The sequence below is a fragment of the Siniperca chuatsi genome, linkage group LG14, assembly GCF_020085105.1.
Source record: "Siniperca chuatsi isolate FFG_IHB_CAS linkage group LG14, ASM2008510v1, whole genome shotgun sequence".
In the NCBI taxonomy this organism is placed as follows: domain Eukaryota; kingdom Metazoa; phylum Chordata; class Actinopteri; order Centrarchiformes; family Sinipercidae; genus Siniperca; species Siniperca chuatsi.
In genome coordinates, this window is record NC_058055.1 from 6,481,783 (window position 1) to 6,596,810 (window position 115,028).

A 115,028-nucleotide genomic window follows, 5' to 3' on the forward strand; every position below is an offset into this window, starting at 1 on the left:
AGGTGGAGAAAAAAAAGGTTTTGCTAGGAAGTTACTTTTATTAAGTGGTGCACGTCAGCCTCTTGTGGTTGAAATGAGTATTACAACAGCAAATACTTAGAAAAATGATCCTGACAACTTTTTTCTTTCACCCTGCAAAGCTTTTTTTTTTTTTTTCTCAACCTGTTTCACAGATGAAAAAAAAAACATGTAAGGAACTTAAAAAGAGTTCTGGATCACCAGAATCATTTTTTCCTCACTTTCCTTTCTGGGCTTCACTGCTGTCAGAGCAGTCTGTGACTTTGGAAAGGGATCAGTGTGCAAAACACATCCAGCTGCTGAGTCCCCCCAAAAATATATTTTTCCTTATTACATTTAGAAAGAGTACAAAGTTTTGAGCCCAAATTGGCTCATCATCAGGTCCAGGATTGAAAATTCTATAAATCCCAGAGAAGTCCTTATTAACAACCATAGCGAATCATCAAAATACTTATATATTAAATATAAAATAAATATATTAAACAATTTTAAATGATGGTGTTAAAAAACGCTATATCAAAATAGAGGAAACAGTCCATTGTGGCAGAAGAAACAAATATATTAAATGCTACCATCGAAACCCCCTTACTTCTATAAAGGCTTTAACAGAATATCCTTCCTGTAGTCCTCGGGGGCCCAGTTTGAAGCTCATAAGTCCAATATAGTGTCAGAGGGAGAACTCCCCACGGACGAAATGGTGACAGAATTTTTCAAAGAGTGTGTGTGTATCGTGTATATATGTGTGTAGTTTTCATATTACGTTTTTATTAAGAAATTCCCTCTCTGTCTCCCCCGACAGTGTTTGTTTGTTGAGCTGCAGTGGGGGCATAGTAACACACAGAAGACATTTTGTAATACAAAGACTAACTTTGGAAGGTCATGGTTTAGAAGCCTCATATCAAGTTTGGATAAACTTTGAAATACATTTTTACACAGAAGACTGTGGGTTTTATCCCCCATCACTTCCATTTGGAAGGGGTCTCTTAATGGCCAGTAGGCTATAGACAGGAGGGCTGATTACAGCAAACAAAACCTGTTTCAGTGTTCATGTGGGCCCCTGACTATTGTTTAAAGACAGATTGACAGTTTGTTAACCTATCCTTCAAGTACAATACTTTAGTAAATGTACTAAAAATGCTATAGCTAAGAATAGCCTACAACGCACTTTATTATTATACTACAAACCTGAAGTATTACATAGTAAGTATGAAGTCAATATTGAGGATTTTTTTTATTTATTATAAATAATAATAATCCTTCCTATTAGGATTGGTCTATTAATAATTACCGTCCACAGTGATTGGTGGTAAGAAGGACTTTACCACCATAGGAAGTTGACATATGATAGTAAGCTCTTACACAACAGTCCACACATATTGTTGTCCAGAGCAGTGCTGGTGAGGGAGACAGTTGTCTCTCAGCTGACATGTGAGGGTCCTCGCTGCTGTCAGCACGCGGCTCTTCTTTGAGGAAACACTGGAATATCTGAAGAGAACCGCAGGAGGAGAAAGTTCACTGCTTGGCGGACAGTCAACACTGATTGAAAACGCACCATGGCGGGCAAAGGGAGAGTTTGTTCAGCCGGACAGAGCCAGCTCCAGGTCTCCTCAGACTCGGACTCGGAGGCGGAGGGGGGACCCGCTCGGGTGGCCGGTACCGGACCGTCCGCCGTCTCCTTCCCCGGCACCCAGGTCATCCACAGCGGTCACTTCATGGTGTCGTCGCCCCACAGCGACTCTGCGCCGCGCAGGAGGAAAAGCGGCGGGTCTCTGAGATATGACTTTGACACGGTGAACAGGACGTGGTGCCAGACGTACCGGTACGGCCCGCTCAGCTCCGGGAGCCTGAGCATCGACCCCACTCTGACCCGCCTGTTTGACTGCATGTCCCTGGCCTACAGGTGCGTCCCTAATATCTAGTCAGGGACAGGAGGACAAACCCTCAGATCAGTTTAGCTGCTTCAGAATGTGCAGATTTCCTGCCTACAAATGAGTTTAGTTACATCTACAACGGCCCTTTTATTTGCAGCTGTATCCTCTTCAGTTCAGGCTCCTTTCATTTGCAGGAAGATCTGTATGCTGGATACCTAATTTGGAGCTCTGTAATATGTGATCTTCATATGGAAGTTTCCTGATGAAATAGTGCTCCAAGTATTAGAAAGTGCAAATTATTTAGAAACACCAACCTGCAGGCTATACTTGGTATTTGTTTCCCCCTGCAGTGATGCCCCTCTGTAGTTCATCATATATTTTATGAGCCACAAACTGCGCCCTGTACACAGAGCTCCACGTAAAAATATCAGTTTTCAACAAGTTTCCCTTTTAAAACTGATAGTTAGGGTTCGGTTGTAATGTGTGTGGATGTGTCTCTTGCGCAACAGCTTGGAAAATCTTCACTGAAAAGTGGACTTTGATTCTAGTTGGCAGCACTGGAAAGATTATAGTGTAACTGAGGGAAAGGAGAGAAGATCCTGAAATGATGCCACTGGCTTATTTTTTAGAAAAAAGTTAGTTCGTTGCTGTGACTTTACACCATGTTTATTTGAAGTGTTATTGCTACTGTTATTATTAGAGTTATTGCACACAGACATTGTAGAATTAGAGCTGTAACATCCAAATTAGCATTTTAGTTTTATTCAGTGCTATGGTTTTAAATTGAGTTTGTTTTCTTTTCGTCTGATTTATTAAAAACTGAGTGACCGATATCCCACACAGACCTTGAAAAGAAAGCACTTGTTCTTGCAGGAATGTCTTTCTCTTTGACTGCATAAGAGTTGCCATCAACCTTTGGCTCAAAGAAGACATTTCTACCAGTAACTGTGTGCCAATTTTGTATTTTTTATAGTTTGTTGATAGTTGCACAATAAACCCTGAGCCCGGGAGGGCTACGAGTACAACAGACCACTAAATTTAGAAAATATAAACTCTGTACAATGGTTTTTTTATTTATCTAAGTGCCATGTGTGATGTATATACAGTATTATGCGTAGCAGGTAGACTGTGTTTGCACAGTATTTGTCATTAACCAGACTGGTGTTAATTGGTTCTTCTCCTAATAGGTTTTGTTCAGTAATATACTGTTTGTGCTGTTTCGGAGTGTGTGACATGCAGCGATGTCACTCCATTAAAAGCATGTTGAAAATGAACGCTTCCTAGCAACTCCCAGAGCACCACACATTAGGAGGCTTCTTCTCAGCACTCAGCAGGCTGAGGGACACTGGAAAAAAGTGCAAACAGCCCGGTAGCGTACTTGTGAATAAGCTGATTGGGCACAATTAGTCAAAATCAGGACAGATTTCCAACAGGGATGAGGCAGTGAGGCTACTGATTTTTTTTCCACTGTGTCCATTTTCTTCTAAGGAGTATCTAGTAATTACTGCATTAAGTCCCTCTCTCTTTATTTGCAACAAAGGGAAAAAAACAGTGCGTTAAACATTGCTCATTTTCCATTTAGGATTTGACAAAACAACAACAAAACTGTGATTGTGTGTGTTTGTTTTTGTTTTTTTTGCAGTGGTAAGATAGTCTCTCCCAAGTGGAAGTCTTTTAAAGGTCTGCGGTTGCTGTGGAGAGATAAGATCCGTCTGAACAACGCGATCTGGAGAGCTTGGTTCATTCAGTGTGAGTCCACCACTCTTCACCTCCTCTCTCTGCTGCCTACATAACATCTCTTTAACGTCTCTCCAGTAATAATGAAGAATGGCATTACTGCCAAATGCAACAGAACTTGTTAGACAAGAAATCAAACAACAAAGTGACTAAACATAAATAAGGAGCTGAACAGAATCCACTTTTCCCAGCTGCGTTCATTAAGACACCTTGGTCAAGAAATTTTTTTTTTTTTTCTGCTCAAAGAGCTATAAATGTGTTGATTTTGTTGCTCTGTATCTGCTGTGTTTAGATGTGGAGAAGAGGAAAAACCCAGTGTGTGGGTTTGTCACACCGCTGGAGGGCTCGGAGGCCGATGCACATCGAAAGCCTGAAGTGAGCGTTTTGTGTCATAGTGGAATGTGTTTTTAATCGAATCGGGCTGGATTCTTTTTAAACTGCACATTATTCCAGATTCAGTGGACAGTTAATAACACATGGATGATTTTAGTATTGTACACTGATGAGGATGGGCATGTGTATGATTTACTCTGTACAGAAAGTCTTATGCTTGGCATTTCTGCGTCATGTCAACAGGCAATTGTATTAGAAGGCAGCTACTGGAAGCGAAGGATTGAGGTGGTGATTAAGGAGTATCACAAGTGGAGGATTTACTATAAGAAGAGGGTGAGCACTCGTTTTTTTTTACAGAATACATATTTCATCTCTTGTATATTTTTAGCCATGCTAGAGACATGGCCATGGATGGCAGTGTTGGTTGGTCCAGACTGAAATATCTCAACAACTATTGGTTAGATTGACATGGAATTTTGTAGAGACATCCGTGGTCCCCAGAGGATGAATCCTACTGACTTTGGAGATTCTCTGACTTTTCCCCTAGAGCCACGAGCAAGTTGACATTTGTGGTTCGTGAAATATCAGTGAAATATTTTAACATTATTGGATGCAATGTCACAAAATTTGCTACAGACATTCAAGGTCCCTAGAGGATAAATTCTGATGACTTTGGAGATCCACTGACGTTTCCAGTAGCACCATCAGCAGGTCATCTACAGGACATCTACGCCATGGATTAGCACAAACGTTCGTACAGATGTTCATGGTTCCCAGATGATATATCCTAAAGACTTTGGTGATTCCTGACTTTTCCTCTAGCGCCACCTTAAGGTTCACATTTGTGGTTTTGAGTGAAATATCTCAACAACTGTTGGATGGATTGCCATGCAATTTGGTGCAGACATTCATGTTACCCTCAGGATGGATTGTAGTAACTTCGGTGATTTTCAGCAACATCATCGGGTCAAAATTCTAATACTGTCCAATGCTTAAGTTTATGACCAAATGCCTGCAAAACTAATGACATTCCCATCAGCTTCAGCTGTATTTTGTGTTTAGTGCTAATTAGTAAATGTTAGCATGCAAAATCGCTAAACTAAGATGGTGAACATGGTAAATATTATACCTGATGTTAGCATGGCTGTAGACTCTTAGTCTCACACTGTTTCTCCTCTTTTCTTTTGCAGCTTCAGAACAAGAAGGATGATATTCTATCAATGCTACAAGAGGTATGACAAAAGTCCTGCTTTAATATTATCCTGTTGTCTATCTCTTTCTATACATTTTGGAATAACAATAATGTAGACAAATATTGATTTTGACCTTAGAAAACTGAAGTTGGCCGACCCAGGCTTCAGTGTGTGTGTCGGTGACCTGCGAGCATTGTTTAGTTTTGAATGCAGCTGGACCTCAACATATGACCATCAAAGTCCTCCAAGTGGCTATTTTTAGCACATGGATTTAGCCTCCCTCGGTTAACTAGAGAGGAAAAGAGAGGATAAAAAAAAAAGAAACAGAAACGTGCAAAACAACTTGCGTCATGGCCTGGCATTTGTAGGCAATTGACACATATTGATTGCCAGCAGCGACAATACCTCTAACACCCCTGCAGGCTTTATCTTTATTCAAGTGAAATAGCTGCAGAATTTAATGTCATTTAATCAAACCTGACCCACTTCCAGCAGCGCTTTGTAAAAGTTGAGCAGCGGAGGGGCAGCGAGTATGACAGTGACATCACGGTGGCAGAAAGAGACAAAATATAAAATATAATGAGGGAGAGGTAGGCGAGAGGCAGAGAGAGGGAGGGACCCTCGGGAAGCACCTCATTCATGATTGTATTCACATGAGAATGGGACGTGTACCCTCGCAAGTCCCCGCCCACTGTGCGACTGTCCCATCCCACTATCCCCTCCCCTCTAACTGAGGTTAAAATTAAGACCACTGCAAAGATAATATCTGACTGTGTCTGTAGCCCAGACTGTTCATGTATTGTACTTCAAAGGGCACATATCACCATGTAGTTGACAGGTCAAAGATCACTAAACCAGGTTTTTATGCTCTGTGTTCCAAAGTGTTATCTCACCTTTCTCTTAACAGATTACATCCAGTGGCTGGAAAAAACACCTCAGTAAAAGCCAAGGGTTGTTGTTGTAACATTAGTGTGTATGTCATATACTTTGTAACAGTTTTCAGCTCTCAAAGCCCCAATCTCAAATTGAATTGGCTATATAATTTCAGCCTCAGCCCCATTCTCATAAAATCTTTCAACAATTTGATTTGTGAAGGGACAAGTAGCTTTATCTAGTGTAACCAGGCATCATTTTACAAGAGCATTTTGTGTGCAAATCTACCCTAGACTCAAATTACATATTATACTGTCAGTCCTCATATTAAAATTCAGTCAGTCAGTTTGAGAGTGAAACAAAGTCGTGCCAAGTTACCAAATCAAGTCATAAATAAAGGCAATATCAGGGGGGAGTGGACTGTGCAATCTATGAGTCTGTACTTTGATAAACATAGAATATTACCATTGGCTTTTAGCCACGCAAGCGGTGTGGCCCTAGGGACGACTAGGGTCTGTTGGCCGGTCGGCCCACCTCTTTGGTCCAGACTGAAATATCTCAGCAACTATTGGATTTATTGCCATGACATTTTTTACAGACATTCATGATCCCCAGAGGATGATTCCTACTGATGATCCCCTGATTTTACATGTAGCGTCACCATGAGGTTGACATTTGTGGTTCAGAGTGAAATGTCTTGACAGCTGTTGGATGGATTGCCATGAAATGTGCTATAGATATTCAAGGTCCCTGGAGGATAAATTCCAATTACTTTGGTGATCCACTAACTTTTCCTCTAGCGCCATCATCAGGTCAAAATTGTCAAATGCTTTGATTTATGACCAAATACTTGCAAAACTAATGACATTGCCCTTTAACCTCAGCTGTACTTGTGTTTTATTCTAAGTAGCAAATGCTTGCATGCTAACATGCTAAACTAAGATGGTGAACCTGGTAAATATTACCTGCTAAACATCAGCATGTTAGCACTGTCATTGTGAGCATATTAGCATCCTGATTTTCTTTTAGCTCAAAGCACTGCTGTGCCTGTAGAGTCTTGATGTATGTGTGTCCTCATCTCATCTCTGCCGTCATTTAGTTTCATCTAATCTCTATTAACTCATTTCTGCATATTTGATTTATTTTCGTCTTGTCTCATCTCACTTCATCTCTGCTTATCTCTGTTCATTTCACATTAAGATCAATTTTATGTAATACTAGTTTCAGGAAACCCCACAAAAAATGTAAATAATGCCCATTGGAAGTGAGAAATTGTGAGGCGCTCATATGCATGTATATTTTTTTTCTTAACTGAGACCGAGGCAGCAGCAGTTTGTGTTGGTAGGGGCCTCAGGTCTTCCTGTTTGCGCGCACGTGAGTGTGACTGCCAGAATTAGGTCAGGGACAAAAGGCTGCTGCTCTTATTGAAATGGTGAGACATCAAAATAAAGAAATGAACAAAGCCGACATAATGATAACCTGTAAGGGGCTAGTGTTTTTGAACAATATGTCAAAACTGCTTTTTCATCATGCACAGTACGAACACACACGCACACACACATGCATATGCACACAACAATCTTACCTCATTTCTACTTGTACACTTACATTCTCCCTCAAAGAAAACAAATCGAGAGGTAAATGAATAAATTATAAGAGTGGATGTCGTGTGCTTAGACGTAATCAAAACAGTTTCCGGCTCAATCTGGGCTTCCCTATAAATGTGGCCTCAAACATAGAAGTGGAGGGTAAAAACAAGCAGATCAGGGTGAAGCAAAACATCTCAAACAGAGGGAAAAGAACGGTCTGGAGCTTCATTTTCTGTGAGTTTTTTACTGGGTTTTAAGAAGAGAATGGGCACTTGGAAAAATTTGGCGTACATGTTTCTGGCTGGCTGGTTTTCTACTAACTAGATGTGATAGTGGAGGAGATGCAACTGCTATACGTGTGTCATTTTGTTTTTGTGTAAGTGGATGTAAACTGTGTTTGACCAACAACTTATTGAACAAGGAGTATCTAATCATATTATATAGCTTTTTGGTGTTTACATGCATTTCTCAGTGTGAAAAACATGACAGTTTTTTTGGGAGTCATTACCTTTTCACACTTTCTTTACAACATCAAATGCTGAACATATACAAATGGGAAGAACTAAATTCCATCAATGCATCGCTTTGCCTTTTCAGTCCTATTTGTAGGAGCAATCTAATGGATAGATCAGGGATTGACTTGGTATGTCACTGGAAGTTGATTTGAAGTGTTTTTAAACTCTGGCTGATGTGCTCCAGGGTCAGATCTGCCAAGCCAAGCTGGAGAAATGGTCCAATCAGATGTACCAGGAGCCTGAGGCTGCGCCCGTGGAGGCCCACATGTTTGACCTGGACTGCCTTCTGTCTGACATCTCCGACACCCTGTTCACCATGACACAAAAGCCATGTCCATGGGCCGGTGACCGACACGACAGTGAGTAGACTTTCAGCTGTGACATTGCACTGGTCTCTAACCAGTCTCAAATGCAGCATCAAATGATTGAAAGTGCTTAAAATAAGGATGGACAACTAGTGGGCTGTGAGCTGCATGACGAGATTAAATTGTGCATTTATCATTTGGATGCATCATTTGGCAGAGAATAAATTCCCGGGTCTATTTATTTTCCTTTTTTATCAAATAACTGTCAAAACTCATAAACCTAGCTTCATGCCATCTCTGCCATGAACAGGAGCCTAGAATACAGAGCCAGTCAGTGTCTTACTATGAGTAATGTTTTTTTCACATGAGATATTTTTGTATTTTTTGTTTTTGTTTGTGCTCTTCTCACTGGTTTGACATGGCCACAACACAATGTCACATACTTCAATCAGGATTTGACAATATTTGAATCAGACAGCTGTGAGGTTGTTGCTTATGTTGCCAGGTCACTGTCAATCAAATCTGATCAAACTACACCCACACAGTCCTGTGCTTTTGACTGTTAAAGTCTTAATAAAAATATAGTAAGGATGTTCTTTCCAACTTTACATTCGGTTGTTGCTTATTTAGTCATGACTGTTTAAAGGAAAAGTTTGCCTTTTTGGGAAATATGCTTATTTGCTTTCTTGCTGACAGTTAAATGAGAAGATCAATAACACTTTCATGTCTGTCCATTCAATATAAGGCTACAGCCAGCAGCCGGTTAGCTTGACTTAGCATTTAGACTGGAAAGGGGGGGAGGAGCTAGCCTGGCTCTGTCCAATCTTTGACACTGAATGTTCAAACTGAACTGACTATACTGAATCACTGTCACTGACTGAATCAGTACCTTTTTAAAAAGTGAACAAACTACATAGTGACTACAAATGTTTGAACTGAACAAAATGATTCAATTAAGCAATGTGATTCAGAATATCCACCTCTAAATAACAGAGCCTCTAATATTTCAGAGCCATGGTCGTGGGCCATGAATTTTACCTTGAGCAAACATCAGTCAGAAAAAATCTCAGTGAGTCAGGCAGACTATAACATATTCAACTAAACAACCCCACTCTCTCTGCTACTAGGGGATGGAGAGGGGGGATGGCAGGTAAACAAGGGGGGTTCATTTTGGTCATTTTGCTAACAAGGTGGATGGCATCCCCCCTCATCGTCCCTCACACCGCCTACTGCTTCTACTCCACTACATCTCAGAGGCAAACATTGTACTTTGTACTCCACTACATTTATTTGACAGCTCCAGTAACTAGTTACTTTTCAGATCGAGATTTTACAAACAAAACATGTGATCAGTATATAAAATATGATGATGTGTACCCAAACGTACAGTATATAAAGCATTTAAAATTAGCTCCACCTCAACCACCTATAACATTAAAGTACTGTTTACATGTTAATGCATCAATAATAATGGTCCAGTAATATAATGATATAACACTGACAGGTCCCGAAATTTTGAATGCAGGACTTTTACTTGTAATTGAGCATTTTTTATAGTGTGAAATCTCTATTTTTGCTTAAGTAAATGATTTGAATACTTCTTCCACCACTGTCAGCAAGTCAGCCGAAGGAACCCGCCCTACAAATAAAGAAATGCCCTATGATGAAAGATGTTTTTAAAAAACCACACACAATAAGACAGACACATTGGCCGATGCACTCACACACATTTCTCCCTCTCTCTCATGTCTGATATTGTGTTCCAGCGTACACAAGCAATGCTGATATAATCCAGCCAGACCTGACTCCACTGCAGCCCAACCTGGATGATTTCATGGATATACCAGGTACTCTCTACCCGTCCATACGTCTGTCTGTCCGTCTGTCTGTTTGTCTGCCAGTGGCATCTTCACATGTTGTCATAGAATGGCAGCAGATCAATTGATTTTCCTTTATCTGAGTATCCTTTCAGTTTCAACTGTTTGTTTTTCCAACATAGTTAATTATTCAATGACAGTGTGCTACATGTGTGGGTACACATGGGGTAGGTGTGCTTGATTTGGTGCAGAAAAATATATTTGATAGCTGATAGAAAACGTCAGAACTGATCCTGATAAGAGGTATCAGAGTTTTAAAGTCCATTTTCAGCCTGAGAGTGCTGCAGTGTCTGCAGTAATTACTTGGTCCTCAGAGGTTAAAGGGGGGTCAAAGACAGGGTTGAGCCGAGAGAATGGGGAAGTGGAAGAGGATATATTTCACCATGACCCTTGGCTCTGACACCACCTAACAGGCCAGGGGAAAATAAAGGCAGGGGCTGGGAGATGGTGGAATTTCCTTTTCCAAAAAAGACATCTTGATGACCTCTGTTCAAAGTCCTTAAGAAGACAGTTCTGATGATTGTCTAAGAAGATTTTAAGAGTTGCTTCATTTTGAAGCTTGACTTTGTTTGTCTGAAGTATTTGGTTTAACACTAGATACATATACATGTTCCTGCAAGTAATTATGATCATTAATTAAAGCAGCCAGCCTACCAGCACCTCAAAAGCTCACTAATCAACACTAAAGGTGTCCAGTACATCTGCGAACAAATTTTTCACACTGAATGTTCAAACTGAACTGACTATACTGAATCACTGTCACTGACTGAATCGGTACCTTTTAAAAACTAAACAAAATGATTCAAATACACAATGTGATTCGTAATTTCTACCTCTAAGTAACACGTTGTGCGCATTTGTTCAATTTGTACAAAAACAAAAGTGTAAAAACGACATTTGTGGTTTTGCTAGGTGTTATGTGCAGGACTATTTCTTGGCTGGACGCAGTGACTTCCTGGAAAATTAATTAGTGAGCTTTAGAGGTGCTGGTAGGTGGAGTTTTTACCTTCAGACAGAGCCAGCCTAGCTGTGTCCAGAATTTATGTTAAGATGTTAAGCTAAACTAAAAAAAACTCCACAAGGAACCTTTAAATGGTTGTTTTCACTTCCCTCAAGTGGACAGAAAATGAGTTAATGCAGGTTTAAGTAAACTTCCTGATCATATGTTGGAGCAGAGGTTAATTTAAAGAAAATCTGGCCAAATATGTTTTGGTGCAACATAAATAATTCACTAATTTTATGAATTAATACTTGATAATCATACGTCCCTTAGAGTGTGAGAGGCAGGGAAAGTTTTACGCCCAGGGCTAACAGCTAGCCTGCAGGAAGACACATGGAGCTGAAGAGCTTCAGACAGGAGCAGGGGAGCAGGTTGGAGTTTAGTTCCCTGCTCAGGGGCAGTGGTTGTTTTGGCCTTTGTGTTACTTTCAGCAATCCAGCAGCCCTGTGGCTACAAGTCAGCCTTTGTAACCCACAGACAACCTGCTGCCCATTGCTGTAATATGTGTGTGTATGTGTGTGTGTGTTGTGCGTGTGTTTGTTCTCACAGCACTGGCAGGGTCCTGAGGGATCAGCTGTCTGCCTCTCTCTTGGTCACAAGGTCAAGGGAGCTAGTAAGTGTCTGTCAGAGCGACACGGCCCTGAGTTTTATTTATGCAGAGTGCTTCTCTTTAACGGAATACACAACACTTGTCTGAGGCAGCATGTTATGCCAGTAGTTTCTTCTTACTAAGATGAAAACGCAAACATACTGGTATGTATTTTCAGATTGTGCCACACTTTTTGCCTTGTGTACTGAGTGTGTTAAAGGTTATATTGATAAAAAAATTTTATGCAGATGAATATTAACATCCACAGAGCTTTTAGAAAAGTGCGGAATAAAAAGTATGCTTTCCCAAAAAAAAAAAGAAGAACATTGTGAATTAATCATTTTCAATTTTCATCAATTTTGACGGGTCCAAAATTAATGTTTTGTTTATCTCTGTGTGAGATGTCTGACGTTTGGTTCCTGCTTCTAACAAGGCTTGTGAGCCAATAGTATAATGACGTTGGTATCACGTAGTATAGTTGCCAGTTAGTGCGGAAAAAACATATTAGCTATCTTAGCTTAATTGTCCGAACAACAATAACCCATAAAATTTCAGTTCTGCATATTTAAACAAAATAAACAACTACCGACAGTCATAGTCCTTACACCCTTAACTAATGTGTTTTCACCGGTTGGATTTTCAAAATTAGAAATATTACAGCTTCAGTCCCCGAGGAGCTACTTTAGCATTACTGACATTATAGTTCCCTCAAATAATGCAACGTTGTAAGGAAGATGCGTATCAGAGGGGATTTAGAAGTGGGCCAGGGTCTGACATAACCGATGGCCAGTACAAGTTTATGCAGGGCAAGTTGATTGACCAGTCACTGGTCTGTCTGGGCCAGTGGCGGACTGCTCCGCAGTAAATCTCCGAAGGTAAATTAAAGTTCTGAACTACTGTAAATCTGCTCATTATAGTGTTTAGACCCAAAACATGACTTTTTATTGAAGGTGTCATCTCATATAGCAGTCTAACATTAACCCTATTATGAGACACCTTGATGAGGTACTTGTGGCAAGCTAGCCATGTAGCCAGCTGCGTTGAGCTCAACTCACGTTAATATAAAAATCAGAAAATACTGACATCAGATTATACAGTCGTCCTTTCTCCCTGTAGCCATTGTTGCTGTGTGGCGCTCAGCTGTTTTTTATAATCTGCTGTGAGATTTGTTTTCAGCAAGTAAACACTTCGACTAATGTTAGGTCAACACTACGCTAACACTAACGCTAGCTAACTTCACCTTTTACTGTACTGTCTAGTGTTGAATATGGATTTTAATAGCATACCTACAATGTACTGAAGTTACTGTATTCTTTGATTGGATGCCAAAAGTAAATATTTACCTAATGTCTTATAGTGTAAGGATGACTGAAATGTCATTTTACCTTAAATGTTGCAATATAAGGCCCCTATAATTATTAAATGATGGTGGGAAAGGGTTAGCTAGCCATATCCTAAGATTACCATAGCTAACTTTACATGAAACACCACCGCACAATGTAACCCAAATCTGTAGCTAATGTATAGCTACATGTTGCAAAATGATTACTCTATCACGAAAGATTCATCACTTATGTCTGTCTCACTCCACACGACCATGAAATATGCAGATTGTGCAAGGAACTGGCAACCAATGGAATTGGAGGGGGAGTGTGTCATCTAGTGGCTGGATGTTGTCAATTTTATCAATAGCACCTTTAATGACAGCCGTTCAGTTCCAAAAAGCTCAAATCAATGCTTCATTGACCGAAGCAAGTGAGTGCATTTGTCTCCTCAACTGTTTTTAACCACAGATGGCAGATTGCCACAGTCAGTTGCCAGCGTGGCTCCAAAAATGACCTGGCAGATACGAAGCAAATACCGTGAACGGCCACCACATACAGAGAGCTTCTCAACATTTTGGGTGGTGACTTTGATGTTTTGGCTCTGTGCTCTATTTTTCTGTTTTGTTGTTTGAATTTTTTAAATGAAGCCGTGACTGTAATATCGAACTGCAGACTGACAGTGATAATTTCAGGAGACTTTCAGCCATTTCTGTTAAAGAATTAAAGCATTTTGTGTATGTGGTGTCACGTCATTTGAAGGGGCAAAAATTAACATACTAAATTGTCTACTAATTGTAAAATTACCTGTCTTTCATTTTTCATCAGAATCCTTTAAAAGCTGAACCTTTGTCTTTTAGCTTAAGTTTAATACCAAAAAAAAACAAAAACATTATTAGCCCTTGGATCTAATATTCAAGCATCATTTTTGCACTTTTGTCTTAACTCAGCTATGCATACTGGATACTTTTATGGAGTTTAGTTAAATTACTCAAATAAAGACATCCCACATCTAATGTTTGTAGTATGGACTCAAACGCCAGTCACTGGCCAGATATTTCTGGAGGTGACCGTACAGTAGATTACATTATCTCATTTGGGCTAGTACAATGTGACAGTTTTCTTGGCCTGTTTATGTATTGTATTGTATTTATTGGCATAACTTTATATTTATGCCCCCTTCTTGGCCAGGTTCTCTTGAAAAAGAGATTTTAATCTCAGTGACAAACTGGTTAAATAAAGGAAAGAAAGGAGACGATATTCCAGTACTCTGTGTAGACTGAGGTGACAGCTTATGTTGTGTTGTCAAAGCTTGATTTTGCAATTCATGTTAGAAGAAATATGAAATTTGGAGAGTTTTGAAGGATAATTGTGTTAAACTCATACCAGGATTCCTCATCTTCACGCCCTCATAAAGACTGAGATTTTGTGCAATTTTCTGAAACAGTCGTTCCAGCTCTATCAGTGCTCAAAGTTTCTTTGTAACTGACAGTCTGATTAAGAGTGTGTGTGGTTTTCTCAGATATCTTTATGAACTACCGGGGCCAGCCCACTGAACAGACTGGTTTTGTTGACTGTGGCTATTTTGAGAGCTCATCCAGTACAGCGTTTCCTCTACTTCCCTCCCCTGTGGTAACAACTCCTCAGCTACATATCACCACGCAGCTGGCTCAGGTACTGCTGCTGTAAACAGCTCTTCCTGCTTGTGAGATGTACTGCTGCAGAAATATTTCATTTGCAACTAATAGTGCTATTGTTTAATCAGTAAAATAGGCTGAATCTTTCCTTTCCAGCCCAGTCTGTCATCTGACAATTTGCCTCAGCCCTCCTTATCCAATACTCGGCCAGACCAGACCAGGCCGGGCCAGGGTTGCAGTGAATACCAGACATCTAGCATCATATCAGGTGCCATGCCATATGGACAGTCATACCCTGATCCACCTGTTTCTATAGCATACACCACCAGCATCGAGCAGCCGGCCTCTTCAAGTGTTCCTTTTTTATACCCACTGCCATGTCACAAGTTTGGTTACTACACAACGACTAGCATGACCCCCACTGTCATCACTCACACCGCATCCACCGTGGGGGCCCAGGGCTCTGTGCACCAGGCTCATGGCTACCCTAACACAGGAAACACATACCCCCAGGCTCCCTGCCACTCTCTCAGTTACCCGGCGGCCATGTCTGACCCGGTCCACGCAGCGCTGCCCTCTGTCACTGCGTCCCACTGCTTCTCAGTCCCGGAGCAGGTGGCTGTTGCAGGGGTCAGAGGGAAGCACAAGCAAAAGACAGGAGGAGTGAGGACAGTTGGTCCCCCTGTGGCTCCGTCTGGCCCCCCATCCACTGCACCCACACCCACTAGCTGCCTGGCTAAGCTGCTCTCCTCCAGCACCCGTGAACGTGAGTCAGTTCTGTCCCTTCTTCTATCTTTAACAACAGCTATTAATCTGAAAAAAAGTAGGATCATGTTTCTGTCAGAAAAAATGAACCAACTGTTTTTTTGTGCTTTCAGGGAAGCCATCGTTAGGATTTGATACTACTCTAGTGACAGCCAAAGGTCAGAGGTCATCATCTCCCAGCTCCTCGGTGAGCCTGTCCTTTAGTATCACAAGAGCAGTGTTCATTTGAGTTGATGACTGGCTTGGCACAGCATCTCAGCAACAAATAATCGATTAACTTAAAGAAATAAGTTGACATTTTGGGAAATATGCTAATTTGCTTTCTTGCCAAGAGTTAGATCAGAATCAGAATCAGAATCAGAATCAGAAATACTTTATTGATCCCCGTAGGGAAACTCTTTGTTACAGTAGCTCGTCTTTACGTCAGTGCACACAGGAGAAAGTACTAGAAAAAATAAACACTATAAAACAGGTCAGAAATAAATTAAGTATTAAGTAGATGAGAAGATTGATACCACTCTCATATCTGTACGCTAAAAACAAAGCTAAACAAAGTCTTTGTGCTAAGCTAACCAGCCGCTGGCTGTAGCTTCATATTCAGTGTACAGATAGGAGAGTGGTATCAACTCTCTGTAAGAAAGCGCATTTCCAAAAACATAATTTTGCTCAACTTAGGACATAGCCTTTGATGGTGAAGAAAATCTCTTTTTAGCAGCAGCACCAGGTTCAACAGTTCACAATATTATTGTACCCTGTTATTATTGAATCTCTTGTCCTCTTCACTTTTTCTACCTTTTGTTATTGCCATTAGTAAGTATTTTTTTAGAACTGTCTTACTAACCGTAACGCTGTTTGGGGTCCTGGAGACCCTGGGTCTTTAACAGCTCAAAAAACATACTTAACTTGGTTTAATGACTTTGATACTTTTCTTAATTTTATGAGAATTCCTTATAAACATGATTTTAACATGATGATGACACGTTTCAGTTGTCTGCTACAGAAAATTACAAATTACTTATGTTTGGGGTCTCAGAGACCCCAGCTGTAAATATAGTCAAATACAATAGATTTTCATATGCAAGTATATCTGACTGGTGTTGGCAGTACATTTTACAGAGACTTAGACCTCTCTGGGATCAATATGACCCCGAACACGTAAGTAACATCACCTTCATCAAATGTGAAAGCCCTGTTTGTGGCAAAGGGAAGGGTTATCAATTCAGTGGTTTCCTACACATTGGGTTTTAATAGGGTCATAAGAAAAGAATAAATGTCTTTAAAGGGGAAACTAATTGTTACACAGAGCAGTGGGCTCTGTGGGACCCCAAACCATGTAAAGGCAATCTCAATCTAAAACATTACCAAAACTGTTAAAGATAATCAAAAGCTTGAAATTTGTGGTAAACACTCATGAAAATACAGTATCCGTTCCACAACACCAAATATTTGTCTATTAGAGGTTCATAATCATATATGAAGTTGTCTCAGGGTTGCCTACATCTATATAAATGTCTAGTGGAACTTACAGTATTTTTAGAAAACTCAATTCTGATTAACTTGTCTAACATCCTATTTAAGAAAATAAAACAAATTGAAAAGGCACTTCTAAGTAGAGATTGTGTGTTGTTTAGCAATCCAGCAGCAGCACGCATGTTGGAGGCGCTTCATCGCAGCTGCAGCCTGGAGCTGGTTGGTCTGCAGGGATCCCAGTGTTGACACCTCTGCACAGCCAGAGTGCCACCCTGGGTCACAGTGGACCCCATGCCAGCACCTCCAGAGGCTCGGCGGTGTCTGCCCTGCTCACACATGGCTCCACACCCACCGGCACAACCCTCCTCATTCCCAAGACTGAGAAACTATCTCCTGTCCAGCTCTACAGCACGGACAGGAGCAGCTTAACAGGTAGGCCCTCAGTGCTCCAAAACACTCAAGAGAAACAACGTCTCGCTTTTTCCAAATGCTTTTAGCAATAACCTCTTCTTTTAATTGGTGAATGATAACATGTTCAGTGTCAAGGAATACAATGTAAAACATCTTTGGGACATTGACATGCTAAGCAACCTTGTGATGAGTTCATAGACACCAAAATGATCATGTATCCCTGGTAGATTGGTGGCTCCAGTGCTCTATGCTAACACTTTAGCATTCTTCTGTGAAATATTGAATAATTTGTCCTCTTTGGGCCTCAGACAGTTATTTAAATTAAAGCATGTGAGAAGTTTAGAGGGGAAATGTCTCTTTGGTGTAACTGCCAACAATTCATAGACATCTGAAATGTGGCAAAAGCCCCAACCAGACACTTTTTTTGTAAAGGGTCTCAAGCCAAATGATTGGGAACTACTGGTGTAATCTTAACGATGTGTTGTATTTTATAAGCTTATCACATGTTTTATTTTATGTAAAATCTTCATCTGAAAAGTAGTAACTAGTAAATATAGCTGTCAAATAAATGTAGTGAAGTAGTAGTAGTGAATAAGTACAATATTTCCCTCTGAAACGTAGTGTAAAGTATCATAAAATGGAATGCTGCAAAAATGTAAGTGAAAACATTTTAGATATGAGCTTTGTTTGGCTGCCAGTGCAGAGGATGAAGCCCAATGACTTAAGTGATCTGCTGACTTTTCCCCTAGCGCCACCAGCTTGCCAAAGTTAACCTTTTTTTTTTGTGAAATATCTCAACATCTACTGGATGGATTGGGACAAAATTTTGGTCATGATCCCCAGAGGCTGAATCTCAACTTTGGTGATCCTCTGACTTTTCATCTAACACCACCATCAGGTCAAAATTTAAGTTTATGACCAAATATCTGCAAAACTTCTGACATTCCCTTCAGTGTTCGTTGTACTTTATGTTTAGTACTGATTAACAATGTGTCAGCATGTTAAGCATGTGGTTTCTATTACTTTTATATATACTTATATTATCAGAGAACAATGTTAAGTTTAATGGTTATTCTGAGATCGGTTTGTATTGTATTGAACGGGATGACAGTCGTCTGAGGCACTATTGTTGTCACTGGAATCTGACAGATTGAAAAGAATGAACTCGTGCGAGCAAAAGTCTACATTTTGAGATTTGATATTTTGTTCCAAGATAAAGTTGAGAATGTACTGTCATGCAAGACAAAAGACTAAAACTTGAAATAAGATGTTTTTGTCTTGAAATACATAACAAGCGTCAAAGCACACTGGAGATCCTGTATCTAGCTTAACACAACCCCAAATAAGAGAAGAGAAGGCAAGTGACGTTTACTTGAATTAAATCAAATAGCCTTGCATAGTCAGCACTAGATAATCCAAACTATTCTCAAAACTCAGACTAGATTTTAAAACTAAATATAACATTATCTCACTTACTTAGTAATAGTTTTTGCAGTGAAATACTCAGGCAGATGTACCTTCACCTCAACCGAATACATAAATAGATAATATTGTTAGGTAAATAATTAAGAATGTAAAAAGAAACATAAATCTTTATATTTTAAATGTAACCTCCATAAAAATAAGCTAAAAGCCTTTCTTTTTTTTTCCTTTATCACCAATCAGTTGATAAATTAAAACTGTGGTGAGGAAAATGGGAAAATACATGTAGATAAATGATTAAATATGTGCTAAGACCAAACAATTAGGAAAATGAAGGCGTTGAAAAATAAAATGAGCTAGTAAAACATAAGGTTTTGATTTATTTTATCAACTGATCTGTAGTAAAGGAAATAAATATAGTTTTTACCAACTAAGTGGAGGTTAAAGGAAAAGTATACAGCTTTATATTTCTTTTTACACATTTTAATTTACACATATTTAACTGACAATATTATCTATTTATGTATTCAGTTCTATTTTTGCATTTATATTCCCATTAATTGTGGGTGAATCTAGCAAAAAGGTAGGTCAAATAAAGCTTGTAGTAGAAGTCTAAACTAAAATCCCAACTAAGTATGCCAGCATCCACATCCATTGTATACTGTTATATGGCCAGTGTAACTTTATAATTTAAATCACATTATTGACATGCAGAGAGTTTGCGGTGCATATGAGTACATGATGTAGATAAGTTGTTTGTGCATGGGAACATGTGTACGTGTAGAGGTTGTCTAATTTCCCTGCAGATGTAATGAATAGATATTATCTGTCTTTCTTTAAGTTAATTTTCCAGGACATCCAGGCCAAACGTCACCACCAAACCTTTTAGATAAAGCCTCCAACCCCGAGTCCTCACACTCAGGCTTCTCAGTACATGGAAAGATAGAATCAAATAAGGTAGGACACACTGTCTCATTTAATTTACATATACCTGTATTTTTATATAGTACAGCATGGTATTGTTTTTTAGAATATACATATAATCACGTCCTTGTTGAGATTAAATAAGTGAAAGTGAGATATATAGGAAACTGATTGTTGATCCAGTATGTGAATCTGTGTGATGTACATTTTTCTGCGCTGTGTTATCTGCAGCAAACAGAGACCAGGAGGATAACTCACATCTCGGCAGAGCAGAAGAGGCGTTTCAACATCAAACTGGGATTTGACACTTTACATAATCTTGTGACAACGCTCAGCTCTCAGCCAAGCATAAAGGTAGTATGAAAAGATGTGCAGCTGTATTTCCGATAGATGTGCTGAAAGGTCGGGGTGGAGAGCAGTTGAGTTGATGCACAGTTTAACTAGAAAACTATATGTAGATGTAAATGCAGCTAAGGAAACATCTTCTATATACGAATGTAACCACAGTAATATTGAATATTTGTGAATAATTGTGGCGTATTGCTGACATGTGGTAATCCCTCTGTCTGCTGGCACAGATCAGCAAAGCCACCACGCTGCAGAAGACTGCAGAGTACATCAGTAAGATGCAGCAGGAGAGAGCTCAGCTGCACGAGGAGGCTCAGAGACTCAGAGAGGAGATCCAGCTCCTGAACTCTGCCATCAAGTGAGACCTTTAGCTAGGCTTGACTTCTGCATGTAAGTGTGTGTGTGTGTGTGTACATGTGAGTGCATGCATATCCACTACGAGTGGATGGATATTTTGGTGTGATATTATATCAGGGTGATTTAATTTAAGGGATAGGTTCACATTTTTTGGACCATCACTTCCATTGGAAGTGCACTAGGAAGCCGTCTCTTAATGGCCAGTATGAACAGAAGGAATGATTACAGCAAGCAAAGACTGACTCAATGTACCTATGGGCACCTGACTATTGTTTTAAGACAGACTTGAAAAATTGTGAACCTATCCTTTAATATCACATATTGGTCTTTCCCTGCTGATATGAAGATGCACTGCACTGCTTTGTTGACTCAGTGTGTCTCTTCATGCAGTGCGTGCCAGCAGCAGCTACCAGCCACTGGCGTGCCCATCACACGGCAGCGCTTTGACCACATGAGGCAGAAGTTCAGAGAGTACGTCCAGGCACAGACACTGCAAAACTGGAAGTTCTGGATCGTATCCTTATGAATATAAATCTGACAAAGGTTAATTAGAATATCACACTGCCACAAACACAACTTAAAAAACGTACTTACTCTGCATAAAAAAATCGAGTAGAATATGATCCAGGATTGAGTACTAAATGTACCCATCTATTCCTGTGTGAGCTTCTTATGTTTCTGTACTTTGCAGTAGTTGGCTGCAGCATAAACTGGCTTCTTCAGACTTTGGAGGAATATCAAATTATATTTTGTTGCCTAAACCTTTTTCTTTGAATCCAAATGAACTAATTATGCCAATCTGGATGGATACAAAGAAGGGTAGGAAGGGTTTTTAAAGTGGAGCAGGGAAAATATCCCCTGAAATGGAGCTTTTACTTTGGTGCAGTACATATGGTAAGTGACCAAAACCTATTTTTTGCACAGATTTAAGTATAATTACGAGTTTGAATTCATTAAAAGCATATTATTCATCTGGCTTGTCTCAGTGTAATCAGACAGATAAAATAAAAGCTTGTGTGTTGCAAAAGCCAGCTGCATAAAGAAATATTGCAATATTAATCCTTAACTCTTTCCTTAATAATCACCTAATCTGTTACTGCTGCCTTTATCGTGCAGGCAAGATAAGAAGATTAGATTATGATTTTAGCATCTTTGTGTGTTGCACAAAAACACCTTGAGGGTGCGTTCTCTCTATGAATATTAAGGTATTTTCTATGGTTCCTCGAGAGATTGTGCATTGATCTAACTGCTGATATTCTAAATTGACATCATATGAAGTTCTCCAAGTGGATCTTTTCTCTTTACATAGAGGCAAGATAGCAGCGTTTACCGTATATTTGACTGCTGATTTTGTAGCCTCTCCATAGGCAGTGCTATTCAACAATGAGAATTGACTCATTTAGTTTTTTGTCGACCACTAGTTTAGCGCTGCTTCCAAAACAGTGAGTCGGTGTTATGAGTGAAAATAACCGTTAAAGAATAAGTCTGATGATATTATATGTTTTTCTTATCGTGAACAAATTCCAGAAAAGACCAAAACCAACAATGAATTGATTCTACTAACAACTCTGTGTAACCGAATGCTGATATATCTTATTCCTCTGAGCTATATGTTTCAAAAAACTATTAAAAACACATCAATGAGCAACACTGTTGCACTGGATGACATGTTCCTTTACCACACACACATAACACACACATACACTGTCCTGCTGCTGTAAATACTCACTAGCCACTGAGTGCCACATAGAGGGTAGGGAAGTCGGAAAGTATTGTAAGACGGATTAACACATTGTTGGTCTTGTTCCTTTTTGGGGATTGGTTGACAACGAGAATAACACCAGCCTTTAAACACTATAAAGCACTTTGCTATGGACATCATTTGAGACAATATGCAATGCTTAGTAATAATTCAGAAACGTTAGGAAAACAAGACAGTTGAAGAATATTCATGAACTGACTAGCGTGTCACATTTGAATGAGCCAGATTTCTTTCCTCAACTCAGTGTCAGTTCAGCATCATCATCGAGCCGCTGTTTGAGTCCTATAATGGAATGGTGTCCACTGCCAGTGTGGAGGACCTGTGCAGATCCACTCTGTCCTGGCTGGACCAACACTGTTCCCTGCCTGCCCTAAGACCCAGTGAGTCCAGTCAACTGGTTCCTCAATGCAGATCTAAACCCATATTCTTACAGCAACTAACCATAGTTTGATAGTATTGCTATCATCCCATATGTTTCCCATTGTGCTTTCACATTAAACTGTAATCTGTGTTCTCCGTGTCCCCTCAGTGGTTCTGAGTTCACTCCGTCTCCTGAGTACCACCACAGCCATCCTGACAGACCCCAGCCTACTGCCGGAGCAGGCCACCCTCGCTGTCACCCAGGGCGATCCCGCTGCTGCCCTGGACCACTCCTTACAGCCCGCCACTCGGGACAATATACACCCCATGTGACCATGAAGAACAGACTCGGTGGAAACTTAACTGGAGTCCACCACAATGCTCGGGAGACCACAAGTCAGAGGAGAGCCTGTGCAATGATTAAAAAAGACTCAACGCTCAGCTCCAATACAGCTCACAAGCTGCAAAAAGAATGTATTCCAGTACACCCAAAAATCATAGGAACTGTATGTGATCTACGCTTAAATTCTGATAAAGGTATAACATACTTGTACTATATTCTTGTAATCATTTCTCAACCTCAAAATCATTTTCTTTGGTGAAGCAGAAGTTCAGATGAGTGGAAGGAGATGTCAGTCACTGTGACTGACTGTGAATTAATTGCTTAATTTTCTGTTTTAATAATTTGGTAACATCAGTTGACAACTGCATTTATTCTCAATTCCATTTACATCTCAGGATATCTTTTCTGTGTATATTATTGTCTTCAATTACTGGCATTTACTACACCTCATATTTGTGTTACGCTGTATTGGGTATCTCACACCAGTGCCAGTTATAGGAAAAGGTAAGAGAAAATGAACAGCTTTAAGTTGACAGGGCTTATTTTGGAATGTTAAGTTTAGCGGTTCTCAAAGTGGAGTCTGCAGACCACCAGGGCTCCTTGAAGGGGTCCAGATGGTCCCCAGTAAAATGAAAGATAATTAAATTATAGTATTACTTGCTCATTATGTCAGCATGTGAGAGGATGGCTGCTTTGACTTCACTCTTTCAGTTTTGTAATTTTATGCTAAATAATCAATAGTAGGAAAAGCACAGGTGTTACTAACATTAACTATGGCTGTGATATATTCCAGTGTCCCAGTATGCAATGACAGTGAGCCAGCATGCAAAATATCAGGACCCTGAAACCAAAGCAGTTAAATAGAATTCAGACAAAAATATATATTATTTACACTGTGCTTTTCCTACAGTGACATGTCATACGTCTTTCGTGAAAGAAGCCTTTTTGGGGATATGATACTCACCAAGTGAATGATAATCTACATAGTGAACTGCCCCACTGTGGCCCGTGCGTAGGACAAAGTCTCTCACAGAGAAACATTGGGGAATCACCACGCTAGGTGACGCTATCCCAGTGCGCACTTGACCCCATGCCGTTCTGGGCTGCAGGCGCTCCTCCGGTCCGACAGAGGGCGCTGTGCCGCAGGCGGGCCCGGAGAAGCTCAGTGTGGGGTTTTTGTTCCCAGAGCTCCTCGGTGCGCTGTCCACTTCAGCACCACAAGCCGAGCAGAGGCAGCGGGCTAGCTAGCGCTGAAGAGGAGAGACTGAAGACACGGATCAACATCAGCACCAGCAGCGACCCGAGTCCCAAATACAGAAAACAGTGAAAAATACCCAGCGATATCCGCCAGAAACGCCGACAACAACGAGTCAAAAGACTGCAGAAAAGGTAAGAGTTTTCGAAGAAGCTCAAATAGGATCAAGTTGGTGGAGGCAGGGATAATAACGTGCATCACTGAAGAAGAACAAGCTCCCATCCCCTTCCTGGTTCATAAATACTGTATGGCTGTACTAAGGCGTTGTTTACGTTAGCTTCTTGTTCTGTTTGTGCTTCATATTCATCCCGTGGTTAGTGTATTAGAGAGAAAGAGGGAGACGCTGCACGGAGAACGGGTTTTTGCTGGGCAGCCTCTCCTCGCTTTGCAGATGGTGGTGTTTTATAACTCGTCGATTTCCGATGCTACGCTGTGGCCAGCTGCTGTGTCTTTATGTCCCCCGGTCCTAGCTGCGGGGCATTTAATACCCCCGTCAGTCTTCTAATATTGTTGCCATTTATGTGTGTGTGGTTAAAGCCGCCTCCACTCCACTCCAGTTTACACACCGTGTTCATTTGCGGGATTACCCAGCGTTTTAAGGCTGACAAACACAGTAGTACATTTATTTATGCATGTTAGATGTGTGAAATAGGATTCTCTAAAAGAAGCCGAAATTTGAACTCGACAAAGGTGGTTAATTATTATGAGCTGGATAGTTTACTCATTTGCATTGAACACGTTATGAGTGATTGTGAATAGTGTGTGAATAGACAAAGAATGAAGAGTTACTTTACCCTGTTTTATTCTCAAGTGAATCCTTTAAAATCAGACTATACTATACACTCACTGTACGACTCACAGAACATGAACATCTACATTGGTGATGATGATGTTCTATTTATAATTGAGGCAGTTGACAGGGTTCACTTGCTGTCATTTTATTAACAGTGTGTGAATCCTCTCATCCAGCGCTGGTGGGCTACAGTGTCAGGTCTCTTGAGCTACCAAACTGTAAATTGTTCGTAAATATTTCCTGACACACAAAACTGTGTACTGAGGGAATGGTGCTGTTTTTTTTTTACAGCTTCTGGTTAAGTTGAAACTTTGATCTGTGCAGAAAGAGAAAGAGCACATCTTATAGGGATTTGTTTAGTTTTTTAAAGATAAAACATAGATCACATTTTAATTGAGCTTACTTAATTTAACTCCTTTCCTGTAGCGGCTTTTGCAATCTTTCTAGGCTATGTAAGATCCCTTGGACATCCCAAGGTAAATTTCAAAACAAATGTATAAGGAAATATAATATTTTATTTGAATATTACAGAAATGGTGATGTAGAAGATTAAATTTCATTAGAATTCATAATACACAGTAAATCTCCACAGTAAAGTGTTTTATTTATTTTCAATAGAGAGGACCTCAGTGCTTGTGACTAGCTCTCACCTGTCTCCTTATACATGGAATATTATATTGTAACACAAAATATTGATACTAGAGCTGAAATGATTAGTCGATTAATCCATTCGTTGATTTGCAGAAAATGAATCGGCAGCTGTACAGTTTTATATCATTATAAATGAAAATCTTTTTGGATTTGGGACTGTTGGTCGGACAAAACAAGCTATTTGAAGACTGGGTTTTGGGAAATTTTTCGTTATTTTCTGCCAATTTATTAACCGAAGGATTCATTGATTGAGAAAATAACCAGCGGATTCATTGCTAATGACAATACTAATTAGTTGCATCCCTAACTGATGACAAAAACTCACAATCCATCACGCTGCTTGCTGCAAATCACATTGCGACATACAGCTGTGTGACAAAACTCACAAATGCCTACTCCGGTCCATGCCGACACAGCAAATGACTGTTTGGCTCAGTCTTTATGAACAGCCCATGAATCAGTAATCAGTGCTCAGTTCGTGACATGCTGCTCGGTTAAAAAGGACAAGTCAGCAGGAGCTGTGGGAGTGACAGGACATTGACAGTGCTGACCAAATACTCAGCTGCATGGGACTTGAGCACCACTGTGCTGGTCTGGCCAAACTAAAATACCGAGTGTATCTTGGAAAGCAGTCTTCCATTTTGTCACTGCGCTGCTGTTGGCGAGATAAGCCCAGGTGAGGTAAGAGGCTGATAGAGGGATTAGCTTGCATTAGGATGTGGCTGCTCATGGAGGTGTGAGAGAAATGTCAGTCACTCTGTCTGTCTCTCAGCCTCTTTCTCCACAAAGCATCTGTCTCCTGCCTGCTCTACATTCACATTGTTCCTAGATGAGCAGTGATACCCTCCCCACTACCACCACCACCTCCACCACCACCACTCTGCAGCATCTCAGTGGTTCTCCTCGCTTTCCCTCCTCGCCACATGCAGCCTTTGCCTCCCTGCGCTCTCCTCTCCTCTCATCCCTCTGGCAGACACACACTGCTCCTCCTCCTGTCCTACTTCCTTCTTCTTCAGCTCTCCTGAAGGGTGAAGCCTCGAGGGGGGAGAGAGAGGGGGGCAGTTCAACGGGTGGCGGAGGAAGGATGGAAAGGTAGTTTTTATCAGGCTGAAGTGTTTCCGGCAAGTACCATTTACCAAGTGTCAAAGCACAATAGCCTGATCTCATCTCACGGTGTGGTCTGATAGTGTTATATTATAGTGTATATATGATAGTATTATGGTCTGTGAATTGCTGCATTGTTAGAGCACAGCAGGGGTGTCTGTGCTTATTCAAACAAAGCCATGCCAAATAGATTCGGATTTGCACGAAACAGCAAACTCAGTCTGAAACATTACTTTCTGATTCTCCTTGAAACTGCGCTTCAGTTGGCGGGGTGAGGACTGCAGCGTAGCTGGGCGGTATGATTTCACTGTAGGTGGTAATTCCTTTATGTTTTATTTAAAAGGCTTGTCAGTCTGTGTTCCTGTCTCAAATCCAAATCCACTGAGGGAGTACTTCTAGCTGAAGAGTTGAGTTTTACTGCTGTATCATTTGGGTAGAGTGGATGTGAAGCACCCTTTAAAGGAAGTTGTGTTTTATTTTGGCTGTTTTTTAAGCAAACCTGCCACAGTGATCAGAGTAGGAGATTGAAGACTTTGCACCACCAATGGGAAATTAGACCCCCTCAACATTTATTACAAAGTTATTTGAGACATTTCATACTAAAAAGAAGCTTAAATTTGTCAAAAGAAATTACACCGTATTACTTTTTGTTCTGTCAGTTGTTTCTGCACTGTCAGTAAAATCTTTAAATTGATTTGTTGTTGTTATTTTTTTACCCTTTTTGTTACACTGTATTTTTCCTCATTATTTAGTCGCAGTGTGTTCATGCTTGATGGTTGGCTGTAAAAGATCTCTTACAGATACATGAACAAAGCAAATAAGTATGTCTTATTAACAAACTGAATTCCTGCTAGTATCCCTCTAAAACAAAATGAACAAATACCAATATACAGAAAATCAAATAAAACATGACTATAGACAGGCATGGCTTTTACAACAAGGCTACATTAAGAAAGTAAACATCAGATAATAATAGATTAAAAAATTGGGTGGAGGAAGGTTGATTTTGAGATCACTTAATTTATTCCAATCACTTTGTTAAACTACAGTAGATGCACACTTTTTAAAATAAATTTTATACATTTTTATAAATCTTTCACGTTTTCACTTACTATAGCTTAAAGGATAGGTTCACCATTTTCCAAGTCTGTTAAAACAATAGTCAGGTGCCCACATGAACACTGAAACAGGTTTTGCTTGCTGTAATCATCCCTCCTGTTCATACTGGCCATTAAGAGATCCCTTCCTATAGGGGACAAAATCCACAATCCACAAATCTGTGTAAAAATGAATTCCAAAGTTTATCTGAAGTTAATACGAGGCTATATTATATTACAGTAGCTTCAGATAACTTTGCAATACATTTTTGCTCAAAAGTTAGGAAGTTAATATACAATTTCACCTCCTGTAACCTCCAACCATATTGTACTTGAAGAATTAGGCTATTAGCAGCTGCCATAAGACCCTGGACTGATATAGATCGACACCCGGCACACTCTACACTGGCTGTGGTCCTTGAGAGCCTGTTATGAGCTATGTGCTGTTGTTGTGGGGTGTTGTTGCCATCATCAGAACCTGCAGCAGCCCACTAACAGGAAGAATGCAGCACCTTCCTCTCTTCCATTAAGGCTACCTGAGATGAATTAGCCCCGTAAGAAAATCCCCCACCCCTCTGGCTTTGCAGCGGGGCCTGCTCTACAGCACTCAGGCTGACAAAATAGCACGCCACTCTTCCCATGTTAGAGTGCATCCATTTTTAATCCTCCCTTGAGTACACACAAACAGACACACACAAACAGGTACTCTCTCTCTCTCTGGCTGATTCTTTTTGGAGTTTGCTTTTGATGTTTTATCCCATTTCTCACAATCTCGCAGTAGAGCACATGTATCATCATGTGTGGGTTTTTGTTTTTTTGGATTTCCAATGCTTGGTGAAGCAGTACTCAACTCACTATGGGAGACTGTATTATTTGTGTTCCATTCTGCATCTCTGTAACTCTAAGATAGCTCACACTGCATCCACTGTACCTTGTAAACAAGAAGTACAATGTTGCCATTGATTCAGTGACTTAGCTGTGGGCTACAACTTGAGCCCTGTATCTATATCTGTACCTAAATCTGTTTACATTTTGGCAATTTTGGCACCATTGAAAGTATGCTGAATTAGCTCCTGTTTGCAATGTACCCATGGATGTACAGACAACTATTACTGGATTACTTTGATACTGAAGAAAACTTAAAAATGTGATGATACTCAGGCAAGTTCTGCAGCTATAAGGGATTTCTATGCGGATTTATGGATGATTATACACAGTGGACATCATCATCATCATAATGATATCCACGGTATTCACTCAGAGAAGGAGTGCCATTTTTGAGGCAAATTGTGACAAACAGGCGCTAAGGGTTTTAAAGGACTTTAATTGCCTCTGAGCTTTGTGTCACAGCTGCTGCTGCTGCTGCAAGTGCTGACCACGATGGCGAGCGTGCCAAATCAGTGGACCAAACTACAATAACTAACTTCCAGTTGTTTTTAGAAAACTGGCGTGCACCTGTCCCCTTTGCCACACATCTCTCCCTCAGCGCCTCCTTTCAACTCTCCCGCGCCACCCTTGGGAGGTGCATCTCACCGTTTGAAAACCACTGCTACAGAGTATGACTCATCTTGATAACCAAATCAGACTGTAAATGTCTCATATGGGGATAAAGGCGCCAAGATTAGCCTCAGCTCATCTGTTTAGAGCCCTTACTCCTCTCATGTGCTCTTGAAATCACACTTGACATTCAGAGGTGATTAAGTTTTTCTTTTGATAGTTTGGATTTGGATTCTGTATGTCTGTAATGTAACTCTAGGTTCGAGGTCAGGCTCCCGCTGACAGTATTTAAGCAACTTGGAAGATCAAGAGAATGCCTGCTTCATCTCCTGATCAAAGGGATCTTAGCCCCAGATTCATCCTCATCAAGAAGCAGAAAAACATTAGATAAAATTTAGATCAAGGACCACAAACTGAATAATTCAACCCAACTTTTTTTGTGGGGTTGGGGGCTGTTTCTAATGAACTTTGTCCTTTATAGCTGATAATTGTTAAATAAGAGAATGTTTTATTCATTTGTTTCCTCAGATCTATTATTACTAAATTAAATATTAGCCTTATTATCCATTAAAATCAGTGCATTCTTTTCAGCCAGACTGTACAGATGTGTTGTCTATTAGATGTGGAGTCTGCGTGCACATGTGTGTGCATGTCGGTGTGTGTGTGTGAGAGAGAGTGTGTGTGTGTGTGTGTGTGTGTGTGTGTGTGTGTTTGGGCAAGAGATGTGTGATAAAACAGGCACATGAAACTGCATTATTGAAGTCAATACAGTCATGAGAAATGGCTGCGCTCTTTTTGAGTCGGGCCCATTTGAAGCTGTCACATAGTTACTGCTCAAAGGGCACTGTTTGACTGCTTGTTAGCCATCTTTGGCTCTGTGTGTGTGTCCTCTGTGTGTGTTTGTGTGTGTGTGGTACTGTCCCCTAGGGATCCCCTTCCTCTATCCCACTGACTTCAGAGCTGCTTTGAAGTTCTTCCTCAGAGGAGAGGTGAAGGGGAGGGAAGAGGGGGTCGGGGACTGAGACAAAGAGGGGTGGGGGGAGGGAAAACAGTGAAAATGCTTCATTTTTATTCCTGCACTCACTCTGCTCATCGCTGAGCTATTTCCCTCATAATTGGAGAATGATGTCATAGGCTGCATGGTGTTTTTTGTATGACAAACTGTAGCTGCATTTTTGAGTGAGTACAAAAGCACAGGAGAACTCAGAGAGAGAGCGGTCGATGCCAGGAGAGCGCTGTGTTAGGAATTTACAGCATATTAGGGTGGTCATGTAGCTGCTCTCGGTCAGCTCATGAATAATGGAGGGGATCAGTGTCTAGTTCCATCAGGTGATCCCGGTGTACTTTTCAGGAGCGCTGTGTGTGTTTACGTGTGTGTGGGTGTGAGGGTGAGAAGAATAGAGATAGGCGCAATGAGAGCAGCTGCTGCGGCCAACACACCCTCAACACAAAACCATCTGCCGTGCGGACTCCAGAGAACTACTACTATACACACACACACACACACACACACACACACACACATCATACCCTATTCTCTCTTTAGCAAACAAACACTGCACATACAGACAGATCTGTCTATCTATCTATCTATCTGCAGTTTTTACACTCAAAGACATATAGAAAATATATAGAAAAATATGTTTCATATTTTTTTTCTGTGTAATTAGGACTGTGTAAAATAAATAATTGAATTTGAACTACTTAGAAATAGCAGCACAATATTTTTACATGGGAGAACAGCGCTCCCAGTTTTGCAATTATGTGGAAGAAAATTATATATAAGCTAATTAACCTTCTGTGTGTAAACCATCGAAATTAATGACTGAACTATGTTTCAGTTTGGAAGTTTGCTTTATCCAAAATCCACTAAAGACATGAAATTTAAATTAGCAGCCTAAAGCCAAACTTGAGCTCTTTAGCTGTGCCGCGAGAGATTTACTCACAAACACAATCACCAAACACACATAAATGCTTTATTGATGATGGTGCTTTATTGCACACACATATGCTGTGACGGCAGGTGTTTGTTGTGCAGGAAATGACTGTTTTTGTTCCTTAGTATTCCTCAGAAAGCCTCCTGAATCCTATTGCGGTGATAGATACTGTAGATAAAGCAAAAGAGTGAGTGGGAGCTCTCGGCAGCCCATCCAGAGCTGTCATAATCCTGAGTGGGTGAGGTGGTGGAGAGGATCGGGCAAAGATAAGATGATGACTCAGGGAGCAACTCTCACATGAGGAAATGAGACAAAGCCTCAATAATGGCTTGTTTGGTGAATTACTAACCTCTTAATAACATTTATTTGGATCACGTACAGTCTTTTGAATAAACAGCATTTTAATTACTCTGGATAAACAGTATTGTTAGTGGGTGTGTGAGTGACAGTGGTTCATCGTGAGTGAAACCAGCAGACAAAATGTCATCAGTGCTGAGCTGCGTGGCAGAATTCCATTTATTTACCCCAGAGAGATGGGAAAAAGGCCAAGGACGCAGAGGAATATAAGCAGGAAAAGGTGGTGCTGTGAGCAAAAACTGTGCTGAAAAGAAAAAAAGATGAATGCAGGCTCTGACCTTTTCCATCGTTTTTTTGCAGAGCATACTGGGAATTCATATCAGCCTTGCCTGCTGCAGTCCTCAAACTGCCTTCCCCTATTTAGAGCAGGCCAGACCTAAAATAACAGTTTGTTCCCTTTATCCTCGGCTCAGAGCCGGCGTACTGGCGGATGCGTCTAGCAGATTGACCTCAGTGTAAAATCTATTCCTGCGCTTGGGTTTAAGTTACACTGTTATTTCCGTCTTTGTGTGTTGTCAGAATGGTGTGTGTTCAATTCACTCCCCCCTGTCAGAGAGAGTCATACAGCTGTTATGGGGGAGGGGTGAATCAATCATGCTCTCTTTCTATGATTAGGTAAAATTGTGTGTATGTGTGTGCATGTGGTGGTTGAGGAATGTCTCTCTCTACAACTCAGTGTACTTATGGCTGTGTGTGTGTCTGGCTGACTGAATGGTCATCCATCTGAATCCTTCATAGTCAGGTTGTTAGGATTGTGAGCATTATGTCCAAATGGCTCTTGGTAAATAATAAATAACGTGTTTAACAGAAAGACCTGAGTACCAGCGCGTGTATCATTCACTTCTCCAGCAGCTTGAGATTTACTTTACTCTTAGATTGCTCTCATAACTTGGATTACTGGCCACTTAACACCACCTGGACGCTATATTTTAGGAATAACAAGTGATGTTCAGACACATTGAAACATGTGCAAATACATAAATGTTAACAATAGTTAATGTGACAAGAACAGTGGCAGTCATGTGGGGATTACACTGCAACCCAATCTGAAAATGTAAACAATATTACAACACAAAAATCAAGTAAAAAGTGGAAAAGTGGTCGTATGTTTATGGTTATGCTGTCAAGATTTAGTATTAGTTTGCCCGTGGAGAGTGAAATCAAAGTACAAGGGTTGAGGACGGGATTACTAACCAGAGCCCGTTTCAGATTTCTAAGAATTCCACTTACAAGAATGCTCCAAAGAGACAATGTAGGAGTAAAAGTTATTTGCTGAGTATAAGGAATAAGACACATTTATCAAGCAAATTACTCCTACAGCAAAGTGTAAAAGTAATATTTAAGAGCAACTCTCAAATGATCACATTATTAAATATATGTGAACTGAGCAGGAATAGCCAGTCAGCGAAAATAATTCAGCCCACATCTGCCCCATTGTTCAGTCATTAAAAAATCTTACATTTTGCTCAGTGATGTGTTTTTTCTGAAAACATTTTTTTTATTAATTTTGTGTGAAATCCTTAACATCTCCAATTGGAATTAACATGTGAAACTAACAACAATCTAATATATTTATAATAAATACTAAGATATAAATGAATGATGAAATAATAGGAAATTGGTTTAAATGGAAACAAAAAGAAAACTGGAGCTGATGTACGAGGTACATCAGAAATTTAGTATCACATTGACAAGTGCAGACAATGAAGATGTGCAGAAAGTGATTGCAAACAAAATCAATGCAGCTTTAGTCATGTTGTTTGCAGATAAAACGGTGTAGTCCCTCATTCTTGTGTTCATTCATGTTCTATCGTAGAAAAGGTTTCAGTCATAGTCATCTGGACACTGTTTTCAGAATCAAGACATTTCGGCTCCCATCCGGAAGTCATTCTCAATTGTGAAAAAATGGGACGGGAACTAGAAATTTAAGCTACTCTGTGTTACATAAGCCCTGCCCTCAGGAAGGAATCTGCCTGAGTATCTGTTAATAGCTAGTTTCACCTGAAACTGACCTAATAATTCCCAAGATGGCCCAGTAATCAGTAATCAGGCCTATTGTTTTCTGGCTGCATCTACCTCATCACTGTTAAGTACCTGATTAGCATATGATTGGCGTGACCAAGGTGCTAATACACTGTGATAGACTTTGGGCAGATTGAATCTCAGACCACCTTTTCTGTTCAAAGAGGGGTTCTCTTTTTTCACAAAAATGGCTTCCTTGACACCCCGTTCAAACCAACTCTTCTCTCTACTCTACTTGGTTTGTAGCTTTTAGATGCAAATGCACGGCGCTCTGTAATCCTGAGTTAGCGTGTCGTCTGTGCTGATAAAGTCTTTTGTGAAGTGGCTGTTTGGTCTCGCCTATGTACCGTTCTTTGCAGTTTTCCTCACTGTACTGAATGGAGCAGACTACATTACACAAAAACAGAGCAATGTAGTCGGTGAAGATGGTGAACATTATATCATTGTAAACATGTTAGCATGCTCAAGTTAGCATGTAGCTCACTGCTGTGCCTAAGTATGGCCTCACAGAGCTGCTTTTATCTTTCACTTATTTCCAAAATGTTATTTTTAGCAGTTTGATAAATACAGGCATCAGCTTATATGCACACTTTCACTGAGCTTTTGATAAATTGATATTGTGACAGTTTCTGATGCTATATTATATTGTTCAAACAACTGTAGTTTCTGTGTTTTAACACATGCTTGATTGGGTTGTTTTTCCAAAAGCACCAGTCAGTTCCTCTAAATAACGAGGCGTCCCACTGTGTGCGGATATTCATATAATACGCCAACTGATTTTACTACCAACGTTCTTACAAACACAAATTGGCAGCAGGCCTGTGTTAAACTGGGCAAAATAAGTCACTCGCAAAGAGAAAGCAGGGCAAAAATCTCTAGCAGAGAACATCCATTGTTTGTGAAATCGCATCCATAACATGTACGTCTGTACAGGCAGACACTGAGAGAGCCTAACACGGCTGTACCCATCAAACAGCACGGTAGCCTGTGTGTATCTATGGTAACTACTCTCTTCTGAGAGAGAGTTTACAGGTATATGGACATGGATAGTGGATAGTGAATTATTTAGAAGCTCTATCAGACAGTGTCTACCAGACACAGCTCCAGACTGTGAATTCAAACCCGATATTGGACTGCAAGGAGGGAGAGATATTAGGTGGCAGCCCCCACCGAGCCTTCTATCTCTTGCTTGACAGAACCTCTCAGTGGAAAATCCACAACCTATTTTTGAGATTAAGCAGTACGAACAGATCAGTGTAAAGTTGCATGCACTGTTTTGTTCTAAATGTTGTAAATAAGGTTATCATACAAAAGCATGTAATTTGTAGCCAGTTCAATACAGAATTCGACATCATGGTTGAATGCTTTTATTCCAAGAACCTTTCAGCAGCACGACTGCAATGCATGGACGTCTCACTGGGAAACTCTGACTTATATGTCTGCACACTGTCATGAAGGTTAGGTGTAAGGCTGTGTGTATTTAGGTGCAGTCTGGTTGGTGAGAGTAATGTCAGATGTGTTGTGGGTATTCTGCAGACATGTTAAAGTGTCTGTTCTGCTGAGTGGTACATTAGGCATGGTGGAGTAACATATTACTGCTGTCAATAGAGGACATCCTCATAACATCTCATACTGTCACCTCCTTTTATGTCTCCAAACCTTTGTCACCACTTTGATCACGCAACCACAAGCAATTACTCAGACTTAATTGTATCCAATTTACAGAGTGAAAGCATTGGCAGCATGGGAGGCCTGTTCATTAAGACCTCTGAAAGGAAAATTAGCTGCCACCATCGGCAAGATTCTGTTCATATTACCTTTCAATACATTTTAACAGTGTCGGTATTGTGCATACATTTGATTTGGTTTGCAAAGAAAGCTGTGCCAGCAAATACCAGTGGTGGAAATGAACTGTTTCACTCAAGTACTAAAAGGTCCAGTGTGTATTATTTAGAAGCAGCTTTTGGCAGAAAAGGAATATAATATTTATATCATTAGTGTATAATCACCTGAAAATAAAAATCTTTGTGTTTTCATTACCTTAGAATAAGCCGTTTGTATCTACAGAGGGAGTGGGTCCCCTTCCACAGAGGTTGCCATGTTGCACTGCCATGTTTCTACAGTAGCCCAGAATGTTTTTTAGCGAGTTTCGCGGCCACAGTAGTTTCTCATACACGCTTGGAAGGGGAGGGTGAGGCAAGCAGTATTCAAATGGTTGCAATCTGGAATTTCACCGCTAGATGCCACTAAATCCTACACACTGGACCTTTAAGTACAACAGGTACTTGTGCTTTACTTAAGTATTTCCTTTTTATACAATTTATTGTAATATTTTCTCAATTAAATTTAATGACACCTATAGTTACTAGTTACTTTACAGGTTAAAGGAGCTGTATGCGACATTCACTGCCACTACGGCCAGATTCAATTGAGAAAAACAATAATTTTAGCTCTCAGATCATCGTAAAACACACTTCATTCAAACTGGACAGAAACAAAATAAAACTCACCAAAACCGTCTTTGTTAGTCTTTCTACTGTTCCAACAATCACCAACTCTGGTTTGGTCAAAATAAACCCTTTATTCACCGCGTTAGATGAGAAAAGAAACAGCTGTTATATTGCTCTCCTCCATGCCACAGGACCAGTTTCACAGAGAGGAACTCACATGCACTAACATGCACGCGCGGCTGGACTGGCTGCCAAAACAAAGAATAGAGAAGCTTGAATGACAACAGATATGAAGGGAGTGTGATGTGACCTTTAAGATACATAAAAACATATGATAAGCTTATAAAATACAATGCATTGTGAAAGATTAACCCAGTTGTCTAGTTGGGACCTTTTTTCATGTTTCAGATGTCTGAGTTGTTAGCACTTCCACCACAGAGACATTTATCCTCTAAACTTCTCACATGGTTTCATTTCAATAATTGTTCAAGTCCCAAAGAAGTCACATTGTCCAGTATTTCACAATAAGAACAAAGAAAAGTCAAAAAAATGAAAACACATTTGTGTAGCAGAACTTTGTTTTTTCTTCGTTCCTCTCCCAATAATCATCTCACAATCATTCAATACCTGATTATTTACAAAGTAGTTAAAGCCAGCTCCACCTCAACCAACTACAACAGTAAAATGCTGCCTACGTATTGATGCATCAGTCGACACATGTCATATATAATAAATATATCAGTCACAGGAGCCATCTTTCTGCAGAACAAGTGCTTTTACTTTTGATACTTTATGTACATTTTAATGATAATACTGCTATACTTTTTTATGCAGGACTTTTATTTGTAACAGAGTAGTTTTAGTTGTTAGTTGTTATGTTTGTACTTTAACGTAAGTAAAAGATTTAGATACTTCTTCAACCTCTGGCAAAAACTGACCCATGCAACTACTAGGAAAACAGGAAGCCCCTGATTAAATAATATTCTTGATACATATTGATTCAGTATCTACTGTTTTGTCATTCTTTAATCATTGCGACTCTGTAACAAGTGTATTTAATCTGGGCAGGTGCTGCTTGAAGTGAAATCTCAGCTGGTGTATCATTATTCTGTTTGTTTCTTTTCACTTTCCCATGTGTGCATGCTCATAAATAAAGGAAGTAAGTGTGTTGCTTCAACTCAGCACTAGTAGCACTGTCAGAGTAGTTTCTGTAATAGTTAGCAGCTTTAAAAAAAAAGTCCAAAAAAACAACAACAATTTGCAGACTGAAATCATCTATTCTGGAAACATTGTGCCAATATAAAATCATAAAATAAAACAATTGCATGTTGTAACTGAATACATTTTCTTTCCCTTCCCAGTTATTACCTGCCCAAAGTATTTATAGTCATCTTTTAGGGAGATATGGTGGAGGTTCTTCCTGTGGGATTTCAATAGTAAACTGTCCATTTTACAATTTTATTATTCAATCTTTACTAGCATACTCATCAGGACTTCCAAAATTTTCCAGAGACTTGTTGAGTTGAGTCATGTTCTCTTTTTATAAAATAGGAGGTACAGTAGTTCAGTATTGGGCTATTGGACTAATTCACCGGCAGTTGGATGATGGATGGTATTACTGTAATTTCCAATCGTGATTCAAAAGTTATGTCACTTTAAATTCTTAAATTATATTGTAATTTTCGGAATATTAACATAATAGAGATGTATAAAATAATCATTCTAAATTGTGATCATCTGTAATACAGCAGTAGTTTTAATTCCTCTATCCTACCTGCATAACTTCTATGACACTGTTTGTAACAGGCTTATAACTACACTTTGCTGCTATCTCCGCTATTATACACAAATGCTCTCACTATAGCAGCTCCTTTACTGTTTTTTTTATGCCATGCCATTATCAAAGTTTCCCAACTTTGATTTAGTAAGCAATGTAAACTTCTGCAATCAGTAGAATTTGCACTTCAATCATAAGAGAAATTATGCCATTTCCAGTGCCATATGCTAATAACGCTGATTAAACTAGATGAAATCAGTTTCCAATTGTGGCTGCAGCCACGGCAGAAATCCTTTCTGTATTGGTTAAGTAGAAAAAAAGTTCTGCTTAATCTACATGCGTATTAACATTAGACTCAAGAGAATACCATGCAAAAAGAACAGACTACTAAGCAAGCCAACTAGAGACAATAATACAAAGAGCCTCCAGTTCAAATAAAGAAGACATAAACACATGCTCAGTGAAACAGAGCTGTTCTGGGAGCTCACCAAGGCCAAACACCAGTAACAGGCTGCAGCAATTCACACAGCAGGGAGCCGGTGAACATTTATGGACCCTGGCTGCCAATTTCTTTTTGGGAGAATGTTTGGCTTCATTGCTCTCTGTGGACCTTTACTGGAAGAATTCAAAATGGGTATGTTGTCTGAGGCAGACGCAGCTGTATGAGGTGAGAGGATGTTGAGGCACTGCGCTCCTCGGAGGCTGCTGCTTCGCCCTTGTTAAGTTATGCGGGCTGTGACAGCAGGCAGGGGCTTCAGCGAGAAGATGGAGATAAAGTGGGACATTTTACTATTGCTATTGTGTTTGAGTCAGAGCATTTGTCGCTGGCAACACATCAGCGCTATTTACCACAGGGACCCACTTATATTAACCAATCTGATAAAAGAGATGCACTGACAGCCTTTCTATCTCTGAGGCTCCCAGTAGCCATAAAAGAGCTTTTGTTGACTCACATTTTGAGCTGTGTTATTGTGAAGACTTTCTTAGCAATAGGAAGTTACAGGCTTTATAGCCTTCTTACATCAGCAGTGTAGACCTTTTTGTCATTTGATACTCTGCAGTACTGTTATTGCTTGATAATTGTTTTGTAGCAAGGAGAATGTGTGGCCAGTCTCATCTCCTTACAAGACACAGAGTTCAAGGATTCACGAGGGAGATCAGAAAGAAATATAAATGTTTCTCTTAGAGAGGCGCAATTTTTAAGCTCTTAAGAATTTCTCTATTATAGATCTCTATTTTTTTATGTCAATAACAATCTTGCTGGCAGAAAGGTTTGGTGTCAGCTGAAGATCTTTTCAAACATGAAATTAGCTCGACCATCATGAAATGTTGGCGAGCACTTGAACTTTTTGTTCCTCTTAAACATAAAAAAAATCTATTTTTTTAAAGGAATGAACTTTAACAACAAATATCACCACTGTGTGTTTCGCAGAATATTCTACTGTGCGAATACTCTTTTAGCGGTGAACAGTGTACTGTGTTTTTCAAGTGACCCTGGCCTCCTCCAGAGCTGTGCTACATGAAAAGTGTCTGACCTTTACTTGCTCAGTGAAGGCAAGTGGCCCTTGGGTGCCAGGCTGGGGCTGAATGAATGCCACTGCCAAACTGTTCGGCACCCTGGCAATTTTTTTGTCATGTTCCACAATAGGAAATATCCATTTACAGGCCTGGAACTCTAACACAGATATGTTGCAACCTGAAAAAAGCAGGCACGAATCACGAAAATTAGAATTTTTAGATTTTCCACAGCTCTGTCAGATGAGAGGGATAGAGTTTGGCTTTGTCTGATGATGTGTCTTTCCTTATATGCACATCTGAATCTGACTCATCTGTATTCTCTCCCCAGTCCTCCAACATCATCGATTAACCCCACAATATAGCAGATCTTTTGCTGGGTTTAAAGGAGTCAGCTGTCAGGGGAAATTTCATGCCCAATGCCTTTTCCATTAGGGAGAAACAGGAGAATCCACCTCCTTGGGGGCATGCAGCTAAAAGTTGTGGACCATGAATCCTATAGGTTCTTTTAAAGCGCACATTATGAATTAGAAAGCATGTGAGGTCATACAGCTCACTAGAGACAGATAAAAAGCAATGCAAAGTTCTATGTTCAGCCCATCTGCAACTGTGCAGTTGCTTAAAGGGTAAGGTTTATGAGGATGTTAGTTATTTATTCGTGGCAACAAATAAGATTAGCAACAGAAAATGGGAAATGTGGGAGATGGACAGGTTTAGAGTGAGTGAGTAAGGAAAGAAATGGATCTGTGATCTAGTTACCTTCAGGCTAAGTGTGTTAGAATCTGACACGAAATTTCTGTTCACACTGTGGGTTGACGGAGATGGGGGAAACTGAGCCACGGCTTTGATTGGCTGGTCTTCTTCTCTATCTCACTACCAGTCTCATACCAGCCCTCTGCTTTCTTGCAGAGAGTTAGATGAGAAGATCGATACCACTCTCATGCCTGCTCCATGAATATGAAGCTGGAGCCAGCAGCTGGTTAGCTTAGTTTAACACAAAGACTGGAAATAGAGGGAAACAGTTAGCCTGGCTCTGTCCAACGGTAACAAAATCCACCTACCAGCACCTCTAAAGCTCGGTAAATAGCATGTTATCTTGTTTGTCTAATCAGTCCAAAAAAACTGAAGTGTAAATATGACCATTTGCCATTTTACGGCCGGTAATGTGCCAGACTATTTCTTGACTGAGAGACGTTGCCTGGCAACCAGCAGAGATTCCAGGAAGTTTCTAGTAAGTTACCTCCCCCAGCCAATGGCACATAATCCCCAGTAAAATGGCAAATGGTCATATTTACAAATAGTTTTAATACTTTGGTTTTAGTGTGGATTAAACCAACACGATATAATGTGTCAATAAGTGAGCTTTAGAGATGCTGGTAAGTGGTAACGTTTCTTACCGTTCGACAGAGCCAGGCTAGCTGTTTCCCCCCTTTGTGCTAAACTAAGCTACCTGGGTGCTGGCTTTAGCCCTATATTAAGCGTGCAGATTTTAAAATGGTATCGATCTTCTCATTTAACTCTCCGCCAAAAAGCAAATAAGTCGTATTTCCCAAAACTTTTGCTTTAAATTACTTTCATTTTCTACCTCAATCTACAAGGATACGGCAATGGCAACACACATAAGATTAAAGGCAGAATTCTGATCATCACACTTTACAAAAAAAGCAGCGTGCATCTCTGACTCCTCCACCCTCATTTAATCTAAGACAATCCAGAAAAAATCTAACATTTGAATCCTGGCAACTTTAAATAACTGCCTCGTAAATACAAGCCCCAAAAAACAAAAGTGTGTCACCTTTGCAGCTACTGTAAGAGTAGCTACAGTAAATTGATATAATTTGCTTGTCAGTTGTTTCTCAAAAACACTGTTGCTGGATTGGAAATGGGGCCCCAGGAGACATATGGGGAGAGAGAGAGGACAATTTGGATTTAAATAGCAGCCTAGATAAACAGTGTACATTGGGCCCTTTTTCAATAAATTAACTTACTGACAGCTCTAGTATGCAGGCAGCCATAACTGTTCGGTGTTTGAAGATTTGAGTTGTGGCTCCCAACAGCATGAACAGAAATGAAAACTACTCTAATTTAAAAATGTTCTATTTAGCATTTTTTTTAAATCCATTTTTTAAATCCATTAAATTGACAAAATGAATCTAAAATCTTACCCTGATGATCTGTTAGACATTTTGGAAAACTGAATTCTGTTATGTAGTTTTTTCCTTACAAAAAATCAAACTGATAAACATTACAAGGCAACCCAAAGCTTTTTAGTGTAATTGACTGAACTCACATTGAACTCTACTTGCAGAAAATCATTCAGATGTACTGTTAGTGTCTACTGTGTATTCTAACCTGAAGATTATACATGTACATTTAGAGCCTCTGTGTAGTGCTTGACATGTTGTAACGGCTGATTGGGGCAAATTTTCTAAGCGAGCCAGAAGAACAGGAGGGACCAATGCTCAGCAGGGACTTAGGCCAGAGTGCTGGGCAGGAAACAGATGGCATTGGTGGAGGGAGTGGGGGCGGGCGGTGTACAGAGAGAAGCAGTGCCTGGCCAGAGGATATTACAGCAGGCATGGACACACTCATCCTCTGTTCCCTTCCTCCCAGGGGATTAATAAGCCCATCATGCCTGCAGCCCATATGGGGAGCCACAGAAGGGATGTGACACTGGGGGGTTGATAGTGTGTTGATAGTGTAACTGGTTAGCCATTTTGTCTTATAATGTCTCACTTTGACTCTGTAATGTTTGGGGACCATGTTATTGTTGCAGATGTTACAATCCAGGCAGCCTCACTTTGTCTAGTAATGGAGGGCAGAGGATAAGAGTCAGACAAAGGTGAGGGCTGTGACCCACTGAGAGCACTTAGAGGCCTGCAGGTGTTCATCATTTCGGTTATTTTTCTACACCAGCAGAGCCAAACAGGTGGCCAAGCTCATGATTGGCATAAAACCAAGGAGGAGCACCCCCTATCTGGTGTATTCCTCTAACCTGGCCTCCACAGAAGGACATTTTACCCGCCACCTTGACTGAAATGGCTTATTAACAAAGAGCTGTAGCATTCTGTGTAATAGCTGCTGTGTCAGTATCGACTTTGTCTGGAGCTGTATTGGTGTTGGTGACATTTCTTGTATTCTCACATCACCTCCGGTGCGGCCGAGGGCTCTGTCTAACCTTTGAGGCACCAAGTGGTGGCCCATTGGAAGAGCAGCAGCCAGCTCCCCTGACTTTTTATGAGTGCTTTCACAGTGCCCCCCACCACCCCACCCCTCTCTCCAGCCAACTCTCTGTCTTCTGGCTCCTCTAGACCCGGGTGTCTGGTGCTGACAAGCTGGATCTGCTGCTGTCCTCGGCTCCCCAGAGAGCTGGCTGGCCTCTGCAGCCTGTCTCTAGGTATAGGCTTTCAGACAAGGATGGCAGAGGAGAGCAGACAGTGCAGCTTGACATCCAGACAGTGAAAATAGATAGTTTTACTGCAGATAGGCCAGGGACTCCTCTCTGCTGGGCTATGCTCCATATCATTGTTGATCTGTAAGTGTGTAAGTGAGTGACTAACAAAATCCTTTCAAACATGTGGAAAAAAAAAGGTTTGTCACAACCACCTTTAACCAGCCATAAATTCATTGCTTTGTCATGAAATGTGAAAAACAAAATCATTCATTACATAAATTAAAATTTTCTGTATGAAACACACCTTTTGTATCCTCATAGTGTAAAAAGTGTTACATGTGCATGTGTGTTGTTTGGGGCTTTTGTTATTCAGTTGAAATGTCAAAGAAGGCTTAGATGAAGGTGACCTCTTATCACAGCCACCACCGCAGGTCCCTAAGAGGAATTAAATGAAAATCCACAGTAATAATAATAATAATGCAGCCTGCTACGTGAATGCATTTCTTAGGCCCCGACTGAGCAATTACAATGCATTATGATTTTCCTGGAAAAGCCCATTTTCTAACCCTACCCACTTTATGTCCGTAAAAAGATGGTCTTAATGTTATTCAAATCACTTCCACTTCCTTGGAGTAAAAGTTAGCTCTAGGATTGATATTCACTTTCACTGTCCCTTACTGGCTAATTTTCCTTACTGATCAGCTCAGTTCATGCACAGAAGGGATCCACAACTGTCTCACTTCCCAAACTGTGTATGAATATACACAGTCTGTTGTTTGTACAGAGGCTGGGGATTATAGCAAGATGCCTCCTCTGAAAGGTGCCTTAATCCTGCTCCCAGTTTGCAGATTAGAAGCCCCTGCTTTTTGAAGATTTAACTCAATATCAGCTCCTTCCCCCGGCATGTAAACACATTTCAACACTGATTAGCCCAGAAACATTGCTTAGGACCCCCAAAAAATACAGTCCTCGTGAGATATGAAAGGCATTACTGCATTCATATATGCATGCGTGTGTCGTCTCTCAGGCAGTGTGGTGGAGCCTGTGTTAATGCTGGAATAACTGCCGCTTCATAGCCCACTAGCATGTAGTCCTTTCTGACAGATGGCCTGAGGAGATGTGAAATCTGAGCAGGCAGAGAGAGGTGGGATGTCTGTTGAGGCATTATGGTTTGTCTCATGTTATCTCCCTTTTGCCACGACCCGGGCGCTTCACGCATGGCCGCTGTTATGGGAGCGCCGCAAATTGAGATGTAAAAGCACGGAGAGGGGTAGGAGCAGCACAGCGGAGCAGGGAGGAGTGACCGATCTCACCTTGACAGATTGAGGGAAGCTGCTAAAATATATTTTTTCAATTCATCTCTCTCCAGCTGCAGGGTCGTCAGTTGTGTATGTGTATGCGCGTGTGCACCCGTCTGCTTGCCTGTCTGCAGGGCATTGAGGTGTGTGAGGAGCTGATGACAGATGGTCATCATCACTGTCAGCAACATATCTGTCAGTGTGTCCTCGTCTCCACCTCCCTCATCTGCTGTTGGAGGCCTGTTTTTCTCTCTGTGAGCTTTTTTTTTCTTACAATGTGGAGATGGGCTTGAGGTCACAGAAGATCAGAGATGATAGGGGTGACCTGTGTGTTGCCTCGGTCTTCCATCAATCAATCAGCCAATCAGTTTTTCTTTCACGGCCCCTCCTGTTTGACATTCTCTCTCAGTCTTTCTATCGCTCTGTCTTCTACAGGTTCTGCTTTCAGTCAGTCAGTATCTGTGCCAGATTAATCTTGTCCTCATCTGGTGGCTGTTTGGTCTGTAGTTTCTGTCTGCACAAGCAGGTTCAAATTTAAGCTTTGCATTTTTCAGTGGAAGCCATTACTGAGAAATCCTTTCTAAACAGGGCTTTTTGCAGGTTGACCTTGATTCAGGAAGCTATCTGTCCTCTAATGTCAGTTAATCACTGTGTCTCTCCTTGCTATGAAGAGAATGCTTCCTTATCGTGACAGGCAGTGGACCTGTCAGTGATTGTGGTGGTGGTGGTGGTGGTGGGACACACACACACACACACCAACTGAGGCCCAAAAATATTGGGAAAAATGACAAAACCTTCCCTAATCATTCTCCTGTGGTGCAGCATCAGACAGCTTTCCTGATCTGTCAGCAATCTCTGGTGCGGTCCCAGTGGACGCCCTCCATCCCCATCTCCACACATACAGAGTAGAAATATACAATATATACACTACAAATGCAGAGAGAGAAGAAGGCGCAGTGCGCAGTACTGTCTCTCTGCTGTGAATGAACTGCACGTATGAGGGCTGAGAGAGCAGAAGGTAAGAGGAGAAAGGTATATTTGTGTGTGTGTGGGTCTTATCTTGGTGAGGAGAATGGCAGTGTATGACAGGCAACATAGTGTACTACCTCTGCAAAGCCTCCCCCAGTGACACTTGTTCTCTCTCATTTCTGTGTCTGGTCTATTATTGTTGTGGAAGCCGTCCTCGGCCAGCGGCAGGGCCTGAGTCTAGATGTCACCAGCCAACATCTCTAATTGGAGCACAAATGCAAATTATACCCGTGTTTATTCTTATAAATGATTACATCCACATGCAGCCAGCCGTGAAATAGAAACCTTTACACTTCAAAGTCAAGCTGGAATTTCAATGGACAGGTTACACCCTGTGTTTATTATAAGCATTTGACCAATGAACAGGCAAGCCCTACTTTTTCACACTGAGGGACTACTACAAAAATAGAAAAAAATAACCACAGGTACTAGACAAGCATTTTTGCCATCATCAACCACACTCAAATAAATTATAGTTGCAGATATATTTAAACGGTTGCCTCATGATTTCAAGAGTCACACAGAACAGAACAGTCTTTAATGGACTGACATTTTGCCCCGTGTGTTTTTTTTCCTTTGAAGATGGAATGAAGCCTCCGCTGTGTGCTCGATTTATAAAAGCGCTACTGTCCAAATGAATTTGAAATGGAATGTCGGGGTTGCCTTGGAGACACGCTGAGGTGGAAGCCAGCCATTGTAAATCACCTGAGCTGTCACAGGAAGGGGCGCCTCTGCGTTTTAAGAAATGAAATAGTCATTTCATTGTGGGCCGAAGAGGGTGAATAATAAAGAGAAATATTTTGGATTTGTCATTGCCATTGATTTGTCAAGGCCTATCTGTATTTGCAGCCCCTGCTGTATTTTACAACGAAAACAAAGGGTTGCAGACCCAGTGACAAAACACATAACAGACCATCAATGGTAATTATTTAAAGGCCCTGAAAACTTATTTTCTCAATCCGCTTCTATGAGGGATGGGATCCTACATCGACACAAAACATTCAGCACCAATCAGTTTTGGTTATTTCATACTAGAGAGTTCTGTTTTTCTTACTGGTAAAGTGGGCAGGTGTTAGAAAAGGGTGATGTCACATCATTTCCGTGCACCAATCAGGATTTAGCAACAACTGAATCAGAATCTGATGACAGTTGATGGGTTGTTTGGTCACTGTCAGTTAGGGCTGCACCTAACGATGATTGTCATTATTGATTAATCTGCCCATTATTTTCTCGATTAATTGAGTCTTACTTGAGTCCAAGCTGATGTCATCAAATGTTTTGTTTTGTTTGACCAACAGTCCAAAACACAAAGACAATACATTTACTAAAATGTAAGACAGGGAAAAGCAGCAAATCCTCACATTTGAGAACCTGGAACCATTAAATAGTTATTAATAGTCATTTTTACTTAAAAAATTACTTAATGGATTAATCGATTATCAAAGTAGTTGGCAATTATTTTTCTGTTGATTAACTAATCAATTAATCGACTAATTGTTGTAGCTCTACTGTCAGTCAAATCTTGATGAAGATTAGCTGAGTTTAAGTGTTGAATACTTAATATTATAGAGAAATACTTCAGATTTGAAGTTTTCAGGGGCTTTAAAGGATCGTGCCAGTGTTTTTTCAAGTTTTAGCCCATTTACTACAAACCACATGTACTTTTTTACAGGTTATCATTTTGCAAAACATGCTGCTGTGTTTTAAAATTGTGTATGTATTTGCATATTTTTTCATGACTTTGCTAATAGATTTTCGTACCATACTGAAATGAATAGAAACCAGTGGCCGCTTGCAATAGTAGGAAAAATACACTTAAAACTGTATAGAATCCATTTGAAAATGGATCCATTTGAATTCTGTCGCTTTCAGCAGGTGTTTCTGCCTCCAGAGCTGCAGAGTCTGGATCTGTGGTTGTGGGTCTCTTGCTGCCCCTTTGTTCCTGCTTGACAACTGCTACTACAGTTGTTGTTACTGGCTCTATTACTAATACTGTCATTATTTTCCCTTTAGCTGTCATTCCTATTATTATTAATTTATTAATATTAACACTACAATTACATTTCTACTATTTAAACATTTTTAAAAAAATGCATTGTCCCCAAATGCCCCACAATTCATGCTCCCAAAACCTCTCTCTCTCTCTCTCTCTCTCTCTCTCTCTCTCTCTCTCTCTCTCTCTCTCTCTCTCTCTCTCTCTCTCTCTCTCTGTCTGTCTCTCTCTCAAAACCTAACACAGCAGCGGCAGATGGCCGCCCACCACTGAGTCTGGTTCTGCTGGAGGTTTCTGCCCTCTTAAAGGAAGTTTTTTCTTGCCACTGTCGCCAAATGCATGTTGGGATTTGTTGGGTCTCTGTAAATAATATTATAAAGAATTTTAAAAAGAACTTCTGTTATGAATTGGCGCTATATAAATAAAATTGAATTGAATTGAAAATGGTCAGCAGACATGTTAAGTATATATCATTTCCAGTAAAAACTGAAAGTTACAAACATATATGGTTCTTTAGCAAGGTAAATAATTAATTTGTGCTATACTTCAATGTGCTGATCGAGGAGGTCTGCCTAATGAATCATGTAGCTCTCATTCTAATTAGCTTATTGTTGCTGTGTTCTTTCTCATTGCTATACTTTAGCTCACTACTCTCTCAGGCCTTTCTGCTGAAAAAAAACCTCCTAATTAAGAGGAAATGCAAGTTCGGCTTGTTAGATACAAGCTCCAGTCCTATCCTACAGTAGCTTGCTGATGTTCCAGATGTCACAGTGTTGTTGCAGCCTTACCTTGGCTTACTGAGCATCTTCCTGTGTGTAGCTGTCCCCATCTTACTGGCTTGTCTCACTGTTATCCAATTAACTAGCTATCAAGACAGTGCCACTAGCACTACTCCAGGTGTTGGCTTTAGCTCTGACAGTCATTATTAATTTTAAAAGGCATTGCGTAAACTGCTCCTGCTCCAATTCCAACAATACGGCAAAGAACAATAAATCTTGTTCTCTGAAGGTGTTTTATTGGAAAAGAATGTTCTTGCTCTCCCTTTGATTCACTCTTTTCTCATAAACTGCCATTTTCTTGTTCTCCTTTTTCCATTAAATAGTTCTATCTTCTGTAGCAACCCCCAAAAACCCATCTTTTCTTTTGAGTCTTCTCTCTCATGTGTGGTCTTTGTCTCGTTTAGCACACACTGTTCTTCCCCATTATCTTTTCGTTTCTTTATCTGGAGCAGCCTGGTGGACCGTTGCAATACAGTATGTCGTGCTTGTTCAACTTTGTATCTATAGCCAGTAGGTCTACTGATCCTCAGCCAACGTGGCTCTAACTTTCTTTTTGTCTCCCTCTTTCTGCTTTTTTGTGTTAAGTTATCCTTACATGAAAGTTGGGGGAAGAGAAAACTGCATCTGATTTGCGTGCAGGCTCATGGCTCGAGAGCCCTTGGCTGACAGCTATGAATGCCATGACTCAGAGGACGAGCCAACAGCTCATGCCTCTTATGAAGTCTGATTCACCCACTGAGCAGGGAGGCAACGGCCATTGGGGGATCTGTGTGTGCCTGTAATTAAATGAATGGCATTTCAATAATTACTGGATTGCAGGATTAAATCCATCTTCATAGAAGCTGATGTGAAAGTTGATTTAAGCTTGATAGAGTCATTGTTATGATTAGAGAAAAGATCGTTACATTAATGTAGCTTGAAACTGACAAAGGAATCATACATTTCCTCTCTCCCACTTACTGCAGTAGATGCTGCATTGTTTTTGAGCTACTCTGGTGTTCTTCTTCTTGTTGGCCTTGAGGAATGATTTTTAAAGCTTCTTCCAAAAGCCAATTTGAGTACCATAAAATGTTTGAAAAGAAAATCATTTGATTTGCAGTTGTACTTCTTTGCAGACACTACAGCTTAACATTCATTATTTCATTACCATAGCAACGAGTGCACAGAATTTAATTTCTAAGTATTAAAAAAACCACACGGTAGAAGTCAGTAGTTAGCAGCACACACAAAGTATAATTATGGCTATTATTACAACTTTTAATATGAGTACAGTGATAAATTATGGAGATGCTATTGTTTATTGGAGAAGATATTGTTTACGCCTTGAATCACTCCTCTGTTAAATCAAGTCCAAAGCACCTGATTGTCTGGTGGTCTTTTCTGACAAGAATGGAGATATATTCTTTGCTCTTTTAAGATGTTGGCACCCGATTTTTCTTTTTTCTTACCTCCCATTATTTTAAGCCCTAGCTGGGGAGCACTGTTCATATTGGAGGGCTCATTGTTGTCCATTATAAGCCCTATGTCTATAAGAACAGTACCATCAATGAATTTAACATACCGGGGTTGCAGGAGGGGTGATATGCTTGCTTTGGGGGATGGGCTCATAAATGGTTTGGTCCAGTCTCGACTTCCTACCTTTAAAAAAATATATAAATAACCAAATCAATATCTACCATTCTCATGATTGTAGGTTTCGTTTTGATCAATGACAAACTTTGGACATTATTTGCTGAGGTTATTCCAGATGTTGCAGTTCAGGCTCAAACATGCATAATGTAGTACTCTGTACTAATCAAATTTCAGCTCTTATTTACTTTGCCACAAATGGTTTTGACCACGCTGAGTAGCCCTACATCAGCCGGAAATGTCTGGACAGAATTGTTGGATATTTTTGTATCTATTTGATTCATTTTCCTAAAAGGTAATGCATGTCATTGTTTTAGATCTAACAGTATGCTAAAAAAAAGACAAGACATTATTATTAAAGCTTGTAAACATGTTGAGGGCCAAGAAACCATATAATTAGTCAGTGCAGGAGGTGGTGGTACATATGCATATGGCACACAAGGCTGTAGCTATAAATAAGAATGTGTCGTCTCAGTCCACATGCCAGATTTAATAAGGACTGCATTGTTGGCAATGCTCCACTTGGATTAATATGTTGTACTCGTGGCAGCAGATGCGAGTATTACATTCTTAGTAGTCTGCATGGAAATGGGGCTAGCGACGTGGTTCTATAGATGTCAGTCGGTCCACCACTTTGACCCAGGCTGTAATTTCTCTGGATAGAGGCCTACTATTGGATAGATAGCCATGACATTTGTGCAGACATTTTAAATTCCCCTCTGGATTTTAATAACTTAGCCTCAGCTGTACTTAGTGTTTAGTGCTAATTAGCAAATACTAGCATGCAAACACACTAAACTAAGATTGTTAACACTGTTAACACATCGTTAACACTATACCTACTAAACACCAGTATGTTAGCATTGTCATTGTGTGCATGTTAGCATGCTGGTGTTAGCATTTAGCTCAAAGCAGGCTGTGCCTAAGTACAGCCACACAGAGCTGCTAGCATGGCTGTAGACTAGCTGTTTTCTAAGACTGATAACTATGGATTTTTAAAGGTAGTAATTCTGATACTCAGAACTCATATTAATCACATTAAGATATTTTTTTATTAATCAAAATGTTAGGACCACAAATGAGCAGCAAATTTGCTCTTTTCATTTTACTTTAAGCTTTACTTGAAACTGAATGATATGCTAGTAGCGTTAAAAATAAAGGAAACAAAAGCCCTCATACTGTATTACAGGAAGCTGAAATCTGGCTGCTGCTTGAACATTTTACCATGTCAGTAAATTAGCTTAAATTGAAGCTCATATTCACCACTGTTTATAAAGGCTTTGTTTACATGGTCTGCTACTTATTGCTATACAGTACAGTTTGACACAGTGTAAGAAACTGCCATGATTTTGGTGCACAGTAGTTAATCCAAATAGACATGATACAGCGTAAAATGGCTTTGAGAGTCAATAAACAGCTTGGAGTGTCCTGTTACATCCCAGCTGTTATAATTTTAGATGTAAAAGTGCTCTTTGAAGCAACAGAGAAGCAAAACCAATCAACACAGCTAGGTTTCTTTTGGCCTTGTGCCTTCTCATCTGTCCTCGCCTCTCTTCTGTCGGTGTGGGGGATTGTTAGATGTCATACCTCACTTAATTAGCTACAAGGTTGTATAGTATCTTGAACCATTCATGCCACATGCATAATTATATTTACCACTATAAAAGTAAAACTACTAAAACGAGAATTGTTAAAAATGTGAACAGAGAATGACATTTAGCTGATCATAATTATATGATTCTACTAAATAACATTTTTACTCAAGCAGAAATTACCTGATGATGATCAGGTCATCATGCTGATCACTACAGCTCCAAACTGCTCATTTTGCACTGATAAATGAGAAATGTTATGAGTTGTTTTCAGTTTTTATTAATCAGTCAGAAACATTTGGGTCTAATAACAAAATCATTTGGTTCATTTGCCTGGAGCTAAGTGACAGAGAGCCTGAGTCCCCAGTGTAATTAACCAGAGGTTTGAGCAGGCTGCATGATTTTTGTTATGCATAAAGTTGTGTGACAGCAGTCGAGGGCCGCTGGCTGGTGATTACAATCCTGGAAAAGTGTAGGCAGCAAACCTGCATTTAGAATCAGCCCTTTGGCTGCTCTGAGCAAAACAATACCTCTTTAAACTCCTGACAAGTTTTATTCCTGTGGGAAATGAAAAGGGGCATTGTCTGAAAGTTTGAGAGATTTTGTTGTTGTTGTTTTGCTATGATTGGTGGAAGGTGGTTGTTATGTGGGATGAAATGTTGCTGCACTTGGCAGAGGTGAAGTTTGCTTTTATGCAAAAGTCTCAGTGGGATGTCCCTGCAGTCCAGGGGTGATTGCAGTCAGGGAATGAACGTCTGCTGGTAACTGACAGGCTTCACTTTGTATCAGGATGCTGATCGCTCTGCGCTCCAGAGTGCTGTGTCAATTAAAGATCAGCAGCGCAGGCAGGTGGAAAAGAGGACAGCCTCGTTTCTGTGCTGCAGCAGTCTCGAGATTGGCTTCAGATTGCTGCAGGCACTGACTCTATTCAGCCAACTCTATCTTCGACTGACTCAATCACCCATACACAGCAGGCGGGTGGATAAGAGAAAGATTTCATCCATATCAATACTATGTCTTCAGATGTCTTCAAAGCATACAGTGTTAAAACATGATTAAATAGGTGGAGTACTTTGGAATACTGTGAGAATTCTTCACTGTGATGAAAATGAATTTCTGTTTGTGTACATTCCTCAGGGATTCACTGCTCAAACTGTAACCCAGACCACTCCTTAGTGACCCTTTGAGGAAGAACCTCTGCCACTTTTAAGTCGCCCTATACCCAGAGCACTCTACTAACTTTTTAAATTCGATTTTTCTTTGAAGCTGACTGTGCAGTATAAGTTGTAAGTTACAAGTGCTCCAGCATCCTTGCCTCTTTGAGAAACCTACAATGAAACGGTCCCGTTCTGTCTGAGACAGAAGTTGTGGTTAGTTTTGATCAATATCATACAAGTCTGTGGTAATTTCATGGCAATATTTATGGATGAATAATTGTAGCTGATAGGTTTTATGAAGTCATGAGTTTAACTATAGGGGAATAATAGTTCAGAAAGAGGAAAATATGTGAAATGAAAATGATGTTGAGAGATCATTTGAATTCGTGAGAACACATCAGCCACTGACTGCATGCACAGAAGCACTTGCTGATACGGTATTGAGCTAATTCAAGCCTAGCATGTCTGCTGGACATTTGATAAATTCTATAATGGATGGTCGGTTTGGATGGGGCAGGCTAATCTCCAGATGGCTCTCTGACATGAGGGAAAGAGGGCACAGTTGAGGAAATTGCTCTTATCTTTATCCTTGAGTAAAGGAAGGTGATTTTTTTGCTTAAATTTTACTGTTCAATTTCTGCTGCCATCTAAGATGAGTGACATGGAGAAGTTTGGCTGAAGTTTTGCGTACATCATTTTCCCTCTGGGATTAACTTGCACTTTAGAAAGAAAGAGGTTAATTTATAGCCTCATTCTCAAAGTGCAATAAGACTCCAAACTGAGTTTGGGAAACGGTTTCATACATTTTTATTCCTACAGTAATTTGTTGCAACTAGATTTTCAGTTCACTCTCAGACTGTGGCAGTATCAGAACAACTGCTTTGTTGGCTAAAAGAACTTTGAGGCTTATAGAAGTGGAACAAAAGGCCAAAGCAGTTGATGAAATCTGAACTGCAATTTAAGATGTATCTGTAATCTGTAAGCAAGGACACATGATAGAGGCTGAATCCATTAATACACTCAACATGGACTATACTGAAATGACATCTCAAAGAAAAGCACAATCTTTTTTTTTTGTAACTTATTTAAGTTTAGTCTTCAGCCTGCATGTGTCTCTGAGAGGAAAAGTCAGATTACACTTTTAATGAGATCTGTTCACTTTTATGTAAATTGTACTGCAGGGACAGAGGGGTTATTATTCTATAATTTAAGTGGCTGTGTGGCAGATTTAGAGAAGGCTGAGTTTGAAAGGCTATAGAAAAATCATATAGGGCTTTTGTAGAGCAAACACATTTAGATAGGCAGGTGTTTCTTGCATTGAGTATGCCAAATCTATGGATGTGCTGCTTTATTGTTATGTTATAGGTAGTGTTGGGCAGTATTGCATTACTTAATAACCCATTAGAGTAATGTGATTACTTTTTTCTGTAACAAGTAGTGTAAGGGAGTACAATTTGAAATTTAGTAATTACATTACAGTTAATAATTCCAGCAACACTGCGTTACGTCAACAGTTTAGGGGTCGGCTGGTTCACGGTCTTACCTGGAGTTTAATGGAGGGTTGATATCAGTTTGGTAGTTTTGCTAGAACCTACCAAAAGAGGAGAAATGCGACTCCCAGTAACTCCAAAGTCATCGTGTTTATATGTTTTGTGTTAGCTGGCTTGCTAGTGTTAGCCACTGGTAATCCTACATTTAGTTTTTTTTCTGTGTTTTTTTATGGCCAAATCTGGACCAGATTATTTGAAAGGATAAACTTGTGTGTTGTTCCACAATTCCCTGAAAAAGCCTAATTTACTGAAATGAACCTGGTGATCAGAATTTGGGTCTGCAAAGTGACTTTTTGTGCAAATTTTTTGCACCCGCTTTTTTTAATAGTGACATTTTGCCAAGGAATACATTTTTTAAAATAAAATAATTTCATCGCACTTCTACGATCATGTTTCTGTCATATAGAAGAGATTAGAAAGATAATTAAAGATGATTTGGAATCAATAATCCTACATGATCAGTTTCCTCTTTATTTGCCCTCTAGAATTCTACTCAGTGTTTGCACAGAGGAAGATGTGTTGTGGTATGTAGTGTACCGACAGGCAGGGACTGACTCAGGCACACAGACCTGAGCCCATCTCTCCCCTGCCAGTGACCCCACTAATCGCATCAGAAGCAGCCCTATGCTAATCATTTCTTCCCTGAGACATGGCACATGGCAACACCGTGGAGTTTATGAGTTTGAGCAGTGTGACTGTAGTTACGCCATGAGCCAGCTGGAGCAGACGTAAACCTGCTTTAAAAATGCACAGTTTGATCCCTGAGGAGCAAAGCAGGGCAAACTATTCAAAGCCCTGTTCTGAGGTCGAGCGTGTATTCCTCCGGATTGTCAACCCACATCTGAACCGTGTGCCAAGATGAGCCCAGATGTCACCTCATAGACAGCATCTCGTCTTCCTCTGAGGTGACTCGCAGTATTCTCTCTGTGTTGAAAATGGGACAGGGGTGGTTTATTTATGTCACACACACATCTCTGAGGTTGCCAAGGATGTTTCTCCACGAAAGGCCAACATTTTTTAGCCGCCTTCTCGCCTCACTCTATCTCTCTAGTACCTCTCATTAGTCCAGAGTATGTTGATATGTACTTTTTATCATCCTGTGTGTGTTATCGACTTAGTTCCAAATTATGCATACAGTGGCTCTCAGCTATACAGTTGCAGCCGCACTTTTATTTCACTCTGTGCTGCAGTCAGCTGAATGATGGGCTGTGTCTGGGCATGAAGTTACCAAATCAGAGCAGCTGTTGTGTGAAAATGTGCCAATGTCTCAACTGAAGTCTGTCTCTCTAGTAGTGGTATTTTGTATGGTCTCATTGGGATGTGCTACATTGTACGAAGTGGCAGAGCTTTGATAAACAGCAGTGAATAAGAAATTACATGTGTCAGAACTTTTGATCCCCCATTTAAACTTCAAACAAGGCCACTGTGCACGATTATTCCTTCCTTCATTTCTATTACCATTCCTCAGACCTCTACTGCTCATTTTGTATGCACCTTCCATCCAACTACGGTTTAAAAAAAAAGAGAGAGAGAGAAAAAAAAAGTTGAGGCTGCTTGTTTCCCGGCACCCAACAGCAATCCAACGTGCCTGGAATGAAGACAGCTGACCTTGGGAGAGCTAAACACATCCTCTGGGTGCCAAAGTGCTAAAAACAAAACACAAGCTTCCAGCCAAGGGGCAGATTATTTTGGTGGAAAGGTGTGATGGAAAGCTGGAGACAGGAGACAGACAGGGGGTGGGGGGACTTCAGTGAATGCTGTCGGTGAGAAGAGATGCAGTCAGGTCTTACTAAGATATTGGCACACAAAGTACATCCAAAACACCAAACCTTGACTCAGAATACTTCTCTTTTCACAGGGGGAATTTCTTTTGAGAGAGATAGCCACCCATGATGTTTTTTCAGCGTCTCTCTGCCAGTCTCAGTCAAGGTCAGGCCCCCTGTTACTACCACCCTACAATCATGGTTGAGGTGCCGCCACCGCTGAGGGAGATCCAGTCATTGGACCCTTTGTGCACAACACAGAGTGACCTGACATGCTATGAGAGAAGGGCGAAGGGTTAGAGAGGGAGAGGGAGTTGGCTTTTAGAGAGGAAAGTGGCTCCAAGGAGACCAGTCCCACCTCTCCTCTTTTTTCTCTTGACTGTAGCAGGTGAAATGGAATCCACTTAAACAAGCGTAAGATTAAGCATGCTGCTGTCTTTGTGTGTTTTCCACTCTAATTGCAAAGTCAGTGCCATTAACCTATATTTAGATTTTAATTAAGCATCAAAATAAGAGGCAGAAGATATGATGAGATGGAACAAAAATGATTCCTGCAATGAAACTGGATTGTTGCAGTGGCCAGCTGTAATACAGCAGTACAGAGACATTCCTACCTTCCTTATTGATGTTATGTCAGTGATGGATGATATACAAATTAATGTTGGCTGACACCTTCAAAACCCAATATTCATTTAAAACTGATATAACGGTATAAACTGCAAAGATTCATTGCAGAATAAAAAAAGCATGTACAGAATCTGTTGACTCTCTACTGTCCCTCTTCTAGTAATACATACAGGGCTGTATCTGCAGTATTTACATTAACAGAACTAAATGTACAGATGGCCATGCATATGTTGTGTGCTAAAAGCAACCTGCTGTGTACATTTATCTTATTAAAAAAACTGCAATATGTTAATTTTTTCAGATACAGAAAACATACTGTATAAAGAACGAGTTGCACATTTTCTACCAGCTTTGATGGAGCTGATGAAGAATGAATACTGCCAAATTGCAAATTTTTTCTTCATCAATACAATTGACAATTATTACTGATCTGTTGATGCCAAGCTGCAATGTTTCACATAGTAATTGGTTTATAGACAGAAATGCTGCATTTCATGCCATTTTATGGCAAAGAATTGGACAAAATAAAATCTTGACCTGATGATACGCTAGATGGAAATAACACTAAAGTTACATTTACAATTTATCATGAGGGGCGCATTAAAAGTCAAGTTTCCATCCAAATGTAGCCCAGATTTTAACCAAATTTCCAGATAATTGTTTCGATCCACTGCTGTTATGTGAATATCACAGACTTGAGCGCATCTAAATAAACAGTTGGTGGCGCTAATTCTCCAGTCAGGGCGCAGCGACATGATATGATTAAAAGATTGCCAGTCAAACTTCTATCAATGTAAAAACATGTGGAAAACGTGATGGATATATGGCATTTCGGTTTGTGTAATGTATTAATTTAAGGAACGTTACAGTCTCCTCATCAGTCCACACGTATCTCTTGTTTTTGTCTGCCTCCATTTTTCATTTCTTTACATCAGGAGATCATGAAAGTCCTTTCAAAGTCACGATTCATCTTGTGGGCACCATGGATATCTTTGCCAAATTCCATGACAACCCATCCAATAGTTTAGTTATTTCATTCCGGTGTGGTGGATTGACCGACCGACTGATCAACAGTGTCATCCATAGAGCCACACTGCAAGCCTCGTTAAAGAAACTGTGATATATTGTAAATTGCACGTATATTATGATGTAGACATAGTTATTGTCATAGTAAAGATGTTCAGTAGGTTTCTCTCATCAGTAAAATGTATTGCAGTGATAGATAATGTCATTACAAACAGGAAATCATTGGCCTGCTTTCTGCTTTCCTTTCTCCCAAGGAGCTCCTGAGGTCAATTGCTTGTGTAGATTTGCATCTAATGACGTAGACAGTCAACTGGTAATCTGTCCAAAGAAGCCGACAGACAAAATAATCAAATATCCCAATAGATTGCAGCTCACACAAATTATGTCATTTACTGTTTGTTAATGCTATATTTAGATAAAATCCCATGGGAAAAATGTTTTAAAGTCACTATAAACACACTGTGCAATCCCCTCTCTAATGTCTCATTAGCCTAATGCAACATTATATTCCTAATGAGACTACGATTTTTTTCCCTGTGGCCACAGCGAATGTTATCCTTATTAATTGTGCTTTAAGTGTGTCCATCTACTAGATGTATCAGATGAGTCAGCCATGTCATTGAGAGTTCACAATGCTTGTATGGAAATTACAGCCACCCTTCAACATTGAGTGCGGACCGGCATCTCACATCCAATATGATTTGGTGTTATTTTACGCTACGGGCTTGTTTTGTTGTATAAGATGGGATGTTAGCAGAAGACGGGCTGCAGTGCTGACACAGCAGAAGTCTCTACAGCAGCAGCATCCAATCAAGCACAGGAAACCACAGGCAAAGGTTAAGAACAGACAACAGGAACCATCTTCTTGCACTCGATGTAGAGAAGGCATGAGCTAATAGCTCTTTTATATGTAACGGCAATCAGCATCATAGCTCTTTGTGATGTGAAATAACTGATGGTGACACTTAGTGCATGTGGCTAAATAACTTCACGTAGCATAATGACTAATTACAAACAGCGTTTGTTGGGATGTGACAGCCTTATACGCCCTCGCAATAATAGCAGAATAGTTTGGTGCCACCATTAATACAGTAGCTCCAGATAACCTTCAGTCTCTGTAGAGGACTCACACACAATTAGCTGTGTGCTCTGCTGCCTTATCAGCTCACTGACAAGCCTGCCTTTCTGCTCAGATTGTTTTCATTACACAATTAAATGATTTAGTTGTCTTAACACCCCCTCCCCCGGGAACAAAAGTAATGACTGTGGAATGATGCAATAGTATAATGAGATGGCTCGATATTTACAGCATAGTTTTAACACAGTCTGTCGCTTGTGGAGAATTTCATTTGAGATGGGAGGGTCCTTTTCTGTAGATTTTCAGATGATATCTTCAATTTATTTAAGCTCATTACAGCTGAATTTCAAACAGCTTCCTATGTTCGGTCGGGTGCATATGGTGAAAGTCATGGGGTTTGACCACCTGGCCTAATTAAAACAAGAAGACAGGAAGCAGGAAGAGCAACCCATTGTTTCTGTTCTGACATTTCGGCTCAGTTAATAGAAAACAGGATCATATTAATTGACTTCCCTCCAATCTCATACAGAGCTATGTTGCTCCTGTCTACCTGAATGTCATTTTAAAGTCAGTTTAGGACTAGGGAGAGCTTCTCTCTAGAATTTTCTACAGAGTTAATTTGTGAGGAGCATGTGCGGATGAGAGATTGCTGTCATGGAATATCAAGTGCTGATTTACTGTATAATAGATTCAGCGATGATGCCTCCTGCTGTCCTGCCACCTGTTCTGTCAGCCGAGAGCCGTGTCGCTACGCTCAGATCCACGGCTCGTTTACCAGCGCGCAGCACTTCAAAAACAAGCACATCCCTATTAACCAGTCAAAGACTTCGAGAACCAGCGCCAATAGAGAGAACCGCCTGCCTACATGGCACAAGCTGCTCGCACACTCACAATGATTAGATGAAATGCGTTGGGATTAGATGCGATGCATTGGTTGTAGAGGGAGAGGGCCAGTGGTGGGCAGCCCAGGCTTGTGGGCACGTGAAGGCCTTTCTTTCTTCCTGCATGTCCTACGCTGGCCTAAACAGGACAATCCATCTTGATCAGAGCCCAGTCCACTTGTACAATACGACTGTTTATTCACAAAAATGAAAACCTCATCATTTCATCAGTAAACGAGGCAGAAACAGAAAGGGCAAGCAAGTCAAAAACAATGCATTCATTGTTGATAGAACAAGTCAAGTTATATTAAAAATAGTCTCTGTGTTCTTAAGCTGCTTAGTGTCTTCCACCCTCGCTCTCATGCTGTATGTATGGTATATGACCTTGGTTTACAGCTTCAATTTGGGCCAGGAGATAAGATAGTTTTAAAGAAGAACTCTCACTCACTCCCACCTAACCTGCCTCAAGGCACTACTGGGCTCTTGACTTATGGAGCAGAAGTTGTTGTTAGCGCTGTTGCTGGCAATGCATGTCTACATGTACTCAAAATCCAAAGTGTGTGTGTGTGTGTGTGTGTGTGTGCATATGTGTACAGTATGTTAATGTGTGTGAATGTCTGCAAAGGGTACTGCTCAGTTCAGGCAGAAATGCTGCAGCCTGTCCAGAGGTATTAACATGTCAGCTCACCTTTCAGTGTGTGCGTGTATTGTCATGTCTCTGAATGTTTGTGGCTTACTGTCCATCCAAATACAGCACGCTGGGTGTGCATCAGTTGGCAGCTTTGTGGTTGTCAAACAGGGGTTCAGGAACCATAAAGGGGCCTTCAGGGGGCTCCAAATGGTCAAAGTGAAGAATATCCTAATTTTACATTATATTTTACTAAATGTATGCTTTGTGTATTAGAATTATTCACTCTCACCACCATAAACAGTGCATAGAATTCAGTAATAAATCGACGATAGCCAAAACCCTCCCAAATGAGGGGAGATCGGACGCTAAATCATTAACATGAAATAAGAGTCTAAGACTGACAAACTCCACTGGACTACCTAGTGTTCAGCTGACAGTTTCTCTCCATCATCTGTGTCTCCACAGAGTTCAGTAATCATGTACGATGCGGCGAGGGTGCCATCTCCTAAGGATGGTGCAAATGGGATGGCTCCGCCCGTGGTCCCCGGAGCAGGAACAGCTGCAGGATCAGCAGGGCCGATGCCGACTGCAGCCCTACAAGCTAAAACTGAGGAGGGACAGCCAGATACTGAGGAGGAGGAGGAGGAGCCCAAAGCAGAGCCTGTCCTGGTGAAAAAGCCACACAGAGAGATTCTGGACCATGAGAGAAAGAGGAGGGTAGAGCTGAAATGTATGGAGCTCCAAGAGATGATGGAGGAACAGGGGTAAGTAGATGGGACGAGCAGCCATTTACCATAATACAATGGGCCTCATGCAAGAACCACTTGTACAGTATGTACTAGCTATCAATATTTATATAACAGTGTATTAAATGACAATGTGACAATGTGAAAGGGATTGCTTGAAGTGATGAACCTACAGAGAATTATCACCTGAATCTGCAGCTCCCCTTTACTTTAAGCAGCTTTATAGTAAGTTTCAGCACATTGTTTAGCTGTCTGGCCCACAACTTTACTGTTTTGGTTCACTCTCAGTGCTCTCATAGTGTTTGGCCGCAGCAGGCAGCTGTTTTCAGAGAAAAAGCTCTAAAAACCCACTCTACACTCCCTGCCCAGCAGCAAACAGAAGATAGACACTTACAGTTAGAGACTAGCTGGTGAACATAGTGAAGCATTTAGCAGCCAAAAACAGAACTAAGTGAGTGAATATAGAACTTACAATTGCCAGATGGCCAGAAACACGACTGCAAGTAAATGCTAATGTTGCTCTGAAATAGCTGGACGTGTAAATAAACAACTGTTTGCTAACTAGTCCGCCATGTCAACTTAAAAGCAACTTGTTTTTGCTGCCTCCAAGTGGCCAAAAAAAATCTGTTATTGTTTGCTTTAAGTGGCATGACAGAGTGATTTAAGAACATATAATTTTCTCTTACACAGTGTCTACACAGCCTGCATAGCTGAAGCAGCACGTTAGCAGCACAGCAGTAGAAGTAGTAGTGGAAAACTATCTGACTCCGACAGCTGTCTCAGGGTCTTTATGCAGGTCTGTGTCCAGTTGCATCGACACTGTAACATCACCTGCTGTATAATATTCTCTCGTCCATCTCCAAGACTCTCACATCCCCTTTTTCTGAGTTTAACGTCACGTCAAACCGTTTCTTCATTATTTCTGTCACAGTACAGCCCTGATGACACAGTATTGGCAGCTGTATTAGTCCCCTAATACAACTACTGACACTGCTACGTCTGTTACGTTTTCCTCTGCTGATTTCCGACAGTGGGGCTTGAAGCTCCAGAGTGTGAAATATTTCTGTTTAATCTTTGGTGACATTTTTGTGAATGAAACTTGCCCAAAAACTTGGAACAGGTAGTCTTAGCAATTGGGGCCATCAACTATGCAATTATAATCAAATCTCATGAATGCTCAGCTACTCATGCACAGTTGGCATTCATCAAGTTGAAACAAGCAATTTATGACAAGTTTTTGCAGTGCAGTAAAGAGAGTTCAGTGAATCTGATTTAAAACACTTGCTCGAGCAAGCCCCCCAGAAAGAGTTTTAAGATAAGAATACGCAAATGTTCTTGCATGAAGCCCAATATGTATTAAGTACAAAAACTCAACAAGCCAGTAAGCACTCCAGTTGCACTGGGTATTTGATGTCAAGTGACATTACCGTTTTCAGTGAAACAGTAGTTGTTTATCTTTTCTTTACAATTCAGTTATTGGAGAGCTGGTTGGAGTGCAAGCCATGAAAGCATTCTCTGTATAGTAGACAACTTGACATTGACAGGTATGTACCTGTAGGGGTGTTGAGTTCACAAGCTGCACCAAAACATTACATTCAGAATCTGTTACCTGCCAAAAGTCATTTTCGTAGCAATATTGGGATGAAAAAAAACAAGCCCCTGCAGAGTGTATTAAACATAAGGGGCTGTGGTGCATAGCAGCTGTGTTTTGTCTATATGGCAATTTTTAGCAGCATGGTATGGAAATGGGCTGCGGGGAATGAATGATGAATGCATTATCAATAGTTGTGATAGCTCGCATCTCATTCCCTTAAAAGCAGGACATCCTTGTATGATGCTTGTATGATGATAATTTTGTGGTGGAGAGATTTACAAATGTGCCATAAATTAAACCAATTTGCGTACGTGAAAGGATGCTCTGATCCTGAAGCTAACTGTCTCCCCTGAATAAGAAACAGTTAGGACTCTACAGGGACCATTTTGGCAGAGACCTAGGTGCTTCCTGCTTGGCCAGCTGCCCCATTTAACATTGGCAATGTTCACAATCAGCAACCCGGTGAAGGATTATGTCCCTGTCACAGTTCTAGTGGCTCCTGCCTGCTGGTTGGGCACCTGTGGAGAAGCAGGGAGGTGGGGAAGAGCCTCACTGCCGTAAACAGAAGAGACTGGCGACTGTATGTGCGTCAGGGGATTTTACACTGACCCCAGGCCAACAGTCGGGAGTTAGTTGTGACAAGAACCACAGTGTGCTAGAAACTGGGCCTTCAAGTGAAAAATGTAGAAACATTTGATGGTAAAAATAAATTTTAATTTATTATCTGATTTCAAGCATTTGAATAAAATTTGTTTAAATGACGTGGTTTAAGGTGGAAGCAACAATTCATGGTAATCCCTAGAACCAAGATTGCACCACATAGCTTTATCATAAATTACAGCAGATGAAAATGCCAGACTCTCTCACACACACATACACACTATTTCCAGCGTTCAAACATGGAGATGCAACATTACTCTTCTGTGATGCTGTTGCATATTTGCAGCCAACACTTGTATTGATGGCCTTCTCCTCAAGTAATGGTTATTAGTGAGGTTGCTATAGAGACAGTCAGCGAGGAGCACAGGCCAACCCAGCGTAGTCTGTTTCATTAGCATATGTGTCCTCCAGCACAAAGTTAGGAAGAGCTCAGTGTGTGCTAGCGCCGGGACCCTGAAAATTGTAGTGACTGCTGTAGTGACCTAATCCACAATCTCATGGCTTCTCTCAGGCTGATCTGCACAAACAAACATACACACTGCTGCCTGAATAACCACAGCTCACAGTCAAACTCCAGGCTAGCTGAGACTGTAATTAATGACGAGCTCTGTGATCCTGTGTTGGTACGGAGAAAATTCTCTTTCCCACTGATACCTTGTGACATTTTATTCACATCACATTTGTCATTTATAGAAAGCCGGCTAATCCTCGATATATTAGGGGAGTGTGATTTTATTGAATAAAGGGCAAGCTAATTAGTGAGGGTTTTTTTGGGTGGGGGGGGGGGGGCGTGAAACCTAGATATGAGAGGTGACAGGACAGAGGTGATTTTCAAATATCTAAAAAAGCAGGCCTGTTTTCTCCTCTCTTTTCCACTGCTGATCGTACCATTTTAGAGTATGGAGATAAATTAAATCCTGTGGGGGTTTTGAGAAGGTAGAGAGGGATTAAATTTCCCTTTTCTTCCACTAATTTTTCTACCCGTCCCTCCTTCCCTGAGCGTGACTGGGCTTGTCAGGCAGTGGGGGCTCATTAAGACTGCAGGGTAATGGTGGAGCTACGACAAATTGATGAAAGGGAACTGCTGACAGGGATCTGTCAAGGTCCACTCATCTCCTGGCTCGGATTAGACATAGTTGCTTCTGGTTTGAGAGTGATGTAAAAGAGTCATGATGTCTAGTGAAACAGTGTAGTGGCAGGCAGAAGCTTGGCTACTGATGACAGAATACAAGGAGACCAGACACCCGCGCTGACCAGCTCCACTCACTCGTCAGACGGCACGGGCTCGGCTGGCAGACAGTTGCACTTGAAGGACGGCGATCATTGAGCTGAGTGTTAAAGCTCTGGGCGGACTCAAGTCATCTTGTTAAGCTATAATAAAAGGAGAATCTCATTTGGCCAACTTGGCTCAGCACAGCTCCCCTTGCCTCTCCAATTTCTAATGTTCCTCTTTAAATGAGAGAGTGTGCATGTGTGCAGGATTAAGGGATAGAGTGGGGGATGAAACACAGGGATAGAGAGGGAGAGCAATGCCAGGCATTAGACACAGTTAAAATGGAGGCTGGAGTCTGTTTTCATTTGTTGTGGATTTAAGCCAGCGGGCTCAGCCTCTAGGTCACCCCTGAGTCCCCGTCCTGACTGAGGCCTCAGTGAAGGATTAGGCTGGGGGGCATGTTGGATGCCTGCCTCCTTCTCTAACCCTGCCAGCATGGCAGACGCTCCCCTCCTTCTTTTACACTCAGCCCCCCCAATCCAGCCGTGCTCTTCTCCAGAGATAAGACCAGGATAAATAGTCTGGCATGACTGATGGCCTCACCCTGGGAGCCAATTAGATGGGCTCAGCAATTAAAGGAGTCTGTTCATTTAGCTATCTAAGGCCTGGCAGCATCCTCCATTCATTGGTGCTCCACCGCTGCAGGGAACATTGCCCTTTTATGTATATTAGATGTGCTGGAGGTTACATGCATTGGGCCATTTGAGGCATGATCTGTTAGAGTAGCTCTTTGAGGAGATGGTACATAACTGAAGCGCCGTCTACAACTTCCTGTCCTCTTTCCACCAGAAGAACACACTGCATTTGAAGAGCATTTCAACAAATGCTTAGTGTCTACTTTTAACTAAGTTTGGCTACCATATGAGAGAACAGTTCTGCATGCAAGGGTCCAAATTCTATTTCAGGGGTGTTTTTCCACACTAATTGAGGCATAATGATTGTACATGATTTGAACTCCTGTGGTGTCTGAGCCTTTTTCCAGCTCTCTAATGAGCCCTCACTCTAATCTGCAGGCTACGTGTGGCTCCCTTTAAGCACATGAACCCCATAAGGTATATGCATCTGCGCAACGCATGCACACACACACAGGTTGGCAACAGAGAGGCAACCAGATGATATTGTCCAGCCATAACATAGTGTGTGCAGGGCCTTTCTTATGCTTGCATGAAACTGTGTGTACCACCAATGGTAAGAGCTTTTTAAATGAGAGGCAGAAGATGTAACTCCTCCTGCTTCACCAAGCAGACAAATTAGATGTGCATGTGTGTATTGCAAAATTAATATCTGTTGGTTTTAAAGTTGAGTAGAGAGGTGTAGCCTGGCAAAAGCAAAAAAGACATAACATAAAACAGAGATGCATAGCTAAATTTGTGTTTTTACATGTACATAAGGGCAGACAAGCAAATTAACGTCAAGACAGAACAGTCTACAGTAAACTGAGACAGAAAGGAAAGAGTTATTTGTGGTAATTGGGAGCTAAATTGCTGCATTTTGGCAACTACTGCTGTGGTATTCCTTTAATAACATCTATAGTGACACTTTTTGAATTGCGAGAGATGTGAGTAGCTAGTATCTTATTAAGAGAGCTGCTCTCAGAGGCTCTAAGGCCAGAGCAAATAACTATCCTCTGCTCTGATGGAGGTTTTCCTGCAAGCCAAAGCCTGTGTCCTAAAAGACTGAAAATTGGAGGTGAAAGCATCTCAGGGAGAATGACCCATTTTATACATTGTCACTGGGGGGCTCCCAAACCAATATAATAGGTCCATGCTAGATAAAACAGCTTCAAATGCTATTGTTACAGGAGGTCTTAGAGAAGATGAGCAATCAGAGAGCGGCGCAATGGCAGATTGTGCTGCTCCAACCACTGATCCCCTTACACTGTGGGGGAGGTGAACAGGGCAGCTTTATATAGAGAGAAAGGTGTACTCTTTCTTTGCTACTCTTTCTGTCTGGTCTATCTAGTATCTGTTATCTAACCAGAAAATGATTGAGAGAGCATCAATTGAAAACCCTCTCCATTTGAGAGTGAAACTATTTCACTTTGGCACTCGGTAGATTGTTTTAATTCTGCCCCTGAAATAGAAGTGTGGGGGTGTTCAGGTTTGGCTTCCCCTCTTCCCAGCACCATTCAATCTTACTAACTACACTGGCATCACTTTGCCTCTGTACTCTTTGCAGCGAGATTGATGGCTGCAGAGTTTCATAGGTGTACAGCAGCACCTGGGGACGACTGGAAAAAGGCTCTTCAGACATCAAATGCAGAGACACCACTGGCAGTCAGAAGGAGTACACACACACACACACACCCCACACGTAGGCACATCCTCATCAAATCGATGACTATTAGCGTAAGGATGGTCTCTGGGCCACAACTATTAATTTTCCAGGATCGTGAGTTAATGGGGGGAAGCTGTGGGTGCTCGGAGCTGTCTAATTACTCCAATCAAGTTCTTTAATCGTGGTGATTTTTCATGGCTGGGGTGGCGGGGTGCCCCTCGCTCTGATCGATGTTTGCTGTCTCTCTCCGCCCAAATCACTGCGACTTTGCATGCTGTAGGAAATAGGCCTGGGCTAAATGGCTTTCATTTGGCTCCATTTGGTTAAGTCTGGCCTGGTCAGTCCCACCTCATACACACACACACACACACACATACACACACACAAATGAAAATACACAAGTGCCATGCTCAGTTTAACGTTCATTTCAATTTGAATTCAGTGTTACCCAGCCTTGCTGAGAGTGACCGCTCCAATCAGCCCCTCCTCTGTACTGTGTCAGGGCAGAACAGATGGTGTGTTAGGCAGAAAGCAGCTACCTTTACAGCTGCAAGAAGTGCTAATCAAATGTGCAGAGGAGAGATGTGTTGTTTCAGTGTGCACTGAATAGCTTATGACAAACATCCAATATATGACCATTTACACAAATTGATTCAGAGCTCACTTAAATGCAATTCAAAAGTTTGGCGATCATGAAATGAAGTCTTTAGTGTCAAACTCTAAAGTACTCTACTTATTTTGTCCATAGATTTTTATCCCACCAGGTTCCTGCGGGCATTCAGGTGCTGTGGGGGATTCTCTTGGCCCATACTTCTAAACCCCAGGCTCTTTGCTGAAGCCACTGTTGGGCATGCACTCTCTGACTTTGGTTAGTAAGCTAGACCAATCAAAAAGAACCCAACTTTACTGTGCTTCATGCTGCGAAGCTGTGCAGAGCTTCAGGATCGAGCAATTCAATGGGAGGACAGAGTGAGAGCATAAACAGAAGCAGAAACAGGAGGAGGAGATTCTGTAGGTCATACGTCAACAGAGGCTTTAGCTTCACAACATCTGACCCCTCTTTTCTTGCTTTAGCTGGAGTGTCAACAGAGATAGCTGCAGGCGCTAACATCCTCACCATCATCAGCACAATGGGAAGGAGAAAGCCCTACAGCCTTGCCAGCTGTTTGGCCAGAGCACATTCAGTTTCCCAGCCAGTATCCTTTCTGACCCTTCTCACCCTTTTACCCATTGTACATCCTTCTTCAATCCACAACAGACAGCTGAGCGCACGCAGGGATTGCTGTAGAGTTGTCGGGAAGCAGCTAACGTATGGTGATGGCTCCTGTGCCGTGCATGGAAAGCCATGAATATAAAGTGTGTTTGTGGCCTCCATTGTGCTGAGTTGATAGCTGCTGGGCTGAGAGATTGCCGTCCAGCAGGACCTGAAAGTGGTGTCACATTGGCTGGCTTCTTCTCTGTTGGGCCATCTTCCAGCTATTTCAGCTCTCCATCACACTTCTCCTAATCTCATTCTCCGCACCGTCAATGCACTGATAGCACCCAGCTCAGAATACATGGTATTGGCTGCTATATTTAATCTGAGAAAAGCAAACACTCCTCCGACTAATGCCATTTCCATGCTGAAATGAGCCACTGGTTAATTTACAATCCAGTTTATAGAATCGGTCCTGCCATGAGCCCCAGCTAAGAGAGGGAAAGAGAATTCGTTGCCAAGTCTATGTTTCAGCACTGAGTGATGGACAGTTCCCCTGCACTTTTACATATGAAAAGTAGAGCTCACATGCAAGATGTTATGGCCTGTTAAACAGGAAAATAAACTGCGTGGCCGGAAGCGTGTGTCATCACATACTTTTGTGTACTTTTGGTCTGGGGCTGTTTTTCATAGTCTGGGTCAGGTCCCTTTGTTCTAGTTAAGAGAAATCTTAATGCCAGAGCAGGGGTTTTCAAAGTCTGACACTGTGGGGCTCCCTCAGACAAATTTGAGACAGCAGCAGGGGATATAAACAGGAAGTATAATGTTGCCATGACGTCCGTGAGTTAGCAGTGGGCTACAACTTGAGCCCTGTTTTTTTTTTTTTTTGCCTATATTTGTTTACATTTTGGCAAATTGGCACCATTAAAAATATGCCGAATTAGGTATTACTGTAGCAGTTCCTGTTTGCAATGAACCCATGGACGTACAGCTGGATTACTTTGATACTGAAGAAAACATAAACATCTTTGGCTCTGTCCAAAGATAAAGCACCCAACTAGCACCTCTAAAGAATCACAATTAACCACTAGTTAGTATTTTGTTTGTTCAATTCATACAAAAAATGTTTTGTTACCTTTGGATAGAGTCAGGCTAGCTGTGTCTCCAGGTTTCCAGTCTTTTTTCTAAGTGTGGTATCAGCCTTCTCATCTAAACTCTCGGCAAGAGAGCAAATAAGTGAACTGTTCCTTTAAAGGAGACAAAGAGAAACTGTTGCCAGGTAAGAGTGTATGTTTCTGCACTAAGTGACAGACAGTTCCTCAGTACTTTGGTTATTGCAAGAGGAGCTCACATTTCAGATGTTATCTCTTACCAAATAAGCAAATATCACAGATCAGTATTTTGATGTTACGGACAGAACAGGCCCGGAGACACCAAGATGAGACGGATATAGTTTATTGCACACAATGGAAACTGGTAATGAGAAGAGGATAATGCTACCGTCCTTAGTCTGGTTGGAGAGGAGCTCTGGGGTTGTGGAGACACACACTGGAGAGTGGAGATACACTGGACCGGGAGCTGGAGCGACACAAACTTGAAACTGGAGAAATTCAGGGATCGGGGTTCTGGAGACCAGTAGACGATTTGCAGATACGTGATTGAGTCTGTGGCGGTAGGATATGGCGCTCTGTCCTTATTCCAAACGAGACCGGACACTGACTGAGGTGAAGAATGGGGTTTTATAGTGAGGTGAAGTGCTGATTCCGTGCAGGTGTGTGATAGGTGACAGGTGACTGAGATTAGTACTCGGGTGAGGGAGTGCGGTGTGTGTGTGTGTGGTAAATGACAGGTGAGAGTGACTACTGGCTGGTGAGAACATGACATGCTGTGACAGTTGAGACCGTAGGCTGAATATACAGATGGACGATGCGTCTCCAGTTCCTCCCACTGTTCAAAAATGAAGCCAAAATATCCCGGATATGGGAGCTGCCATCTTGCTTTGGTGACATCATTTGGAGCTAGAGTCTGCGCAGTAGTATCGAGGTCCCGCCCATACACCCGGCCAACTTCACAAGCCGGCCTCAGCTGTTAATTATGACGTGAAACCCCCTTTTTATAGCATCAAATAACTAATTAGAACAAAACTTATCGGAAAAACAAACACTTGAACATACATCAGTGTGATAAGAACTACCTAAAATGACAACGTTTTTAGTTTGGCCCATAACCATCCGCTAACATGGAGGGGGAAGGGTTTATGACCTATACTGCAGCCAGCCACCAGGGAGCGATAGAGATGTTCTTGCTTCACTTTAGGGGAGCTGACATGTCGTCCATCTTTATATACAGTCTATGGCTGAGACTCAAAGAGATGATGAGTTCTAAGGCTTTATTCTTTTTTGTATTACCAGTTTACTGTGAATGCAGGCCATTGTGGATAATTAGTGAATCTCTGTCAGAACGTGCTGCTATATCCCAGGCACCTCTCACACATGCTGTTACTGTTGAATTCGATACAAACACTACAGTATATTATTAATGGTTGAGGCCTTGAGTCAGTCTAACTCTGTGATGTCTGTCTCCTGGCCACACTTTCACAGCTTTATTAATTCTCTCCCTTTCCCCTCCCTCCTCCGTCCTTTTCTCTCCCTTCATGTTCCTCTGCCTCTATAGTTCATTACATCTCATTACCACAGCCAGAGCAGAATGTGGAGAAGCTATGAAGATGGTGTGAATACACCGAGAGAACAGCTCGGTGTACAATGCATTGAAGGCCATGTACTGTCAAGTTCATGGACATGCATAACTATCCCATGAGAATCTGTAGAATAGCACAGGTCAGAGCTACTTCATTCTCTGTGGTGCGCTTGTTCGTACAGGCTGGTTGAATTATTACGGTCTCCCTCGCAGAGCTGTCAGTGGTGCGGTCTTACAGTGGCAGGCCTGTGTTCAGAGGGTGTTACTTGTGTTATTCACAAACTGGGAGGATGTAGCCCAAAGCTGTATGCATGAAATGATTTAGTGAGTGTTTGATTCATTCATTATCTACTGCACCAAATAAGATCACAATGAAATTAAAATATAACTGATCATTTTGAAGCTCTGTTGCACCCACTGACAGCCACAATATACCTAAAATGGAAAAAGCGAGATGTTCTCGATACGAATACAAATCTACAATGTCATTTCTTTCTATTCAGTCTGTCAGCTTGTTCAAAGCTCCTCCCGCTGCCCCACAGTTACTCTCACCTCAGTGAGTTATAGCACTTTGCTTGCAGAATAAAACATGACATGCAGTCCGGGCCTGGACGAGGAACCCGCCGCGGTCGGGAGAGGTTGACAGTGAGTCATCAGAATATACATCATGTGGCTGAGTGTCATTTTTGGTTAGGACATGTCAGAAGACAGTCTTTGCCCTTTGTTCGGACTTGGACTGTGTGATAGTGGGGCATGACATGGCTCCTACACGGCTTCTGGCAGTTATGACAGATGACAATTAGCTTTCGCCAGTGTCGCTGCTGCATTCAATGCTGTTATTAAAAGCTGCTGCTTGAGTTTGCAGTATATTCATTGGCCTTCACACAGTCTTCAGTGTGTGAAGGTTAACACTGAGAAGAATTCACTTTCAGTCAAAACAGCCAAAACTGCAGATTAGTAATGAAACTGTGTGTGTGTGTGTGTGTGTGTGTGTGTGTGTGTGTGTGTGTGTGTGTGTGTGTGCCTGTGCCTCTACTAACTGTTGTATCTTTCTCTCCATCCGCAGGTACACAGAAGAAGAAATTCGACAGAAAGTGAGCACATTCAGACAAATGCTGATGGACAAAGAGGGCGTTATCACCAGAGAGGGCTCACACACACAACCAGTGTAAGTTACTGTACATCACGTTTAATGTCTGTGTTGTGTGCATTAGGGGTGTAGCGCAAAGCTACTATCTGTATCTATATCTTTTTATGTCACAAACATATCTGTATTTGTATCTGTATTCAGCAGTGGTGGAAGAAGTACTCAGATATTTTTTAAGTAAAGTAGCACTACCACAGTGTTACCAGTTACAAGTAAAAAATATTAGCATCAAATTATACTTGAAGTACCAAAAGTAAAAGTACTCATTATTCAGAATGACTAATTACAGAATAATGTATAATATTAAGTACTTATTAAGTACTTATAAGTAGGTATTTTCTTATCTTAACCTATAATAATACATTATAATTTAGTTGTCGATTATATTTTGTATAATTAATCTGAATCTGCAAAGTAACTAGTAGCTGAAGTTATCAAATAAATGTAGTGGAGTGAAAAGTGCAATATTTGCCTCTGAAATGTAGTGGAATAGAAGTAAAAACTGACTGTAACTATTAATTGTCCGAGTGGAAGTCAATAGTGGAAGTAGAACAGGAGGTTAGTGGAAAAATATCTGTCATTATCTGTGCATATCCGAAAAATGTATTTGTGTAGTGCTGATGCATGGTTATTCACCTTACACAATTGTTTTTCAGCTAATTTAGAGATCCTAAAGAGTTTTGTATCCTTAATGGTAAATTCATTACAAAATGAATGCAATTGCTTTATAGTAAATTAATCTAATAAAACTAGACAGCCATAAATATCACATGCAAGCAGAAATTGATTTAAAAGAGGTGATGAGAAATGGCCTGCCAGTCTAATAATGTCTTCAGGCAGTCGGTTCAAAAGAATATGGACTGTAATTGCAAAAGTGCAATAAATTTTGATTTGAATCCTTGGCTTTTGACTGATAATGCCACTTTCTGAATACACAGCGAATGGTTAAACCCCGGTGCTTTGAAAATAATCAGTAGCATTTTAAAGTCTATTCTAAACTCTGCTGGAAGCCAATGAGGCGAAGATTGGCATGATAATTGTCAATTTGTTTAGCATTAAGCCTCGCTCTAGCTTTGAGCGCGAGGTGGGAGGGAGAGCGTCTCATCTGAGGCAAGCATAGATGGAATGAAAGGAATCAAAATAAATGATTGCGTGTCTTCGTCCAGATCACAGAAAGGCACACACACACACACACACACACACACACACAAAAGGCCACTGCTTCAGCCGTCAAAAACATGAGAAACAGCACAGCAGGATGTAAGCGTGGTGGCCCTCCTGAGTCAGTCCATCATTTTGTACGTGTAGATGATTGAGAGAGGAAGTGCGGTGGTGGTGACAACATGACCCGCTGTCTGTGAACTAATGACTGGTAATGACGCTGATGCTTCCTGTCTAACAGACTAGACTAATGATTCTCCCTCCAATGCACCTCAGCCGGTGTCTGACATTGAACCAGACCACGCTGAAATGAGGAGGAAGGCTGAGGGATGGAGTTTATGTACAGTAGGATGAATATAATAAGCATTGGTGGCCCAGAGAAAGTAAACTATGAAGACACAGAAAGCTTTGTTTGTTTTGCTTTTTGCAGTAGTTCACGCTCAATGGCACTTCTGAGTTGGGTCAATCTGGGATGTCAGAGTTTGCCTCAAATTCTACAACTTTCCCTCTGCAGGAGGACCTTGATGTGGAAAATATGGGTTGTTATCCCCCCACTCCCCCTAATACTCAACACTCACCCAGGCCCTACACACACACACACACACACACACACACACACACACACACAGAACTACAGACCTCTTTCTAAAGGAATCTGCTTCCCTCTGCCCAACACTGACGTTCCATGTGAAGTGCTTAAATCTGAAGCATGCCTTAATCAACCCACCGATTGGCCCCGGGGCAAAACTATGCTATAGGCCCTAACTGACCGACTCCCCTCACTGCCACCAGCAATAAGCAGATCAGCAATCCCCCGCATTAATAGGTAATACAGTAGGGGACCCTCACATCAGTTAACATGGGCCCACGAGGACCTAAGTCACTGTGGTAAACAGCCAGCAGTATGCATGTATGTGCATCACTTTGGTCCAGACTGAAATACCTCAACAACTATTGGATGGATTGCCATGAAATTTTGTACATTCATGGTCCTCAGAGGATGAAACCCACTGACTTGCGCCACCATGAGGTTGACATTTTTGTTTTTTAGTAAAATATCTTTACAACTTTTGGATTAAAACTAATGACATTCCCATCAGCCTCAGCTGTACTTTGTATATAGTGCTAATTAGCTAATGTTAGCATGCTAAACTAAGATGGTGAACATGGTAAACATTTTACCTCCCAAACATCAGCATATTAACATTATTATTGTGAGCATGATAGCATGTTGATAGATAGCATTGTTAGAATTTAACTCAACGCACCACTGTGCCTAAGCACAGCCTCACAGAGCCGCTAGAATGGCTGTAGTCTCTTAGTCTTGTTTAATCATGATTTAACCTGCACTGAAATGAGATATTTTGATTGAAATTTGAAAGGTATTGCAAATTTATGTGACATGCATGAGCAAAGTCAGTTTTAGTCACTGGAAAAGGAAACAAAAGAACAAACATAATTAATCAAGATAACATAAACTCCAGTGTGAGTTTAAGAAACCAGTTTGAAAGAAAGAACCACACATGTTTTTACACATCTCGACTAGCTGCGTGTATCCTACTGTATGCCTAGAACTTTATTCTATGGCCAGTAGCAGTTCATCTCCTTGTGATTTAGGTACAAACTGATGCTACACAACTTCAAGCAAAAAGAGATGTATATAGATATAGATATATAGACATACATATGTAGATTTGCTTAATGATAGGAGGCTCCATCATGACCTCAAATATACTGCACTTCAGTGTGTTTGAGTTTGCTCAGCTGGGAGGTTTTATTCTGATGCTATCTTTTCCACAGTGACTTACTATTGACAGGCTAGGCCCCTCAGCTGTAGCTTAATACTCTTACACACTAGCAAGAAACAACCAGCAGTAAGCATGGATGTGCTAGCTCATAACTCTGTTTCCCGATGTCCCACATTGACTTCCTGCAGAATGGCTGGGAACACAGAGCGAGAGAAGGAATGCAGCGTGTAAAGCCTCTCAGAACTATTCAAGCTTACACACCGAGACTGTCCGATCAGAGCAGGATCAATTAGGAAGCTGACCCTGGGCTTCACATAGCCGTTCAATATTTGATGAAATGCCTGAGATCGACGTTTCGTCGTTAGCAAACAGAAATATATTTCATTTCAACAAAAATGTATCTACTACTGCTCTACTACTGTTGTGCAGTATATCTAATCTGGGTGCATCCAGAACAGCAAGGTTTTTCCCCATGATCACAGAATTGATCAGTTCAGCTTAAACCTCCAGCCAGGTCAATTTTTCATCTTAATATGACCACCATAAAGTTTGCTACTAGGTTTGCCAACACCCTCATACTGAGGAGTAATCAATCCGACCCCACCTATCTCCTCTCAGAATAACAAACTATAACTCTCTGCAGCAATAGAAATATATCCGGGCCTTCAGTGGCAGAGTGGCTGTCTGAGTGGTGATATGAATGAGCTGCACTACTTTGTGCTGCAGCCCTGAAGAGGGCCTTGGCCATAGTTCATCACTGCCAGGTCCCAGGGACAGTGGCTGAATTAAGGCGCCTCTTGCCTCGCCAGGCCACCATTAAGCACAGGGACACTCACTCATCTGCCTAACAGGGACGCTGTCTTGATCACAACCAGGCTCGACAGATGTCTCCGGCATATTGGCGCATGGCATCAATTAAGAGATTAGAGACAGGATGGGGAATTAGTTGATTTATCACTAATGACTAAGCATGGGGACCACTAGATAGTTTGTTTCAATTGTGGTTAATTGCTTTTTTGGCAGTGTGCTTCATTCCCGACCCTACAGGGACACTGGTCTTAGGCAAAAGGCACAAAGACTGGTGGCTAAAATGAAAGTCAAAAGGCCAAATTGAGATTTTAGTATATGTAAATGTAAAAGTATTGTAAATGTAGTCTCTCATGAATTTTACAAATTATTTTGGCTTTAGTGGCCTTGTTGCTTAGAACTCTCAAATAAAAACCTCATAGTTTCTTAGGCACAGCATGTTTCTATACTCAAAATACTAATTGTGTCAGCACAATGCAAGGGCGTAGGTTTGGTTTCAGAAGTGGTTTGTGAAAAAGTATAGAAAGCCAAAGTCATGGCATCACGTCCAGGCTAGCCTGTGTTTCACTAGCTTCTGTAACTAAATGCAACCTCCCATTCAGCATTTCTGTTATCGTTTTTATCGGGGGGGAAAAGCATACAAAGCAAAAGTTACAAGCGTGGCAGTGCAGGTACTCACGTCATCATTACTTGGTTTTGTCCAGATCCATGAAGCTCACCAACGCTTAAGTCATATTTTCCAATTTTCCAGTTGTAATCTCTGCTGTCTAAAATGGTAAATTAACTGTACAGCACCTTTCTAGCCTTTCAACCACTCAAAGCACTTCAGTCACACAGTCATTCACCCACTGATGGCAGGTGCCAACTGCTCCTCAGTACAAAGAAACTAACTAATTCACACACACCAAAGGCACAGCCCTCATGGGCAATTTTTAGTTTAGTTGAAGTTTTCTTACTTCTGGAATAGAACCTGTAAGTTCTGGTGGTTCTCTATGTGAATGCCATTTCTGGCATATCTACTATATAACATAGCATATATAGGATTTTGAAAAGTAAGGGGGACATCACCAGTGGAAATTATAGCCTTGGCACAATGTACTGCAGGGTGCGGTGTTTGTGTATCCCTCTTCTCAGCTCAATTTTCAAAAGTTAGATGATCTCTCTTTTTGCAGTGATACAATGAGTGCCACCAATTTACAGTGTGTATGCTTTAGTATCTGAAATGCCATCTAGTCTATATTCACTCATAGACAGTTTCTAACTTAATACTTTCCAACTTTGTTAAGATTAAAATTCCTATTCTCATTTGAACTGTGTCACACCCACACTGCCCACAGTTGTTTACGTCTCTCCTCAACTGAATCTGTTTACTGAGACTGTTGTTTTTGCAGTTCAAGATCGAATTAACATGATTTGTGTAATGCAAGTTTATTCATCAGAGCCAGCGTTGCGGTGTGTGTGTGTTGAGCTCGAACACTTTTCTGTGTATGTGTATGGAAAAGGCTGCCATTGTGATGTGAGGTAATTTTGCTGGTACTTGGCATCCCTGCTGTGCCCAGTGGTGCTCAGCCAATTAAGGGCTCTGTTGCCTCGTCTCTTCCTATCTAACCGTCAGGCCTGTGCCCTGTTCAGATCCTCTACACACTCTCCTTCCAAATACTTTACACTTACTTTGTCGTTTTTCTACACCACCCTACTCTCTTGATCTGATGTAAAATTTGCTCTGATAGTGTGCCCCATGTGTGTTTGATCTCCTTAGTAGAGATGCACTATCCTTTGCTTTGTCAACTTCTTTCCGTGTGTCGCTTCACCCTCTTCGTCTCATTACTCCTGCCTGTTTTCATCTCTCTCTTACTAATTGAAGCTGCATGGTTAGTCATCGAGGTTATGTCTCTGTCATCATCACTCTAATCCAAATAACCTCTACACATTCTTCCATATGCTACATCTCTGTGTAAAAAAGTACCAGAAAGCCCAGAGCATGACCTACTGGGTTTGTAACAATACTGGGACGTGACAAGGTCACAGAGATAGGACTGCAGGAAGGAAAAATAATCAGTGTGGTGTGTTTTTTATCAGTTTCTTCAGCCCACATGGAGCCTGCAAGGTCAGATCTGGTGGATCAGAAGAGGCCACATAAGGGAGAAGGGGGTAGTGGGGCAGGGAGGATAATGGAGGAGGCTGCTGTCTGTGTATACAATATAATATGTGTGAGAAACCAGTGGGAAGAAGACTTGTTACCCCTCTTACTCACAATACTCACACACACACACACAGACACACTCAACACATTTATGAGCCTTGACTCTTGTGTTTTCAGGGTCAACCACCTGCACTATGAGCCTGACGAGTATGAAGAGGACCCTGAATTGGTTGGCTATGAAGATGGAGACTATGACCATGATTACCACAGTGACAACAGGTAAAACACATGTTCAAACACTCACATACTGTATAATGGTGATGTGTTGACCAGCTCTGACCCCTCAAGTGGTGAATTAAATCAACCACCTATTATCTCCTTCACATGGCCTCTGGGTGTTTCCTTTTATAATATCTATAAACATCAAATTTATCTCAGAATAAAAATCCTCTTCAAATCCTCTAGCAACACTCCTACCAGCAGCATTCAGCATTCAGATAAACACCCGTTATTATTTATGTTTTAAAACCATAATGAATACGGTCATTTCGATTGTGCTTTCTGCATGTGTCGCAAGTATAATTTCCTCGAAGCGATTTTCTGTTTCCATTGTCCAAGATATATTGCATGAATATTGTGTGTTATGGCGGAATGAATTGAGTAAATGAGAAAATAGATACTTATCAACTTGTTATCGGCACATCAGCAAATAACTATAATCAGAAATGTATTCTTTCTGAAAATTATTATAACAATCACTTGTAAATTATTTCTGCCTTTCTCGCTCTTGATCTCGCTCTCCCTCTTGTTCTCTCTTTCTGTGGCCAATTCAGAGTGAAGAGGAAGTCAAGCAGCTCTCCATCCCCTCGTCCAAAGAAAAGGAAGAAGAAGAAATCTGGCCGCCGAAGGACTCGGTGAGTGGAAACGGCTTCCACTGATGAAGTGGTTCGACATTTCTCTTTTTTCTTTTTTCTAACCTCGTTGACAGAATAATTACACTGTGGTTTTGTTATTAATTTAGTGTGGAAAATTGCAAACGAGCCATCAGATACTGCAATTGTGTGTGTGTGGGGGGGAATCTGTAGGGAGTCATTAGCAAAGCATAGTCTCATCTTCCATTTTCTTTTGACAAGGTCAGCAAAAGAAACAAAGAGAGTGAGAGAGACAGAGGAAGGAAAGGGTACATTGATGCTAAAGAGAAGAAAGAATAAGAAGAGAAAGGCAGAGGGATGAATAGATCTGGGAACAAAGAGAGCCTTGGTGAGAAAAATCACCTGAGAAACTCTAGGATGACCTTTGCTAACAATGATCCCCTCTGAGGTGTAATGTAATGTAACACAATGATGAGTGAAATGCCAGAATTAAGCAGCAATCTGAGGCTCATTTTGTAGTCATGGCATGCAAATTTCTCCCTTCTCTCCATCAATAGGTTTGGTAGCTCCTCACCCACTCACAGAGAGAAGAAGAAAAAGAGTGGGAAGAAACACAAGCGAGACAGGTAAGTGTACATACTGTGTCTGTCATCAGTTGCCTTCACACTTGATGGATGTGAAAAAAGAGAAGGAAAGACTTAAACAGGGAGAAAAATTAAGTGATAAAGGCAAGGAGGAAAGACAAGGAGAAAAGAGAATGGAAGGAGGAAACACTAAAAGATAAGAAGAAAAGGGAAGTGAAAAAGGAAAGGAGGATAGACAGCAAGAAAATGGAAGGTAAGAAGGAAAGGAAGAAATACATGATTCAAGGAAGAGAGACAGGAAGAAAAAAGGGAAGGGAAGAAAGAGAATGGAAGCAAGAAATGAAGAAAGATGGGAAGAAAAAGAAAGAAAAAGAATGGATGAAAGGAAGGAGGAAAGAGAGGAAAGACAAAAAGAATAAAGGAGGAGGAAGGGAAGAAAGAGCAAGAGCTCATCGACAAATACTTGTGCAATGCCTTGGGATATCATAACGACAATAAGCAATTGTAGAGTGCCCTCCTCCTCCAATTTCTCATGTTCTCCGTCTGACTCGGGGAGCGGGGCTAAATGTGTTGCTCTAATAACCCAGCCTGTATGGGGGCACACAACACAAGAAAGATGAGCCTCTCACCAAATTGCTGAGCATCACTGCACTTCCCCGCTCTTGTTTCCCACCTCTCATCCATCCACGCACATCCGAGTCCCCCTCGCCCCCTCTCTCCTCATCCCCACACCTCCCTCCCAGCCTCACACCAAAGCTGCTCTGCATTGCAGGTACTGTTGATATATGAATAATGTATATATGATGCAGGGGGGAGCAGCATGCAGCGTTCCTCCCCAGAGTGGCCAGCCTCCCTTGATGTTAGTCTACTTTTTAACGTGTAGTTTAGGAGGGGAGGGGTTACCTTGATACTGTCCTGCTAAAATTCAAACCGCTGCTTGTTTGTAACATACAACTCACTTTCGAATAGTCCAGGTTGGACCCATTCCAATTTGGATTCATATATGTCTCACATATACTATCTATGTCCTTGTAGTAGAAGGTGGGGTGAGGGACTCAGCTGTGACCGGAGTGTGGGAGACAAGAGAAGAATAATGAGCTCTCCAAAATAAAACCTCATATACAGCAGTCCCCAGTTGATTCCCTCTGGTGGGGAAACATGGGCTGCTACTGGGTCCACAGCTCTGAGTCACATATCAGCCACATACATTACTGTGACAGCTTTATTACTCCCCTTTCAGTGAATCAACACACTTTATGCTGCCGCTCCCTCCCACTCCACTGCATGCTGTAGGTGTGTAAAATAGCAGAGGGCTCTTCAGGAAAATAGCAACAACTCTCACAGACCATTCTGACTAATCACCATGGAAACTGCAATGAGGGTGAAAGTGATATGGAGGTGATGTGTCAGTCAAACGCTGGGAACTGAGGAATGGCCGGCCTCCCCATCATTACTGTATACTCAATACGCTGTCAAAGGGAGACTGAATCTCAGAGTTTATTATTCCTGCTTTGTCGCAGGGAGCAACATCTTCTACAGCCAGAAATTAAAAAAATAAGCGTGAAATCCAACACCTGTAGAATACCAGCTGGAAAAGCTTGCTGTGAAGGCTCCTTGGGGACAACTCTGCACATATTGATGTATGCATGTGATTCAGATTGGTTGGCATGGAGGGAGCTCACATGCACATCATTAAATATTCCGTTTAGGAGTTGGCACATGAAAATACATGATTCTCCCGCTGTTCACACTAACTTGAACATGTTCAAATTCTGTGACAAAACTAAGCCTGTGACTGGTAGCTGTAGCCTTACACTGCTTAGTGTGTCAGTAGGAGGTTTGTAATATTTAGAATGCTGTTTTCGTTCATGTGGTGAGGCATATTTGTCATCAAATGTACATAAATATAGTAGAGAATATAAGTTACTATCTATATCTGTGTAAATACGCCGCTGCTAAAGGAATCTCAGCTGCATGGGAAGCTTACACACCTTCAGGGACTCTTTGTAGTTTCTATATTCTTTGGAGGAGGTGAATATGAAAATATGAAACAAAGGAAATAAAAACATGTGACACACAGATTGATGACAGCACATATTATATTTCCATTTGTCCAAAATACTACCTCCGATCTCCTAGAATTTATTTCAAGCGGGTTTAGTAATTCCCAGAACTATGGACTGATGTCAAAATACCTTTTCTGGGTAAAAGACAAATCTGGAAATGTTAGCCAGATTACTCAGAAAACCTGCTTCTTGGAACAGGCCCCCTGGTCCACAGTTGTAGCATAGTGTATATGAATTATTCAGTTGAGTATTGTGATGTAGCTGTCATGATATCATTATTAGAATGATTGTGGTGTTTTTTATCTTTATAGATCTGCATCTGGTTCCAGGAAAAAGAGGAGATACAGGTGTGTATGAAACAAGAAAAAAACAGTGATCAGCACTGTTAACAACATCGTTCATGACAGTGTGCATCAAAGCTATATGTTACAAATGAGTTTTCTTGTGTAAGGTGTGTGTTATTGTCATTTCTGCCTATTGATTTGTTCAAAAGACAATGCAATCCATATGGGTGAGTGGTACATTGAGTTTGCTTTTTATAAAGGGAATGTGTGTTTCCCATGCTTTAATGTACACAGCTTCATTATCTTACGTATGACATTTGTTTCAGATCGGGCAGCCCAAAGAACAAACACAAAGACAAGAACAAACAGAAAAAGAGGTGAGATGCACATAGAATCACTCTAATACCATTTACATGTTAATGTTGAGCTGACAGAAAAACCTAAATGTCTGCTTTTTTCAGTATATTTACAATCACTATCTGTAAAATTTGATGTACACACAGTATAGAGTATGCAATATATAAGAATAAGTTTAGCGCAATTTGTCCTCTGCACACAGTAAAACAAACAGTAAACAATAATCTCAGTCCTCAACAATGGGTACGATTGGAATAATGTTCAGTCTCTCATAAATTTATATTGGTATTTTACACCCATTATCTCAGACTCACAGAGAAAGTTAACGACTGTAAAGCACTGAGTGCATCTTCTAAGCATTATGTGTGCGTTCAACACAATTTCCATGCCATACATTGCACCCTGTCTTGATTAGAGTATATATTGAAAGTGTTTGGCAGTGCATGAGCTGTTTTACATATCATGAGATAGACTACTGAGCTAACTGTGGCATGTGTGTCCCTGTGATGTATGCGTACATACACGTGGCTTTATGTATGTATATGTATGCTTGTGTGTGGTGTGTTCGTCCATTTGTGGTCAATCAGGTCCCCTGGTGAGACTCCCAGTAGGAGTTCACAGCGTCAAGGCAGCTGCTGTAGCTCCCGTAGCGCCTCCCTGTCCTCCATTCGGAGCACCTCCAAATCTCCTGCCAGGTAGACTCCTCAACACACACACACACACGTATTAACGCGTACAGTTAGATTTGTCACACACTGATATTGCTCCACTGACTGTCGAGCAGTTGCCCTGGTGACTGTCAGTCTCTCTCATTTAGTGTTACTCTCGGTCCTCGGGGGATAGATTAGGATACAAATGGGGATGCTCAGCATGTCTTATAATAACCCCCATTAAATGGCTGTGATATCTCACTCTGCACTCATGTTGAGTGCGATGAAAAAATATCAGCAACTGCCGACAGTTCAGGCGAAGATTCGCGTGTGTTATACTAGTGGCGGCTAATGTAGCATCGAGCCACAAGCCTCAAGTAGAGATGAGGAGCGGGCTTCAGAGGTCTGGTAAGCTCACTTCTCCACATCCCCAGATTTTTTCATTTTCAGACTTGTCTATACATATTCAGATTCAGCTAACACATTCTTCATCATGACCAATGGTATTTTGTACAATCACTCGAAAACACATTTCAGAAGGTATGTGCTCACCTTTGTCTCTGTACTGCAGTCGTCTATAGGATCTACTGTTAACCAAATTAAGAGACCTGTGGCGCTCTCTTCAGTGTATCAGTGTTTTAAGTCAAACAATATTTGAAGAATTTTTAGTCCAAAAATTCACTTTTAGCACCTTGATAAATATGGGCCCTGATCTAGGACAACAGAAGTCACACTTTACAAACATTTTTTACAGTGTTGTTCCCCAGGAAGCAGGGTGGCTGTGCTTTACCTAGTGTGTTGCTGTGTGGCTCTGCTCTTCCAGACTGAACTCCAAGCACAAGACGGACGGGCAAAAGGCGCCCGGCACCTCGCTGTCCCCGGGCCCCAACACTCCCGCTACGTGGCACAACGGGGACCACACCCAGCGAAGCCGCAACGGAAAGGCCGGCAGACTCAACCACGCCGAGGGCGAGAAAGGGCACGATGTATGTAATCTCTTCTATTTTGCTTCCACACCCCCACCCTCCCCACCCACTCCAACGGTACCTTCCACAGTCTCTACTTCAAATGAGTTTTATCTTGCTCTTTTGTGTTGGTTGACATGAATTCTCATCTTCTTTGATACTGAAAGATTTTATTTCATTCTTTAATCAGTTATTCCTAAGTTGTAGGCCAGTTTTTATCATTAATATTCTTATTTTTGACGTGTAAAAGACACTCCTGTTCTGTGTAAAATTTGCCGCTCCTGCTGCTTTGTTTCTGGCTCTCTTTGACTCCTGTGCCATCTTGATTTCTTTGTTTGTTCTTGTTGTTTGCCGGTAACAGAGGGAGGGAGCAAAGAGAAGAAAGGTCCTAGTATATCTGTTCAGCACACATCCTCTGAGTCGTAGCGTAACATTAGCATACCACACCTTGGATGGAAATATGAGCCGCAATGGCACACAGTGTTTCCAAATGAATGAGCAACAAGATGTGTTGTTTCTTCCCAGCGGGTGCCTGCTAAGGTATAAGACAAATAAAAAAAGTTGAGGCAGGGACAGGTATGACTACTTCAAATATTTGCTCCCCCCCCCCAAACGTCCATGCCCGTGAAGAAATATCAAAGAAAAATGTGTCTATCAGGAATGAGAACTTTTAAGTTTTACTGCAGATAAAGTCTTAATTAGCCAATGTTGCAAGAGTCACGGTCAGACGTCTGTTGGTGCATAAAAAGTGATAATAATCTGGGATTCCTCCCTGAACTGACTAATCCAATTACTTATGGAAAGTTTTGATCCAAGCATGCAAAAATTAATTGTAACAAGGTGCAGCTCTCCATTCCAGATATCAGCTGCTTGAATGATTTAAAATGCCTAAATAAAAGCAAATCAAACTGAGAAATAACAGAAATACAATACACATTGTCATATATACTGTGTGTGTATTTTTATGCATTTGACATAATTAAATGAAAAACATATCCTACAGATTTGATTGGATCGTTCAACAGTGGGCGTGGCTTAACAAATACAGAGAGAGCTGTGGAGAGATATGGAACTACAGAGGACATTTGGCCTCCACATGCAGCTCCCTCACCTGCGTTGTTAGATCAGGAGGAGGACGATAAGGGTTAAATTAATAAATCATACCTCAACCACATTCTTTGGAATTTTTTTGCCAGCTGAAATCCAAACACGCACCTCCTACTAAGATATTGCTCTGCTAGCTACCCACGAACTAACGCTCAAGTGCAAAATATTTAAAATTGGTTTATTTTTTATTTTCATTTCACGATTTGTTTAGAATCAAATCGCAACACAGAAAACAAAGTGAAGTGGTGTACTGCATTTCAGCAGAGGACAGCATAGACCCGCCAATACTAAAAGCAAAATGCTGTCATTAGTTTTCATGAGGAGGTGCAAGGGAACCTTTTCTTTTTTGAAATGGAGATGCATCATACAGTACATGCCCAAATGACAAGAAATCACAGCTTGGGGGCAGAACCATGGGTGGACCTCTGCTTGGATCATTGCTGGCAAAAGCTGATGGCAGCCATGACAGACAGCCTTTCACATTAAAACAGTTTTCTGTATGCTAGCCGGCTGCAGCGACACTACTCTTGACTTTACATTTAGTTACATTTGTGATTGAGAATTCCCAAAACTGCTGACCAAAAATGTAAGTCCTTAGTAAAAGCTAAAAATATTGTTCTTTTGACATATGTTTTTCATTTGATTACGACACAGTTAATGCATACATAAAAAAGGAAATACATTTAACATTTAAGTGTGTTGTATTTCAAAAGAAGAGAATACTGGGTGCTCACAGTTCTGAAATGTGAAAGCCAGGTGCTCTTCGAATTATCATATATACTCTGACATGCCCTAATTAATAAAGGTACTTTACTACATCCATGGCTCGGTGTGAGTGTGCCTGAAGTAAGCCAAGTGGCTACCCTCTTTTTTCTGTGTTGTATATGACTTTATTTCTTTGTTTGATTCAGGCATTTTAAATCTGTCATGGGGGGCGAGCCGTGTCCTAAAACTGATGTGCAACAACTGAATCTATATCAACAAGAAGACGGAACGACTGTTCTTAAAATAACAAACAGCACCACATACTGTCCACAATCGGCTCCTAAAGCCTAAAGTATTATAAAGCATATATATACTCCGCTCTATTTGTTCAATTTGGAACTGCTCCTTGTTTGTTTTGGCTCCTTTGAAACGAAACATTTCTGTTAGTCTTTGATTACCTAAAAGACACTGCCTGTGATGAGTTTTAAATCACTCTCTTCTATTATGGAAACAACGTTGCTCTTCCATACTGTAAATGGATCATTAGAGCTACAGTAGGATGACAGCCATTATGTTGGAATAAAACAAAAGACATCACTTAGACCAAAGGGATCGCTTGTGAAATAATCTTCCTCTGATGAATAAGCATCTAAATGGGCTGCAAACACCCTGTAAACGCTCACTCCAGAGAACTGATGTCTTCTATTTTCTACTCCAGCTTGCATGTGTCTATGAGATCTCTCTCTCTTTCTCTCTCTCTGCTTATTTCATTCATTACTGTTTTTTTCCTTATCAGTTTAAGTGGTATTTACCCATGAATAAATGCCCAAATCTTTCTGTCTCGTTTATATAAAAAGCACTCAAATGCTTTGGAACTGGACCAAGTAGGTTAACTGGGTATGTGTAATAGTTTCTTCTTGTCAATACAGTTGTCTTTCTTCTCAAGCACATGCTCTGCTCAGTGATAGATCCTCTTCTCCTCCAGGCGTCCAACAGCTCCTGCCAAACCACCAGGAGTTGAACACATGCTCCTCTCTACTGCTTTACTTTACCATGTCGATGTGCATGTTGCCCCTAGGTGGCACTATCTCTTCTGTCCCTGACATTTGTTTCTGCTCTATCTGCTCAGGCCAGTGGAGAATGGCAAGGGAGGTCTGTTTGATCACGTACTTTTAAGCCATTCAGTTGGGATGTAGTGAAAGAGGAGCATTTAATTGGCTCACATTTCTTAAGCAGCATCTCGGTAGCATAAGGTGATGTTGCCACTATTGTTAATCTCCACCAAAAGATAAAGTATTCGTTTCATCCCCCAAACTGAAATGTTTGCATAGGAGGATGGTTATGTGTGACAGATCCTGGATCCAAGTTTGATTTTACTGCAGCAGTTGTGTGGTTTAGCAAATGTTCTGTATAGCAGCTCTGGTTGTCTATCTATCATCTCAGTTTGTGTTCCTGTAGTCGTCCTCTAGCCCTGTTTGGAACTGTCTCATCCACTGTGTGGGAGGCAGTCTTGGATGCTTCCCGTAGAAAAGCTTAGGGAAACGGCTGTGCACTGCTCTTTATCGAAGGTGGAGAGGTTAAGCAGACGTGCATTTGCCAAACCAACAAGGTAGTCCTTCTCCTCGAGGCCCTCTCGCTTGAAAAACTGAAACATGGTGTTAGGAAATTGTTTCATTAAAGCATAAATCTTACCTTTGTGCGGCTTGTCAAGTTTGTTTTCGAGTGTGGAATGGGCTCCTCGCTGCTCCTTTTGTTTTTTTCAAGAGAGAAGGATGAGGACACTCTGGCTAGTTTGTTAAATACGTGTGTTTAACTTCCCCAACTCCGATAAACAGCAGCGCACAGCCGCTTCCCCAAGCTTTTCAATGGGAAGCATCCCGGACTCCTACACAGTGAATGAGAGAGTCCCAAACAGGGCTAGTTGTCCTCTTGCTCATTATTAATGGATGTCTTCAAACACAAGTACATGGACTCTTGAAAATAACTAGGACAACTCACATTTATTAACATGATTGTTATTTTAAAGGGACCCAAGCCATTTTGAAAGTAAGCTCCCTGTTCATGCTAACAGCAGATTTGACAAAGCTCCTTGAGGCTCTCTCTTACCGTACCTGTGTTTACAGTGATAAATAAATAAACAAAGACTGCCTGGAAGAAAGTTGGGCTGACGTCCAAAAAGTAGAGTAGAGAAGTGCTGCTACTGAAGAAGACCCAGGCCAAAATGTGACTGGGGTCCCTTTCAAATGTGCTGACTCTTTAGTTGTCCATCTTAGCAGTGACTGCCCCCTAAACACCCGCCCCACCCCCCCACCCCACCCCCACCTGTTCTGTGTCATGTGTGACTCACGTCTCACTCTTGTTGTCCTGGCATTTTTCTTCCCACGTATCCCTCACATCTGCCAGCTCTGCATGCCCTCCTCCTCCTCCTCCCCCATCCTCCTCTCCCTCCCTTCCTTCTAGCTACTCTACTCTACATGGATGTCCACTAATGTGACAATTAACTCTATCCGCTTACCTCTATCCTTTCCCCCCATTTTGATACAAATATGGCTGCATTTGTACAAGCGAAAAAGACAAAGCAAATCATGTAGTTTATAGATTCATCCTTTGTTTCTAATTTTAGTTTGATTTGAATTCCATCTGGATTTTTTTATTTTTCTCCCCTCTATTTTCTTTGTACTTTTTGGTTTGTTTATTTCTCCTTAGTCTCTGGACAAAATATGTAGCTTTGATACTAAAAGAGGTCATTGTCTTTTTCCCATTTCGCTGCGGAGAACATTCCTTTCTCCTTTTTTCTTTTTTCCTTTCTTTCCTTTTTTTGTTGATATTGCATACGTGTCACTGATTGAAATGGAAGGTAGGTAATGCTTTGCCTACGCACGTGATCTTTATGCAGATGAGAATGTGACAAGCACCCTAGCCTGAGTGACGTCAATGTTTCTCTCTCTTATTCTCTTTGTCTCTCTCTCTTCCTGTTATTTACCAATGGTCTTTAACCAAATTAATTTAACTTCATCAATTATGATTTGACTCTTAAAAGATTGGATTACATAGAGCTCTGGTTTTTCTCTTTCCTCCTTTACTTCATTCTGAAGTCCAGTATCCCGCTCTATCTTCCAGGTCCATTTCTTTCTCCACTTTTGTTTTCTTTCTGTTTTAGTAGAATGCATTCCTGTTTGTCCAGCATCTCTCTGTTTGTTGGTGAATTAGTACATTCGTCTTATGATTTTCACCATATTGACTTCCACGACTGTTTCTAACAACTGTCATAAGCACCAGTGGTTGTGTGTTTTCTTATTATACCGCTTAGTTGTCTTCTCTATAGTGGAGAACGGCTCTTCTTTCTGCCAGTCGGTGCTTTTGTTGTATCTTAGATTACGAAGCAGTTCAGACAGCACATGATAATGCATGCGGAAGAGCCAGCTGTATTTGGTTTCATACAAAACGCCTTTTGGAGATTTACCCTCTTTTTACGGCCTGCTTACAATGAGCAGTGTATAACTGTGCATCACAAGTTTCAGTCCCCAACTCCTATTGAATTACTTATCCAAGTTCTACTTTTGTTGAATGCTTAAAATAGAGCTTTGTATTATATATTTTATAATATTATATATTATGTATATTTATATTATATTTTAACTCACCATATGCAGTTTATAGGATAAGGCTGGTATTACTCTGTTTTTCTTACTATGAACAAATCCCTTGAAAAGACCTAAACCAGCAATGTGTTAGTCTATCAAAACATTCTGACTTCCCTATTGTGTCTGTGGCACTCAGCCTCAAATATATGAATTCTTTACTGACGATGTAACATTTTAAAAATGGGTCACAAATATGTAGTTTTATTATTATACAAAACTATGAGTCTATAGCCATGATAGCGGCTCAGTGAGGCTAGACACTGCATTTCTTTGAGCTAAATGTTAACATCAGCATGCTAATGTGTTCAAAATGACAATGCTGACATACTGATGTTCAGCAGGTTTAATGTTTACTGTGCTCACCATCTTAGTTTAGCGTATTAGCATGCTAACATTCACTAATTAGCACTAAAAAACAAAGTACAGCTGAGGCTGATGGGAATGTCATTAGTTTAGCAGGTATTTAGTCATCAACTAAATGATGATGGCGCTAGATCAGGGGATCAGCAAAGTAAGTAGGATTCATCCTCTGGGGAACATAAATGTCTGTGCAAAATTACATAGCAATGCATCCAATAGTTGTCAAGATACTTCAGTCTGGACCAGCCAACTGACAGACAGACTGACATTGCCATCCATAGAGCCATGCTAGCTGCTCTTGGTAAAGCTCAGTCATTTCCTAAAACATCTGGGCAAACGTCACTCAAACAGGAGTAAATAGTGCATTTGTTGGGCACTATTTTCAGCCTCTAATGAGTATTTACAGCAGCAGGACAATCTATGTGAGTGTATGTTGTCTCAAAATAAACTACAGTGCCCATGTTCATACTAATGAAGGAACATGTCACGCAGTGCAACAGTGTAGCTCATTAATGTGTCTGGAATCATTTTTGGACAACAATGGAGCTCCATGGCACAGAGGAATAAGCTACAGTATATCAAGCTATCATGGTAGGATCAAATCATTGTTGGTTTTGGTTTTTTGGGATTTATTGACAATAGTTAAAATACAGAATATTGCCAGCCTTATCCTTTAAGACAGTGGTATTTTTGAAAACTGCTAGCCTCAAGATAATGGAGTGTATTCACGACTCTAAAAGTAGCTTTTCGCCGTAAAATCCCAAATGATCCAATCACATGGATTAGACAAAATTTTACTGACCAAATGTTTTACTGGGGTTCTAACATTAATCAATTTCCCTAAAAATAACCTCTGATTGCCATAAAATGTGCTTGAACCCAAGTCAATTTCAGTAATAACCTAAAACTCACTGTTGTAATGTAGCAACAACTCCCTGGAACTACACTAACAGAAAGGTCGGTTATTGTGATAACTATAAGTGTCCTGTATCAAGGAGCCCATGAGCACAAACACTGATTGTAACCAGGAGAAGCTAAGGTAGTTAACCTGTAAACGTATCAGGCAGTAAAACAACAGCTGCCCTGTGGTAGAACATGGAGAGAAAAATGGTAAAGAAAATACCTTTAACTCTCGCCAGCCAGTTGCTCTGTGATGTTTAGGATGGTGACTGGGCCCAGAGGATTTACTCTTTGTGTGAGGGATTCCCTGCACATTGTGGTTTTCCTCTTTGCTTTTGAGTTCTTTTCCATTGATTTCCATGCATTGTCTCATGAGTCACTGGCAGGGAAGGGTTTTGTGTCTTTTTCTCTTGCATTTTGTGAATCTAATGATGCACTTATGTTGCCCCACTTTTCCCTTTTCTTCATACCTTACCTACTAAAGGAGGGAATACCACTTTATTGGTAAGTGGATGTTAACCAGAAGGGAGTTAAACAAGAGTAACCATTAAAAAAAAAAAAACAAAGAAAATGGGTCGCTGTTCACATCTCAGCAATTGTCTTCAGGAAAAAAAATCCAGAAAGAGAAAATTGAGTAGCAGACGATTTGTTTTCTGATTCGATTGATTCAATAATTGTGATCTTTATTTTGTTCCTTCCATTTCTGTGATGTTCCGTCAAGTTGTCTTCTCTTTCTGTTTTATTTCATTTTTTAACCATTTACTAAAAAAAAAAAAAAAAACTGAAGAAGTCCTCTTTTTCTACTATACAAAATCTGTAGCTCTGTACTTTCTGCCTCTGCTCTTAAACTTATTTGGTTCACAGTTTTGTTTTGGTTTTTTTCCCTCTCTTCCTCCTCCTCCTAGTTTTTTTGTTTGTTTTTGCGATTATGATTTCTTCAAATCATTATGGTTTTGCATGCCAAGTATTGCATGCGCTGCACCATAGAGGACTATCTATAAGCCATATGGAGAAAACCTAGATCTTTTTCTTTTAGATGTTTACCTTCTTTTGGCAAGTACACCGTAGCACTCAATCACCAACCTGAAAACACTCTAATCCTCTTTTTGTCCATTTTCTTTTTTTTTTCTTTTTTTCCTTTGTTGGTCATAATTTCTCCACAGAAGCTCCGTCTGCTGACTGCTAGCTCTGCAAGCATCCAGTCCACTCTGCTGAGAGAGCACAAGCTCCACAGCGCCCCCAGCAGGAGCCAAACGGGACAGACGTGCGCAGCAGGAGAGGCTGGGAGTGTGGATGGCAGGAACACAGCTGTAGGGAGCTCCGTAAGCCAGGCGACAGGGAGGAGAGGGAGCCAGAGAGGCCAGAATAAGAGCTCCCACTCCCCTGCTCACAGCAGCGACTCGGCCCACTCCCAGCACAACCACACTCACAGAGGGAGGAACTCTCGTCACCAGAGAAAGTAAGCCTTCATGTAGCCTACATTTTCAGGATCTTATCACTCCTGGAACTTTCCACGTTAGCTTTGCCACTGAGAGAGAACCATTTGACATTTGCTGTATTATCCTGCCAATTACCCCAGGACAAAAGGTGGCCACTCTTCCAAGCGTCACCACCGCTCTAGTCGGGGTCAGGCACACCACCGGAGCCCGTCGGCATCTCCAGGTCGCCACTCACACACGTCGGGCAGAAAGAAAGAGGAGCCTCGGAGCAAACCCAACCTCCGACAGCGCAGCAGCTCCTGGAGCAGCGAGCGTTCTTCGTCACGCTCCGCCTCCAGAGACAGGGGCCCCAGCAAGGCCAAGTCCCCACACAACAGACAGAACAACTCCAGGTGAAACCTTGTTCTCTGTCACACTTTTCTTTCAGCTTATAGTTTTGTTTTGATCTCATGTGCTTTGTTGTCGCCGTTCTGATGGTGTTCTGTGTGTCGTGCAGAGAGAGGGACAGCCCTAACCGCTCAGACACCGACAGCCGAGCTCGCCGCCGCTCACGCAGCTACTCGCCCATTCGCAAAAGGAGAAGAGATTCGCCCAGCTTCATGGAGGCTCGCAGGATCACCAGGTAACACAGCTGTCCAGCATCATAAACCTCCTCCTGATATATTTCCATTTGGACATGTGATCACAACTTACTATCTGGACTTTCCTAAAGCAGAACACCAGGCTTCTATGAGACAGTTTGACTTTTGAATTTTATTTTCAGATTGCTGTCTGGAATTAACAGCATGCAAACATGACACACTTTAATGGATGTTACACTCTGAAGTTGAAGAAAACATGACCCATAATTTCACAGCACTGCACTCATTCTGGGGCAAAAGTCGTTCTGTTATAGCGTCAAATTACATCTATGACAAGCAACAGGAATAAAAAGAGGGGATTTGTTCCTGCTCTAATTCACAACTGGAAATTTCAAGAACGACATTCAGATCCATTAAATCTTTTGTGTAAAGTGGAAATTTGGTGTTTACAAGAGTGTAGCTTCGGTTTGGTTGGGGAGGACACAATGAAGTTGGAGGTTATCCAGCCAAACAGAAAATGCTATTTCCTGCTTTTAAATTTATACCAATCTAGCTAATAACAAGTCATTAGAATAATATAATATCCATCCATCCATTTTCTACCGCTTGGTCCCCGTTAGGGGGTCGCGGGTGACTGGAGCCTATCCCAGTGACTTCGGGCCTTAGGCAGGGCACACCCTGGACAGTGGCCAACTCGTCGCAGGGCGAACACAGACACAGACAAGGACAGACAACCATTCACTCACACATTCATTCAATACGGGCAATTTAGAGTTATCAATTAACCTACACATGCATGCATGTCTTTGGACGGTGGGAGGAAGCCGGAGAACCCGGAGAGAACCCACGGTAACACGGGGAGGACATGCAGACTCCACCCAGAGAGATTGTGTGATGTTGGTCCGGTCCGGGAATCGAACCCACGAACCCACGATCTCCTTATTGGGAGGCAGGAGCTGTAATATAATATAATTAAATTAATTATAATTATAATTATATAATAATACTTCTTAGTAATTATAACAAAACAAATACAAACAAGAAATATTACAAATGTTATGTAAATCACTGCATTATTAATGCAATAAGAGAGACATGATAGACAGATAGATTTCCATCTTTACTACAAAGAGCAGGACTGTCCTTTACTGCCTTATCTTTGATTAACGGTCAAGTCTAATGTTGGAGAATATTAACTCCCTATTGTAATATTAACAGATTCAATGTTGTTTTGCTGTTTGTTTTGTTTTAAGTACTTTTTTCAGCCTTGAATAGTGCCTGCAGTCTGCAGGATGTCGTTTGTGGTGCTGTTGAACTGTATTGTGTTTTACTGGCGGGTGTTTCTATCCATTTATATCAATGAGGGTCGGCTAAACAACAGAAACACCTCTCTGTATAACGCAATGCAGTTCAACAGCACCTCAAACTACATCCTGCATAATGATCAGACAGTTGAATCAACACCAATATTAACCTTCATGAAGGGAGGATTTATTGCAGGACTAAGTGTACCGAGCTAAACTGGCAACTGAGTGTACATAACAATAAGGGCATGTATGATTACAACGGCTGACAGAAATATGTATTTAATTAATCTCCACTGATGTATTTAATTTGTTTGATCTCTTTATTTATTGACGTACTGATTTGTTTGTGTGGTATTGTTTATTGTTCCATTAAATATGAATCAATGAATTGCTTAATATTCAATAACCATTTACAAAGCTCCTGCATACTGAGAGCAGATTTGTATCTTGTATCCTCTCTCTACTGATGAAAATATGTTTGAATCACAGTTAACATATAAATCTTTTTGAAACAATTTTGATAATTTGATCTTTTCCCATGGAAACTTCTGTGAGGCTTGTTGCACTTAAAGAGTAGTGTGTAATTAGTTATTAAAACATAATAAGAAAACTCCCACATTCCTTTGAAAAGTGTTTCTGTGGTGTAAAAAGACACTCCGTGTCACCTCTCTAACTTCTCACACAAGTGTAAATAGACATGGGTGAAATGTGTGTACCTTGTCATCTTTCACTCCAGTCCTAAAGGTCCTGATGCCAAGACAACGGGATGCTGCTGAACTGAGCTGCTGCAGGCTAGTTACCCTGGTAACAGTTGCCGTGCAGCAGGATCCACCTGACTCCTGAAGCTTGGCTGAACAGCAAACCATCAGAGGTCCCCTGAGTAAACCTGGCCTCCTCCTGTTTTTTCTGTCGTCTTTGTGCTTCTCCATCCCCTTCCTGAAATTTACACAAAGAAACTCACACCAGCTCTAAAGCTATACCTCACTGCGGTTATGCACTAATGTTGTAACACAGGGATACAGAGATTAAAATGCTATCAAGGTTTATTTAAGTGGATATACCTCTATTGCAAAGGCTGTGGATTCCCATGTCAGATATAGAAGACAAAAGCTAAAGCTGAGTAATCTACAATGCTGCAATGACAAGGTGAAACACACCTTGTAGCAGCAGGGATACCTTGATAGCGTTTATCTCTCCCCGCACTGTTGACTGTTGATTTTTCTGGGTGTTGGCCTCCACTGAGAAGAAGAGGTTCTTTTGGGAACTAATAGCTAATTACTTTACAGGAAGCACTTCCAGGGTGGCTATTAACAAGGCAATCTAAACTTAAACTAACGATGCATTTCTCTGCTATGTGTGTGCGCGATTAAAGTGTGAGTGTGTGTGCGTGTGTGTGTGTGGTTGAACAGCTTGGAACAGCTTTTTAACCCATATTGCTGCTCTCTTTCAGAACCTGTACTGATCATAAGTCTTCCACTTCTGTAACCTAACACTGATTTGCTCTCAACCAACCGAATCTTGTCTTAATCCATCACGTGTTTTACATCAGCATCAGATAAATGCCTGACCATGACACTAACTCGTCAAACTGTTATCTTTGTCTGATGTAATGCTCCATCCCGCCCCCCCCTCTCTCTCCTCTCCCCAGTGCTCGGAAGCGTCCGATCCCGTACTACCGGCCCAGTCCCTCGTCATCCAGCTACGACAGCAGCCCGTCGCGGTCCAGCCGCAGCCGTAGCCACAGCTACAGCAGCTACAGCCGCAGCCGAAGCCACAACCGGAGCCACAGCCGAAGCCGGAGCCGAAGCCGGAGCTGGAGTCGGAGCCGCAGCCAGAGCCGGAGCTGGAGCCGCAGCAGGAGTCGCTCCCGCAGTCACCACAGTTACTACAGCCGCAGCAGCTACGACAGCCCCGGCTTCTGAGCGCGACAGACAGCACAGAAGGGAAACACAAACAAACAGAGAAGTCCTGTTAAATTTACTGTGCTCCGGTTCAGTCATAACAAGCCCTCGACAGGGCCCGCACTGCTGTACAGTCCAGGGCCCTCGACCCTAGACCATTATCTCTCTCCAATACAGAGCCTGGATCAAAGAGGAGAAATGTGTTTTGATATGGCACATTACTATGAAATTGGCTGTCAATGTTCATGTCTTCGCATATACAAGGTATTAATGGAAATGGGTTACCACACGTCAAAAATTAATTTGATAGAGCCCAAAGAACAAATCTTGATGTATGTTAGCACTTTCTTTCTCTTCTTCCACAAAGCAACCAAAAATGAATTCATTAAGAACTATATACTATATAAATAAATATATATATATATATATCCTAACAATAGGAGCTGAATAGAAGACAAAAAGAGGACACATCAACGGCTTACTGTACATTTCAGAAAATCTGACTTTTTTCCCCCTCATCATGTATACTCATCTCCCCAAAGACTTCCATTTCATCGAAGCACAGCGATCAACAAGAGTGAGAACAAAAGAGAAGTCGGCCAATGAAATAGGAAGCAAAAAAGAAAAGGAACTTTTTTTATGATAAAAATTGTATAGGTTTGTCTGTATAGATGTAAACTCTCAAGTTCTGGCTTTGTAAACTATGCACTGTATATTCCATCTAGTTTGAGCAGGTTTGTTTAGCATGATGCATCAGGAGAGACTTGCTGCTCGAAGGAGAGTACCTGGCCGAAATGAAAGGTACCAGGGTGCATCTGTGCTCCCCTCTGACATAAACAGTATGTCAGCCACCTGCATACAGAGGTGAATGAAAAGGGGAGGAAACTATGTATTATGTACTTTTACTCTCTTCCCTGTTGGAATTATTATGTTGACTCTGCTAATCCTGACTTTATGTGTGAGAGTGTGTGTTTGCGCGCGCGTGTGTGTGTGCTTCCACTGCAATGACCAGTGAAGTAATTATTTATGTGTACACCACTGTAGCCTGCACCTCAGGCTGCTGTATGGTACTGTACAGGAAAACTGTCTGCAAAAAGTCTCCATGCACACTTTTGTGTTGACCACAGCTATTTATAATTCTACTGTATTTATTAGTTTATTTATTGGGTTATTTATTATTTAATGTATTAAGCCATGAGCTGTAAAGCAGTTGGATCATGCTTTGAAGATGAGATTGCTGCAAATGTATTCCCATTTGAAAATGTATAAGTCCATGTTACACACAAATCTGTCTCTTATTGTGGCGAAGGCCTACTTTCGCAGTAGCGAACAAGGCGAAGAGTCACTGCTATGTGTTTAAGATGCTCTGATTTTAGCCAGTGGAACTGAGTCTTCGCCCACAGTTACTCCTACGACTGCCATCATGGCGTCCCCGGCTTATTGTAATGGTTCATTTTAATGCAAGCCATTGTGGCTCTGCCTGTATTGAGGTGCGAGGTATCAGCCTCAAACTGAACCAAAACATCTCTCTGTGTGGAGAGGAGAGTCCATTATTCCACTCTACTGTATGTTTCCAGCCACCACATACTCTAATCCCGTTGTATAATGGGCCGCACCATGTTTCTGTCAGAGGTCCCCTGGTTACCAGCTTCAGGAGGAGAATTATGTGATGTAAACTAGCATAGCAGAGACACCAGCAGGCTCTGTAATGCCTCCTCTGTCCAGAGCTTCAGTAGTACGGTAAACAGACTGGCGATACAATCAGGGATCACCCTAAGTCTTCCTTACCATTCGTCCAGTCTCATGTCACTCGCACAGTGTTGCATTCCCAGCGTAACCAGGCCAACCCAACTATGATACTCTGCGGACCTGTTCATTTATTCCAAGTATAGCATTGCCCCTTTGGTTCTACAAGTCATTCTTTGTAGTGTACAAGTTATTATAACTGACAATAAACAGAAACAAATGGGGAAATAATTATACTCTTGTGATATTCTTTTTCTTTCTAACTGCAGGTACACTGATATGATGTCATGCAGGCGTTGTGCATATATTTCCCTACAGATGGCACTGATGAGAACCTTCCAGTACCTGATACTCATGACTCTGAAAACTGAATGTTCTCCAGCTCTGCCGAACTATTACAACCTCCAGTCAAACCAGGACTGAGGGGAGGATGTGGTCTAGATAGCAACACCATACACTTCTGCTGTGATACACAGTAAGCCTATGGGATTATATTGGTTTCAATAAGAACTAAGCAAAATTCCATGAGAATAAATCAATAAAATGAGATTGAATAAAAATAATTTGAAACAAAAAAATGACCCCAGGTCTGTGAGCCAATTGGAAGAGAGTAGGGTCCCCAGGCATGAGATGTGTCACTTCCTTTAGGGTCCCCATAAGAGAGAAGCATAGTTTCCTTTTCTGCCACAAAAGTCTAAAGGCAAATAGGCCTATATTTTGACTTTTTTTAAAAAAAAATCTGCTATAAGTGAAATAAAAATCAAAGAAAGCCACACAAAGAGTGAAATGTTCGAGTATCACTGGGCAGGTATAACTTTGTCTTCAGTCTTTTCTAAAAAAAAAATGTTTGTAGCTAACATTATCATATTAACGTTAGCAAGGTATGGAAACATTAAATGTTAGTAAGCTAATGTGCTGTTGAAGGTTAGCTTGTTGTATATGGTGTTTTTGTTTTTATTTTTTTTTATTTCTATATTTTATGTATATGTTTTACAGGCAGTATGAGTTTAGGCACACATAATTCACTAAAATCAAACACTTGCACTCACAACTCTCACAAGAGAGGCTTGTGTTTTCAGTTTATTTCCAGAGGATATATAATATTAGATTCTGTCTTACATGGTTTTATCTGGCCTAACATCAATGTTAGATTTAACAGACTAATATCACCTGTACTTTATGTAAGATTTTTTTAGGTAATTTAGCATAGTATTTCTTTCACACCTAACATACAACAAAAAAGAATAACAAAAAACTACATTAACTCTCGGGCAGAGAAACATGAGCACTTTCAAATCTGGTAAAATAAAATAAAAAACAAAAAGACTGCATACAGGAGTCACTCTTTGTGACGTGTGACTGAAAACTAGAGCAGCGAAACTGAAAAAAGCGACAGCAAAAACAAAAATATTGTATTGAAACGGGCCACGCTTGTACAGTTTTAGGCTTAGCTTTTGAGGTGATTTTTTTGGGTCTCATTTATTCTCACTTAATTATTTTTTTGCTTGATTCTTCAGAAATTGTTTTCAATATTATTCAGAAGTAAACTATTCGATGGCAACTATGACGAGTCTATGCACCCTCTGACTCACATCATAGCTGGATCCTATAAGCGCAGGGTGACAGGGTGCAGGTTTTCTAAAAGCAGAACGTCTCATGAGAGTGCCAGTGCGAAGCTGATAGGAAACACATCTGTGACATACAATAAAACCACAGTGGCAATAACAGTCTGTCAGGTTGTCAGTAGCTTTGAGAAACCACAGCTTATTAATTCTTTGTTTGAGACGTTAATAACATGGGGTGTTGCAGAAAACATCACTGACACTGATCTGATAACAGCCAACTGTGAAGCTGAATATTGTGAATTATGTGTAGACCAAATAGTTTGTCTCCTCAGTTCCTACACCGCATCCTCCTTAGTGTCATTATTTCACAAGTGACCTGAGGATGAATCTTGAAATTTAGTGAAGTAATATCTCACCAACATTTTTAACCAACATTTTAATGGTGATCTTGTGTGTGTGTGTGCAATGTTCATTTGAATCCATGTCACAAACTGACATTCCACTGTATATTTAATATGAGGCTGATAATAGCACGGCACTGCCTGTACTGTGTATCACATCATGGCCCATACTAGTCCAGGAGCCAGGTCCAGCCCTCAGGATGTTTTCTGCTACCTGTTTTTCACTATTATTTCCTGTTAGCCTATACCTTGGACCATCACAAGCTGATAACGAGCACCCCCAACTCTGGGCCGTTTGGCCTCAGGGGGCCCAAAACACCTTTTTTGGGACATGTTTCTGGCGAAATGATGTAAATGCATATATTAAGGCACTACAATTGCATAAATAGTCATACAAGTATGAAATCTGGCAGGGAGTATCCTGAAACAAAGGGGAAAGTAGCGAAATAAGATTCTGGGGCTTGCTGCCATTCTATTCAGAACATCCCCAAAAAGACAAATTCTCATCAAAAAGGATTATTTTCCAGCACTTTGTGGTGAATATCACTGCCTTACTTGTATGCAGAAAACTTCCAAAGTTCATAAGCTTCAAGCCAAGATGCCCAAGATGACCTTTATACCTTGAAAATTACACTAGCTGTGGCCAAACTCCTTCACTGTACCTCAAATCAGAGAAAACAGAATTTTCATTCTCTAGCCTTCCAGATGGGGGTAAGTGTATTTCTTGCATCTAACAATATGTTCATATGTACTGCTACTACTGCTATCTTAAGTGAAGAACATGAAAAGTGAATACTACGGTAGGAAAACAAATGCTTTTAAATGGTATTCAAAATATTTTTATGTTGTATATGCACAGGTAGCTTGTCCAAACCAATACACTCAGTTAGTGTACGGTTACAGTACAGACTAGCATGACCACCATGTGATCAAGAAGCCAACCATCAATAGTTATGAATATTGCAAATCAATGTGCACCTGAGTACTTAACATTTAACAACAGACCTAGATAAACACTCTAAATACAGCCAAAGGGAGAAACAACACCATGAAAAGCCAAAGTCACCTTTTCTTCCGTCACTGACATACCCAAATAAAAAAGCTTGTGACAGAAGAACTGTGAGGCCAAAATGCACGTGTAAGGACTCATTTGAAAGGCAACATGCTCTAGTTTGTGAAAATGTGTTCATTTAGCATTGGGGCTACAACACAACCTACACTACATCAGCTCAAATATGAAGGGAAAATTATTTTTTTGGTTCTCATCTTCAGTGAGTCATTATGAATAGCATTAATGAGGTCATGCTCAACGTTACAGCTATAAAATCACCACATAACTTTTACATCATGTCAACTACATCTGTGTAAACTTTTAGACCTGATATCTGGATACCTCGCTGTTGCTAGGGACAACCCCCAAAGTTGTGATAATAGAATCTGGGTCAAACTTTTATTTTTATTTATTTATTTTTTTACATATGTATGTGTTAATGTGTTAAACATCTCCAACCAGATTGTGTACAATTTGGGGCACATAGCCTAAAGTAGCAGGGCCCTGGCGGCATCTGATACAATTTGGGTCTGAACCAGGATATATCCAGGCCAGTTTGGCAGGCGATTAAGTCCCTTAAACTGTAGTAATCCGTGTCTAACACAAATTGAGGATGTATGTATTCTTTTGATTGCTCTTTGCCAGGTTATGTCTGAGAGCTCTTTGTCCAAGTCCTCCCCCGACTGTGCTTCCAGGTGATGTAGAGAATAGCATCCCATTTTCTGAATAATACTGTATAAGTGAGACACATAGCCTGGTAGGTAGGGCTTAATTTTCAGACACTAATCAAGTGGACTGGCCAGTGATTTGGATGGGAATGTTGAGAAGTGTGTGGGGGTGAAATCGCGGATTTGTAAGTACTGGTGAACACGTTCCATAAGGGACCAGTGTAGGTACTGTGCCAGAAAGTTAGTTTGTGGATGTTGGCTTCCCAATAATAATACAAAAAGTTTATATACTATCATAGCTGCAAGAGTTTAGAAGTGGAAACATTTTCTTGTTCAAAAGGGAAAAAATAGATTCTTGAATATGTCTGAAGCACTGCAGAGAAAAAGGAAAGCCCCTTCGATGTTGGATTTTAACTACCACACCACTGGGCTGGCAGAAGGCCTTTATAATGTGAGCAGATTCAGAGAAAGTCTCTGCTGGGGTTGTAGAGCGGTCAAGAGAGGGCTGCAAAACGGTATTAAAATCTCCTCCCAGTGTCAGGTGGTGTGTGCCCATCTCTGGCAGGCAGCCAAACAGCTCCTTAAAGAAATGGGGGTTATCCCAGTTGGGGGCATAGATGTTAACCAGAACTACCAGTAAGTTATGCAGCCTGCCCTGGACGATAACAAAGCGTTTTTACAGCCACTGCCTTTGAAGATATGAACTGCACATTTTTCCCAATTAAGATAGCTGTACAGCTTGGAGTTAAATTTGAAATGGAAGACTTGTGACACACATCCTCTTTGTAATCTGGGAATATCTGACGTGAGTAAGTATGTTTCATCTGCCTTAAGTTTCATCAGGTGGAAAAACACCTTACTTCGCTTAATGGGGGGAGTTCCCTCACGTTCCAGCTTACAAGTTGTGTTGTTGAATCCCCAACTGAAGGGCTGCACCCTCCCCCCATACCAAGCCATTATGGAGTATCTTGTTCAAAAGGGTTACATACAAATATGGATGATGATGAGGAAGAGGATGAAAATGATGCATATGATGATGATTAACCTGTGAAAATCCACCCGATCTGCGGTGCACCGGATCAGGGTTAAGGTTTGGAGACGCCAGTGACACCACAAACTAAAAACTCACTTGCTCCCATAAAGTTTGGCCCACAGGTATAAAAGTTTACACAGATGTAGTTGACATGATGTAAAAGTTATGTGGTGAATTTATCGTTGTAACGTTGAGCATGACCTCGTTGCTATTGAATGCTATTCAAAAATGACTCACTGAACCAAAAAAATAATTTCATGGTGTTGTTTCTCCCTTTGGCTGTATTTAGAGTGTTTATCTAGGTCTGTTGTTAAATGTTAAGTACTCAGGTGCACATTGATTTGCAATATTCATAACTATTGATGGTTGGCTTCTTGATCACATGGTGGTCATGCTAGTCTGTACTGTAACCGTACACTAACTGAGTGTATTGGTTTGGACAAGCTACCTGTGCATATACAACATAAAAATATTTTGAATACCATTTAAAAGCATTTGTTTTCCTACCGTAGTATTCACTTTTCATGTTCTTCACTTAAGATAGCAGTAGTAGCAGTACATATGAACATATTGTTAGATGCAAGAAATACACTTACCCCCATCTGGAAGGCTAGAGAATGAAAATTCTGTTTTCTCTGATTTGAGGTACAGTGAAGGAGTTTGGCCACAGCTAGTGTAATTTTCAAGGTATAAAGGTCATCTTGGGCATCTTGGCTTGAAGCTTATGAACTTTGGAAGTTTTCTGCATACAAGTAAGGCAGTGATATTCACCACAAAGTGCTGGAAAATAATCCTTTTTGATGAGAATTTGTCTTTTTGGGGATGTTCTGAATAGAATGGCAGCAAGCCCCAGAATCTTATTTCGCTACTTTCCCCTTTGTTTCAGGATACTCCCTGCCAGACTTCATACTTCATACTTGTATGACTATTTATGCAATTGTAGTGCCTTAATATATGCATTTACATCATTTCGCCAGAAACATGTCCCAAAAAAGGTGTTTTGGGCCCCTTGCGGCCAAATGTCCCAGAGTTGGGGGTGCTCATTATCAGCTTGTGATGGTCCAAGGTATAGGCTAACAGGAAATAATAGTGAAAAACAGGTAGCAGAAAACATCCTGAGGGCTGGACCTGGCTCCTGGACTAGAGCCATGTTAGGAATAGCATGTTAGTCTTATCTAAGTCTGAGTGTATGTGCTCAGCAGGCCTGGTTGACTTCCCAGCAACCTTCCAGATTCTTCTGGCTCTTTAGGGCGTCCAGAGAGCGCGGGGAGGGGGGGGTTACACATATCAGGAGGGAGGCAGCACTAGACAGCTGCTGCTGGGGAGGGCCTTCCTGTTGGATTCCATTCGAGTGATACGTCTGCCACAAACAGAAATTCTAGTCCTTTCCATAAACATGTTGGGGGTGTGAGCTGGAGGGGGGGCTTGGGTCAGAAGGGAGGGCTCTGTTGACAGGGGTGGTGTCAGTGTGTATAAAAGCTCTTGGCTGAGAGGCAGACAGCACGTTGGGAAAACACTTTCAAAGAGGCCAAAGGGCTCTTCATCTGCAGCCAGCAGCTCTCCGCTACAGCGACACTCCTCTGCCGCCTAAACACAGCAGCCATGACAGAGAGACGTATTCCTTTCACCCTGCTCCGCACCCCGAGCTGGGACCCATTCCGGGACTGGCACCAGAACAGCCGCATTTTCGACCAGGCCTTCGGCATGCCGGCCCTTCCTGAGGACTTCGCCACATTCCCCAGCACCCACTGGCCGGGGTACATCCGGCCTTCCATCCTGGCCCCAGACATGGGCTCCATGATGACCCACACCCCCATGATGACCCACACCCCCATGATGTACCCAGGCGCCATGATGGCACAGCAGGCTCGTGCCCTGTCCCGCCAGGTGAGCAGCGGAATGTCAGAGATCAAGCAGACCCAAGACAGCTGGAAGGTGTCCCTGGATGTCAACCACTTCTCACCTGAGGAGCTGGTGGTGAAGACCAAGGACGGTGTGGTGGAAATCACTGGTGAGCACTCATTTCTCCTTCGCTGATCCCCTGTTTGTACTGTGCTGTTACCTATTCAATGCTGATTCAAGGAGCACAGTATTTTCAAAACTAAAAACCTGAGGTGTTGAAGGTAATTTCCTGTCAGGAAGAGTCAGTCTTTGATTGGACCGCTCAATCTAACAGCAAAGTAATAACACTTAAAAAGGTGCTCATATACAGGACAGATGAACTGGCAGGCAGATAACAGAATGTCTCACTTGGTGTACTTAGGATTTTTCTCTTCCCTCTACAAGAGAAAATGCTAAAAAAGGACAAAAGATAAAAAGACAGGAAATATTTTTGCTAGGTCAATAAGGCAGATGTATTGCTGCAGAGTTACATAATATCGTGAGACAATACACTGAGGGCGGGGGCTTTTGGCTGCACGCCTGCGAGATCCAAAACAACAAACAATTCAACATGTGGGAGTCGACTTGAACGCAGCGTTTTATTACACAGCCGGTTTCTTTTCTTGCCATGAAATGTTTTCATTGTCCGGCCCTGCTTGTGGAGGACCAAAGCAAACTGGGCAAACCTGAAGAAATGTGTGTGGAATGGATCATATAATAGCTTAGCTCTCTGAGGCCTTGAGTTCTCTTTTCTCTTAGTCGGTTTCAGCCTCTCTGTCTGCCATTTCACAAAGAATCATGCTCTTAGAGTAGGGGGTTTAACCGTGACTGCCCAGTGAGTCTGCTACTTTAAAAGGACTGCTGGATCTTGTCCAGGTCCAGGGTCCAGAGCTTGACTATAGCCAGTGTCTCACTGCTGAGAGACTGGGCATAGATAAACAAAGCACATGCTCCAAATGGAATTTGTCACCTCATGTATCTCATAGAACAAGGATGATATGTTTAAAGATGATATCATCGCTTTTAGTGAGGAGTATTGTATACACACCAAAGTGCAACCTCTTTATGCCACAGCCCTCTTCTGCGTTCTTTTCATGCACACTCTGAACTAATGACCTTTCATGTGCTAATTGAAAAAGTGCATGCTTGGCCCAGCTACACTCACACTAGCAGTGTTGTCCTGTTGAAAAGGGGACAGCTCCCTGAGGACAGCATCCTTTTTCAGCCCTGTTGTCATAACAAATATGATGTATTTAAAGCCAGAATGAAGGTCAAGGTTTCAACGCTGTGATGAGAGACCGACAGGACCTGATTAAGACTAGTGAGGGTCTTCTATGGCTGGTATGGCTGTGGCTACAAGGGTAGGAGCTGTAAAAGATAAAAATACCACCACAAAGCCTCCACAAACTCAAAATAGCACACTCATTGTACTGTTTGCAATTTTATGTGTTACTAATACACGTACAGTATAGTACTAGATAAATAAACATGTTATGACATTTAGGGAAAAATGCTTATTCACTTTCTTGGTGAGTTAGATAAGAAGATTGATACTACTCTCACGACTGTGCAGTTAATATGAAGCTAGTGAGATGGTTAGCCTAACTTAGCACAGCAAAGACCGGAATGGCCTGATTATTTCGTGGCCAGGCACTGTGACTTGCCTGCTGCCCTCATATTGAGCATTAACACAGGAGAGTCTCGGGCCTTTTTCGCTTTTTTCACGAGTTTTGCGCCCACTGTTTCTCCTACACGCTTGGAAGGCAAGCGGTATTCAGTTGGTTGCAATCTGCAACTTCACCGCTAGATCCCACTAAATCCTACACACTGGTCCTTAAAGCGAGTTATAGATATTAGGCACTAGTTATAATAATAGTTATAAGGTATAATAGTTCACACACTTGCCATTGTTTACATGTGCATGAGGTGAGCCTAAGCAATATTTGAATTAAATATGTATATGAATTGTAGGGGATAAGTGGTATAAAATTATGGATTACAAAGTCAGCATGCATTCGGTCTGAAACGGGTACTCACATCTGTTCCACAACATGCAGTTATTCCCTCTACTAGTGCTGTGTTCATTAAGCAGCTTCCGTATCCCTTATTGCTTTTATTTCCATTTAATATTCATTTTACAAATACATGCAAGATGTCTTCTTGCAGAATTGGTGCACCATAATACATTCATTTAGTTATAAAGTGAATTTATTAAAGCGAGTGTATCTTTCAGATTAGTGCCACATTTAGATAAAAGTATGTTGTCTGTGTCCTTAGGCAAGCACGAGGAGCGGAAGGACGAGCATGGTTTTGTGTCCAGAACTTTCACCAGGAAATACACGTAAGTAGCTGAATGTTTTAAAGTTAATTAATTATGAAAGAATAAGTGTGTAGAATAAGATTTTACCAAAAGTTTTGTTCTTGATCACTTTTTACAAGTCTGTAGTCCAGTTGATGAAAGGAAGCTACTGGCCACGCAATATGTCAACAACTCACTTCAAAACTACCAGATGTCATATTAAAACGGGTTTGTTGTGGCTGTTTGATGGTGGCTTTGCAGTGAATTTTCATGGAGGAAATGCATTTCTCAGGCTGGCTTCAGATTCCTGTGATTCTCTTAATGGGGCTTTGCTGCCGTGAGTCTCTTTAGTTTTGGGTTGGTCCAGCCTGTAGAGGGCTGGCTGCTGCTGATAGCTGAATTTCATGCTCTGAAAAGCAGCAGCAGCAGCAGTAGCAGCAGCCTCCACCTCCTAGCGTTCATCCCGCCTCTGTCTGAGTTTTTAGCTTCATAGGACTCTGCTGCCATCCAGGGGCCACAAAAACACAGTGAGAAGACAAACTGAGCTGGTCTTGGATCTGATTTTACTCCATCAAGGGTGACTCAGGCATTAATGTTTCAGTCAGTCTTTGATTAAGTACTGGCAGTGATGCTTTTCTCATCAACACTGGAGCTCTTTGTAAATGCACTGGAGGGATTTGTTAGACTCACGATCTAATTGTGCTTTATTGCTCGCCTCCAGCCTCCCCTCATCAGCTAACATTGAGAAGGTGACCTCCTCCCTGTCTCCTGAGGGGGTGCTGACCGTGGAGGCTCCTTTGATCATACAGGCCATCGAGTCCTCAGAGACCACGATACCTGTCAACGTGGACAAGGGTGGCGTGGTGAAGAAGTAGGAAGAAAAGCAACGCAGTGTCTCCTACACACACACACACACACACACATTCAAACAAGCACTTTATTTCTACTAACTTGCTTCTAGAAAGGTGAGGAAGCAGCTTATCGCTATTCCTAAAGCAGGCTTGTTCACACGCCAGAGAGAGAAGAAGAAGGGATTGCGCTTGCTCTTCTCTCTCTCCTCCGTCTCTGGTAATGAGCCGACCCCAGTTGAGCGCACTGTGTAAACACATCTGCACCAGTGCCATATGCCAGCTCTTTCTGCTGTAATTACACTCTTCATCAGAATGTGGGAAATCTCTGCTTAGCCCCGCTCACAGCTTTCTTTTTGTTTCTCCCTCACTTACACCCACATACACCTTTCTCATTTCTATTAAGTAAATCTCCTTCACGCTGCCTCTACAGACACACTAAAGACTACAATAAAGCAGACTGTAGTAGCAGTGATCTTGTAAATTAAAGAACCAAGGTCCCAGGAGAGCACACACACCACCACAAGTGCAGAACAATGCCTGTTAGCAATCACACTGTGGTCTCCCTGGACTGGAAATAGACGGGTTGTATCTGTAATTGCCGTTGGAAAAAAACAATTCAGTCATGCAAACACAGAATAAAGAACAAACAACATACCGAGACTCTTTCTTTTTTTAAGTTACAAACTGTATTTGTATTTGCATGCTGCAAACATGACATCAGAAGTTTTTCTCTTCATGTTAGTGGCGTCCTGAAGCAGCTACTGTGAGCTGTGTGTGTTATAAGTCTGGAAACAGGAAGATAATAACTCAATGGAAATGCTAAGATTCTTGTTGTGGTATCTTATGCTCAATTATTCATCTGATGATCATCCATGCAAAAGGGAGCAAGTAAAACATGTCAGCCCCCATGAGTGATGCAGGCAGCCCATGACAAACAAGAATAGCGCCCCTAACAGGCCGCCTGACAGTGCCATAATGCACGATGTTTCATAAAAATTGTAACAACAGTGTCTCAAACATTACTTAACCCCACCCCACCTCCGTCAGGCCAATCAGTATAAAATCAACACTAAAAAGGAGTTAATATGGTAATATCCATTACATACAACCCATAATATTATATTAAATTATAAAATGTATCCTAGTGACCTTCAGCAGACAGGACTCCATCAGTGTAGAAGTACATCCTGACACTGACATTGCCCCTGATATGTGGACAACTGGGCTGGGTCTGTACTTTATGAAGTGGAGAAAAACTTGATGTTGATGTATGAGATGGGTGTCATATGTACAGAGAAACAGGGCCATTTCTGCTATGTGTGTGTGCACTGAAATGTGTCATAATGCCCAAAATTGCATAATTCCATCATACAGGATGTCTCTGATGAATTATTCATGCCAAGATATATACATAATTGATGGAGATTTGCTCTCTACTGTGACTGAGCAAGGTCATTTAAAACAATTGCACACGGCATGTATGCTAGTAGGGGATTGAAAATACCAGAGAGTCTACTGGAGCCAAAATGTGTGCGTGTGATACTGTGGGTACAATCACTAATTATTTGATTCCTTATTAATTATTGATACTTTTTAGCCACAGTATTGGCTTTGCTCTTTTATATGGCAGTCTGTCGGTCTGTCTGACAGCCCCCCACTTTTGTCCAGACTGTAATATCTCAACAACTGCTGGATGGATTAACATGAAATTTTGTACAGACATTTATGGTCCCCAGAGAATAGCCTATTGACTTTGGTGATCCCTTGAATTTTCCTCTATTGCAACAATGAGGTTGAAATATCTTGACAACCATTGGATAGACTGCTGTGAAATACCTCAAATACCTGCAAAACTAATGACATTCCCATCAGCCTTAGCTGTCTAGTGCTAACATTGACATGCTAACAAGATAAACTAAGATGGTGAACATGGTAAACATTACACCTGCTAAACATCAGCATGTTTGCATTGTGAATGTAAGCATGTTAGCATACTGACATTAGCATTTAGCTCAAAAGACAACTGTGCTTTAGTACAGCCTCACAGAGCTGCTAGAGTGACTGTAGATTCTTAGTCTTGTGGATTAATCAATCATAAATCTCTTTAAAATGCTGAAAAATAAATTAAGTTACTCATTTTATAGTGATATGACAGCGAAGAGTAAGCAAGTCTTTTCATTTGAGAAGCTGGAGCCAAAAATGTTTAATTGTTACAGCAGATAATACTTCCATGTAAAATTCACATTTCTCATCAACTTATCAACTTCCACATATCAGTAATAAAAAGTGCAGAAAATGTAAGCATAAATTTGACAGCCCAGTGTTGAGCATATAGTATGTAGCTGATAAAGCAGATAAAGCAAATACTATATATATGACTTTTATTTGGTTAAACCACTTAAAATTTGGTATACTTGTGGCTTTAGGATAATAGCATGACTGGTGTAGTTATGAATGTACTGTATCTGCTTTTTTCTAGTTTCACGCTTAAGCATGGCTGACACGCTACAGGAACTCTGGTTTTCATCACTGCCATGATGCCTTAACAAGAGTTACATAACTCAAAATGGTATAAGCACGGATTCAGTTCTTATATCCCCTTTCGTTAGATATTCACGTGATTTTATCAGAAACTTGAGAAACAGATTTGGATTTGTGTGCCAATCTGAACTGTGGGAATTCTAAAGTCATGTGCCTGAACGTTGTAATTTCAGTAAATCAAAAACAAGGTAAGGTATTTTTGTTTTCAAACCGCATCAGCTGAGGTCCCCGTTGTAATCAATACACTGCACAGCTGCATGTATGTGGCTAACACTGCATGAATTTTTGTTAATGCTTAACTCCCTCCAGTTAATCATCAGTCGATGCAGGATGAAATGAAAGATGTAGCAGCACAACTGGTGTCATTCTGAATGGCTGGTGGTTTTCATCACTTCTTTTTCTTCCTCCCTGTCAACTTCCAGTCATTCATGTTGCGTGCCGGCCCACTAATGCACATACTAACTCTACTCTTGACTCCAAAGCTGCAGGGGAGAGCTATTTATAGAGCGCTCTGCTATGCACTGAGCCTCCAGCATGTTGTATAGTTACACAGGGTAGATAGCGGACATGGTGCTTTTTCCCCCTATGGTCTCAGACCTGTAGTGACTAACAGGCTGCTTATCAGCTGTCATTAGCTTGATCTCAGACATTTCTACAACATTTCACTGTATAATACACACACACAAATAGTGTGTCAATGTGCATGGTGAGTGTGAGAGTTTTAAACATCTGCCAAAACAGACGTCTATTTGCTGAACATTATATTCAATATATATATGCAGTGCCATATGTATTCAGTACTTGTATCTGCTACACAGCAAGCTTAGTGGAAGCTCTGCTATAGTTCTACTATTCACAGAAGCCATGCAGCCACTGCCTTAAGAAGAGGCAGCACTCTCTAAACCACTTAGCATTTCAACTTTTCCTCTTCCATGAGTCACCATTTCCTTCCACTTTAATGCAGGCCTAAATTATTCATGCCAATCCCCATCAATCCAGCAGCTCTCCAGTCCTTAAACCAGGGAAGTGCCTCGTGTGAAGAGCTGTTTGCTACCAGGCAGCTGATTGGACTCTTCTCAGATCTCTACATCCTCCCTGCACTCAGGCTGACAGACTGAAGAGAGCTGGCTTTTCCAAAGAGGTTCTTGAAATTTCAACAAATGTGGAAAAAAAAAACTAAATTCTTTTTTAATGTAGTGGACATTCTCTGTATTCCCAGGCAACACATGTTATGAGAGCAGCATAACTATGTATTTACTTAAAGAAAAATGGTCAACTAAGGAGGCTTCTGTTTCTCTACAGTCCAGTCTGTGGAGTCTGAAAGTGCATGATTTTGTCTGCAACATAAATATCACTGTAAGCTTTAATTTTGTACAGTCAATCATTACTGCATGTTCTTTTTTTAATAGGCTGTTTTCACAGCCAGCATTTTGACTTGTCATAGTAGGAAAAGCACAGGTGTTACTAATAACATTAACAATGTGTCACAGTAAGTTGTAACAGTGCGTCATCATGCACAATACCAGCACCCTGAAACCAAGACAGCCACCATTAAACATATTATTGACACCTGTACTTTTCCTAAAATGTCTTCTATGAAAAAAGCCTGTAGTTGATATCTCATTTTAGGACAAAATGCTTCACTTACCGTCTGAAGGGGGTTGATACCATAACATCATTACAGTTTCCATAGGTTTAGTGTTGATACATGGGTGGGTTAAGATGTTCCCATGTTTTTGGCTCATCCTATTGGCATTTACTGTATGTGCATATACTGTATGTTTCATTCAGCTCTGTTTTCATATAAAATCTGTGCAGAACTCAGATGGACCTAAAATACCACACAACATGTGTGCCAATTCTCTGGAAATGTTCTAGTCCTTTTACTGCTGAAACAAACAAACAGCAAAATTTGACAGAAATTAAGAATATTAAATAAATAGATATTAAAGATGCATTTTGGGATCCCCACTGTATCATTCCAACCACTGGCTCTGTTTCCGTTGTGTTTTTTGGGGATGAAATCATGAACTACCAGCTGTAAATCAAAAACAAAGAGAAAGCATGCTTTGTGTACAATGTAGTGCTACATACAGTACACATCCCCTCACTTCTAAAAGAGTTCAACACTGATGCTGATAACTGGTGATGGTAACTTAAGACAAGTCAGAGAGGTCTTTTGACAAGGTTATACTCATGGTTGTAAGTTCCTGTAACTTCTTGTTTATAACTGGTAAAAAAAATCCTCTAAATGTTATTTAGTTTATTTAGTATAAGTTTCCCATCTTTAATAATTACCACTACAGCCCTGATTTGCCCCATTACTCTGTGTTTATTGATAAGGCCTGCTGATATGTTACTACAGCAGGAATGTGGAACAAAGTCCAACGCTGATTAAAGTGAAACAACAGTAACAGCTGGAGACCAGAGCGGGTCACACTCCAGGATTTGGCAACAATAAATTATTCTCACCAAGATTAATTTCACTATGGCACAAGCACAACACAAATCACCCTTACCTCAATTATCATGTGCATTAGCAAGGCTTTTCTCCATGCATATTAAACTTTACATTTTACTAGCTGTGGAAACTGCAATAAGTCTTGCTTCATTTTGAATGTTAACCATCCCTTTAATTATGTTTAATGTTCCAAATCTAATGACCATCTTTAAAGCAAACTCTAACGCCGTGTCTAACATTGCCACCGCAGACTCATGAAACAGTGATATATCATTTTTGATCATAAAAGATTAACTAGATTGACAAAAGCTCTGATATCTTTAGTGGGTGTGTGGACTGAAGCTCTGAGGAGCACCGGAGAACAGGTGGTGTGCTTTTTTTTCTCCTTAGCGACAGCTCAGGATTGGATGGTGACAACACCTTTAGACCTTTAGACCCTCCAATCATATGTGAGAGTGTTGATTGCCTTTCAACCAATTAGCACTCACCAGCTGTTCAATAATTAGTTCTCCCTCAGTGATTGAAGATGTAAACGAGTCAAATTGTAGCTCTTGATTGACATCAATTCCCAGTGTTTCAGCACAGTCATTCCTGGTTTGATGAAATGTATTCATTGTGCTCAAAGACAGAGTTTGCTTTGTTATTTCAGTTGACTTACCTGCATGGAAATGTAATGCGAAAATGTGTCAATGACAATGTTAAGAACAGTATAACTGTCTTCACCTGTTATTGGTCCAGTTTGTTTCAGCCTGACATTACCAATTCCAAAGTAATCAAGGCCTTGAATATAGTCAAAAAAAATTAGGAAACTATCCCATTAACTCTCAGACGTGTGCTGCATTTGGACTAAAACTGTCCTTGTTGTATATTCCTTAATGGAGCCACATGTCTGCCATCTAGAAGTAACTGAGCGCTCATCTTTATTAGCCATGCTACGTCAGTCTGTCGGTCCGTTTGTTGGCCGTTCAGCCCACCACTTTGGTTCAGACTGAAATTTCTCAACAACTATTTGGTGGATTGCCATTAAATTTTGTTCATACATTCATGGTCCCCAGAGGACAACTACTCTACTGTCTTTGTTGATCCCCTGACTTTTCATCTAGCGCCACCATGAACTTGACATTTGTGGTTTTGACTGAACAACTATTGGATGGATTCATGTCCCCTTCAGGATGTAACAACTGACTTTTCCGCAAGCGCCGTCATCAGGTCAAAATTTCAAATAAGCTGCTAACACACAAAACTAAGACGAGACGGTAAACATGTTAAACATTATACCTGTTAAACATCAGCATGTTAGCATTGTCATTGTGAGCATGTTTGCATGCTGATGTTAGCATTTAGCTCAAAGCACCACTCTGCCTAACTAGTCTCACAGAACTTCTAGCATAGCTGCAGACTCTTTTTTTTTATGAGAGATAATCGCAGTCCATTTAAAATAATATATTTCAGATTCAAATTTGACCACAACACTACTTCCATAATGTTATTTTTAAATGAAGATAAAACATGCAGTCTATTTTCTCAGTGTAAAATAAATCATGACTTGGAGAGCAAGATAGGGAGAGACAGAAATCAAATAATTAGATTTCAGGGATGTTGATGAACATACACTGTGAGCCTCAGCTGTGGATTATCTACCGTTTACATCGAACTTCCGCATTACATTAATGCAAATTCTTGGATTATTATTTCCACAATGCACATATTGTTTATACTGTGAACATTTGCACATTCCTTAGTCAACATTTTCTACCTTCCATTCTCTTCATTTCAAACACCGTACAGCTCTTTTCACGTTAATATAAATATATATATATATATATATATTCTATTGTAAATTTCTGTTTCTGTTTTATATTTTTATTAAGATTGCCTGACTTTTGTGGTACTTACTCTTACATTGCATGTTTGACTGTTTGACTGCAAATTCCTTGTATGTGTAAACCTACTTGGCAATAAACCTGATTTACTGTTCACTTGTGGTGCTGAATCAGTTATTTCCATCAAATGATTTTACATACTTTCATTTGTTTATCTTCTGCTTTGTCCATCAACAGTAAAGCCATCAAATGTTCATTGTGCAGGCATTGTACCCCTTCTTAATTTTCTATCTTGAATCCAGACAAGCAGTGAGCAACATAAAAGGTTTCACAACAGGAAGGACTTCATCTTGAAAAGATCAGCAAGCAAAAAGCAAAATTGGAGGAAACAGACAACCAAAAATGGTTAGTCAATTGAGGTATCTTTATCACAGATACACTCACTTCATTCTAGAGAACACGATCTGCCAGCTTGATGAGGTAAGAATTAAACATTCTTTTAAAGAAACACCCTCGTGAGTCTGAGACACATCCCTCCTCTCCCAGAGATGCTTTTTTATGAATTATAGTGCTTCCATGGACAGATATCCAGTAAGGAAAGCTAAATGTAGGATATTATTTAGGATATAATGCCTATTTTTGCAATGCCTCTTTCCATTGTCTTTCTAGATGACAGTTGTGTCTCATAAAATGCAGTATTTTTCTTCACAGTGAGAACTGGACATTCATGACACTTCAACCATGTCCAATTATAGAATTTCTCTGGTAATAAACACTCCAAATGGCACTCTCAACCTTCCACTTGCATGCTATATTTTTCTTTTAAGGATCTCTTTAGCTTCCAAACAGTTGTTCTATGCTGTTTAAAGAGTCTTTAGCCAGAGCCGAGTGATTCTTCAATGCATCTGTTCTCATGGGGCTAATGACTTGTAAGGATATTGCTACATGTATATGCTGGTACTTTTAGGACAACATTAGATAAAAGGTGCAATTGGAACTAAGTTGACCACCAACAGTGATGGAAACTAAGCATGTTTACTCAAGTACTGTATATAAGTACAATTCTGAGGTACTTGTGCATGTGGCTTATCAGACGCGGCCAGGTTGGAGTAAAGCTAAGCTGGGATTTACAAGAGGTCAGCAAACTGCATGAACAGGAGAGTGAGAGAAATGTCACAGGAGCCCAGTCAGTGCACGCCCACACAGTCCTGAGAAAAGGTCTAATCACGAAAAATAAGTAACAATATCTGTGGTGGATGATGGACCTTTGAACTACCTACATTAAAATGTTGCTTAGATGTTAATGCATCAGTGATAATAATCGACTATATATCAAATATTAATACGGCGGCCCAGAAGGTACACTTTTTTTTTAAAAGTATCTTGTTGCACAGGATGATAATTTGTGAGTGCACAAGATTTAAAAAAAATTATCTTTTCCTTCTCAAAGGGGCCATTCTGCATAATGAATAGCCTACTACCTTTGATATTTAAAGTACATTTTGCTGAAAATATTTTCACTAAAGTAGAATTTTGAATGCTGCATTAGGTAAAGGAGGCTCTAGATAGCACATTATAAGTACTTTGCTGCTAACAAACCTTACCCTCATGGTTCTAAGACTTTATTTGACTTAT

General features: G+C 41.0%; 3 protein-coding genes across 5 annotated transcripts; all 3 read left to right on the forward strand.

Moving 5' to 3' along the window:
* The first annotated feature begins 1,357 nt into the window (after window positions 1–1,357).
* LOC122888734 (carbohydrate-responsive element-binding protein) lies at window positions 1,358–23,234 on the forward strand. Of its 2 annotated transcripts, XM_044223511.1 has the most exons (17): window positions 1,370–1,918; window positions 3,532–3,638; window positions 3,919–4,001; window positions 4,203–4,292; window positions 5,150–5,191; window positions 8,314–8,488; window positions 10,201–10,281; window positions 14,745–14,896; window positions 15,016–15,625; window positions 15,738–15,811; window positions 17,256–17,526; window positions 19,769–19,884; window positions 20,083–20,205; window positions 20,430–20,557; window positions 20,947–21,070; window positions 22,569–22,698; window positions 22,848–23,234. In XM_044223511.1, the coding sequence occupies exons 1-17, from the start codon at window positions 1,572–1,574 to the stop codon at window positions 23,009–23,011; spliced, it is 2,817 nt and encodes a 938-aa protein (XP_044079446.1). In that variant the 5' UTR covers window positions 1,370–1,571; the 3' UTR covers window positions 23,012–23,234. The 2 variants fall into 2 exon arrangements, with proteins under 2 accessions (XP_044079447.1, XP_044079446.1); XM_044223512.1 differs by lacking the exons at window positions 22,569–22,698; window positions 22,848–23,234 and having other exon boundaries at window positions 1,358–1,918; window positions 20,430–20,589.
* A 948-nt stretch (window positions 23,235–24,182) lies between these two features.
* On the forward strand, window positions 24,183–97,053 carry srrm3 (serine/arginine repetitive matrix 3). Of its 2 annotated transcripts, none has more exons than XM_044223514.1 (14): window positions 24,183–24,410; window positions 60,369–60,667; window positions 71,412–71,513; window positions 77,529–77,630; window positions 78,185–78,265; window positions 78,781–78,849; window positions 81,185–81,220; window positions 81,484–81,534; window positions 82,102–82,209; window positions 82,988–83,150; window positions 91,012–91,304; window positions 91,425–91,676; window positions 91,781–91,906; window positions 94,821–97,053. In XM_044223514.1, exons 2-14 carry the CDS (start codon window positions 60,381–60,383, stop codon window positions 95,092–95,094), a joined length of 1,944 nt encoding a protein of 647 aa, XP_044079449.1. In that variant the 5' UTR covers window positions 24,183–24,410; window positions 60,369–60,380; the 3' UTR covers window positions 95,095–97,053. The 2 variants fall into 2 exon arrangements, with proteins under 2 accessions (XP_044079449.1, XP_044079448.1); XM_044223513.1 differs by having other exon boundaries at window positions 24,184–24,410; window positions 91,009–91,304.
* Window positions 97,054–103,028: 5,975 nt separating this feature from the next.
* On the forward strand, window positions 103,029–107,220 carry hspb1 (heat shock protein, alpha-crystallin-related, 1). Its single transcript, XM_044222497.1, has 3 exons — window positions 103,029–103,548; window positions 105,696–105,759; window positions 106,439–107,220. The coding sequence occupies exons 1-3, from the start codon at window positions 103,140–103,142 to the stop codon at window positions 106,590–106,592; spliced, it is 627 nt and encodes a 208-aa protein (XP_044078432.1). The 5' UTR covers window positions 103,029–103,139; the 3' UTR covers window positions 106,593–107,220.
* Window positions 107,221–115,028: the final 7,808 nt, after the last annotated feature.

Coding starts and splice junctions, on each gene's coding strand:
- hspb1 (XM_044222497.1), top strand. CDS start 103,140: ATGACAGAGAGACGTATTCCTTTCACCCTGCTCCGCACCCCGAGCTGG. Junction 103,549..105,695: donor CGGTGTGGTGGAAATCACTG/GTGAGCACTCAT, acceptor CTGTGTCCTTAG/GCAAGCACGAGGAGCGGAAG. Junction 105,760..106,438: donor ACTTTCACCAGGAAATACAC/GTAAGTAGCTGA, acceptor GCTCGCCTCCAG/CCTCCCCTCATCAGCTAACA.
- srrm3 (XM_044223513.1), top strand. CDS start 60,381: ATGTACGATGCGGCGAGGGTGCCATCTCCTAAGGATGGTGCAAATGGG. Junction 78,266..78,780: donor TCTGGCCGCCGAAGGACTCG/GTGAGTGGAAAC, acceptor CTCCATCAATAG/GTTTGGTAGCTCCTCACCCA. Junction 81,221..81,483: donor AGGAAAAAGAGGAGATACAG/GTGTGTATGAAA, acceptor CATTTGTTTCAG/ATCGGGCAGCCCAAAGAACA.
- LOC122888734 (XM_044223511.1), top strand. CDS start 1,572: ATGGCGGGCAAAGGGAGAGTTTGTTCAGCCGGACAGAGCCAGCTCCAG. Junction 4,293..5,149: donor GGATTTACTATAAGAAGAGG/GTGAGCACTCGT, acceptor TTTCTTTTGCAG/CTTCAGAACAAGAAGGATGA. Junction 19,885..20,082: donor GAAAGATAGAATCAAATAAG/GTAGGACACACT, acceptor TGTTATCTGCAG/CAAACAGAGACCAGGAGGAT.